The sequence below is a fragment of the Pistacia vera genome, unplaced genomic scaffold (genome assembly GCF_008641045.1).
Source record: "Pistacia vera cultivar Batoury unplaced genomic scaffold, PisVer_v2 Contig1089, whole genome shotgun sequence".
Classification (NCBI taxonomy): domain Eukaryota; kingdom Viridiplantae; phylum Streptophyta; class Magnoliopsida; order Sapindales; family Anacardiaceae; genus Pistacia; species Pistacia vera.
Genome location: NW_022195125.1, coordinates 20,783 through 164,961, shown reverse-complemented (window position 1 = coordinate 164,961; position 144,179 = coordinate 20,783). Strand labels below are relative to the sequence as shown.

The following is a 144,179-nucleotide window of genomic DNA, read 5'->3' as shown; positions in this document are numbered from 1 at the left end:
TGCTAATGCTACAGTAACAGAAGGACAGCCATTAGTGTAGTAAACACGTCCATCACAATTTACGAGTCTCAGCACAGCTGTGATTTTTTAACTTTCAAGTGACGTCATATGTATGTCAACCTTGTTTTTGAGAATATAGAATGGAAGGGCATCTGCAATTAAATTACCAATCTGCCATCAAGTAATTATTATTTACTTACTGTTGTGAATTTAGTTAAATATGATTAATGTAATGTAAGTGAATGATATATGTTGCGGAGTGAGGGAATTAATCGTTAATAAGATGCCTCCTAAACCTAAGTAATTAAAGTGATGTGTCGGCAGGCAATATTATTAAAATGGGATTTGGAGAACTTTTTTTTATTTTATCATCAAATCACATACTTCTTGTTATTTTGAGAACAATTACTTTTAAATTTTAATGACATTTAACACATGTGTCCGAAATGAAGGACATTTAATTTTGTATAAATATTAATCTCCACTCAGACCCCACAGAATTGTTGTTGGAAAGAGACGGATAGATGAGTAGAGTAAATTAAGCGTTAAATGTTGGTAACAAAATAGCCGCCCTAACAGAAAACGTAAAAAGCTGTTGTGCCTTAAAACCTCACTCTTTTGGTTCTATACATTTAAACAACCCCTTTCTCAATCAACCATATTTGGTTATACCACTTTTTATGGTTGTTTGTTTCTTCAAGCTATCTTAAGAGTAAATTATGAAGCGCCAGCTGAAAGCTTTGGCTACAATCTTTAATAACACAATGGAAAGTGGGTTCCGTTAAAAATATATTCAGCTCCTTTGCCAACCATGTATTACCATCATAAAATACACACAAATTTGAGCCACAGTAGAGGACCGATAGGCCCATTTCAATTTTATGGTAAAGATTTAAAACAAGGATCTGGTCCATATGTAAATGTTTGCATGCCTATTAGTTTTTATTTATTATTATTATTATTTTTTTTTAATAATGGAAGTGTCTAAGCCAATTTGCATGTACTTTAACTAATCACTGGATCAATTCAACACCCTATAAGCTAAAGGACCAGATAAACTACAATATTATTGTGATAGTTAGCTCCAAGATTTGAGCCAAATAACTCAAAAAAAAAGAGTAAACCTCATTGACTACTAGACCAATGCCTTGAGGTTTGCATGCGGCATGCCTATTGTTCATCTTCACTATTGCTACTTAAATTGGTGAACTAACAATTCAGAATTTCAGATGAGCATAGCCCAAGTTGCTCTCAATAAAATTCAAGATATTTTTATTTTTATTTTTTATAATCGGGTGTCCAAACCAGCTTGTGTACACCTCTACTAATCTTCATAGCCCATTAAACACCCTACAAGCCCAATGTTTCATATAAACAAAAAATGTGATAGGTGGCTCCAAGGTGGTTTGAAGTTTGAACCCAAAAAGTTAATAAAGAGAGCAAACCTTCTTAATCACCAGACCAACCTCTTAGAGTTAAAATTCAAGATATAATTTACACTACTCTGTAAATCTTTTATCAATTTGATGGTCTTTTTGTTATTAATTGATGTTAGAGTTAACGACTTTTTCTCATCCAAATAATGGTTTAATGATACTTTCTTATCCATAAACTTTTAAAATATCACTTTACTATCCAAATTTATATTTCAATGACGAACAGAAAGCAAACTCAATATAAGTTGTTGGGGCTTTTGAACAGAGGAGACTGGTGTGTCTTTTAGTGGTAGAATGTTAGATTTTTGTGGTTATAATTGATAGGAATTTGACTTAGGAGGGGTGGTTGCATAAACCCTAATTGCTCGATTGCCAACGATTGACGGGGTCGGTGGAAATAAAGTTTGAGGGGTTTTATTAAATGATGATCAGGGAAAAGAATGGTGATAGTGTGAGATCACAATGATGTCAGGATCGAAAACTGAATATAAATTTAGATAATAAAATAATATTTTAAAAATTTATAGGTAAAAAAGTGTCATTAAACCATTATTTAGATGGGAAAAAATCGTTTACTCTTGATGTTATTAAATACTTTTAATCCAGAAACAATAAAGTCTCCTAAAGTAAACCAAAATATTGGGCATCAATGGAAAATGGTCCTCTCCCCAGTCAAACGTAACAGTAGTGATAAATTAATTGCCCATTAAAAGTAGTTCAGGGCTTCGATTCGAACGTGAAAGCTATGAAATAAAAAAAACCAATCAAAGGACACTGGGCGTTTAATCCCAATGTTCTCAAACAAAATGCAAGTGCAAATCCCGCGATGCAATACGTGATGTTTATCATTATTATTGAAGCTGAGAAATCAAGATATTTATTTCTCGTAAATCTCTAGATGGTGGACATGTAGCATGTGACCATTAATATTTGCTAGATTAGTGTTATTAGTTGGCCCATGAATTCCCAAATTGAGCCGACTATAGCATGCCTACATATTACTCTTCAAGAGCCAATTCGGTTTATATTTAGCAATCGAGTAAACGACTTTTTCTCACCCAAGGTTTACCTTCATGACACTTTTCTACCCAAAAAATTTTAAAATACCACTTTCTCACCCAAAGTTTATATTCTGACTAATTATCAGTCAATATCATTGTGAACCCACATCACCACCATTCTCTTTCTCGATTACTACTCATCAAAACCCCTCGAACCTTGCTCCTGCTAACCCCGTCAATCGCCAGCAATTGACCGTTTTGTATAACATGCAGCCGCCCCTCCTAAGTCAGATTTCAACCAATCCCGACCACCAAAACCCAACCTGCTACCACCAAAAAACTCACCGACATCTCCTATTCAAAAACTCTAACAGTTTGAACTGAGTTTTCTTTTCGTTGGCAATCAAATCGAAAAATGTATTTTAGATAGTAAACAAATATAAACTTTGGGTAAAAAAGTGGTATAGGGTTTAGGGTTTACGGTGCCAAAGTACTGAATTGATTGAGCATACTCGTTTACTCTTAGCAATCTTAGCTGGATAGTACTTTGGCACCATTGATTAAGCATACTCAGTCATAAACAGAAACACACATTAACAGGTTTATTTTGCAAAATCTGAGTGTATTTAATATAACAATGCATCTTGAATTTCTTTGTTTGCCATTTACGGAGTTTATCCTTACTTTAAATTCATTGCAGACTTGCAGTAGTTCTCCAATTGGCAATCCATACTCGTAAGCAGGTTAACTTTTTTAATTTCAAGTGTTCTATGTGATTCAGTGAAAGTCATGATTAGATGCTTCTGTTGTGTCAATGTTACCGAGAAAGGGCGAACATTCTAAAGAAGAATCAATGTGGTATTGACTTGTATTGCAAAATATTATTAACGAATATTTTAGTACTTACCAAATTTTTGTGTGTTCCTGTTCCTGTTTCTGTTGGTGTTGGTGTTGATTTTCTTGTGTACAGTAGGAGGACAAATCTGTCCCGGAAAGGAACTTCCATATTATCAATGCCAGGGAAATTTAGCTTTGATACCATGTCTTTTAGTTCCAGAACTATTCCATTCATCAGTGCTTACTTTGTTTATGGGCTCTCCACCATGCCAAAAGAAAATATATATATATATTTCTTCATGAATCTTATTCTTCCATGGGAATGGGGACCCCGCAAACCACTCACAATTCACAAAGTCGCAATATCACGACACTAAACGTGCTATTGTGCTACACAGATGCCAACATGTAAGATTGGTTTTCTGTTCTTATTTTTTCAAAGAATGCCTTTGGACAATGTTTGGAATGTCACTGTTTGATATCTATGCTGTTTACAGCAGCATAGATTGAGATTTTACGGAAGAATCTTGATTTTCATTGGTAAGTGGGTAATATAGATAAAATTATGAACTGTTTGAATCTGTATAGCATATAGATATTTTTGAAATAGAGAAAGAGAGATTCATTTTACAGAAATGAAGAAACCTTGTATACCCAGAATACTCTTTAACTTAAAAGAAAAAAAAAAGACAACCAACTTGTAAGTGGAGGTTCATTGCTCACTATCAACGGTGAAACAAGCTTGGACTCTTTCTATCTTCATAATTTCATTCACAGATCAATCAAACTGTCATAAAAAAAAGAGAAACAGGAAAAAGAGAAAAGGCTTCTGCTTTCTCCTCTGCCCCTTAACTATGTGAGACAAAGATGCAACAATCAATTAGGCCATTTTCTTTTTCCAGTGGATAGTTTGGGTGAAGTGGGCCTTACACCAATGAAATTAGGAATCATGACTTAATTATTAAAATCAGAATCAGAAACCCACTTAATGCAAAAAAAGAAGCCTCTTGCAAATCATACACCCCTTTCTCAGTATATGTCTTTTTTTTCTTTAGAGTCCTTTTCTTTGGATCAATCTGATCTTGAAATAAAGAGCAAAGAAAAGAGGAAAAAAACAAAGCTTTAAAAGCTAGAAAACGATTCACTTATGTGTCTGGCCAATAGATCTATGCGTTGCCATAACAGTTATATAGTGATTACTTTCTCAAATGCTTACAAGAGAGAAAAACAAAACAAAAAGAAAGAAAAGGGTTAGAGATAGAATCTACAAGCTAATTAATCGTAAACTACTAAAAAGATAATAGAGTAACTAATTGCTCTTTAGATAAGTCTCTCATAGTTCTATAGACTATACTATTCTTCTGTATTACTTTCACCTAAAACCCAATCATACTCCTCAAGTTATTAAAATTCTGAGGGGTTCTTTATTTTACAGACATTGAATGATTCTTTGGTCTGATCTGAAACTTGCAGTGTCGAATTTGACAGGGTCAGCCTCCCCCAGCAACTGAACAACCTCATTCATTGTTGGGCGAACTGCAGGTGCCTTGTTTGTACAACGGATGGCGATCTGAGAACCGAATCATTTCGTCCCCGAATGACCCTAATAATCGCTTGTCATACCTCCATTACTCTGTCCTTGCTTCGATTTTTGTTGAAACCCAGTATATGATATTTTTATTCTCTCCAAAATCTGCCTCTACTGGTTTCCTTCCTGTTATTAGCTCCATTAAACTACTCCGAAACTGTACACATCACACTTGGTTGTTGCTTTGGATGAATATGCGTATTCTGTTACAAGCATCATGACTTTAATCAAATGACTAATAAAATAATAAAATATATGCAATAATTCAGTAATTAAATGATGATAGAATTGGATAGAAATCTACCAGGTGCCAAGTAACCGTAGTCCCTGCAATACTGTGGTGGTGGAATCTTCGCCTCCTCTAGCTTGCAGAATTTTGGCTATTCCGAAGTCTGCAAGTTTAGGCTGATTATTGACATCTAGATATGTTGGTTGACTTGATGTCTCTGTGAATAATTGGTGGCCTCAAACCATGATAAGATACGCCAAACCCGAGCAACACCAAATGCAATTTTATGACGAGTTGGCCAATCCGTTGTGTATCCCTTGTGGAGACGTCCCAAAGGCTTCCATTGCATGTACTCATAAACCAACAAATTGTAATCCAAACTTGAGAAGTAGTATAACTTCACTATGTTTTTGTGTCTGATATTTCCAAGAGTTTCCACCTCTGTTTTCATCACCTTGTCGACAAGTAACTGATCTTGTGAAACAGAATCTTTTGTTCTTTGACTCCACATTCTTCACTGCAATTGTCTCCCACTCTTCAATTCGATTTTATACACCGTCCCATACCTCCTTGCCCCCTTTATTCTTTTCGGTCAGGGCTTCAATGATTTCACGTTGATCGAACTTTAGGTGGAAACTCTTTACATCATATGAAAAAATGCTGAAGAGAAAGTCTCATCATGTTCCATCAGAGCACTTTGTTTCTGAGTCGCGTTTCACAAACAGGATCAGTCCAATGAAAATAAGAAAAGCCGAAATTACTACGCCCAACGGTATTTCGCCTCCTTCGATTGTAAGTTTTAGGACATAAAGGAAAATCTTGATCAGATGATTTAACATGACTGAAACACAGAGACCTGGGTTGCCCGAGCTTTCAACCAAACCCCCTTTAATCAAGAGGGGGGAATTGGACCTGAAGCCGATTGTTTGAAAAGTTATAGAGTTTGGCAACAAGTCGCAGAGACTCTGAGGGATTCCCGGTAGGAGGTTGTTGGAGAGATCAAGCACATTGAGAGATTTTAGGAAGAAAGTGACTTGGGAATGGAAGTTCAGCTTGTTGTTTTGCAAAATCAGCAAATTTAGCTTCTTTAAGTTCCAATTCCTGAAGGTTTTGGACCAGAAAGAAAATTATTACTGAGATCAATTTTCACCAAATTGATACCTCCAGAAATTTCAGAGGTAAGACACCCGAAATCTTGTTGTTGGCATAAACAATTCGGACAAGTTCCTAGCATTTCAATTGTGTTTGCAATTGGACCGCTGAAACCGTGGTAACCAAGTCAATGATTGAAGCGTGGGGAAGACCAAATATACCTTGAGGTATTGTGCCCTCCAAACGGTTTGTGCTGACTCGAAATCTTAAAAGAGTCGTGCACTTTTCTAAACTAGTAGGCAACTCTCCGAGAAAAAGTTTGACAGGACAAGAAGTATTTCAGTTTACCTCCATTGCAGACCTCAGTTGGAAGTGGACCTGATAGCTTGTTTTCTGACACGTCAAGAACAACCATGCTTGAAAATCGCCCCAGATTCTGAGGAACTTCTCCAGTCAGAAAATTGTCGTAAAGTGATAAGATAGTTAAGGTTGTTGAATTTTCAATTGCACTTGGGATTCTCCCGTGAGGCTGTTGTTGTAAAGCTGCAACTCGCAGCTTGGGCAGCCTACAAATGATCTGGAATCTTACCGTCAGCGATTGACAGACATGTCCAAATCTGTGAGCTCCGTCAAGTCCCAGTTCCTCAGGTATAGTGCCAGAAAGGTGCTGATTTAATATAACTCAAGCTGCTGCAGTTCTTCAGCATCCAATCTCTGGAGAATCTGACTCGTGAGAAATTCCCAGATAATTCAAGATCAGTAAGAGAAGTCATGTTTCCATTGATGGCGGGATTCGACCATGCAAGACGCATGTGCCAAGATCTGCTTCTGAGCTTTGTCACCGAGAAATGTTCTCCGGAAGTTGCCATGAATTGAAACCTGGATTTTCTTAAAGTTGAGCACCTCGATTGGAAAGATTGTCACTGAAATGGGGAAGTCGCCTGATGAAAGGTTGTATGAAAGGTCTAGTATCCGTAAAGATTTCAGTGGTGAGAAATCAGGAAGTGTTCCTTATGTATACAAAACTCATTTTGAGCTCTTCCAGGAAAGAGCAATTAACGAAGCTGTCAAAAAAGTTTCCATAGAGATGGTTGTGGTCGAGACGAAGAATACGTAACTGTGGCATGTAAGAGCACACCAGATGGAAACTGACCAGAAAGTGACCAAGCGGAGATGTCAATCTTGTCCACATAACCTTGGTTGTTGCAGCTAATTCCTGAGAAATTGCAGTAAGGTTTCCGTCCATCAATATCCCATCCAATAAACGCATCTCCTGATAGAAGGCCTTCATAAGAACGAAGAACTGAGACTGTTAGCAGTGATGGATTGAGAAGGATGAGGCAGAACGTAAGTAACACAAAAAGGGAAAATAGAGTAGAAGCCATTTAGAGGAAAAGAAAAAGAGAGAAGAGAGGTTTTAGGTAGTTGTTGCAAGGAAGGTAGAGGAAGAGGAGAAGTTTATAAATGGGATGATTGAGGGGATCATTTGGTGCAGCGTAATAAGACCTCGATGACGAAAAAGCAGGTTCCTGCAGTAGTAGAAGAGTGAGATGAAGGGGTGTGCACATCTCATCATAAAGAGGCTTTATGTTTATACCCCACTAACTCATATTCATTTATGTAGAGAATATATCACTAGTGCAAATACTTTTTATTAATATGACTATATATTTGAATAAATATGCATCTGATCCTCATCACTCTATGTTCTCTATATCAGGACCCCTTGATGCGATCTATCAACTTTCTCTTGGATGGCCACAGTTCAAAGTTTTAGCTTTCCATCAGGATCAGCAGCCATGCATGATATGGTATAGTTGCTCCTACTGTCCTACCAGTACTTAATTTTATATATATCAAGCAATACCCATTTTGTTTTAGCATGCCCACTTGTACGGGGTTTCTGTTCATAAATTCAACGCATTATATACTTGCATATTTTATTCATATGCGGATAATGGTGATTTAGTTAATATACCTGTATATATAGCAGATTAGAACAGTGATTACAACTATCAGTCCTATGTTCTTTTGGGACCTGGTGTGGCTAGTAAAGCAACCAACACCAAATCGGCCAAGCATCTTAGGTTTTTTCCTTCTTGAAACCACAGGTCAAATTCTGAAGCATGTGACTGTTTGGCAGGAAATTAAGAGTTGGATCCTACAACTGTAAATGGACATGTTTTTTTGGAATCCTGTTCGGTTATCTCAAATTCTATGCCATGGTTTTTACTTTTTTAGTGGAAATTTGATATTGATCCCGATCAATCTATCCTTGTTTCCTCAACTTAAAGGAATGATGCTTGGCAACAACATAGAACATGTTGTGTCAAATAAAATTGCCCAGTTGACCTTGTTGGGCCAATAAAATGTTGGTTTTCCTTTCCACTATCCCATAGAACCACGTGTAGGAGTTTTTATTGTTTAAGTTTTTTTTGTTCCTGTTCCTCTTGTTTTTCTTTTCAGTGAATGGTGAGAGGATTAGAAAATTCCATGTGAGTGGAGGTTTTTAATATTTAAGTATATAATCGTGTTGGAATTTGCACTATAGGGCAGGGGCAGGGCCTTATTCGGAATCATTTGTTTATATAATAATATATAATATTGATCAAATGTAAAGGTACAGAAGGTCAGTAATGCCTTTTTTTTGATGCATTTGTTGTTATCCCAATAATAATCACATTGCCAAGATCTGCATCTGTCTGGGAGTGGCCTTGCTAAAACTACATAATTTCCTTCCTAAGCCTCCGCCTAAACTTGCTGGATACAAGATAAAAAGGTAAGTTCAGAAAGAACTGAAAATTACTACACAAAGTTTATTCTCTCCTCCTCTGTCTCTTATGGGGAACTAAATTCTTTACAAAAGAAGAAGAAGAAAGAATTTGAATCAATTAAAGGTTTTACAGAAGATATCTACCCTAGCTAGTAAGAATCACCACATATATAATTAGAATAATACCTTGTCTTCCAGTAGAATATTTTCAGAATTTGTTTTTAAATTTATCTCCTATCTGTTTGTGTTGAGATTTTATAGTAAGTTTTAAGCTACAACAATAAAAGTATTGGTAAACAGTTTTTAAAACTGATAAATGAAATTGATTATTATTAATTAAAGGATTCCAATTTCTATATGGGTAGGAGTAGCTTTTTCAAAATCAAATTATTTCTAAACTGATTTTATATTGTAAAATGATAAATATACCCATATATAATATTTCAAATTACAAAACTAACTTAAATAAACATTTGATTTATTACATAAATAATTTCGTAATAATCGACCTCACACCGGTGAACATGGCGCATTGGCACCACATCCAATCCTTAAGGATCAGAAATTTCCGATTCAATTGGATTCTCACGTCGCTTTTGTTCATAGAAGCAGCCAATTTTTTTAGCCTTTTGCAACCAAATATAGGTTGGAATTCAATGATTTAACGGGATTTTATAGATCAAAATATTCTTAGAAACATCAAAATTACTCAAATAGATATTAAGTATCATTTGGCAGTTACAATTTTGAGCTGAATACTCATGAACTAGTTGAAATCAATAAGCTTTTATTTCATGAGGAGGCTCTTTCTTTCCATGTTTAAAATCACTACCATCTATAATGCATCTCAATCTTTCTAAGTTAAAAAGGTGTAGGAGAGATTATATTAAATGAGTTTACTAAAAGTCTTTGCTAAACTATGAATTATAATGTGATTGTAAAACCATGATCAATTACAATCTCTTGTTATAGCTGCCTCAAAAGAGTATTGCCTTTAATCAGAGAGGATCGATTCCTCTTACACCAAACACTAGGACCCACCAGCTGTCTAATGGGCCTAAAAAAGTAGCCCAATGTTAGTTGAGCCCATGATCATTAATGGGAATCTCTCTAGGATAGAAGAGAAGTAGTGCTCAATGATGAAGTGCAAAGCAAAGATGCCCACTTCTCTTGTTAAAAAAAGAAAAAAAAAAACTGGATGAGATGAATTTCCCTCAAATCTTATAGCTCTTTCACCGACAGTTTTAGTTGGAGGAGCTAACAGGCGCCTGAATCCAGAGTGCACAATAGCAAGTCAGGAAAGAAAGCTGAAATTTTTTGGTCTTGGTATGAATTGACAGCCATTTTCTTCATGGGGGGTAATTCATTCTGCTATTTTTTCATTGGAAAAGCAAACAAATCAAAGATGGCCACACAATTTTGATTAGGCTGATTTCATGTTACGGCAGGCCGCGTCCCAGCGCATTATATATTGTATGTATTGTTCCCTCACTTTTGTATAATTATCTCTCTTTTTGAAAAAAAGTTAAAAGGGGATAAGAGTGCTTTGGACAGTCAATTTGATTTCATAGGATGGAGATGGACTATTATTATCATATCATTCAATTGTGCTTTGTTTCTTCAGTCAATTCATATCATAGTTTTACCACATTATTATATTATTAATAAATAATAAACTCCGTTTGGTTCATTATTGGATAGGTTTTAGAATAATTTAAAAAAAAAAGTTAAATTGAATAGGTATTACGATGTAAATTTTAAAAATTACATAATATCTTATATATTTATTTATTTACTAAACACTCTTATAATAAAATATTCAAAGTTAACAAAAACACCCCAATCCACTCATAAATACGGACAGTTTGGTCACCACCGCCGAGAGGGGCCGGAGTTGTCGTACGGCGTATGATCGGCTTGATATTGCTAGTCGTGCGCCGATATGGCCTTTTCCGACCAATCTGCTGCTAGATCTGGCCGCATTTGGTCATTAACGACGGCCAGATCGATCGTCGTTGATGGTCAACGACAAACCTATCCCTGCCGTCGTTGACGACTGTCAACCCCAAAGATCTGGCCGTTGACGTCTAGATCTTTGGTCATAGATATGCCTTTTCCGGCCAGATCCACCATGCCATATCCACCGGTAGTGCTCATTACACCAGATTCCCGCTAACTTCCGGCAATGTGGGCCGGAATCTGGTAATTTGGGTTGATGGGGTGTTGGGGTGTTGTTGTCAATTTAAAAAAAAAATTTGGGGTTTGTTTAGTTAGATTAACAAATTTAGGGGGTTTAAGGAAATTAAAAAATTTAGAATTATATTTTGGAAAAGAGGTGAACAAAACTTAACTTTTTTAGGAATAAGTCTTCCTCTATGTTAAGGATTAGGACTCATTGTTAGTAAAATTTTAGAGAGAATGCATAACTTGCTTCAATCCAGTTATATAATTCCTAATCATAAAACAATGACATACCTAGCCAGGACATTGGACTCTAAATCCAATAACCTAAAAAACTACTTGGTTTGTGGTTGAATGACAAGACCTTAGGTTACCCAAATGTCTTATTCGAGTCTTATCAAGTGGTTACTGGTTACCTATCACAATTATGACTTACATGGTCTATTGGGCATGCAAGCTGGTTCGAACACCTCGATCGTAAATTAAAAAAAAAAAAAAAAATTCATAAAAATAGAAATTTAGACAAATAAGCCACCCGCAAAGTGAAAGTGGTTTTTTTAGGTATCCATTCCTATAACCACCTACAAGTATTGAAGATGCAGGTGATTTGCTTAATTTTTTATTTTTATTATTATTATTTTTTTTTTATAAATTCCAGAAATAGAAACTTGAACTTCATTTCTATTCTCTTTTATAGAGTATGTTGCTGACTTTCCTATCAAGGCTAAAGGTAGAGACTTGTTCATTTGCAATTAACATTAATTCCATCCTCATTTTGTTAATTTTTCTATTATTAATAACAAAGATGAAGCTTTTTTAACAAATAAGTGGGAATTAAAGTAACTACGCTCTTCCAAAATGGTTTACAATTTTGAGCAAACGACATATTCCCACTCGAGGTTTAGCGAAATATCAAGTTATATCTTTGGTTGCATTTATTCCAAATTCTCACTCTTAAAGTAATATCATTTTTTTTATTTTAATAGATTCCCAATTTTTTACAATAACGTAGTGCAATCTAAAGTTACGCGGTGCTTTCTTTGGTAAAAGATGAGCTCATGTTAGAAAAAAATGGCTCACGTTAATAGTATCCAAGCAGACGATTTTTGGTTTTTTCTGCGATTCCAAAATTCAAATCACTTTCGAGACTATGTTGGACTTCTCTACAAAACCTATACATTCATTTGCCGACCTTACTCATTGTTTTTTATTACCTTCAACAGTCAGTAACAGTGTTACTTTAAGAATGAGAATCTGAAATAAATACAATTAGAGATATCAACTTAAAATTTTGCTAAACCTTTGATGAGAATATGTCGTGCACTCTACAATTTTTGACAAACTATTCTATGTATCAACCGTCTAAAGGCTTTGAAGGGTCCACGATGAGTTGGGTGTTCAAGCACGGAGTAACACTGGTACAGCCCTTTTACAAGCACCACAACTCTGATCTGGTATTAATGAGCCAGATCTAAGCTCAATTTTGCACATCCATTTGTGGTTGTTAGTCTTATTGGGCAGGTAGGGAGTAAGCTGTAATGATCCGACAATCTAATGGACTATTGATATCATCTGGCTTACCTAGATTTGTGCCTTTGTGGGCCTTGGGGCTATCACCGCATTTAATTCTTTCTGGAGTCAATACTGATCTGTGGACTATTAACTAAGTTTGGTCAACCACGTGGTTTATGGGGGTCAACACTCAAGATGTTTACTGGAGCCCATGGCTGGGACAAGAACTAATCCAGACCCACATCCCTGACTTTAAGTTGGTCATTAAAAATCTCCGGGGAAAGTAAACCGAAAGAACAGCTATCTGGGAGTAACAACGGCGGTATTCTCTTTTGAGTATTCTTATTCAATCCTAACTTCGACTGCTGACAGCTGCCAGTAAAAACTTAGAAAATAACTTGAAGGGCGTTTTGTTGGTATAACTGCATTGATTAGCGAGCACATGACACCCATAAAAAACAGAAACCCTTTTCAAAGCATGGCAGTTCACCTAAACTGTAGTTCCAGATTTGGAGTATACGCAACTCTTTGTGTGCGCAATTGTATAATTATATGTGTCTTGATATCCTGACCATTACTCTGTCGTGAACGAAATAGAGACAACAATAGGAATAAAATATAATAGTAAAATAAATCAAACAGTAAACAAAGAAAATAACACGCGTGATTTACCCTGGTTCACCTAATGTGAGCTACGTCCAGCTGAGTCAATATTATTGTAATATGTCTCACCTCTCTCGTTTACAATGAATGAATTGCCCTATGATTTGCTATCACCCCCATAACAAAAAAAAAAGTATGTTTATATACTAGATTTAAGAGACTAAACATAGTTTTACAAGGATTCCTATTCTTAAGTCCAACCCAATAAAGAATTAGTAACTTAAAAGAAATCCTACAGCGGTTATACATGGAAAAGCCCAGAACTGCCTACGGGCTCGGGGGCGCTGCCCCCGCGACCCCCGCCCGCTGACCAGGCAGCGGGACCCCCAAGTGCATTTGCGTTACCCATTAATGCTGAAGTAGTCGACAACTCCAACATTCTCCCACTTGGCGAATACTTCACACAATGAAGGCCTACCTCATCAACACACCATGTAAACTTTGCTAAGCTCACAGCCTTGGTAAGAAAATCTGCAGCATTAACAAGTGTATCAACCTTCTCTAACAACACCAATTTTTCCTCTACCTTTTGCCTGATGAAATGGTATTGTATGTCAATGTGTTTTGATCGGAATGAAAGGCAGGATTCTTGGCTAAGTAAATAGCCCCTTGATTGTCACAACTAATCTTCACAGCATCAAGCTTGAAACCAAGCTCTAAACTCAATCTTCGAAGCCACATAGCTTCCTTGCCAGCATGTGTCAATGCCATGTATTCTGCCTCAGTCGATGACAAAGCCACATTACTTTGTCTTTTACTCATCCAACAAACAGCAGCACCAAATAAAGAGAATATACACCCACTTGTGGAACGCCCATTATCGAGATCACCTCCCCAATCAGCATCCACAAAACCTATCACATCTAGCTCATCCCCAGTCGCCATGCCTCCATAACATAATGATAAAGTGGTCGAGACGAAGATACGTAACTGTGGCATGTAAGAGCATACACCAGATGGAAACTGACCAGAAAGTGACCAACGGGAGATGTCAATCTTGTCCACATAACCTTGGTTGTTGCAGCTAATTCCTGAGAAATTGCAGTAAGGTTTCCCTCCATCAATATCCCATCCAGATAAAGCATCTCCTGATAGAGAGGCCTTCATAAGAACGAAGAACTGAGACTGTTAGCAGTGATGGATTGAGAAGGATGAGGCAGAACGGTAAGTAACACAAAAAGGAAGAAAATAGAGTAGAAGCCATTTTAGAGGAAAAGAAAAGAGAGAAAGAGAGGTAGTTAAGGTAGTTGTTGCAAGGAAGGTAGTGAGGAAGAGGAGAAGTTTATAAATGGGAAGATTGAGGGGATCATTTGGTGCAGCAGTAATAAGACCTCGATGACGAAAAAGCAGGTTCCTGCAGTAGTAGAGAGAGTGAGATAGAAAGGGGTGTGCACATCTCATCATAAAGAGGCTTTATGTTTATACCCCACTAACTCATATCATTTATGTAGAGAATATCATCACTAGTGCAAATACTTTTTATTATATAGTGACTATATATTTGAATAAATATGCATCTGATCCTCATCCTCTATGTTCTCTATATCAGGACCCTTGATGCGATCTATCAACTTTCTCTTGGATGGACCAGTTCAAAGTTTTAGCTTTCCATCATGATCAGCAGCCATGCATGATATGGTATATGTTGCTCCTACTGTCCTCACAGTACTTACAATGTTATATATATCAAGCAATACCCATTTTGTTTTAGCATGCCCATTGTACGGGGTTTCTGTTCATAAATTCAACGATTATATACTTGCATATTTTATTCATATGCTGATAATGGTGATTTAGTAATTACCTGTATATATAGCAAGTAGATTAGAACAGTGATTACAACTATCAGTCCTAGTTCTTTTGGGACCTGGTGTGGCTAGTAAAGCAACCAACACCAAATCGGCCAAGCATCTTAGGTTTTTTCCTTCTTGAAACCACAGGTCAAAGTCTGAAGCATGTGAACCTGTTTGGCAGGAAATTAAAGTTGGATCCTACAACTGTAAATGGACATGTTTTTTTGGAATCCTGTTCGGTTATCTCAAATTTCTATGCCATGGTTTTTTACTTTTTAGTGGAAAATTTGATATTGATCCCGATCAATCTACCTGTTTCCTCAACTCTAAAGGAAATGATGCTTGGCAACAACATAGAAACATGTTGTGTCAAATAAAATTGCCCAGTTGACCTTGTTGGGCCAATAAAATGTTGGTTTTCCTTTCCACCATCAGCATAGAACCACGTGTAGGAGTTTTATATGTTTAAGTTTTTTTTTCTGTTCCTCTTTGTTTTTCTTTCAGGTGAATGGATGAGAGGATTAGAAAATTCCAGTGAGTGGAGGTTTTTAATATTTAAGTATATAATCGTGTGGGGAATTTGCACTATAGGCAGGGCAGGGACTTATTCGGAATCATTTGTTATATATATAATATATATATTGATCAAAGTAAAAGGTACAGAAGAGTACAGTAATGCCTTTTTTATGCATTTGTTGTTATCCACATATATTAATCAACATTGCCAAGATCTGACATCTGTCTGGGAGTGGCCTTGCTAAAACTACAATAATTTCTTTCTCTAAGCCTCCGCCTAAACTTGCTGGAAGATACAAGATAAAAAGGTATAGTTCAGAAAGAACTGAAAATTACTACACAGAAAGTTTATTTCTCTCCTCCTCTGTCTCTTATGGGGAACTAAATTCTTTACAAAAAGAAGAAGAAGAGAAAGTTTGAATCAATTAAAGGTTTTACAGAAGAAATCTACCCTAGCTAGTAAGAATCACACATATATAATAGAATAATACCTTGTCTTCCAGTAGAATATTTTCAGAATTTGTTTTTAAATTTATATCTCCTATTATACTGTGTGTGTTTGATTTTTATAGTAAGTTTTAAGCTACAACAATAAAAGTATTGGTAAACAGTTTTTAAAACTGATAAGATTGAAATTGATTATTATTAATTAAAGGATTCCAATTTCTATAATGGGTAGGAGTAGCTTTTCAAAATCAAATTATTTCTAAAGCTGATTTTATATTGTAAAATGATAAATATACCCATATAAATATTTCAAATTACAAAAACTAAATTAAATAAACATTTGATTTATTACATAAATAATTTCGTAATAATCGACCTCAACACGGTGAAGTGGCGCATGCACCACAACCAATCCTTAAGGATCAGAAATTTCCGATTCAATTGGATTCTCACGTCGCTTTTGGTCATAGAAGGCAGCCAAATTTTTTAGCCTTTTGCAACCAAAATATAGGTTGGAATTCAATGATTTAACTGGATTAATAGATCAAAATATTCTTAGAAACATCAAAATTACTCAAATAGATGATAAGTATCATTTGGAGTTACAATTTTTGCTGTAACTCATGAAAACTAGTTGAAATCAATAAGCTTTTATTTCATGAGGAGGGCTCTTTCTTTCATGTTTAAAATCACTACCATCTATAATGCATCTCAATCATTTCTAAGTTAAAAAGGTGTAGGAGTAGATATAATATTAAAATGAGTTTACTAAAAGTCTTTGCTAAACTATGAATTATAATGTGATTGTAAAACCATAGATCTAATAACAAACTCTTTGTATAGCATGCCTCAAAAGAGTATTGCCTTTAATGCAGGGATCGATTCCTCTTACACCAAACACAAGGACCCACCAGCTGTCTAATGGGCTAAAAAAGTAAGCCCAATGGGTTAGTTGAGCCATGATCAATTAATGGGAATCTCTCTAGGATAGAAGAGAAGTAGTGCTCAATGATGAAGTGCAAAGCAAAGATGCCCACTTCTCTGTTAAAAAGAAGAAAAAAAAAAAGCAATGGGATTGCAGATGGAATTTCCTCCAAATCTATAGCTGCTTTCACCGACAGTTTTAGTTGGAGGAGCTAAAACGCGCTGAATCCAGAGTGCACAATAGCAAGTCAGGAAAGAAAGCTGAAAATTTTTGGTTGCTTTGTGATGAATTGACAGCCATTTTCTTCATGGGGGGTAATTCATTCTGCTATTTTTTCATTGGAAAAGCAAACAAATCAAAGTGGCCACACAATTTTGATTAGGCTGATTTCATGTTACGGCAGGCGCGTCCCAGCGCATTATATATTGTATGTATTTGTTCCCTCAACTTTTGTATAATTATCTCTCTTTTTGAAAAGTTAAAAAGGGGATAAGGATATGCTTTGGACAGTCAATTTGATTTCATAGGATGGAGATGGACTATATTATCAGTATCAATTCAATTGTGCTTTGTTCTTCAGTCATAATATTCATAGTTTTACCACATTATTATTATTATATTAAATAATAAAGACTCCGTTTGGTTCATTATTGGATAGGTTTAGAATAATTTAAAAAAAAAAGTAAATTGAATAGGTATTACGATGTAAAATTTTAAAAATTAACATAAATTCTTATATATTTATTTATTTTACTAAACACTCTTATAATAAATATTCAAAGTTAACAAAAACACCCAAATCCACTCATAAATACGGACAGTTGGTCACCACCGCGAGAGGGGCCGGAGTTGTCGTTACGGCGTATGATCGGCTTGATATTGCTGTCGTGCGCCGATATGGCCTTTCCGACCAGATCTGCTGCTAGATTGGCCGCATTTGGTCATTAACGACGGCCAAAGATACGATCGTCGTTGATGGTCAACGGCAAACCTATCCCTGCCGTCGTTGACGACTGTCAACAGCCAAAGATCTGGCCGTTGACGTCTAGATCTTTGGTCATAGATATGCCTTTTCGGCCAGATCCACCATGCCATATTCAGCCGGTAGTGCGTCATTACACCAGATTCCCGCTAACTTCCGGCAATGGTGGCCGGAATCTGGTAAATTGGGTGATGTGGGGTGTTGGGGTGTTGTTGTCAATTTAAAAAAAAAATTTGGGGATTGTTTAGTTAGATTAACAAATTTAGGGGGTTTAAAGGAAATTAAAAAATTTAGAATTATATTTTGGAAAAGAGGTGAAACAAACTTAACTTTTTTAGGAATAAGTCTCCTCTATGTTAAGGATTAGGATCATTGTTAGATAAGATTTTAGAGAGAATGCATAACTTGCTTCAATCCAGTTATATAATTCCTAATCATAAAAAATGACATACCTAGCCAGGACATTGGAATCTAAATCCAATAACCCGAAAAATCACTTGGTTTGTGGTGAATGACAAGACTTAGGTTACCCAAATGTCTTATTCGAGTCTTATCAAGTGGTTACTGGTTACCTATCACAATTATGAATTACATGGTCTATTGGGCATGCAAGCTGGTTCGAACACCTCGATCGTAAATTAAAAAAAAAAAAAAAAAATTCATAAAAATAGAAATTTAGACAAATAAGCCACCCGCAAAGTGAAAGTGGTTTTTTTAGGTATCCATTCCTAAACCACCTACAAGTATTGAAGATGCAGGTGATTTGCTTACGTCCCCGAATGACCCTAATAATCGCTTGTCAAATACCTCCATTACTCTGTCCTTGCTGTCAATTTTTGTTGAAACCCAGTATATGATATTTTTATTCTCTCCAAAATCTGCCTCTACTGGTTTCCTTCCTGTTATTAGCTCCATTAAAACTACTCCGAAACTGTACACATCACACTTGGTTGTTGCTTTAGATGAATATGCGTATTCTGTTACAAGCATCATTGACTTTAATCAAATGACTAATTATTAAACCAATAATAAAATATATGCAATAATTCAGTAATTAAATGATGATAGAATTGGATGAGAAATCTACCAGGTGCCAAGTAACCGTAGGTCCCTGCAATAACTGTGGTGGTGGAATCTTCGCCTCCTCTAGCTTGCAGAATTTTGGCTATTCCGAAGTCTGCAAGTTTAGGCTGATTATTGACATCTAGTAAGATGTTGGTTGACTTGATGTCTCTGTGAATAATTGGTGGCCTCAAACCATGATGAAGATACGCCAAACCCTGAGCAACACCAAATGCAATATTATGACGAGTTGGCCAATCCAGTTGGATGTATCCCTTGTGGAGAGCGTCCCAAAGGCTTCCATTTCGCATGTACTCATAAACCAACAAATTGTAATCCAAACTTGAGAAGTAGCAGTATAACTTCACTATGTTTTTGTGTCTGATATTTCCAAGAGTTTCCACCTCTGTTTTCATCACCTTGTCGACAAGTAACTGATCTTGTGAAACAGAATCTTTTGTTCTTTGACTCCACAATTTCTTCACTGCAATTGTCTCTCCACTCTTCAATTCGATTTTATACACCGTCCCATATCCTCCTTGCCCCACTTTATTCTTTTCGGTCATGGCTTCAAAGATTTCACGTTGATCGAAGCTTATTAGGTGGAAACTCTTTACATCATATGAAAAGAATGCTGAAGAGAAAGTCTCATCATGTTCCATCAGAGCACTTTGTTTACTGAGTCGGCGTTTCACAAACAGGATCAGTCCAATGAAAATAAGAAAAGCCGAAATTACTACTGCCCACACGGTATTTCGCCTCCTTCGATTGTAAGTTTTAGGACATAAAGGAAAATCTTGATCAGATGATTTAACATCGACTGAAACACAGAGACCTGGGTTGCCCGAGAAGCTTTCAACCAAACCCCCTTTAATCAAAGAGGGGGGAATTGGACCTGAAAGCCGATTGTTTGAAAAGTTGATAGAGTTTGGCAACAAGTCGCAGAGACTCTGAGGGATTTTCCCGGTGAGGAGGTTGTTGGAGAGATCAAGCACATTGAGAGATTTTAGAGAAGAAAGTGACTTGGGAATGGAAGAATTCAGCTTGTTGTTTTGCAAAATCAGCAAATTTAGCTTCTTTAAGTTGCCAATTCCTGAAGGTATTGGACCAGAAAGAAAATTATTACTGAGATCAATTTTCACCAAATTGATACCTCCAGAAATTTCAGGAGGTAAGACACCCGAAATCTTGTTGTTTGGCATAAACAATTCGGACAAGTTTCTAGCATTTCTAATTGTGTTTGCAATTGGACCGCTGAAACCGTTGTAACCCAAGTCAATGATTGAAGCGTGGGGAAGACCAAATATACCTTGAGGTATTGTGCCCTCCAAACGGTTGTTGCTGACTCGAAATCTTAAAAGAGTCGTGCACTTTTCTAAACTAGTAGGCAACTCTCCAGAGAAAAAGTTTGACAGGACAAGAAAGTATTTCAGTTTACCTCCATTGCAGACCTCAGTTGGAAGTGGACCTGATAGCTTGTTTTCTGACACGTCAAGAACAACCATGCTTGAAAATCGCCCCAGATTCTGAGGAACTTCTCCAGTCAGAAAATTGTCGTAAAGTGATAAGATAGTTAAGGTTGTTGAATTTTCAATTGCACTTGGGATTTCTCCCGTGAGGCTGTTGTTGTAAAGCTGCAAGACTCGCAGCTTGGGCAGCCTACAAATAGATTCTGGAATCTTACCCGTCAAGCGATTGACAGACATGTCCAAATCTGTGAGCTCCGTCAAGTTTCCCAGTTCCTCAGGTATAGTGCCAGAAAGGTGCTGATTGTAATATAACTCAAGCTGCTGCAAGTTCTTCAGCAATCCAATCTCTGGAGGAATCTGACTCGTGAGAAAATTCCCAGATAATTCAAGATCAGTAAGAGAAGTCATGTTTCCTATTGATGGCGGGATTCGACCATGCAAGACGCATGTGGCCAAGATCATGCTTCTGAGCTTTGTCAACCGAGAAATATTCTCCGGAAGTTGCCATGAATTGAAACCTGGATTTTCATTAAAGTTGAGCACCTCAAGATTGGAAAGATTAGTCACTGAAATGGGGAAGTCGCCTGTGAAGAGGTTGTATGAAAGGTCTAGTATCCGTAAAGATTTCAGTGGTGAGAAATCAGGAAGTGTTCCTTTGAGGTATACAAAACTCATTTTGAGCTCTTCCAGGAAAGAGCAATTGACGAAGCTGTCAAAAAAGTTTCCATAGAGATGGTTGTGGTCGAGACGAAGAATACGTAACTGTGGCATGTAAGAGCATACACCAGATGGAAACTGACCAGAAAGTGACCAACGGGAGATGTCAATCTTGTCCACATAACCTTGGTTGTTGCAGCTAATTCCTGAGAAATTGCAGTAAGGTTTCCGTCCATCAATATCCCATCCAGATAACGCATCTCCTGATAGAGAGGCCTTCATAAGAACGAAGAACTGAGACTGATTAGCAGTGATGGATTGAGAAGGATGAGGCAGAACGGTAAGTAACACAAAAAGGAAGAAAATAGAGTAGACAGCCATTTTAGAGGAAAAGAAAAGAGAGAAAGAGAGGTAGTTAAGGTAGTTGTTGCAAGGAAGGTAGTGAGGAAGAGGAGAAGTTTATAAATGGGAAGATTGAGGGGATCATTTGGTGCAGCAGTAATAAGACCTCGATGACGAAAAAGCAGGTTCCTGCAGTAGTAGAGAGAGTGAGATAGAAAGGGGTGTGCACATCTCATCATAAAGAGGCTTTATGTTTATACCCCACTAACTCATATTCATTTATGTAGAGAATATTATCACTAGTGCAAATACTTTTTATTATATAGTGACTATATATTTGAATAAATATGCATCTGATCCTCATCACTCTATGTTCTCTATATCAGGACCCCTTGATGCGATCTATCAACTTTCTCTTGGATGGCCACAGTTCAAAGTTTTAGCTTTCCATCATGATCAGCAGCCATGCATGATATGGTATATGTTGCTCCTACTGTCCTACACAGTACTTATAATTATATATATCAAGCAATACCCATTTTGTTTTAGCATGCCCACTTGTACGGGGTTTCTGTTCATAAATTCAACGCATTATATACTTGCATATTTTATTCATATGCTGATAATGGTGATTTAGTTAATATACCTGTATATATAGCAAGTAGATTAGAACAGTGATTACAACTATCAGTCCTATGTTCTTTTGGGACCTGGTGTGGCTAGTAAAGCAACCAACACCAAATCGGCCAAGCATCTTAGGTTTTTTCCTTCTTGAAACCACAGGTCAAAGTCTGAAGCATGTGAACATGTTTGGCAGGAAATTAAGAGTTGGATCCTACAACTGTAAATGGACATGTTTTTTTGGAATCCTGTTCGGTTATCTCAAATTTCTATGCCATGGTTTTTTACCTTTTTAGTGGAAACTTTGATATTGATCCCGATCAATCTATCCTTGTTTCCTCAACGTCCAAAGGAAATGATGCTTGGCAACAACATAGAAACATGTTGTGTCAAATAAAATTGCCCAGTTGACCTTGTTGGGCCAATAAAATGTTGGTTTTCCTTTCCACTATCAGCATACGAACCACGTGTAGGAGTTTTTATATGTTTAAGTTTTTTTTCTGTTCCTCTTTGTTTTTCTTGTTCAGGTGAATGGATGAGAGGATTAGAAAATTCCATGTGAGTGGAGGTTTTTAATATTTAAGTATATAATCGTGTTGGGGAATTTGCACTATGAGGGCAGGGACCTTATTCGGAATCATTTGTTTATATAATAATATATATATATATTGATCAAAGTAAAAGGTACAGAAGAGTACAGTAATGCCTTTTTTTTATGCATTTGTTGTTATCCACATATATATAATCAACATTGCCAAGATCTGACATCTGTCTGGGAGTGGCCTTGCTAAAACTACAATAATTTCTCTTCTCTAAGCCTCCGCCTAAACTTGCTGGAATGATACAAGATAAAAAGGTATTAGTTCAGAAAGAACTGAAAATTACTACACATAAAGTTTATTCTTTCCTCCTCTGTCTCTTATGGGGAACTAAATTCTTTACAAAAAGAAGAAGAAGAAAGAATTTGAATCAATTAAAGGTTTTACAGAAGAAAATCTACCCTAGCTAGTAAGAATCACCACATATATAATTAGAATAATACCTTGTCTTCCAGTAGAATATTTTCAGAATTTGTTTTTAAATTTATATCTCCTATATATACTTGTGTGTGTTTGAGATTTTTATAGTAAGTTTTAAGCTACAACAATAAAAATACTTGGTAAACAGTTTTTAAAACTGATAAAGATTGAAATTGATTATTATTAATTAAAGGATTCCAATTTCTTATAATGGGTAGGAGTAGCTTTTCAAAATCAAATTATTTCTAAAGCTGATTTTATATTGTAAAATGATAAATATACCCATATATAATATTTCAAATTACAAAACTAACTTAAATAAACATTTGATTTATTACATAAATAATTTCGTAATAATCGACACTCAACACCGGTGAACAGTGGCGCATTGGCACCACATCCAATCCTATAAGGATCAGAAATTTCCGATTCAATTGGATTCTCACGTCGCTTTTGGTCATAGAAGGCAGCCAAATTTTTTTAGCCTTTTGCAACCAAAATATAGGTTGGAATTCAATGATTTAACTGGATTTTAATAGATCAAAATATTCTTAGAAACATCAAAATTACTCAAATAGATGATTAAGTATCATTTGGCAGTTACAATTTTTGCTGATACTCATGAACTAGTTGAAATCAATAAGCTTTTATTTCATGAGGAGGGCTCTTTCTTTCCATGTCTTAAAATCACTACCATCTATAATGCATCTCAATCATTTCTAAGTTAAAAAGGTGTAGGAGTAGATATAATATTAAAATGAGTTTACTAAAAGTCTTTGCTAAACTATGAATTATAATGTGATTGTAAAAACCATAGATTCTAATTAACAAATCTCTTTGTTATAGCATGCCTCAAAAGAGTATTGCCTTTAATCAGAGGATCGATTCCTCTTACACCAAACACTAAGGACCCACCAGCTGTCTAATGGGCCTAAAAAAGTAAGCCCAATGGGTTAGTTGAGCCCATGACTCAATTAATGGGAATCTCTCTAGGATAGAAGAGAAGTAGTGCTCAATGATGAAGTGCAAAGCAAAGATGCCCACTTCTCTTGTTAAAAAGAAAAAAACAAAAGATGGGAATTTCCTCCAAATCTTATTAGCTGCTTTCACCGACAGTTTTAGTTGGAGGAGCTAACAAGCGCCTGAATCCACGAGTGCACAATAGCAAGTCAGGAAAGAAAGCTGAAATTTTTTTGGTCTATGAATTGACAGCCATTTTCTTCATGGGGGGTAATTCATTCTGCTATTTTTTCATTGGAAAAGCAAACAAATCAAAGATGGCCACACAATTTTGATTAGGCTGATTTCATGTTACGGCAGGCCGCGTCCCAGCGCATTATATATTGTATGTATTTGTTCCCTACAACTTTTGTATAATTATCTCTCTTTTTTTTTTAAAGTTAAAAAGGGGATAAGGATATGCTTTGGACAGTCAATTTGATTTCATAGGATGGAGATGGACTATTATTATCAATATCAATTCAATTGTGCTTTGTTTCTTCAGTCAATTCATAATCATAGTTTTACCACATTATTACTATATTAAATAATAAGTCTTCCTCTATGTTAAGTATTAGGACTCATTATTTGATAAGATTTTAGAGAGAATGCATAATTTGCTTCAATCCAGTTATATGATTCATAATCATAAAAAATGACTTACCTAGCCAGGACATTGGACTCTAAATCCAATAACCTAAAAAACTACTTGGTTTGTGGTTGAATGACAAAATCTTAGATTACTTAGAGGTCTTATTCGAGTCACATCAAATGATCACTGACCATATTTATGATTTACGTGATCCATTAAACATGCACTGTCCGAACACTCCGATCATAAAAAAAAAATTAAAAAAAAAATTAAAAAAAAAATTAAAAAAAAAATTAAAAAAAAAAAAAAAATCATAAAAGATCATAAAAAATGAAATTTAGATAAATAAGCCACCGTAAAGTGAAAGTGGTTTTTTTTAGTTTTCCATTCCCATAGCCACCTACAAGTATTGAAGATGCAGGTGATTTGCTTATCTTTTTTTTTTTTTTTTTCTTTTTTAATTGCAGAAATAGAAACTTAAACTTCATTTCTATTCTCTTTTATAGAGTATGATGCTGACTTTCCTATCAAGGCTAAAAGTAGAGACTTGTTCATTTGCAATTAACATTAATTCCATCCTCATTTTGTTAATTTTTCTATTATTAATAACAAAGATGAAGCTTTTTTAACAAATAAGTGGGAATTAAAGTAACTACACTCTTCCAAAATGGTTTACAATTTTGAGCAAACGACATATTCCCACCCAAGGTTTAGCGAAATATCAAGTTGATACACTTGGTTGCATTTATTCCAGATTCTCATCCTTAAAGTAACATCGTTTCCTTTATTTTAATAAATTCGCATTTTTTATTGTAACACGGTGCACGCTAAAGTGTGCTGGTGCTTTCTTTGGCAAAAGATGAGTTCATGTTAGAAAAAAATGGCTCACATTAACAGCATCCAAGCCAAAGGTTTTTGGTTTTTTTCAACGATTCTAAAATACAAAATCACTTTCGAGACTACGTTGAACTCCTTACAACCTTCTCTACAAAACTCATACATTCATTTACCGACCTCACTCACCGTTTTTTACTACCTCCAATAGTCACTAATAATGTTATTTTAAAGATGAGAATCTAAAATAAATACAATTAAGGATATTAGTTTAGAATTTTGCTAAACCTCGGGTGAGAATATATCCTTTACAATTTTTGACAAACTATTCTATGTATCAACTGTCTAAAGGCTTGGAAGGGTCCACGATGAGTTGGGCGTTCAAGGACGGAGTAACACTGGTACAGCCCTTTTACAAGCACAACAACTCTGATCTGGTATTAATGAGCCAGATCTAAGCTCAATTTTCCACATCCATTCCTGGTTGTTAGTCTTATTGGGCAGGTAGGGAGTAAGCTGTAATGAGCCGACAATCTAATGGGCTATTTATATCATCTGGCTTACCTAGATTTGTGCCTTTGTGGGCCTTGGGGCTATGACCACATTTAATTATTGTCTGGAGTCAATACTGATCTGTGGACTATTAATTAAGTCTGGTCAACCACGTGGTTCATGGGGGTCAACACATACTGGAGCCAGTAGCTGGGACAAGAACTAACCCAGACCCACATCCCTTACTTTCAGTTGGTCATTAAAAATCTCCGGGGAAAGTAAACCGAAAGAAGAGCTATTTAGGAGTAATAACGGAGGTATTCTCTCTTGAGTATTCTAATTCAATCCTAATTTCGACTGCTGACAGAGCTACCAGTAAAAACTTAGAAAATAACTTGAAGGGCGTTTTGTTGGTATAACTGCATTGATTAGCGAGCACATGACACCCATAAAAAACAGAAACCCTTTTCAAACCATGGCCGTTCACCTAAACTGTAGTTCCAGATTTGGAGTATACGCAATTCTTTGTGTGCGCAATTGTATAATCATATGTGTCTTGATGTCCTGATCATTACTCTGTCAGTCACCAGAATCTAAGAATTGAATTAGCTGTAATTTTAACTAAACCATATATTAACGTCAATTAGGCGAAAAAGCATAAATCTTATCTTCGGGAATCTAAGATGTTAGTGATGCATATGATCCAAAATTGATGTTCTTTCCGTGCTTAAGCAGTCAAAACAGAATTTTAAATTACTGTTAAAATCAACGGAAATGATACTCTCTTTGACTCCCTTTGCAATACTAGAAGACAGAATCTAATCTTCAAAATCAATGATGTCTCAAAGTCCTAAGAGTTCATCACTGGATTGGTACTTAATAATTGCATAAGCTCTTGTATTAAACATAGAAATCCTACTAATAGAAAACAGATTTAAGATGGGAAATTATTATTTGGTTCTGCATCTTTATGCTTCTTCTGCAAAAGTGACAAACATAAAACACCACAGACTACAGACTCCACCAACTACGTACAAACACAACTCAAGCTAATATTTTACAGGTGATCAAGATCTAATATGTTACAAAATACAACAAGCGAATGATCCAAGAAATTCTAACCCAACTGCCTAATCTGAAAAGACTCAAGCACTCGAATTGATTTTCTCATTTTCCTTAACTTCAATTTTCTTAGCAGTACCATCTTTGCTGATGACAATTCTCACTAATTTACAAGGGTCAGCTTCCTCGAGCATCTGAACCACAATTCTCATCGTGGGTCTTTTAACTGGTTGCCTTGCCGTGCAGAGAACTGCAATTCGCAATATCTCCACAGCATCTTCCTTGAAAACTTCTGGGATTCTTGAATCCACAAGGCTTAACACACGTTTTTTACTGTTGAAGTTGCTGCATACCCAACTCACTATGTCCGTATTCTCTCCATACTCAAGCTCTATCGGCCTCTTTCCAGTAACCAGCTCCATTAATACCACACCAAAACTATACACATCACTCTTCTCATTAACTTTGCTTGTGTAACCGTATTCTGCAAAATTAACATTGTGTTAATTATGTATAAAAACCTTCCCCATAAAATCCAATTTTAAAGAAAATTCAAAAACAAAAGTAACATTGCTATATTTTAATGAGCAATCAAACAAAATAATAGAAAATTTCTTACCAGGAGCGATATAACCGTGGGTTCCAGCAATTATATGACTGGAGTCTTTACTGCTATTGGCTTGAACAATCTTAGCAAGCCCAAAATCTGCAATCCTAGGCTTCAAGAATTCATCCAACAAAATGTTACTAGACTTGACATCCCGGTGAATAACTGGCCTCACGAACCCATGATGCAGATACTCCAACCCCTTTGCCGCCCCAACTGCAATTTCGTACCTTGTCTCCCAATCAAGTTCCATTTTTCTGGACGTGTGCAGCCGATCCCACAGGCTCCCATTAGGCAAATACTCATAAACTAACAAGCTTGAGTCTTCACTAGTAATACTACAATACAGCTTCACCACATTCACATGCCTTATTGAGCTCAAGGTCTGTACCTCTGCTTCGAACTCCTGAGACTTTCCGCCACGTTTACCAAGTATTGGAGTAGTACTCCGGGCTCTTTTCAGGCCATTAGTATCACTATTCCAAATGTGTTTCACGGCAAGTTCTTTACCGCTGGATAACATAACTTTGTATACATTTCCAGATCCTCCTTTTCCTATCAGATTCTCTTGCTTAATGGAATCAATAATCTCATCTTCAGACGCAACTAATTCACGGAAAGGCTTCATGTTCCAAGATTCTTCCTTCAATGAAGGGTCGTGATCTTTCTCTCTCTTCTTTAAGTAGAAGAAACATGCAAACGAGACAAGCAAGATCACTGTACCTAAAGCAAAGCAAATTATGAGCGTGAGGACATCCTTGGATATCTTTGACTTCTGGGAGCATCGCTTGAAGGAGCTAATAGTCTGACTGCAGAGGCCAGGATTTCCGGCGAAGCTACCATTGTATGCTTCAATGGAGAGCGATCCTGGAATGTGACCAGTTAATCTATTGTTGGACAGATCAAGAATAACTAGTCTCAAAGATGACAAACTCGCTGGAATTTGACCAGAAAGTTGATTTTCTGATAAATTCAGAGAGTTAAGAGTCGGTAAAGACCCCAAAACTGATGGGATTTGCTCAGAAAATAAATTGTGAGCCATGTTTAGGTCGCTTAGAGAATTGCATGAACCTAATGACTTTGGAATTGAACCAGAGAACATGTTGTTCTGCAACTTAAGAGTGCTCAAGTGTTTCAGGTCCCCAATCGACGCTGGAAATTTGCCTGAAAACTGATTGTTACTCAGATCAATAGTAACAAAAGATGAAGCTTCCGAAATTTCCTCCGGTAATTCACCAGATAACCGATTGTTTGCGGCATATAGCTGCGCAAGGGCTTTTGCGTTTCCAATATCTTTAGTGATTGGCCCTTCAATTTGATTCAACTCAATGTCTATTATATTCAAATTTGGCAATCCCCATATTCCAGCTGGCACAGTTCCAGTTAGTGAGTTTTTACTAACTCTGAATCGCTCTAAAGTCAAGCAATTCGCATAACTCGCAGGAATTTCACCTGTGAATTTGTTTTGTAACATGAGAAGCCCCTTCATGGTACCTTTCTTGCACATATCTGGTGGAACCGGACCTGTCAAAAAATTCTCTGAAACATCAATGAAATCAAAGTCAGCCCAAGAGCCAAGTTCTTTAGGCAAAGGTCCAGTCAACTGGTTGGTGTACAAAGAAAGATTCACCAGTTTTTTAAACTGGCCCAATTCAGCCGGTACTTCACCGGAAAGCTGGTTCTCAAACAGCTGAAGAGACACCAGATTTGTCAGGAACCTCACTTCAGACAAATTGCCTTCAAGAAAGTTGGTTGACACATCAAAAAGTTGAAGATTAGTTAAGTTTCTCAATCCAACAGGAAGTTGTCCTGTCAATCTGTTTTGGTAAAGCTCGAGCTGCCACAATTTGTTGAGCTTCCCAATATCTGTTGGTATCTCGCCAGTTAAATTGTTTGCAGAGAGCTCCAAGTTTATGAGCTCCCCTAAATTTCCAATTTCGGCTGGAATTGGACCCTGAAGGCTACAGTTTGATAAATAGAGCCAATTCAGCTTGGTCAGCTTTAAGACTTCAACTGGAAACGGGGTTGGAGAGAAATTATGATCGCCGAGACTCAGTGAAATCAGGTTTGTCATTTTTTCAAGTGATGCCCATGGAAAAACGCCAGAACACCCGCTGTTATTCAGATATAGATAGCGCAATTCACTGAAAGACGATATGCTTGGAAATGATCCCGAGAAACCATTGTTGCCAAGATCCAAGTATTGTAATTTTGTACAGTTGTTCAATTCTTTTGAGATTGTGCCATACAAAGAATTGAACCCAAATGAGAGCTTGTCCAAGGACTGAAGCTGGCATATTGAATCAAAAAGAAGAGTTCCCGTCAATTGTTGATTAGAAAGCTCAATTTCTTTGACGAAATTATCTGAGTTGCAAGTGATGCCTGTGAAATTGCAAACGTGATTATTTGAGACCCAGGAAGCTAATACATCAGTGTTTGATCCTTGAAGGGCGGTTTTGAGCGTCAGTAATATCTGAAGCTCGTCGGATTTGATACAGGAAAAGATGGAAAGGAAAAGAAAAAGACAGAGAGAGGAACTAGCGAGTGACATAGGTGACGGTGAGAAAGAAAAGATAAGACCAAAGGGTCTATTATTCATAGAAGAGCCATTTTTAACTAAAATGGATGGCCTCTTAATCTCATTCTCAATAAGCCTAATACTTACAGATACGTACAACTTGTAAATGGAGTAATGTTTACTCACAATCTTACTAATTATCTTACTATTCTTTGTAAATATAATTTATAGTATGGATATTATATACATAGTATGAATATTATATATAATTTTAATAAAGGTAATAAGATGGTTAATAAACTCGTGAGTAAGCATAATATTATTATCCGTAAATGCTTTGGTGGGATTTGGAGGTTCTGTAGCACTAAGCCAATTTTTAACATTAGTAATACGAGATTTTTGGTTTTTATAAAATTGTTTTTGGAAATATTTTATTTAATATTAATCTCATGTTTACAACAACTCATATATATATATATATATATAGAATCCCTTAACAGATATTATTCTACCTTCCATTATACTGTAAACACCATTTCAGCAAATAATTATTGTGGTTTTGTAGAATTAGTGCGATCTAATTTTTGTACTACTCTCACAAGCTATAGAGAGTATGGGCCACCAACCACGTGGATGACAGTGGTGGTGGGTAAGTGGTAAGAGGCAGCCATTAATTTGAAATGCAGGAGACAAATCTAGAATAAAAGGGAAAATTTGCCCATCTACCAAATGGAGCATTAGATCAACAAGGCAATAACAAACAAACATTTTCGTGTCATTTTAGATTCCATAGCCATCCATACACAATAACACTTGAAAGCCCATTGGCCATTGTCTTTTTGAGGCATGTGATAGGGTTACTCAATTTGAAAAATATAATATTCAGACATTCTAGTATTTATACATATAAATAATCATAGGGTCTGATTAAAAATTGACATAAGAGCAATTTAGTGCTCAAGAGTTTTCTAATAATCAAGATCCCGTAACTTAACTATGATTGAGTAAGATTAAAACTATGAATTCAATTGATCCCTTTTTAACCTGATATAGTCATTAATCATCTTTTAATACTAGGTAATCAAACAGTCAACTAGGATTTTTGGATGTATTTCTTAAGAGGCTTGAGTTCAATCTACTTTAGCCGATTAAAAGGTTATTTGATCTTTGATTTTAGGATTCTAAAGAATTAATTGAAATGTGAATTTTATTATTTGTTATATAGACTTATAGTGGGTAGGAGCGATTTATTCCTCTTCCAGGTTTGGTTGACTAATTGAGTAAATAAAAGGAGGTATAGTGTTGATTGCTGTCCTCCGTTACTTATCTTTCTTCTCAGAACGGTAGACCAAGTCTTCCATAAAATGACAAAATAACAGGAAAGGAAATGCAAACGAGAAGAAGATGAGCAATTAATTGTTATTGTACCCTTTAATCTGTAGTTTAATTATTATTATTTTTTTCTTTTAAATGATTTAACAAGTAGTTAATAATCAAAACATTCATTGTATTTTTATGATGATATATGCACAAATTGTTTTGCTGGCTTTTGGGATCCATCTGTTTGGTACGCGCTCAAGTGACAATGAAATGTGATATACGGAAGTATGAACATGAAGCCGCCGACATTGACTAAATTGGAGGATTGGGTTCAATCAAAAGCACGTGGATAATGTTATCAATAAATATCGAGTGATGAAAGAAACCTCCATCGCTGTTGATTCACTTTGAGACAAAACTCAGCTGCTTCCAAGGGGAATCCATGGATGGTTGATTCATTGCACCTTCTGTAGTTGCAATCTATAGTAAAATGACAGCAAATGGGGATGTCCTATCATTATCTTTTATGTGCATAGTCAAAAACAACTCACCAACAGGTGGGTCTAAATCACCCCATCTTATTCTTACTAATGTTACTGCAAAGAAATTGTGGTTACTTTTCACTACCATGCAACTGTATATTTCATGACAATTAAATGACGAGAGTCTTGTGATTTGTGAATCAAATAAAAAAAATAAAAAAAAAATTGTTGGCTTTTTCACAGCTAAAGAGGTAAATATCTCACTCTATATATCAAAATTGAAAACAAAAGATTTAAGATCCGGAATTCCCACGACTAAAATAGTAAATCAATTAGGCGAAAAAGCAAAATCTTATCTCCGGAATCAGAGTTACTGATGCATATGATCCAAAATTGATGTTCTTTCCGTGCTTAAGCAGTCAAAACAGAATTTAAATTACTGTTAAAATCAACGGAAATGATACTCTCTTTGACTCCCTTTGCAATACTAGAAGACAGAATCTAATCTTCAAAATCAATGATGTCTCAAGTCCTAAGAGTTCATCACTGGATTGGTACTTAATAATTGCATAAGCTCTTGTATTAACATAGAAACCTACTAATAGAAAACGATTTAAGATGGGAAATTATTATTTGGTTCTGCATCTTTATGTTCTTCTGCAAAAGTACAAACATAAAACACCACAGACTACAGACTCCACCAACTACGTACAAACACAACTCAAGCTAATATTTTACAGGTGATCAAGATCTAATATGTTACAAAATACAAAGCGAATGATCCAAGAAATTCTAACCCAACTGCCTAATCTGAAAAGACTCAAGCACTCGAATTGATTTTCTCATTTTCCTTAACTTCATTTTCTTAGCAGTACCATCTTTGCTGATGACAATTCTCACTAATTTAAGGGTCAGCTTCCTCGAGCATCTGAACACAATTCTCATCGTGGGTCTTTTAACTGGTTGCCTTGCCGTGCAGAGAACTGCAATTCGCAATATCTCCACAGCATCTTCCTTGAAAACTTCTGGGATTCTTGAATCCACAAGGCTTAACAACGTTTTTTACTGTTGAAGTTGCTGCATACCCAACTCACTATGTCCGTATTCTCTCCATACTCGGCTCTATCGGCCTCTTTCCAGTAACCAGCTCCATTAATAACACCAAAACTATACACATCACTCTTCTCATTAACTTGCTTGTGTAACCGTATTCTGCAAAATTAACATTGTGTTAATTATGTATAAAACCTCCCCATAAATCCATTTTAAAGAAAATTCAAAAACAAAGAACATTGCTAATTTAATGAGCATCAACAAATATAGAAAATTTCTTACCAGGAGCGATTAACCGTGGGTTCCAGCAATTATATGACTGGAGTCTTTACTGCTATTGGCTTGAACAATCTTAGCAAGCCCAAAATCTGCAATCCTAGGCTTCAAGAATTCATCCAACAAAATGTTACTAGAACTTGAATCCGGTGAATAACTGGCCTCACGAACCCATGATGCAGATACTCCAACCCCTTTGCCGCCCCAACTGCAATTTCGTACCTTGTCTCCCAATCAAGTTCCATTTTTCGGACGTGTGCAGCCGATCCCACAGGCTCCCATTAGGCAAATACTCATAAACTACAAGCTTGAGTCTTCACTAGTAAACTACAATACAGCTTCACCACATTCACATGCCTTATTGAGCTCAAGGTCTGTACCTCTGCTTCGAACTCCTGAGACTTTCCGCCACGTTTACCAAGTATTGGAGTAGTACTCGGGCTCTTTTCAGGCCATTAGTATCACTATTCCAAATGTGTTTCACGGCAAGTTCTTACCGCTGGATAACATAACTTTGTATACATTTCCAGATCCTCCTTTTCCTATCAGATTCTCTTGCTTATGGAATCAATAATCTCATCTTCAGACGCAACTAATTCACGGAAAGGCTTCATGTTCCAAGATTCTTCCTTCAATGAAGGGTCGTGATCTTTCTCTCTCTTCTTAAGTAGAAGAACATGCAAACGAGACAGCAAGATCACTGTACCTAAAGCAAAGCAAATTAGAGCGTGAGGACATCCTTCGTATCTTTGACTTCTGGGAGCATCGCTGAGAAGATAATAGTCTGACTGCAGAGGCCAGGATTTCCGGCGAAGCTACCATTGTATGCTTCAATGGAGAGCGATCTGGAATGTGACCAGTTAATCTATTGTTGGACAGATCAAGAATAACTAGTCTCAAAGATGACAAACTCGCTGGAATTTGACCAGAAAGTTGATTTTCTGATAAATTCAGAGAGTTAAGAGTCGGTAAAGACCCCAAAACTGTGGGATTTGCGCAGAAAATAAATTGTGAGCCATGTTTAGGTCGCTTAGAGAATGCATGAACCTAATGACTTCGGAATTGAACCAGAGAACATGTGTTCTGCAACTTAAGAGTGCTCAGTGTTTTCAGGTCCCCAATCGACGCCGGAAATTTGCCTGAAAACTGATTGTTACTCAGATAATAGTAACAAAAGATGACAGTTCCGAAATTTCCTCCGGTAATTCACCAGATACCGATTGTTTGCGGCATATAGCTGCGCAAGGCTTTTGCGTTTCCAATATCTTTAGTGATTGGCCCTTCAATTTGATTCAACTCAATGTCTTATATTCAAATTTGGCAATCCCCATATTCCAGCTGGCACAGTTCCAGTTAGTGAGTTTTTACTAACTCTGAATCGCGCTAAAGTCAAGCAATTCGCATAACTCGCAGGAATTTCACCTGTGAATTTGTTTTAACATGAGAAGCCCCTTCATGGTACCTTTCTTGCACATATCTGGTGGAACGGACCTGTCAAAAATTCTCTGAAACATCAATGAAATCAAAGTCAGCCAAGAGCCAAGTTCTTTAGGCAAAGGTCCAGTCAACTGGTTGTGTACAAAGAAAGATTCACCAGTTTTTTAAACTGGCCCAATTCAGCCGGTACTTCACCGGAAAGCTGGTTCTCAAACAGCTGAAGAGACACCAGATTTGTCAGGAACCTCACTTCAGACAAATTGCCTTCAAGAAAGTTGGTTGACACATCAAAAAGTTGAAGATTAGTTAAGTTTCTCAATCCAACAGGAAGTTGTCCTGTCAATCTGTTTTGGTAAAGCTCGAGCTGCCACAATTTGTTGAGCTTCCCAATATCTGTTGGTATCTCGCCAGTTAAATTGTTTGCAGAGAGCTCCAAGTTTATGAGCTCCCCTAAATTTCCAATTTCGGCTGGAATTGGACCCTGAAGGCTACAGTTTGATAAATAGAGCCAATTCAGCTGGTCAGCTTTAAGACTTCAACTGGAAACGGGGTTGGAGAGAAATTATGATCGCCGAGACTCAGTGAAATCAGGTTTGTCATTTTTTCAAGTGATGCCCATGGAAAAACGCCAGAACACCCGCTGTTATTCAGATATAGATAGCGCAATTCATGAAAGTGCGCATAAAATAAACCCAACAGTATCTAGAAAAATCATCAATGAAAGATACATAATACCTGGATTTACCAACAGATTCCACTGGAGTGGGCCCAAAAACGTCACTGTGAATTAACTCCAGTATTTTTGTTGCTCTCGTGCCTGTCGATTGAAAACTAACCCGATTCTGCTTGCCTTGTAAACATTCCTCACAAAACCCAAAACTCATGGAACAGTTAGGAATACCTTCAACCATATTCTGAGTCACCAAAGTAGACAAAGTCGTCTCTCCAATGTGCCCCATTCGCTGATGCCACAATGTAGCATAATCAATTTCTTTTTTAGCCTCCTTTTCCAAAACATAACCACCCAAAGAGGAATTTCTTACAACTGATGCCTGCAGCCTGTATAGTGTACCATGTCGAACTCCTCGTGCAATAACCATAGATCTCCGAGTCATCTTACAGGATGTTCTGTCACAATTAAATACTATAACTACGTCAGCCATTATTCCAACAAAGAGCAGATTTCTACTCATACTAGGGATGTGCATCACTTCAAGGAGCGTCCTCACTTAACCATCATGCAACCTCAGCCTGATTTTCCAGCGGCCAATAATCTTCAAAACAGTATCATCTCCTAACAGAACGTTTCCTCCATTGCATGTCTCATACTCACAAAACCATTCCTTGTGAGGTGTCATATGGAATGACGCACCAGTATCAACATACCAGACTGATTGGTCTGATCCAGCCACACATGCAGCAGCCACATACATATCACCATTTGATTCCTGTTTGTATGAAGTTTCAGCTTCCTTCCCCTTCACTGGTTTGTTTCTGCAGTCTTTCTTAAAATGCCCAAATTCCTGACATCTCCAACATTTAATCTTACTTTTATCCTTGCTCTTAGATCTACCTTGCGACTTTCCCCTATCGCCAGACTTATTAGAATTCCTATCAAGGTTTCGTCCCCTAGCAGTTAAAGCATCCCTAGACGAGCCCTCTGAACCTCTTCGCCGCATATCCTCTGCCAACAATGTAGAACATACATATTCCCACGACATCTGTGTCAATCTTCCACCACCAATCGCAACAATCAGGTTGTCCCCCGTATCAGGTAGCGAGCATAACAATGTTACCATTTTCTCATATTCGGTGAGTTGTACATCCACAGCCAGCAGTTGATTCACCATAGTATTAAACTCATCCAGATGTGCAGCAAGAGAATCCCCATCATGCATACAGAGATTATAGAGTTTCTTGCGACAGAACAACACGTTCACCAAAGACTTACTCAGATGCATACTTTCCAGCTTCTGCCATGAACCCTTAGCCGTATCCTGATCCATCACATTCGTTAGAACAGAGTCCTCAAGACAGATGCGAATCAAACCTCTGGCTTTCCGATCCATCTTGTCCCATTCAGCAAGTGCGGCACGATCAGTCGCTGATAATTCTCCTTCAGGTGGCATTGCAGGTTTAGACCCAAGCGTACTTGACAATGCAATTCCAGACGTTTCACTCGTCGTAACAACGATAGTCCCAACTGTCAACCTATCATTCACAATTGCACCCCACAAGTCCCTATCAATGAGTAGAGACAACAACCTTTGATCCCACCATCTCTAAATCACAATCTAACAAAACCTTGCTCTGATACCAATTGAACGAAATAGAGACAACAACAGGAACAAAATATAATAGTAAAACAAATCAAACAGTAAACAAAGAAAATAACACGCGCGATTTACCTTGGTTCACCCAATGTGGGCTACGTCCAGCTGAGTCAATATTATTGCAATATGCCTCACCTCTCTCGTTTACAATGAATGAATTGCCCTATGATTTGCTATCACCTCCATAACAAGAGAAAAATGTGTTTATATACTAGGTTTAAGAGACTAAACCTAGTTTTACACGGATTCCTATTCCTAAGCCCAACCCAATAAGGAATTAGTAACTTAAAAGAAATCCTACAGCGGTTATACATGGAAAAGCCCAAAACCGCCTACGGGCTCACGGGCATTGCCCCCGCGAACCTCGCATGATGACCGGGCAGCAGGACCCCCAAGTGCGTCTGCATTACCCATTAATGCTGAAGTAGTCGACAACTCCAACATGTCAGTCACCAGAATCTAAGAATTGAATTAGCTGTAATTTTAACTAAACCATATATTAACGTCAATTAGGCGAAAAAGCATAATCTTATCTTGGGAATCTAAGATGTTAGTGATGCATATGATCCAAATTGATGTTCTTTCCGTGCTAAGCAGTCAAAAACGAATTTTAAATTACTGTTAAAATCAACGGAAATGATACTCTCTTTGACTCTTTGCAATACTAGAAGACAGAATCTAATCTTCAAAATCAATGATGCTCAAAGTCCTAAGGTTCATACTGGATTGTACTTAATAATTGCATAAGCTCTTGTATTAAACATAGAAATCCTACTAATAGAAAAAGATTTAAGATGGGAAATTATTATTTGGTTCTGCATCTTTATGCTTCTTTGCAAAAGTGACAAACATAAAACACCACAGACTACAGACTCCACCAACTACGTACAAACACAACTAAGCTAAATTTTACAGGTGATCAAGTCTAATATGTTACAAAATACAAGAACGAATGATCCAAGAAATTCTAACCCAACTGCCTAATCTGAAAAGACTCAAGCACTCGAATTGATTTTCTCATTTCCTTAACTTCATTTCTTAGCAGTACCATCTTTGTGATGACAATTCTCACTAATTTACAAGGGTCAGCTTCCTCGAGCATCTGAACCACAGTTCTATCGTGGGTCTTTTACTGGTTGCCTTGCCGTGCAGAGAACTGCAATTCCGCATATCTCCACAGCATCTTCCTTGAAAATCTGGGATTCTTGAATCCACAAGGCTTAACACACGTTTTTTACGTTGAAGTTGCTGCATACCCAACTCACTATGTCCGTATTCTCTCCAACTCAAGCTCTATCGGCCTCTTTCCAGTAACCAGCTCCATTAATACCACACCAAAACTATACACATCACTCTTCTCATTAACCTTGCTTGTGTAACCGTATTCTGCAAAATTAACATTTGTTAATAATGTATAAAAACCTTCCCCATAAACTCTAGTTTTAAAGAAAATTCAAAAACAAAAGTAAAATAGTAATAGACAATTCTTACAGTGAGGAATAACCGTGGGTTCCAGCAATTATATGACTGGAGTCTTTACTGCTATTGGCTTGAACAATCTTAGCAAGCCAAAATCTGCAATCCTAGGCTTCAAGAATTCATCCAACAAAATGTTACTAGACTTGATCGGTGAATAACTGGCCTCACGACAACCATGATGCAGATACTCCAACCCCTTTGCCGCCCCAACTGCAATTTCGTACCTTGTCTCCCAATCAAGTTCCATTTTTTGGACGTGTGCAGCCGATCCCACAGGCTCCCATTAGGCAAATACTCATAAACTAACAAGCTTGAGTCTTCACTAGATACTACAATACAGCTTCACCACATTCACATGCCTTATTGAGCTCAAGGTCTGTACCTCTGTTCGAACCCTGAGACTTTCCGCCACGTTACCAAGTATTGGAGTAGTACTCCGGGCTCTTTTCAGGCCATTAGTATCACTATTCCAAATGTGTTTCACGGCAAGTTCTTACCGCTGGAAACATAACTTTGTATACATTTCCAGATCCTCCTTTTCCTATCAGATTCTCTTGCTTTATGGAATCAATAATCTCATCTCAGACGCAACTAATTCACGGAAAGGCTTCATGTTCCAAGATTCTTCCTTCAATGAAGGGTCGTGATCTTTCTCTCTCTTCTTTAAGTAGAAGAAACATGCAAACGAGACAAGCAAGATCACTGTACCTAAGACAAAGCAAATTATGAGCGTGAGGACATCCTTGGAGATCTTTGACTTCTGGGAGCATCGCTTGAAGGAGCTAATAGTCTGACTGCAGAGGCCAGGATTTCCGGCGAAGCTACCATTGTATGCTTCAATGGAGAGCGATACTGGAATCTGACCAGTTAATCTATGTTGTTGGACAGATCAAGAATAACTAGTCTCAAAGATGACAAACTCGCGGAATTTGACCGAAGTTGATTTTCTGATAAATTCAGAGAGTTAAGAGTCGGTAAAGACCCCAAAACTGATGGATTTGCTCAGAAAAAAATTGTGAGCCATGTTTAGGCGCTTAGAGAATTGCATGAACCTAATGACTTTGGAATTGAACCAGAAACATGTTGTTCTGCAACTTAAGAGTGCTCAAGTGTTTCAGGTCCCCAATCGACGCTGGAAATTTGCCTGAAAACTGATGTTACTCAGATCAATAGTAACAAAGATGAAGCTTCCGAAATTCCTCCGGTAATTCACCAGATAACCGATTGTTTGCGGCATATAGCTGCGCAAGGGCTTTTGCGTTTCCAATATCTTTAGTGATGGCCCTTCATTTGATTCAACTCAATGTCTATTATATTCAAATTTGGCAATCCCCATATTCCAGCTGGCACAGTTCCAGTAGTGAGTTTTTACTAACTCTGAATCGCTGTAAGTCAAGCAATTCGCATAACTCGCAGGAATTCACCTGTGAATTTGTTTTGTAACATGAGAAGCCCTTCATGGTACCTTTCTTGCACATATCTGGTGGAACCGGACCTGTCAAAAATTCTCTGAAACATCAATGAAATCAAAGTCAGCCCAAGAGCCCAGTTCTTTAGGCAAAGGTCCAGTCAACTGGTTGGTGTACAAAGAAAGATTCACCAGTTTTTTAAAATGGCCCAATTCAGCCGGTACTTCACGCGAAAGCTGGTTCTCAAACAGCTGAAGAGACACCAGATTTGTCAGGAACCTCACTTCAGACAAATTGCCTTCAAGAAAGTTGGTTGCACATCAAAAAGTTGAAGATTAGTTAAGTTTCTCAATCCAACAGGAATTGTCCTGTCAACTGTTTGGTAAAGCTCGAGCTGCCACAATTTGTTGAGCTTCCCAATATCTGTTGGTATCTCGCCAGTTAAATTGTTTGCGAGAGCTCCAAGTTTATGAGCTCCCCTAAATTTCCAATTTCGGCTGGAATGGACCCTGAAGGCACAGTTTGATAAATAGAGCCAATTCAGCTTGGTCAGCTTTAAGACTTCAAGGAAACGGGGTTGGAGAGAAATTATGATCGCCGAGACTCAGTGAAATCAGGTTTGTCATTTTTTAAGTGATGCCCATGGAAAACGCCAGAACACCCGCTGTTATTCAGATATAGATAGCGCAATTCACTGGAGACGATATGCTTGGAAATGATCCGAGAAAACCATTGTTGCCAAGATCCAAGTATTGTAATTTTGTACAGTTGTTCAATCTTTTGAGATTGTGCCATACAAAGAATTGAACCCAAATGAGAGCTTGTCCAAGGACTGAAGCTGGCATATTGAATCAAAAGAAGAGTTCCCGTCAATTGTTGATTAGAAAGCTCATTTCTTTGACGAAATTATCTGAGTTGCAAGTGATGCCTGTGGAAATTGCATACGTGATTATTTGAGACCCAGGAAGCTAATACATCAGTGTTTGATCCTTGAAGGGCGGTTTTGAGCGTCAGAATATCTGAAGCTCGTCGGATTGATACAGGAAAAGATGGAAAGGAAAAGAAAAAGACAGAGAGAGGACTAGCGGGTGACATAGTTGACGGTGAGAAAGAAAAGATAAGAGACCAAAAGGTCTATTATTCATAGAAGAGCCATTTTTAACTAAAATGGATGGCCTCTTAATCTCATTCTCAATAAGCTAATACTTACAGATGAAGAGAACAGAGTACGTACAACCTGTAAATGCTTTGGTGGGATTTTTAGGCTCTGTAGCACTAAGCCAATTTTAACATTAGTAATACGAGATTTTGGTTTTTATAAAATTGTTTTTGGAAATATTTATTTAATATTAATCTATGTTTACAACAAACTCATATATATATAGAATCTCTTAACAGTATTTTTCTACCTTCCATTATACTGTAAACACCATTTCAGCAAATAATTATGGGGTTTGTAGAATTAGTGCGATCTAATTTTGTACTACTCTCACAAGCTATAGAGAGTATGGCACCAACCACGTGGATGACAGTGGTGTGGGTAAGTGGTAAGAGGCAGCCATTAATTTGAAATGCAGGAGACAAATTAGAATAAAAGGGAAAATTTGCCCATCTACCAAATGGAGCATTAGATCAACAAGGCAATGACAAACAAACATTTTCGTGTCATTTTAGATTCCATAGCCATCCAATAACAATAACACTTGAAAGCCCATTGGCCATTGTCTTTTTGGGCATGTGATAGGGTTACTCAATTTGAAAAATATAATATTGAGATTTCTAGTATTTATACATATAATAATCATAGGGTCTGATTAAAAATTGACATAAGAGCAATTTAGTGCTCAAGAGTTTTCTAATAATCAAGATCCCGTAACTTAACTATGATTGAGTAAGATTAAAACTATGAATTCAATTGATCACTTTTTAACTTGATACAGTCATTAATCACCTTTTAATACTAGGTAATCAAACGGTCAACTGAAATTTTTGGATTTATTACTTAAAAAGTTTGAGTTTAATCTATTGCGGCCCTTAATAAGGGTGACCACTAGAGGACTACCTAATCGTTAATTTTATGATAGCCTCGGTCATTAAAAAAAAAAAAAAAAAAAAATTCCTATTGTTTGTTATATAGACTTATAGTCGGTAGGAGGGATCTATTCCTCTTCCAGGTTAAGTAAACAAAAGGAAGAAAAGTGTTGATTGCTGTCCTCTGTTACTTAATCTTTCTTCTCAGAAGAGTAAGACCAAGTCTTCCATAAAATGACAAAAAAACAGGAAAGGAAATGCAAACGAGAAGAAGATGAGCAATTAACTGTTATTGTACCCTTTAATCTGTAGTTTAATTATTATTATTTTTTTCTATTAAATGATTTAACAAGTAGTTAATAATCAAAACATTCATTCTATTTTTATGATGATATATGCACAAATTGTTTTGCTGGCTTTTGGGATGCACGCGCCCAAGTGACAATGAAATGTGATACACGGAAGTATGAACATGAAGCCGCCAACATTGACTAAATTGGAGGATTGGGTTCAATCAAAAGCACGTGGATAATGTTATCAATAAATATCGAGTGATGAAAGAAACCTCCATCGCTGTTGAGACAAAACTCAGCTGCTTCCAAGGGGAATCCATGGATGGTTGATTCATTGCACCTTCTGTAGTTGCAATCTATGCAAATGGAGATGTCCTATCATTATCTTTTATGTGCATGGTCAAAAACAACTCACCAACAGGTGGGCCTAAATCACCCCATCTTATTCTTCATATTCTTACTACTGTGACTGCAAAGAAATTGTGGTTGCTTTTCAGTTTTCACTACCATGCAACTGTATATTTCATGACAATTAAATGACGAGAGTCTTGTGATTTGTGAATCACATCAAATAAAGTTAAAAAAAAAAAATGGTTGGGTTTTTCACAGCTAAAGAGGTAAATATCTCACTCTATATATCAAAATTGAAAACAAAAGATTTAAGATCCGGAGTTCCCACGACTAAATCGTTAAACAATTTACGTACAGTAGCTTTAATTGATTTTTCATCCGCATCAATCACGGAAGCATCAAATTAAAACGTGAACTTGCAGTTAAATTAGTCTGTATTTTCGTTGCTCCATCTCACTCTAATAATTTCATCACACTTTATTCTCTCTTATTTCCTCACCGATTTCTCAATACCACTTTTCAAAAGACAAGATTTTGTTCAGATAAATCTGAATTATGAGCTGTTTTTTTTTTTTTTTTGTTTCCTTAGTGACAAGGAGTTTGGACTAACTTGCCTCTTTACAAATCTAGGCACATATGTGATAAGTGATTCAGAAATTTGAACTCAAAAAATCTTCTTAATCGTTACCCCCTTGGGATTGAGCTGCATCTTCTTTTACTTGTCATTTGGTTTATTATGTTATCATGCAATGATAATAAAAAAAACCTTGAAAAGAAAAAAAGACAAATTATTGTTAAATTTAGTANCAAGAAAAACGTGTCATGTTCTCATCATCTTCCCTTAATTTTTTCAATTAATGGACAGCTAATCTCTCTGCTTTATGAAAAAGATATTCTTTCATTTTTTTTCCCACGCATAAAAATAAGAAGTGATCTCAAGTTCAATTCTTATTTATTTAGGAGGCCATATATTGAGGGTGTTTATCTAAATTTATAAGCGGATCAAGCTAGCTTATAAGTTCTAAAATTAAGCTGATTTGTTTGTTTATAATTTTTTTGATGAGCTGTTTTTTTTTTTTCCCTTAGTGACAAGGCGTTTGAAACTTTGGACTAACTTGCCTCTTTATAAATCTAGGCACATATGTGGTAGGTGACTCATAAATTTGAACTCAAAAAATCTTCTTAATCGTTATCCCCTTGGGATTGAGCTGCATCTTCTTTTACTTGTCATTTGGTTTATTATGCTATCATGCAATGATAATAATAAAAACCTTGAAAAAAAAAAAGGACAAATTATCGTTAAATTTAGCATCAAAATTAAAAAGACTTAAATGCCCCTAATAATTTCAATATACATTTTAAAAAGCTGGAGATAAAAACAAATAAAACTGTTAAGAAGATGCGTATAACATAATAAACCAAACGACATAGAAAAATAGCAAGAAACCCGTAATCATTTTTATGAAGAATTTTGAATGGAATCACTTGAAAATCAAGAAAGTTTGTCTCTTGTTCAAATGCTTTCCCTTGGCTTCGGTGCCAGCTTGATGCTTCTTGGCTCCTCCAACTTTCCTAACTGTGTTGAAATTATGATGAAGAGGGTCGGGTTAATGGCGTTGTTTTGGGGAATGGAGACCCTTCGATTGGTGACTGTTTTAGTGAGGGAGTTTTTAAGATGGGTTGTGGCCATGGTGGTGTGAGATTATTGAATTAACAGCTGAGAATTTAATTGTGAAGTGTGGAGTCGCTCGGCCTGCCACCGATCTGACCAGGCCAGGCCAGAATGACGACCAGCGATATAGCCAGCGTTGATAGCTGGGTTTTATTTTTGAATTTTTACTTTAAATATTATTTAACACCATTTACCTGTTAATTGTCCATTTGTCAACTTGTGTGGTTTTAATATTTTCATGAAAGAAAAATACTATGTTTAAAATTGAATCTCACAACCCTAACATGACAACATATTAGTATTGTCATGTTAGTTCCCACGACACTCAATGCACTACTAGTAAGGAACGATCATTCATGATGAAATAATTGTTCTTTATGAAGGAACAATCATTCCTTTATATGGAACGATTGTTCATTATGAAGAAACAATCATTCCTTCAATAAGGTATGACTATATCTTATTAAAGATAAGGTATGACAATTCCTTAAGAATGTATGAGTATTCCTTATGAAGGAATAAGAATGACCATACCTTCAGAAATCATAAGAAACGATTGTTCTGTAAGGAGGGAATTGTCGTTCCTCTTTGAGGAATGTTCATAAATCATAAGGAACAATCATTCTGTAAGAAATGAATGGTCGTTCCTCAAAGAGGAACGTCATTCCTTTCGTGAGGAAAGACCGTTCCCTATGAAGGAACGGTCGTTTCTTAGGTCTAATCAAAACCATTTTGTGTTTTGAGTATAGTGGAATTGACGTGATATTTTTAACTCAACTATCACGTCAATGCTGTAAAAGAAGTTTGTGAAAACTATCACGTCAATGCTGTAAAAGAAGTTTGTGAAAATAAGTTGTGGACGTAGTTTCCCTAAATTGATAATCTCCCACAAGTAATCTATATATATATATTTGGTGATGGAATTTTATGTTTAAGCTGGTTTATTAATAATATAAGGTTAAAGATTAATAATTTTATAAAGATAGATTTATGTTTTAATTTGTTCTTTCAATTAATAACTATTTTATATATAAATACTACGTGAGATCTCAAGGACTCAGATTTTTTTTTTTTTTATGATAGTATATAGAACTAAATTCATACATTAATTAATTATGAAGAAATTAAAAAAAAAAATTGCTTAATAATAAGCCATTCCATTCAGTTAATTTCCGGTTCTTCACATTTGGACTACAGCTTTGCAACTTTCTTCTATCTTCTTCTTGTGCTTTAATAAATTACAGTTATTAGTTAGGCATCTCTACAAAAGCTATGTAGTAGCCAGTAGGTATCATAAATCACAGCTTAGAAAGTACGTTCCTTCCTCGACTATAAAGAGTTTCTTTTTGGCATTATAATTGGTTAATGGTAGGATAACTGGTTAAAGGAAAGAAGATAATGACAGAAAAACTTTGAATAATACTACACATATATCGTACTCATATCACATTTCTCATGCAACATTATATAACAAGATATGATTGGATAAAAATTTAATTTTAACTTTAAATTAACCAATCATATTTTACTGCATAATATTATATGAGAAATATTGTATGAGAATAATGTATGTGTAGTATTACTCAAAAACTTATCCAAAAGAATTAAGGAAGACCCATATAAAGTGAGAGTCGATTATAAGAGTTTAATCTAAGGGCTACTTTCCTTTCTTGTATATTAGAAGTGTTTCGACCAGCTATATATTGTTTTTTATACAGTGATTTTTACTAAATAATATTCACCTTGTTAATTATTAGAAAAATGCTATCCTTACAAAGACCCATACAAAGAGAAACAAAGAAAAAACGGAAAAAAAAAAAAGACAGAGAGAGAAATCATGAAAATCAAGGGTGGGGATTGTCTTTGTATGCCCACTTAGTATGTGTCTTTATAAAACTAGCATTGCTCTAAGATAGCATTTGGTTCAGGGAATGTTATATTATTGAGGAATGTTGTATTGTTGGAAAGATAGATTACTAGAGAATCTTTAGAGAAATGTGTTTGGTCGGTTGAATAAATTAATGAGTATGTTATAATAATATGTTTGGTTGGGAGGATAAATTAGTGGGTATGTTATGTAGACTACTAAATTGCCCTCATTTTAAAATAATAATATAATATTGTTTTTATTATTATTTTATTCTATTATTTTTTAAATTGTTTCTTTTAACCCCCTATATTTGAAATTTTACCAAAACACCCCAACCATATACAATTTTAATTTGTAGCAAAGTCACCCCCACTCACCCCAAACCACCGCCGGCAGCCACCACCACCACCGGAAGCCATTGTAATGGCGCACGACCAGCCAGATCTGGCTGGTCGTACGCCGATCAGGCCTAATCCGGCCAGATCTGGCCTTGAATATGGTCGTTTCACGGCTAGATCTGGCCGTTAATATAACCATTTCACGGCCAAAGATGTGGCCGTAAAACGGCCATAGATCTGGCTGTGAAAAGGCCAGATCTTTGGCCGTGAAATGGCCAAATCTGGTCATTTCCGACCATGGATCACAAATCTATGGTTGGAAATGTCCTTATCGGCACACGACCGACAAGATCCTGCCGTCTTGTACAGATATGACGACTTTCGCCGATGGACAGCGGTGGTGGCTAGCGGCCGGCGATGATCTTGGATGATTAGGGGTATTTTGTTAACTTTTAAACTTTTTTGTGACGGGGGTGTTTTAGCTAAGTTCTCAAATGTAGGGGGTCTGGGCAAATTGTTATTTGGTAGGCATGTGAGGGCAAATGTGTTCGGAATGATAAAATATTAAGGGCAAAATAGGATAAAAATTATGATTACCCCGGTAATCTAACATTAACACCCCCTGGGAAGGTAATCTGATTACCCCCAATATTACCAATAGTAACCACTATTTACAATAAAATATTACTGTAATATTATATTATTTGACAAACAAACGAAGGAATCTTAAAAATTAAACAAAGATTACAGAATTTATCCTATTTCACCTCGAACCAAACGCACCCTAATTATTATCATTATGCACTTTGAATGTTCTGGTTAACATGATTGGTAGGTAGGAGAGATGAAGTGTTTGCTATTTTGTATCTGCTTGCTTCAATTACACCATTAACTACTATTGATTAGCCTTATAGTAAAAAAGTAAAATTAAGTTTTATGAGCTTTTGAGTTTGAGTTTTCACATGCGCTTATAATGGTGGCCACTGAAGAGTTTACTTAACCATTAACTTTAAAGTCTTAAGGATTAAATAAAGTAAAATTAAGTTTTATAAGCTTTTGAGTTTGAATTTTTATATGCTCTTATAATGGTGGCCATTGTAGAGTTTACTTAACCATCAACTTTAAATTCTTAAAGATTAAATAAATTGTACGTAACTAATTAGGACATTTCCATCCTCGATGATCAAAAGAAACAAAAAATTACGCCATAAACATTTAACATAAAAACCATGTGTAAGTGTAAAGTCATCAGCTGCGGTCCCATGTATCCCATTTATGTGATAGAACCAGACCATAAATAAGCAGCACATTTTTTTTTTATCGATTTGTTTAGAACCCATCCAGAAAAGTGGTTGAAGGAACTTAAATCATAACGAACGAGCACGGAAATACTGATTACTGCACAGAGATTTTTGTGAAAAAAGGAGCCAATATTCCTTGAGAAAAGTGCATCTATATTGATTATTCATTGTAATTAGAGAATATTGGTGAGCAGAGCAGATACTACTTGTAATCCCAGCAAAGGCTATCAAACTAACAACAATTGTATAGGATTCCTAAACTTTAATTAATAGACTAAGGCCAGGGTAAAAGAGCCACAAACACAAGTGAGAATATCACTCGGAAGATCCACCCAATAATAATTTAAACCATGTCGTTTTAAAGACAAACATGAACACATATAAATCCACTTACACTTAGAGGGTGGTTGTGGCACTTTTCCACCACATTCTTCACACTCAACGAAACCGACCAACTTAAAAAAAAAAAAAAAAAAAGCGAAAAAGAATTATCAGAAATTTAAATGTTTTTCGTCAATTAAAAATGCCAATTATTTCAGTGCGTGATGTGTCATAGCCCATCTCTAAACAGTCTTGGTCTTTGTTAATCAAATATCCCACTAAGTCAGACAACTTTGACCATCCATTCGGAGCTTTTACTCTGCCTTTTCCCATTCAAATAACATCGATGGAGCCCTGCATCCTTTAAACAATGGGTAAGATTTTATACACAAGTGTTGACAGGCAAATTAGAAAGACAAACCTCACCCACTTTCTTTTTGTCATTTCCACTAATCTATGAAATCAGCAGCTTCTTCAGTCTTCAACTTATGCATAGCTTTAATGCTAGAAGAATAGATAATCTAATACTACTTTTGCTATGTCATTTCGGTTAGAAAGGCATTAAAAATTAATCAATTTGCTAAACTTTGTTTCAGATGTAAGGTGGTTCTTGGCCTAATAATACAGCAACCCAATATGACTTTCAAATCAACTAATGATTGATGATCTTAGAACCAGAAGCCAAGGATGAACAAGTTATATTTGTACACTGCAATGGGTTACTTTTTCAACGACAAAACACAATAAATTCCAATGGTGCAATAATATATAATCGAGTAATCAGTCAAGATTCCTTCAAAGTTTCAACAAATCTCTACCCCAATTTCCAAGTACTATCAATCCACAAGATTGACCAGTAGTAGTACTGCAATAATTTTTCTCGAATCAGTTTGATCAACATATTATTAACAATAGATTAGTGGAAGTGCAGTAATTATTTATTTTCTATGTGGTTTTCAAATTGAATCAGTTTATTAAAAAAATATACTCTTTAATTGCAGTAGCTACTCCCATTTTTAAAGACCAAAATATATAGAAAATTTTGTACATATGTATTTATTAATTATATAAATTTATGAGTTTGTTTTTCCGAATTTATATATTAATTTGTCAAGATAAGAGGAATGACTTTTCTAGAGAGATGCTTCATATCAACATCAATTTTGTTTTTATTTATTAACCATTAATTAAGAATTTTAAGTCACTATCAGTTTATCATAAATTTATTTCTAATCGGTTAAACATTATTAACTTCTATAATCGATTAGAAAATGCCATGGTTCCGGAGTAGGTAAGCAATGGCGTGACATCTGACAGGATTCGCCACCGTCAGCCCAAAGCATAGAGAAGGATGGAAATTTCGGCCCATCATCAGCAGCCCAAAACGAGGGCAACGGAGCCACGCCGTTCTTGGAGTGGCTTTAATTTGGGCTTATTTACAGTCATGAGATAATCCCGCAACTGGATGCAAAATTTGTAGACCCGCTTTTAAAGTATCTCAAATGATTCTTTATATGACCCAAACTCTTATATAAAAGGTTTATCAATAAAATAAGAGTATAACAGATTCTTTACTTTTAAAATATAAATTAGAGAGTGAGTTTGCTTCACATTTAGAGAGTCAAATTTCACTCTCTATTCTAATTTTAATTAATAAACTATAAGTTTTCATGCATTTTATTATGAGTGATGCTATGGGTACTAATGGATGAGTACTAATATGTGTACTAACTAAAGCATAGTACCCGTAATATACGCATAGTACGGGTACTATGCTTAGTTAGTACACATATTAGTACTCATCCTTAGTACCCAAAGTTATTCTTTATTTATAATTTTTCTCCCAAAGTCTCTTTCTTAAAAATAAAGAGTTCTTCGTTCAATTTAAAAAGTCTATTGAATTTGAATAAAAATTATGTTCTTTATATTTAAAAATTAATAAAAATACTCTTTATTTATATAAAAGATGCTCTTCAAAATAAATAGCTCATTAGAGATGCTCTTATCCATCAATTTTTGTATCCATCAATTCCAAAATGATTTTGAAGAGCAAGTCAAACAAATTCTTTTAGAGCATTGGAAAAAAAAAAATACAAAGATCAGAAACAAACAGAATTAGACTCACTTAACTGAGATAATGTATGATCTCGGTGCAGTATCATGATATTAAAGTTAACACTATTAAATAAGCTATAGAGGAGTTAAAACTACTCATCCTTATCAAATAGTGCAAACTTATAGCTGACTGTCCCACACCATTAAGAATCATGAAATTTCCCACCAACAGTTAGATGCTGGACCTCGTAACTTGACTCCTTTGACCAAACAACATAAAATCCAACTCCAGGTTATGTCTTGGTTAGAACCAAGAATTATATTCATCATCATTTATATTTTATTTGATATTTTTGCATGTCTGAGAGGGAGCATGTGAACTAGGATTATTGCACTGTTTGTTGATCTCGCTCCACACCTAGCCTTCTAACCCTCAAATGAAACTGACCAGCCGCTGTCAAAAGCTTGACTCTCTGAATTGGAGACAAATTCTGCATAATCTTCCTCATTGCCGTCCCACGAAGACCATCAGCCGCCTCTAAAACCAACAGCATCCCCGCCTGCAGTTCTCTCAATGCGGCATCTGCGTCCGACACCTCACCGTCCACTAAATATACAAAATTCCTGGCTAAATTGAACAGTGATGGTGCTGCTATTCTCTCTTGAAGCCTCGCCATTGTCTCTGATAGCTCTCTCTCCTCCCTTCTTGTCTCCCCTTTTAGTTGCTCCATTTCATGTTCTTGCTCTTCCGTTAAATCCTTGACTGAGCTGTTAAGTAGCTTGAAAAGCAAGGATGGTCTAAAACCGCCAAGCCAAAGAAAAGTTATTTCGTAAGAACTGAACCATGGAGGAGAAATGAAGAGAAATACATCTTCTCTTGCTGCTAATGACTTCTCTTCATAATATTGTTGGTAATGAGATAGAACTTGATCAATCAAGTTCTGGTGTTGCTCATTGTTGTGAATATTTTCTGGTGCAATTGCTGAGATGAGCTGATCAATAAACTTCTGCTGACAGCTTAACCAGCCACTGAAGAATGTTTGGAAATTGAGTCCAAAGTTTGGATTTGGCTGGGTTAGGTGAGCCATGCTGATGGTGAGAGGAAGAGGCAGAGACCTGTCCTTTATATACTTATGGATTAGTAAGGGGAGTGGCAGGCTGTCGGTTAACAATTTGTTTATTAATAAAATAAATTACTTAGTAGTAAAGGTAGAACTTTTATTTATTTTGTGATTTTGCTTCGTGGTGAAGGTGTTCCTAAGTCTTTTTGGATGGATATATGGATGTTAGCCCTTTTGAGTTGGGTAAGGACTTGTATGGATTGAAATTGATTGGCGGTGAGAGCCACCGGGAATTGGGGAATGCCACAGACAATATGAAAATGAAACTTCTTCGCCATTTCTTTAGATTCTGGAATGTTGCTTTGCTTTGGACTCAGCACTACTCACGCGTCCTACACGCGTGTTATCTATAATTTTATAGGCCCATTTATTTTTTTAGCCTCAGCCCGCCCACCATTCTTTGTCTCAATATTTAATGGGCACTCTAGACATATGATCCACTTAATACAAATCAAGTGATTCAATTTTTATTATATGAACAAGTTTCTGTTTTTTTTTTTTTTTTTTTGGATAAGTCTTTGATTTTGGTGGAGTTTTCATGAATAAATCTGTTCGACAAAGAAGTGTTTATTGAAGCGATTGAACAATAATTTTACCCAATTCATATAATATAAATTAGTTGTTTGGTTGAAGGGGGGTTCAAGCCAACTTACATGTACTTCAACTAATCCTTTGAGGCCCTGTAGTTAATGACCAGGTAAATCCTCTAGTGGCCACCTTTATTAGCAACTGAGGAGAATTGAACTCAAAGTTTCTTAAGTAATACACTCAAGAGTCTATATCGTCTCACCCGACCATCTAAGAGTGGTTTTTACGAGTAGTGATTAGTGTGAAATTTCTTTGAATTAAAGTGGTTTGATAAATAAGTTCAAATGGGCCCAATCCCCGAAGCGGGAGATATGAACAGGCTCATAGTTAGAACCCATCGTAATCTAACCCAGATGAAAGTATACTTCCTGTTAGACTTGGCCCTTAGCTCACACTAACAGGAATGTCTAGCGATTAAGCTGTAGTTTGAAGAGCATAAGGTATCGTCATTTTGTCATTCTCATCCATATACTGCAGAACTACGTTACAAAATGTTTAACGGTTTCCTACTTCCGAGTATCTATGTAAACTAATTGAAGCTCAGGAAAGATTGGTCTCTGGCTCTCCTGCACACAATAGTTACCCTCAAGATTGCCCATATACCCGTCATCAACCCATGAATTTGTGCAGTGTAGTCCGTTTGAGTTGATTTACTTCAAATAAAAAGTTAACGATACTACTTAAATATGTAATGTTGAATCAATTAAGAGAGGTGGGGGACGAAAGCATAAATTTTCTTAACTATTAAATTAAAAATAAAAAAGATACTTGCAAATTTTATTAATCATTTGGTTTTGGTGGGTATAAACATTAAAAGCAGGCTTACGGAAAGGAAATCTCAGAAGTTTGTGGGCTTTGTCCATCAGTATGATCAGTTGGGCTACCGTTATTCGCGATTTACCCTTTGTCTGTCCCACTCCAAACCTGATCTTCTAAGTCTTAATTGAAATTCAGCGGCTCCCGCCGAAAGCTGAACTGTCTGTATCGGTGACAGAATCTGCAGAACCTTCCTCACTATCGTCGCACGAAGCCCATCCGCCGTATCTAAGGCCACCAGCATTCCACTGCGCAGGGTTCTCATGGCCGCCTCTAGTTCTGATGATGCCTCACCATCTACCATATTTTGAGCACGCCTCGCCGATATCAGTAATGGTCCTGCCGCTATGTTTTCTTGTATCATCGCCATTGTCTCTGTTAGCTCTCGTTCTTCACTTTTCGTCTCTGCTTTTACCATCTCCATCCTATTTTGTTGCTCGTCTGTCATGTCCTTGACAGAGCCGTTTAGTATTTTGAAAACCAAGGATGGTTTAAACCCACCAATCCAGAGGAAAGTTCTTTCGAAAGAAGTGAACCACGGTGGAGAAAAGAAGAGAAACACATCTTCTCTAGCTGTTATTGATTTCTCTTCATAGTATTGCTTATAATGACACAAAACTTCATCAATCAGGGTTTGATGTTGATCATCACTTTTGTGAATATTTTCTGGTTTGATTGCAAGAATAAGCCGATCAAACAAGTCTTGTTGACGAATAAGCCAGCCATCCAAGAATTCCTGAAATTTCACCTGAACGTTTGGGTGACCTGTAGGCTGATCTGCCATAGTGTTGAGAGTCTGGAAAGCCAAAGATCATATTTATATAGGTAAAGAAATATGCCCCGTCAACCCCAAGGGGTTGGTTTGGGAATTGGGATCAAGAAGGTTTGCTTTTTTTATTAACTTTCTCTTATTGTCAGTTAATACATTTATAGCTTAATTTGGGACATTGAATTTGTAAGGTGTTCAATGAACTCCAAATATTAATTAAGGTACGTACAAACTAGTCTGAACACCTAATCATTAAAAAAGAAAAATATTCATTGTCATCCTGTGAATGACTTTGGTTATGTGTTATGAGGTGTTCATGTTGTAGTTAATTTTATGAAGGTGGTGACGCATGAATTAATTGCTTCATCGGTTAGATCTACATACATTTAGAAGAGTTTTGGTTAATGTCCTTTCGGTGTGGGTGTGGTTTGACTGAGAGTGAGAGCCAGTGAACACTAGCAACTGGGAAAGATTAGGCCACCGCCAGAGCGATGCTAAGAAACATCTACGTGCATACGCCCTTTGGAATGATGATGCTTGGACAAGCATACAAATTTCATCTTCTTTCTTACTGCTACACTGCCAATTTACGACACGTCCTAAACGCGTGGAATCCGGCAATCCGCTTGTTTTTTTTTTTTTTTTCCGTCATCTTCTTTAGTCTGGTGACTGCTGATGACATCCGCAATTGGAAAGAAAAGAAGGCCCATATATTTGACTCCCACTGATTCTTATGATCCTCTCTACTAAAAGAATTAAATTGAGATATTAGATGGTTAATAGTATTGAATTAAAATGTTATAAAATGTGAGATTGCAATATAAATATTAATTTATCGATAATATGATAACTATTAAATTATACGGTATGGGTATATAGACCAAAACAAAAGAGGAAATATTCATTATAAATTGCTTCTTTTAGCTCCCAGTTTCCCAAAACCAAAGGCCAACTTGGAATTGAAAATGAGCATTCCACAAATTACGACAAAAAAATGAACAGAGCAGAGCTGATTCCATGGATGTAGCTGTACATAGACTGGGTATACGTACATTTGAAGACTACCTCCAATGAACGTACATAGTGATGGCATATGATTATTACAGAGTGCTGTCATCCATGCTTAATTGAAGGCTGAAACTATTATGGCTTGATTGAAGGAATTACAGTTACTGATTTCATGTAATTACATTGATTATATTTGATTGCATTTCCATATTTTACACTTGTAAACTTGTATAAATTAGACACATTACAATACTGAAATATACAGAAAAGAAATATTCTTTCATCTTCTTCCTTTATCTTCTAGGCACTCTTATCATCTTTGTTCCTCTACCTCTCTTGCCTATCTTTCTTTGCCATATTCTGACATGGTATCAGAGCCACTATACTTCCTTTAGCTTCCGCAACTTTATTTTTTTTGTCCCTACAAAAGCAAACAGAAACTTTATTAGTTTCTCTCATTCAACCTGTCAATCACCAAAACCAATTTCTAGAAAATTATCAGATCCAACACCCCAATGGCAACCAACACACGCACTGCTGAATCAACCCACAATGAAACAAACCCCACAAATGGCCCAAATCCCATAACTGGCCCAACAATAACAATAGGCCCAACTCTCACAACAAGCCCACCTCTCACTACAGGCCTAAACCCATTCCCTTTTGGTATACCGGGTTACAACCCAGATTCAACTCAACCCACGGGTCAAAACCCATATCCTTTCACCTTCCAAATGGTTCAACCACCGGTCACTGCCCTGAACCAGGCGATGTCCTCTTCTCACCGGTCTCCGATGGATCGTAAATTACCCTCATTAAGCAGTAGTTAACCGGATCTAATAACTACTCAACATGGGCAAGAGATTTCTGGCGAGCCCTCGTCACTAAAGACAAAGAAGGCTTTGTCAATGACACCATCCCACCACCACCTCTGGATTCACCCTTTCACCGTTACTGGAAGAGGTGCAATATGCTCATGAGATCTTGGCTCAGCAACTGTTTATCTCTCGAAGTGGTGGCTTGATTACCACCAATTGAAATTGCTGCAGAGATGTGAAAATATTAGAGATATGTATGGAACGCTGGATTTAGCAAAAATATACACTCTCCAGCAACAACTCGCTGAGATCAGTCAAGGTAATGCAACCGTGACTTTTTATTTTAACAAATTGTCTGCTATATGGCGTGAGTTAGACGCTACAAAAGAAAAACTTGAGGGACCGCCGACAACCCTCGCACAATACCAGAGGATTCACAATCAAGCATGACTCAGCCGTTTTCTCTTGGGTCTCAACGAGGCCTTTCTGTCATTTCGGACGCAAATCTTAGCCGTAGCATCGCCACTAGATCTTCGTCGAGTTTTTCAGCTTGCCGTGTAAGAAGAGAGTCAACGACAGGTTGTTGTGGCTGGCTCCAGATCCGGCGATGCCACTGCCTTTGCCGGAGCTCGCCAAAGTGTTTTGGATGTTCAAGATTTAGAGAAAAATCTGAATAAGCTACGGCAAAGGTTTCAAAACCCTTATCAACATCCTTTTTTATATGAACAAACCAAGGGCCTAGATCTATTTCCTCCATCCAACGACCACCATTTGATCTCTAAATCCAACAGCCTAAATGATGCCACATCATCGTTGGAGTCCATTGGGTCCAATAGTCTTCATAATTCAAATGGGCTGAATGGATTGGCCTGGTCAAATGAGCCTAAAGCACACAAAATGGGGAAAAACAAATTTTATTGTGACTATTGCAAAAAACGAAGTCACACCTGGGATAGATGCTGGAAATTACATGGGTGTCCTACTGACAAATCTGGAAATCCATCTGTTCACCAAGTCAACACTGTTCCTGCTGGAAATTCAATCTCTGCACCCATGATCAGCACGAAACAATACACTCAATTGCTTCAAATGATGAATCAACGTCCTCAAACGTCCTTGGCTTCTTGTAGGTACATCTTATTGTTTAAATTCAATTAAATATGATATTTGGATTATTGATTCAGGGGCTAGTGATCATATCATTTGTAACCAAAATTTTTTTACCCATAAATCCAACACATCATCCATTTCTATTCGCATGCCGAACGGGAATATAGCACCTGCCACACATATAGGAACAATTCAACTTAGTAAACACCTCACCCTTAAGAATATCCTATTTGTTCCGGATTTCCAATTCAACCTTATATTCGTATCCAAAATTTGTACTGATAATCACTGTATTCTAAAATTTCACTCTAATACATGTGAAGTTCAGAACCCTTCGACTGGGACACTGATGAACTTGGGTAGAGTAACTAGTGGCCTATATTACTGAATTCCTGATAGTTCTTCTAGTGAATTTCTCCATTGTATTACAAACAATAAATCTGTCCAATGTAATACAAATATCAATAAAAATTCATTTATTCTCCATCAAAGACTAGGTCATAGTGCTTCCATACCACACCCACAATGTCCAATATGTCTTCTAGCAAAACAATCTCGCATAACCTTTCCCCATAGCACTTCCACTACAACACAACCATTTGCCCTCATTCATAAGTTAGGAAACGATCTAACCCATGGTAGCGGAAAACAAAAATAAAACAGCGATCGATTCCATTTTAAGCCAAGATCATGATACAAATGTTAAAGATAATATGTTAAATTAAATATTCTGCAGTAATGTGAACGATCAGAGTAAAGATTAGAGTTCATACGCACGTTTGGAAGCTCCTTCAACTTGTCTCTAACTGGGTTCACTACCGATTCAAAGTAGAATCAAACCAATAGTACTCCACACGAAGATAACCCGAAGAGCTAAAGAGGGATTTGCTAGATCCTCTTTAGCCTTAAGAATCAAGAACAAGAATCAAATGAATTTGATTCATACAAAGTAAAGTGGCGTGGGGTAGAGAGTGGGTTGGAGCTTTCTCAATGAATATGATATAAAATGACTTAAAATGAAAAGTGTTATTTAATTCATAGAACACATGCACTAATATAGTGCATGTGAAACCCTATTCCACTTAGGAATAGGCTTAGACACCAACCCAAACAACCTCTATATCCAAATAGCCCCATTTAGATATTTTTATTTTAATTATTTTTATTTCAATTAAATTCAATTAATATATATAAAATATATTAACATTTAACGATAACAATAATTCATTTAAATATATGCATACACATATTTAAATATAATCTCATTTATTTAATTTTAATATCAAATTAAATAAAGGCAACAACCTTAGCAAATTTAATTGCACTGTGAGGTTACCAAAATACCCTTTCGTCTAAAAAGACGAAAACGCCCTTTACACAAACTGATTCTTAAATTATTTTCTATGTGTGTGACCCATAGACTCCTCATCATACCGGTAGTGCGTAGTGTCGCGATCAACACCAATTAATTGTCTCACTACACACAAACCAATATTGGCCCCTAGCAAGGCATCATGGCCACCCGATAGATTCGGATTCAGCGAAGTAGCTACCTATCAATGATATGGTTACCATACAATTCAATCATTTCATCATCTATTATCTCATCGACACCGAGACACAAAAATAGTGTCAACTTCAGTTACTCTCGATATATAAGTATTCAGTTACTGGACCAATGATCGGAATAATAAATTGGATTGAGCAACAACTCAATCCCACTGTCATCATAGTTTTAGTGTCATTGCCATTTACTGAATTGCGCTTTGAGATAACTTCTCCTGTGTCCAACAGTGATGAATCCTCTGTCGATCCACCATAGTCTTGATACACTCCTTGATGCAGCCAATCATTACCGTATTGACAACTCTGAATAGAACTGCATTGGATTAGTGTCAAACTACACCAATCGGTGCACAAAGCGCTCTAGTGATCTCAAGTCTAAGGATCACATGCACTACCATTCGTTAGAGGATTTATTCCATAGACACTAGGGTTACCATCCATATAGAATCCTCTGGTGGGTCAGTCTAGTGAACTTGCCTACAACAAGCACTCATGTGTTGCACCAGGTTGTCACCAAACAACCTTGACAAGTGAGATTAGTCACTGCCTTTCGACAGAGTCGTTCAACACTATGATAGCCTTACTGTATTATCTATGCCCTTACTTCAGAATAATACTAGAGCTACGGACGTTTCTAGAATGGCCACAATATATGCTCATAGGGTTCTCACTAACAAGATTTAAAACACTTGATACCCTCGTCACGGTTCTACCATTTTAAAGACATATATTAATAGATACTATATGATTTACGCGATATAGAATAAAATGCTTTTTTATTGATCAATGAACATTATTACAAAGAGTCACTTCTACAATAATTGATTGGCTATAGGGCACCTACCTACTCTAACAATCTCCCACTTGCATTATAGCCAATCATTTATTTATTTAATACCAAATGATCTCAAATGTTGTTCATGCTTCTGCTGTGACAGAGGCTTTGTTAGTGGATCTGCAAGATTGTTGTTAGTATGCACTTTACTGATATGCACATCTTTCCTCTCAACTATTTCTCTGATGAGATGGAATCGTCTAAGTATGTGTCTAGACTTCTGTTGGGACCGTGGTTCCCTAGCTTGAGCGATCGCTCTATTGTTGTCATAATAGATGTCGGATCAACAATCGTGGAAACTACACCAAGTTCGGTGATGAACTTCTTAATTTACACTGCCTCCTTGGCCGCATTTGATAATACAATATACTCGGCCTCTATTGTAGAGTCCGCTACAGTGCTTTGCTTAGAGCTCTTCCAGCTCACTGCACCCCCATTGAGACAAAATACAAACCCTGATTGCGATCGATAATCATCTTTGTCCGTTTGAAAACTAGCATCACTGTATCCTCTTACAGTGAGCTCATCTTCCCCTCCATAAACCAAGAACTTATCCTTAGTCCTCTTCAGGTACTAAAGAATGTTCTTGACATCCATCCAGTGATGCTTACCCAGATTCGATTGATATCTACTACAAGTGCTCAAAGCATATTAGACATCAATCCAAGTGCATAATATGACATACATGATAGATCCAATTGCTGATGCATATGGGATCCTCTTCATCCTATCTCTCTCATCTTGTGTTCTAGGACACATATCTTTGGAGAGATAAACACCATGTGACATCGGAAGAAATCCCTTCTTGGATTCTACCATACTGAATTTTTTTAGTATTTGTCAATATATGCACTCTGACTTAGGCCAAGCAACCTACATGATCTATCACGATAGATCTTTGTTCCAAGGATGTAGGCTGCTTCCCCTAAGTCCTTCATGGAGAAGCACTTGGATAACCAAGTCTTTACCGACTGCAAGTTTGGTATATCATTCCCAATCAAAAGTATGTCATCGACATACAACACTAGGAATGCTACTGCGCTCCCACTCACTTTATTGTAAACACAAGGCTCATCTTCGTTCTTGATAAAACCGAATTCTTTTACGGCTTCATCGAAACCAATGTTCCGGCTTCTTGAAGCTTGCTTGAGTCCATAAATGGATCTCTGCAACTTGCATACCCTATCAACTTGCCCATCAAGAACGAAACCATCGGGTTGTGTCATATACACATCCTCTTCAAGGTTTTCATTCAAAAAAGCTGTTTTGACATCCATTTGCCAAATCACATAGTCATGATATGCAGCAATCACAAGCATAATCCAGATGGATTTAATCATAGCAATCGGCGAAAAGGTTTCTTCATAGTCAATACCAATTTGTTTGAAACCTTTGACAACCAGCTGTGCCTTATAAGTATGCACCTTGCCATCTGTGTCAGTCTTCTTCTTGAAGACCCATTTACACCCTATGGATTTTATCCCTTTAGGTGGTTCCACCAGAGACCATACTTGGTTCTAGTACATAGAGTCTATCTCAGATTTCATGGCTTCAAGCCATTTAACGGAATATAGATCCGATATAGTGTCTTCGTAGGTTCTGGGTTCATCGTCTTGGTAGACTAGTACGTCATCATGTTGTGTCACAAGATAACCGTATCTCTCGGACTCATGGCGTACTCTCCCAAATCTACGTAGCTCCTATGCTACCTGAGGTGGTTCACTTTGATCCATAAGTTGTGGAGAAACCTCTTCTTGATGTTCAACCACTTCCTGTGGCACATCATCCCGTCATTTGTCTAGTATATTTTGTGGTTCTAGAACTTCATCGAGTTCTACTTTTCTCTCACTAGTACTTGGAAAAAATTTCTTTCCTAGGAAGACACCAGTACGAACAACAAAAATGTTATGCTCTTCTGGGTGGTAGAAATAGTATCATTTGGTCTCCTTTGGATACCCCACAAATATACATTTACAGGATTTTGGGCCCAACTTGTTCGAAGTCAATTTCTTGACATAAGCTTCGCAACCCCAAATCCTTAGATAAGACAAGTTGGGCTTTCACCCATTCCATAGTTCATATGGAGTCTTATCTACAGACTTTGACGACACACGGTTCAAAACGTGAGTTGCAGTCTCTAGGGCATAACCCTAGAATGATGTAGGTAGATCACTTAAACTCATCATGGACCTAACCATATCAAGTAAGGTCCTATTCCTCATTTCAGATACTCCACTGTGTTGGGGTGTTACGGATGGGTGAGTTGTGATACTATCCCACATTCCTTTAGGTATTCAGAAAGCCCTGAGCTTAAGTATTCACCTCCTCGATCCGACCGAAGAGCTTTAATACTTTTGCCCAACATATTATGTACTTCATTCCTGAATTCTTTGAATTTATCAAAGGCTTCAGATTTATGTCTTACAAAGTAGACATAACTATATCTACTGAAATCATCAATAAATGTGATGAAATATGAATATCCACCTCTGGCCTCATCTGTTAATGGACCACATACATCACTATAGATGATGCCTAATAGTTCACTAGCCATTTCACTTTGTCTTGTGAAATGCGACTTGGTCATCTTGCCTAACAGGCATGACTCGCATACCTCAAATAACTGAAAGTCAAAAGGGTCCAAAACTCCATTCCTTTGAAGTTTTGCAATGCGGGTCTTATTAACATGACCCAATCTACAGTGCCAGAGGTATGTCTGGTTTTGATCGCTATGTTTAGCTTTCTTGGTTTCAACATTGAGAATATCTTTATTGATTAAATCAAGAACATATAGCCCGTTATATAACCTTGCAATTCCAAATAAAATACCATTCAGACTAAAGGACAACAATCCATTAGATATCTCAAAATGATACCCTATATTATCCAAAGTGGACACTGAAATAATATTTCTAAAAATAGAAGGTACGTAATAACAGTTATGTAGTTCCAACAACAAGCCCGTAGGAAGAGATAAACAGTAAGTCCCTATAGCCAATGCAGCCACATGTGCTCCATTTCCAACTCGTAGGTCCATTTCTCTCCCTTGACGAGCACTTTACTCTGTCTTAGTCCCTGCACATCGGTACAAATGTGAGTACCACGTCCTGTGTCAATGACGTAAGATGTTGAGGGAGAGAAGTTAATCTCAATCATAAACATACCTGAAGTCGAAGCATTTGACTTCTTCTTTGCTTGTGAGGAGAGCCTTGTGGTGTTTCCTCCAATGGCCATGCTTGCCGCAATAGAAGCATAATACCTTTTTGCCTTTTCCAACACCACCCTCATGCTTGAGAGCATCATGTCCTTTGAGCTTGAGCTTGGGATTGGCCTTGGCCTTTCCCTTGCACTTACCCTTTCCTTTATTGGCAGCTACCAGTAAAACAGGCTTGGACTTCTTCAAGTCCTGCTCTACAGTCCTCAACATGTTCAAAAGCTCCGACAGGGTTTTTACCATTGTGTTCATTATGAACGGTGCATAAGAGTCGGGCAAGGATTGTAGAATTAAATCCACTTGTAATTCTGCATCCAACTCAAACCCTAAAGTCTCAAGCCTCTCCATGTGCTCGATCATTTTGAGCACGTGAGGGCCAACTTGGGCTTCCTTAGTCAGGTGACTTCCAAAAAGTGCTTTTGACACCTTGTACCTCTCATGTCGAGCATTCTCTTCATAAAGCTCCTTAAGGTGTAGAATAATGGCAGTAGCGTCCATATTCTCATGCTACTTTTGCAGCACTAGTGTCATCGATGCTAACATCAAGCATTGAACGCCATCAGCGTCATCAAAGAACTTTTGATAAGTATCATTTACTTCTTGAGTGGCATCAGGATCAGGCTCAGCCATGTATGGTTTATCAAGGATATACAATTTCTTTTCAGACTTGAGTATAATCCGAAGATTACGATACCAGTTTGAGAAATTGGATCCATCAAACCTGTTTTCTTTCTCGATTATCGGTCGTAGGTTCATAATGCTCATTTTGGTGAATCTACAATTGTAGAAAAGAAAAAGTCATTATAGAGTTCATTATTATTTAATATGGTCTTTTATTAAACGACACTCCCACTATTTTCCTCTAAAAGATGGAATACATGGAGAATGATACATGTGATACTATAACATGAATATTCATATTTTGCAAAAAAAAAAAAAAAATCAATCAATCAAATTAAAAACAAGGTATAACTTATTACCTCAAGTCCTTAGCAACCTTGGAGACTTTTAATTTCAAGAGAAATTAAACAAAAGAGTATCCACACTAAGGTGAAAGAAAAATTAGGCCAAGAGAGACATTTAGGGCTCTTAGAAATTTTGATCTCTACCCTAAAATTGATATATCATTTNAGGATGGAAATTTCGGCCCATCATCAGCAGCCCAAAACGAGGGCAACGGAGCCACGCCGTTCTTGGAGTGGCTTTAATTTGGGCTTATTTACAGTCATGAGATAATCCCGCAACTGGATGCAAAATTTGTAGACCCCGCTTTTTAAAGTATCTCAAAATGATTCTTTATATGACCCAAACTCTTTATTATAAAAGGTTTATCCATAAAAATAAGAGTATAACAGATTCTTTATCTTTAAAATATAAATTAGAGAGTGAGTTTGGTTCTTCACATTTAGAGAGTCAAATTTCACTCTCTATTCTAATTTTAATTAATAAACTATAAGTTTTCATGCATTTTATTTATGAGTGATGCTATGGGTACTAATGGATGAGTACTAATATGTGTACTAACTAAAGCATAGTACCCGTACTATACGCATAGTACGGGTACTATGCTTTAGTTAGTACACATATTAGTACTCATCCATTAGTACCCAAAGTATTATTCTTTATTTATTAATTTTTTCTCCCATTAAGTCTCTTTCTTAAAAATAAAGAGTATCTTCGTTCAATTTAAAAAGTCTATTGAATTTGAATAAAAATTATGTTCTTTATATTTAAAAATTAATAAAAATACTCTTTATTTATATAAAAGATGCTCTTCAAAATAAATAGCATCATTAGAGATGCTCTTATCCATCAATTTTTGTATCCATCAATTCCAAAAATGATTTGAAGAGCAAGTCAAACAAATTCTTTTAGAGCATTGGAAAAAAAAAAATACAAAGATCAGAAACAAACAGAATTAGACTCACTTAACTGAGATAATGTATGATCTCGGTGCAGTATCATGATATTAAAGTTAACACTATTAAATAAGCTATAGAGGAGTTAAAACTACTCATCCTTATCAAATAGTGCAAACTTATAGCTGACTGTCCCACACCATTAAGAATCATGAAATTTCCCACCAACAGTTAGATGCTGGACCTCGTAACTTGACTCCTTTGACCAAACAACATAAAATCCAACTCCAGGTTATGTCTTGGTTAGAATCCAAGACTTATACTATCATCATCATTTATATTTTATTTGATANCTAAACAATTCAATAATTGTTTTGGCCATAATTGTTTTGGAGTTGTAAATAATTCCATAATTATTATGAAGTTGTTAAACTTCTTTAAATAATAACATTGGATTAACATTTAATCACAATTAACACTTTAACTCTTAAATTATTTACATAACAATTTAACCCTTAAATTATTCATATGTTTACAATTACAACCCATTATTAAATCCAATTTAATATAAAGAAAATGATTAATTATGAATTGGAATTCCATTTAATTCCAATTAGCAATTTTACTCTTAAATTATTCATAATAACTAATATAACACTCCATTGAATCTAATTAAATGATAATAATATAAATAACTTTATTACCCTTGGTAGGTGTTAGCCAATCTTGGATAATCAACTCTCCGTTGGTTATTTCTCTATTCACTTTAGTTTTTATGTGAGATCTCTTAGGTTCACTGTGGCCTAGCCGTGGGCCCAATATCATAGTCTATTTCGATATGTTTTGTCATAAATCTTTTTGAACAAAACTCGCACCGATTATGGTAGGCATCTAGCAATGCTCCATAACCCCTAAGTCACAATGAAGATATACTCCAACGAACTCTTTTACAATCATATGCATTGTATAGTCAAATCCTTCCGTTGTCTAATCCCAATTAAGAATGGATTCATGGTATGTCAAAATCTTTATCTTAATTTTATATCAAATTGACAATCAATACTTATGGAACGTGTCACCGTGAAATAACCTTTCAAGTAACATTTTATATACCCCAGTCGGAGATTTCCCTTTTCTAATGTATCTTGACATTTGTCTAGGAACTTGATATCAATCTATACCAAGTCAACAGATCTCATCTTGACTATCACTTGTCCTCACACATAAACAACACATGGCTAAATCGGCTTATTAACACATGACATGATTAGCCTCGTGTTTATACATCATACGAACCCTATGCCTTTAGGCAAAATCCAACCGTAATATCTCAGGTCTAAGGATTAATAATACACTAGTACGATCTTATGAAAATCATTGATTACATTTTAAATGTCCATGTGATTCATCATAATGGTCATATTTGATAAACAGTTCACTAACCGCTTATCCATGCTAATGCCCTAGTGATATAACTTTTATAATCACTCACACTAATACTATCACATGATATTCTACGGAGGCATTCAGCATGCCTACTATGTATTATTATTGCCCAATTAATATTACCTATGTAGGGAATACTTTGATGATTTTGATCTTCTAAAGTTTTATATCATCCGGACATTTCACATGTAATACATATATATAAATGAAGCAATAAACCACATGTGAAATAAGAACACTTTCTTTTATCAATAAGATAAAATGTATATACAAAATATATACATTAACATATATATACAAAACATAATGCCTTAGAACCGACGACACGATTGGTTCCTAGGGCATACGCTAACAAAACTACCACTTGCACTAGAGCCAATCGTTGTGGTATCTAATACCCATCTTCTCAAGATGATGATCTAATTGCTTTTGTGTCATTGCTTCAGTAAGTGGGTCAGCTACGTTATCCGCGGAAGGTGTTTTCTGCACCAAAATTTCTCCAGCTTCAAGAAGCTTTCTCAAAATATGATATTTACGCTGAATATGTTTTGATTTCTAGTGTGCTATTGGTTCTTTTGCTTGTGCAATAGCACCATTATTGTTGTAGAACAAGATATTGGATAACTCATGTTCGGAACCATGTCAAGTTCAGTTACAAATTTGTGTATCCACACACCTTCTTTTGCTACTTCTGAAGTGGCAATATATTCAGCTTCTAAAGTGGAGTCGACAGTGGTCGACTGTTTGGAACTTTTCCAACTAACTACTCCTCTATTACATGTAAAGATGAATCCGGATGTAGACTTTCTATCATCCACATCTGACTGAAAATCAGAATCTGAGTATCCCTGGATTTTCAATTCTGAACCTCCATAACGCAGTACTAAATCTTAGTCCTTCTCAAGTACTTAAAGATTGTTTTAACTGCTGACCAATGTTTCTCTCCTGGATTTGATTGATATCTGCTTGCAATACTTATAGCATAGGCTATATCAGGCCTTGTACATAGCATTGCGTACATAAGGCTATCTACAGCTGAAACGTAGGGTATATTACGCATCCACTGTCGCTGCTGATCAGTGTTAGGACTCATATCCTTAGAAAGATGTAGTCCATGACCGTAAGGTAAAAAACCTCTTTTGGAGTCTTACATGTTGAACTTTTTCAACATTTTCTCTATATACATGCTTTGAGATAACCCTGTCAATCCTTTTGCTCGATTTCTATAGATGCGAATTCCTAGGATGTAATTTGCTTCTCCTAAATCTTTCATTGAGAAAGCTTTTGGCAACCACATCTTAACTTCAATCATCATGCTAATATCATTTCCCATTAATAATTTGTCATCTACATATGATATGAGGAAAATCGTGACATCATCTTTTACCCACTTATATACACATGGTTGATCCGCATTCTTTATGAAACCAAAAGTTTTGATCATTTCATCAAATCAGATATTCCAGCTTCTAGAAGCTTGCTTTAATCCATAAATAGATCTATGTAAGAACATTTTCTTTTATTGATAAGATAAAATGTATATACAAAATATATACATTAACACACACACACACACACACATATATATATAATATAATGCCTTAGAACAGATGACACGATTGGTTCCTAGGGCACACACTAACATCCTCAAGTCAATAGCCCTCACTATTAACTCGGGAAAGCCCATTGGCTTTCCTAGTGGATTGAGATCCCATCTGGCCCATTTAAACCTTCGCTTTGTCGAACAAGCCAAAATTGGTTGATTAGGTAAGCCAACAAACTTAATCCACATCAGTTGATAACTCCCACTATCAACCTCAAACGTGAAGAAGCCAACAAGCCAATCACACAATCCAATGGCCTAGCCATTGTCCTTAAGTGTGATTCTTAGTATAGTAGAGTGGACACTACATGTCGCCACGTACACATAACAAGTGTACTTCTTTACTTTGCCTATGAGTCGTTTATCAACCTTCGCTTTGGCAAACAAGCAAAACAATCATTTTAAGTCGACCCATCACCATTAAGGAAAACTCCAATGAATTTTAACCTCCCACTAGTAGAGTGTACCCTTCGCTTTGGCAAACAAGGTTTCGACGAATAGTGGTTTGATTAAAACCATGGTGATGGAAGTAGGGGTGTTCGGTTCCGGGTACCCTGCATTTTTTTAAGGAACTAGAACCGGAACCGAAACAGACGGTTCCTTGAAAATTTGGAATCGAAACCCTAGTTACCCTAAACTGGAACTTGTAACAACGGTTCCGGTTTCGGTTCTGGGTACCCTATAAAATTACCGTGACCCCCCAAAAGTTTTTTAAATGACAAAAAAACCCTTAAAAACTTACAAATACCCCCCACTTGGAACTTGTTAACAAAAATAAAATTACAAACTCCATTACTTTGTAAAGATAGATTCTCAAAAGTCAAACCAACTTACTTTAAATGTTATGAAATATAAATATAAATGTATTCACATTACTTTTTCTACAAAAGTTTTTATTGACCCCCTACTCTTTAATTTTATTTTATATTAGTCTCGGTTCTCGGTTCCGGTTCCTAACTATAGGAACCGAAACCAGAACCACACAGTGACGGTTCCAAAAATTTGGAACCGAAACCTACCCATTGACAGCCGGTTCTGGGTAGGAGCCAGAACCAAACCCCGAGTACCCACGAGTTCCGGTTCCAATCGTTCTTTTGAACACCCCTGGATGGAAGGCATACATGACTTAATATACTTTAATTGAGGGTTTTATTTAATGTCTCACCAGATTATTATCTTTGTTAGAATGACATTGTTGGGCATGTTATTGAACATTCAACATTAACATGTATTCTAAACAAAATATTAAACGTGCCGGTACATGGCCCAACTAAAACTGATTTCCTCGAGCCTAGAGGAATCGGTAGGTCACCTAGGAACCCTGCAATAAAATCTTGAGTCTTCAAGTGATCGTCTCTTCCTTGATATGTGTTCAAATACATTACAAAAACATCATTCTAAATTTACAGTGAAAATAATTATACAAAAATCTTTACATCAATAAATTTAGAAACCTCGATTTACATTCGAGGGGAATGAGATAAGAAAAGAATGTACATTGAGAAGGGGAGAAAGGCAGGACACGCATGCCCTATTTAAAAAATTACAACCATACATACCCAAAAATTTTAAAACATTCACTATATGTCTAAGGCTCATGTACCGGGCACCATGCAATATTCAAGTAAGTACATTGCATACATTAAAAAACAATCAATTTTTGAATTGGGTGGGTGAATTAATAATTACCCTCTGACAATTTGCAGATCTATGTTTGGTCCAAAAGTTTTGAAACTTTTCACTTTGGCCTAGTGCACTTGAAAGTACGCTCTCCGTGGTGATGGGTTATATCGTTGCAACGTGCGCTAGTCATCGTCACGCACGTGTCAATATGAGATCACCGCGACGATATGTTATATCGCTGTAGCGAGCACGCACTTCGTCAGTCCTCACGTTGGACTATGATTGCCGCGACGATGGGTTATATCGTCGTGGCAAGCGTTGAGTTATCAATCAACGCGTATGATAAGTTATATCACCGTGGCAAGCGTGCACTAATATGTAACGAATCAGTTCAACCAGCCACATAAAAATACGCCAAACGGATTTTGCAATCAATCTCATGATCTGATCTCAACAAAAATCCAATTCCCAATTTACCAATCTTGCAGATCATCAACAAATTAATTAATCAAGTATATTGAATCAATTGATTTCCCAAAACATGCTCTCAAAGCAGAATTCGTACAGATTTAACAAATCAACATGTTATCAAATAAACATTTAATACTGTTGTCAAATCGCGTATCATATCGTGTATCAAAAACCTAATTTTTTGAATCGTGTATCGCGAATCGTATCATATCGTAGGATACGCATTTTAAAAAAAAATAAAAAAAAAATAAATTTTTCTAAAAATTAATATCATCCCCAAGATTAATTAACGAATTTTGTGATACTATTGGCTTTAAATTATGGTATTACATAATCAAAATTAATCACAAACTTAAGAATCTATATCATTTCCTCTCAACCATTCATATCATTTTTAAGATCAATGTCAATATCTATATCTCCACTAATGTTATTATTATCATGCAAAATGGGCAACACACCTTCCTCTTCTCTTTCTCCATCTTCATCACAAAAAATGGGCCATACATCTTCCTCTCCAATAACTTTTTCTTTAGCTTTTTTGTTGCTAGCATTCAAGTTCCTTAGTCCTATAAAGAAATCATCAAACAGTCAATATACATAGTACATTCAATTTTTTATTAAAAGAATTGCTAGATTAATATCAAATTAAGATATACCTCTGGCTCTTTTATTGCTAGGAGCACCTTCATCTATGTTGAAGCATTCTTGAACATCCATCCATGAATTATCATCCAGCAAGCAAGGATCTTCTTTTTCCATAGTCCACTCATCATCGGATTCTATGTCCAATAAACATATTGGATCATATGCCACTCCTTTCTCCTCCCTAAGCTTTTGCCTCATTTCTAATTGAAGGTTATATTTAACAAAGACAAGAGCATTCAATCTTTGTTGCTCCAAACGATTCCTTCTTTTAGAATGCACATGTTCGAAGGTGCTCCAATTTCTTTCACAACTCGTGGCACCACTACATGTAAGGATTAAGACTTTTATGGCAAGTGTTTGCAACTTTTGCACTCCTCTCCATAGCTGTCCCACCATAAAGCAATTTTTTAAAAAAAGTAACAAACACATTACTAAGTTATAACAAAAAAAAAAATGTAACAAACATATAAGCAAACATACCCGGTTGTTTTTTGTCTCTTGTTATTATGGCCATATCCATTCCAAATAATCCTATTCCTTTTTTAAACTTGTCAAGTTGAGCATCAACTTCAACTCTTGTTTCTACATCCGGATACATCTTCTCAATTACCTTGCACAATCCAATTTTAACTTCTTTGTCCGAATTGAAGTTCGGATCATAACGGTACGTAATATATAAAATCAACATAAATTAGATTTCTAAATTCAAATTTTCAAGCAATTTTTATATGGATTAAAAAAAATGATCAACACTTACTTAGGATTAAGGTAGTATGCCGCTGCATGAAGTGGCCTCTGAAGTTGAAAATCCCAACGAGTGTCAATTATCTTCCATATTTCTCTATATTGATGCTCCGCATTATTGAAATTCTTTGCAATTTGATTATTTGCTCTTCTCATGGCTTCATAGATGTATCCTATTGCTGGTTTCACATCACCATCTACAAGCCTGAAAACCTCCACTAGTGGATCCACACATTTCAAGGAAAATTGATGGATTTCCAAAATCTTGTATCACTCAAGATAAGATCCACCACTTTTTTCCCCTTAAATGTAGTAGCATGTGTACTATTTGCCCATTCTTTTGATGCAAACATGGACCTAAGAGCTAGTTTACTATCCATAATGCAACTCAATGTGAGAAAAGACGTTGCAAATCTTGTTATTGCCGGTCTTGCTAGCTCTTTATCCTTTGAAAATTTTCTATATAAATTAAGCACCCATGTATGCCTATAAACAAAACTTATGACTTGCTTGGCTTTTGCAATGGTGTCATAAAATACTGTAATCTTTCCAATATCCTCAAGAATCAAGTCAAGACAATAAGCCGCACAAGGAGACCAAAATAGCCTTCTCCTTTTCTCTTCTAACATTCTATCGGCAGCTACATAATTGGATGCTCCATCAGTTACCACTTGTACAACGTGCTCTTCTCCTATCTCCTCCACAACACTATCAAGTAACTCAAACATTTTTTGAGCATTTTTTATAAATTCGGAGGTATCAATAGATTTCAAAAAAACTGTCCCCCTTGGACTATTGACAAGAAAATTAGTCAGTGATCTACCCTTTCCATCCATCCACCCACCCATCTGACATTAATGTGCAACCATTCTTTTTCCACTCATTTTTATACTTTCCAAGTTTTTCTCCCACAAGATCAACCTCTCTCTTTAAATAAGAAACTCTTGCTTCATGATAAGTAGGAGGTTTCAATCCCCTTCCATAATCTCCCACTAACTTTAACATGTCAACAAAAAGAGGACTTTTAACTAAATTAAATGGTAATGCATTACCATAAAGACACCTACATATCCCTTGAATTACCTTTTCCCTATCCTTCACAACTTCATTTAAAGTTCTTTGCTTAGAGTTAGAACCACTTCCTTTTTTCCCCTTACTAAGAAAACTATCAATTTTACCTGTATTTGGATTAACATCTTGCTGTTTAAAAATGTCAACCATATCATTATCATCATCATCCTTATTAACTTTCTTTGCTACCAACAACTCTTGAAATTTCATCTTAACATCTTCAAGAACTTGACTACATGGCTTAACTTGGATATAGGTTCCAACAAGATGATTTTTCATTCGTATTACACCACCCCAATATGGTATACCACAATAGTTACATGTAAGATGCAATTTATTTTCCTCATTCACTTTTTTACAATGCTCCCATGTAATATCATCTAATTTTCCCTTCTTATTTCTCATGATTCAAATCTCAGTCTTAATCTAATGGACCAAAAGAGGCCGCAAAAAACCAAATGAAGAAGCATAACGTAAGGAAAACAAATCAAAACTCATATACAAGAGGTCTGTAAATTTGTTATCCATAAAACAATACAACTAGGAATTTCTTGGTATTCTCATAGTATATTATTTAATTGCCTCCAGTTGTATTCAACAATCTACAAAGATAAATCACTTTTTTATATTCTTAATGAACAAGACGAACAAATCAAGGTTTTTGTGATAATCAAATATGTAATGAAAAGAGAAAAAGAGTAGTTTACCTGAATCAATTCGTGTAGAACTTGGGTGACTTTTAACTTAATTGGTTTAATTGCTGACTGCTGAGGAGTGGGAACTGAGAGGCTGAGGTGCAACTGCTCTTTCACCATGAGTGAATCTAGCTAGGGTAAAATTAGGGATGGGTAATTTTGGGTGGGTTTTAGTGAACCGGGATCCGACCTGAATTTTTTTTTTTGGGCCTTAGGCCCAAATTAAAAAAGTCGTATCAATTTGTATTGATATTTTTAAGGATACGTATCGTATTGTAGGATACATATCAACGTATCGACAGGTTTGCGATACACCCTCTGATACGTGTCGTTGGTGACCCGTATGGAATCGTATCGTAGGATTCATATTGCATAACGTAGGATACTAACAACCATTATTACTGTAAATCGGGTACCCTAGGCTCTGATACCACTGTTAGGAAATGATCTAACCCATGGTAGCGGAAAACAAAAATAAAACAGTGATCGATTCCATTTTACGCCAAGATAAGGATACAAATATTAAAGATAATATGTTAAATCAAATATTCTGCAGTAATATGAACGATCAGAGTAAATATTAGAGTTCATACGTACGTTTGGAGGCTCCTTCAAACTCGTCTCTGACTGGGTTCACTACTAATTCAAAGTAGAATCGAACCAGCGGTACTCCACATGAAGATAACCCGAAGAGCTAAAGAGGGATTTGCTAGATCTTCTTTAGCCTTAAGAATCAAGAACAAGAATCAAATGAATTTGATTCATACAAAGTAAGGTGGCGTGGGGTAGAGAGTGGGCTAGAGCTTTTTCAATGAATATGATATAAAATGACTTAAAATGAAAAGTGTTATTTAATTCATAGAACACATGCAGTTATATATTGCATGTGAAACCCTATTCCACTTAGGAATAGGCTTAGACACCAACCCAAAAAACCCTTATGTCCAAACAACCCCATTTAGATATTTTTTTTAATTATTATTATTTTAATTCAATTCAATTAATATATATAACAATAACAATAACAATAACAATAACAATAACAATAATTCATTTAAATATATGCGTACACATATTTAAATAAAATCTCACATATTTAATTTTAATATCAAATTAAATAAAGGCAACAACCTCAACAAATTTATTACACTGTGAGATTACCAAAATACCCTTTCGCCTAAAAAGATGAAAACGCCATTTACACAAACTGATTATTAAATTATCTTTTATGTGTGTGACCTGTAGGCTCCTCATCATACCCGACAGTGTGTAGTGTTGTGATCAACACCAATTAATCGTCTCACTACACACATACCAAGATTGGCCTCTAGCAAGGTATCATGGCCACTCGATAGATTCGAATTCAGCGAAGTAGCTACCTATCAATAATATGGTTACCGTACAATTCAATCCTTTTATCATCTGTTATCTCATCGAGACCGAGACACATAAATAGTGTCAGCCTTAGTTACTCTCGATATGTATGTATTCAGTTACTAGACCAATAACTAGAATAATAAACTGGATTGAGCAATAACTCAATCCCACTGTGGCCACAATTTTAGTGTCATTGCCATTTACTGAATTATGCCGTGAGATAACTTCTCCCATACTCGGCAGTGATGAATCCTCTGTCGATCCACCATAGTCTTGATACACTCTTTGATGCAACCAATTACTACCGTATTGACAGCTTTGAATGGTTGGGCTAGTGTCAAACTACACCAATCAGTGCACAAGACGCTCCGATGATCTCAAGTCTAAGGATCACATGAACCACCATTCGTTAGAGGATTTGTTCTATAGACAATGGGGTTATCATCCATATGGAATCCTCTGGTGGGTTAGTCCAGTGAATTTGCCTACAGCAAGCACCTATGTATTGCACCAGGTTGTCACCAAACAACCTTGACAAGTGAGATCAGTCACTGCCTTTCGATAGGGTCGTTCAACACTATGATAGTCTCACCGTATTATCTATGTCCTTACTTTAGAATAATATTGGGGCTACGGACGTTTCTAGAATGGCCACCATATGTGCTCATAGGGTTCTCACCATCAAGATTTGAAACACTTGATACCTTCGTCACAGTTCTACCATTCTAAGGACATATATCAATAAATACGATATGATTTACGCGATATAGAATAAAATGTATTTTTATTGATCAATAAACATTATTACAAAGAGTCAATTCTACAATAATTGATTGACTCTAGGGCACATACTCTAACATCATATCGATATATGGGGTCCATATTACACTCCAAATCATGATGGGTCTAGGTTTTTCCTCACTATTGTAGATGATTTCTCTAGGGGCACTTGCATATTCCTTAGGCAAATAAAAACACAGACTCTCACTCACATTAGTAATTTCTTATCCATGATAACCACCCAATTCAAGTCATCAGTTCAAAGGGTTCGAACTGATAATGGTCGGGAATTTTTTAGTCATTAGTGCTCCTTGTTGTTGTTGTCACTTGGCATTTTACACGAAAGCTCTTACACCTATACTCCCCAACAAAATGGGGTGGTAGAAAGAAAACACAAACACCTATTAGAAGTAGCCAGAGCCCTAAAACACCAAGCCAACATTCCCATTAAATTTTGGGTAGAATGTGTGATCACTGTCACATACCTGATCAATCGCATGTCAACTTGTGTCCTTGGTGGCAAAAGTCCATATGAAGCATTGTTTGGTAAGGCACCCAAAAACAGTCATCTCAAAGTATTTGGTTGTCTCTGCTATTTTGCCATTATTGGGTCTCATGATAAATTCGGCCCATGGGCCACTCAGTGCATTTTTATAGGATATCCAATGTTACAGAAGGGATATCATCTATATGATCCCGTAGCAGATAAGTTTCTTATTTCCAGAGATGTCTTTTTTCATGAAGATAACTTTCCCTTTATTACAAATGCTGCCCTTCCAACTCCATCAACAAAGTCACCCATGTTTTTTGGAAATGAATCTCCAACAGGTCATCAATTTGCAATACTACCTACTACCAATTTGCCATCACTAAAAACTACACCACAACACCAACACTAATCTACTCTCACATCTCCACAAACAGACTCCCATCCATCTACTAACATACCCTCGACCACACAAATAGACTCTCCCGTCCCACCTTCCGTTTATCCTCAAAGACAGTCAACTCGTTCCACCAAACCACCTATCTGGACATCATATTATGTTTTCCCCACCCTACCAAATTCATCAGGTACACCTTATCCATCTTCCAATTATGTTACTTATGACTGCCTTTCTCCTACACACAGAGCTTGTATCAATCAGATTTCTGCCAACCGTGAACCATCTAGCTATTCAGAAGTTGTCCAACATATTCAGTGGCAGAAGGCAATGGCCGACGAACTGAATGCCCTGGCTCACAATAACACTTGGGATCTAGTACCTCGCCCTACTCATAGGAAACCCATTGGCTGCAAATGGGTGTTCAAAATCAAATATCAAGCGGATGGTTCAATCAAACGATATAAAGCTCGACTAGTGGCAAAAGGTTTCACACAACGGGAAGGTTTTGATTACCAAGAAACATTTTCACCCGTTGTAAAACATGTTATTGTAAGGTCATTTCTATCTATTGCCTCTGTTCGTAACTAGTCTCTACATTAAATGGATGTTCATAAGGCTTTTCTTCATGGTGATCTACATGAAGAAATATATATGGACCTTCCACTTGGACTTCGCAGACAGGGGGAGAACACAATATGTTGTTTGCGCAAGTCTCTCTATGATCTAAAACAAGCATCTCAACAGTGGAACGAAAAGTTCACAAAGGCTCTTACAAACATTGGTTTTGTACAATTCAAGCATGACTATGCCCTTTTCTCCCAACACAGAGGAGAATTTTTTATTGCACTCATCATTTATGTCGATGACATTTTATTCACAAGAAACGATGAAGAGGGAATCAAAGGTTTGAAGGTGCATCTCAATAGGCATTTTCGAATAAAAGATCTTGGTGAGCCAAAATACTTTCTAGGGATTGAAATTGCCAGATCTCAAACAGGCATTTCTTTAAGTCAACAAAAGTATGTTCTTGAACTTATATTAGACTCTGGGTTAGCAGCATGTAAACCAAAACGTTATTCCAGTCGAGCACAATATCAAGCTTACTACTCAAGAGTATGATAAAGGGACACCATCCTCAGAAATAGATCCACCATTATAAGATCCTTCACATTATCAAAGACTTGTTGGGCGATTAACTTATCTTACCATGACGTGTCCTAATATCAGTTACGCAATCCATATTCTCAGTCAATTTATGCATGGGCCAAAACAATCACACATGAATGCAGTAATGAAGGTATTCAAATACTTAAAAGGATGTCCTGGCTTGGGACTTCTTTTACCCAGAGATGGAAACTTAAACGTCACAACATATTGTGACTCTGCTTGGGCCATATGCCCCATGACAATGGAAATCTCTCACCAGGTTCTGTATAAAACTCAGAGGTGCACTAATCTCCTGGAAGACAAAGAAACAATCAACATTATCTCTCTCATCAGTAGAGGCTGAATATAGAGCAATGGCTAAAACGACATGTGAGATCTTCTGGATCCTTAGGTTACTAGGAGATTTGGAGGTACATATTAAGAAACATGTTCATTTATACTGCGATAACAATGTTGCAAATGATATTGCAACAAATCCAGTGTTCCATGAAAGAACAAATCACATAGAGATTGATTGTCATTTCGTTAGAGGAAAAATTCAAGAAGGAATAATCAAGACTCTACATATCCGCGCTTCAGAATAACTAGCGGATGTCTTCATAAAACCATTGTGTAGCAGACATCACTCTTATCTTCTTCACAAGCTTGAAGTTTATGACATCTACAAACCACAAGCTTGAGGGGGGTGATGGAAAATGATTATTACAGAGTGTTGTGCTCCAGGCTTAATTGAAGGCTGAAACTATTATGGCTTGACTGAAGGAATTACAGTTATTGATTTCATGTAATTACATTGATTATATTTGATTGTATTTCCATATTTTACACTTGTAAACTTGTATAAATTAGACACATTACAATACTGAAATATACAGAAAAGAAATATTCTTTCATCTTCTAGGTACTCTTTCATCTTTGTTCCTCTGCCTCTCTTGCCTATTTTTCTTTGCCATATTATGACACATAGAATACAAAAGCTAACAATGAAATCTAGCTAGCCAATTGGCCAAATTTATCTCATCAAACCACCGATATCTTTCATTCCTCTACCTGTACTCCATAAGCTACATGCACCTTCCAAGTGACGAACACCAACTGAACTGAGGACATGATCTACATCTAGTGCTAGAAAATTGCTAGCTGTCGCAGTGTTGGATGCACACCTTGCTTTCACTTTTGGCCTTGGTTCAATTAACCAAATATGATGAGAGACAAGGGAGTATACTTTTTTAAAATCAACTGTTTTCTTTTGAAATCCAAATATATATACACGACAGAAAGTTTAATTGTGACTTTAGGTTGTTGTGGGTGCAACTGTTTCCTGATTAACACTGTTATTGTTCAATTTCCTAAGATAAAAAATCATAAATCTGGACTTGCCGAATTGTTGAAGGTGAAGAGGTGGTGTTAACATATGACAGAGGCACAGGTGAAGAAGCAAACATATTTTTTTTTTTTTTTAATTAATCCAAGGGTTGATACAACGGTTAAGAAGGTTTGCTATTTTCGTTAACATTTTGAGTTCGAACCACCTTAGATAATCTATTACATTTGTGATTTATCTTATAATATTATATTTTATAAGGTGTTTTAATGACCCTCTTTACATATATATATATATATATATATATATATATAAAACAGCTATCCAGTATCCACTATTCCCAATTCATAATAAAAAGGTTTAAATATGCCTTTACAATAGGAAACTGATAACACACGTAAGGTGGTGACCGTCCAGACATTATAATTATTATTATAAAAAAACGACAACCGAAGCAGCACTTTAACCTTTAACAACCTGGAATTTTTTATTAAAAATTCAAAGCATATGCTAAATATTGAAAATTGGGTGTCCCCAGTTAAACAGATACACTTACCTACTGGTCATCACGCTTTCCAACCCATAACCCAAACATCATACGACACCAAAATCGTTAACCACACCAAAGTATTTCTGAATCACCCAAAATAACCCATCTTTTTCATGAGATTATGAGGTCCTTTCCGTCATTCGATTACCCTCCAAATTGCAGTTACACTTACACCCTCCCAAACAAAATATCTTACAAATAATTGCCCTCTCTTTTATATAATTTTTCCGTAGGAGTCGATCTCCTATATGCTCGCCTTCAGCGTGCTCGGGGTTTATCCGTAATTAACTTATCTGATAAGCCTATTTTTAACTCATTTGGTTCTTCACTGTCCGCCACTCTCCTTCTCACCGATAACGTCACCTTTTTTCGGCACGCCATTTCCAAACTCAGACACAACCCAATCATACAAAACTAAAGCCGGATGCCAATCGCTGAAGCTGAGCGGCACCGTGGCAGGGAACGACCGTCAACGTCGCGGCCCGCGGCCAGACCTCCGGCCCGAGCCAAGGTCCCTCTACGACAGCTTCTTAAAGTAGCTTCCGTGGCGTGTGGCATACAATTCGGTTGGGCTCTCCAGCTGTCTCTCCTAACTCCGTATGTGCAAGAGCTTGGAATTCCTCACGCATGGGCGAGTATCATCTGGCTCTGCGGGCCGCTTTCCGGCCTTCTGGTCCAGCCTTTGGTTGGTCACTTGAGCGACCGTTGCACTAGCCGATTTGGTCGTCGGAGACCGTTTATTGTCGCCGGTTCCGCTTCGATTGCTGTAGCTGTATTGCTAATCGGACATTCCGCCGACATCGGGTGGTTGCTTGGCGATAGGGGCGATTATAAACCCAGAGCGATCGCCGTGTTTGTGTTTGGATTCTGGATTCTTGATGTCGCTAATAATATGACTCAAGGTCCTTGCAGAGCTCTCCTTGCTGATCTCACTGGTATGAATTTCATTTTATTATTTAATGATTTTTAAGTTAAACTTATGAAATTAATCCCTAATTGAATTAGAGTTCATTTTATTTTTGTTTTTTGTTTTTAAAATTTTAAAAAATATTTTCTTTCCCTTTCGTTGGAATATTGCTTAATAATAAAAGCAAGGAGTTATCATGAAATTATATTTTAGTGCATATGATTGATGCTGGTTTTCTTATTTTTAAAGATTTTATTATTGCCAGATACTGTTTTTCACAACTTTATTTATGTTAAAATGACTATTTTGTCCTTAGAGTGTAGAGTTGTTAACTCTGTTTGTATTGTATAGTGTTGCTGTGTGCGCCTGACGAGGGGTTTGCTTTTATTTTTGGCATTATAATTATGTGTATACGGAGTCACATTGACAATGTCTTTCTTGAAAGAGCAATACTACTTTTACAAAGAAACATACAAAGAGAGCATACGAAGACAATCCTTGATTTTCATGATTTCTTTCTCTCTCTTTCTCTTTTTTCGTTTTTTCTTTATTTTTTTCGTTTGTAACCCTTTTTGTACGGGTATTTGTAAAGATAGCATTTTTCTTCTTGAAATTGAGAAACAATTCAGAATTAAGTTTTGTCTGAAGCAGAAGCATCGAATTAGTATTGACTGCAATGACTGGCTATTTTGAAGGATTAAAAAAAGCTTCGTGTTACAATGAAAAGACCTCTACAGAAAATGAACGCTGAGGGTATTGTTTTAAGTGATGAATGTCATTCTAAACATCTTAAAGGTCTATGCATTTTAAACCTCTGTTTATTTGTTTCCGTTTTTCTGTCAGATTATCTTTGTCATCTGACTACATTATCACCATAATGTGAGGAAGGATGCCTAGACAAACAGGGAAAAAATAATTAGTCAAGACAGGTCCTATCTTTATTTCTCAATCGGAAACTGAGCGAGGAATACACTTAGAATAGAACACAATTTTCCTATAAATGCTCATCACTCATGGTTTTCCTTTCTGTGAACAAATTCAGCCGCTGTGCATTTACATACTATATACAAATCAAACTAATTACGGATCCAGTTGAAAAGAAAAAAAACAAAAACAAAATTTACAAATCAAACAGCAAATTGACATTTGGTTTACGGCAATTTTGTCATGTTAGGGAATGATCATCGGAGGACACGAGTGGCAAATGCTTACTTCTCGCTTTTCATGGCTGTTGGTAATATTTTTGGGTATGCCACTGGATCATTCAGTGGTTGGTACAAGATTTTTCCTTTTACTCTTACCTCTGCATGCAATGCAGACTGCGCCAATCTCAAGTCTGCTTTCATTCTTGACATTATTTTTATTGCAATTACTACATTTATAAGTATCTTGGCAGCTAAGGAAGTGCCTCTAGGTTCACGTGACAGATCTGCTCCCTTTGCTGAAGAAGGGCATGAACACTCAGGCCAAGCAGAAGAAGCTTTTCTTTGGCAATTGTTTGGAACTTTCAGATATTTCTCAGGAACCATATGGATAATATTGTTTGTCACAGCTCTGACATGGATTGGATGGTTTCCATTTCTTCTCTTTGATACTGATTGGGTGGGTCGAGAGGTTTATGGTGGCAAGCCAAATGAAGGGCAGAATTATAATTCTGGAGTTAGAATGGGGGCGCTTGGTCTGATGTTAAATTCAGTTGTTCTTGGAATAACTTCAGTGTTCATGGAGAAGATCTGCAGGAAATGGGGGGCTGGTTTTGTATGGGGACTTTCAGACATCCTCATGGCCCTTTGTTTTCTTGCGATGATCCTAATCTCCTTTGTGGCGAAAAATATGGACTATATAGGCCATGATCTTCCACCAGATGGCATTGTTATAGCCGCACTGATAATCTTTACAATTCTGGGTGTTCCATTGGCAGTAAGTTACTCAGTTCCTCCTACTAACCGTGTATAAGTTATCTATAATATTAAATGGACAAAGAAACAATTGAAATTAAAACTTCTAGGTTGGACCCTGCTTTATCAATATATTAATGGCCTAGGCATTCAAAAGATCAACTGTTAATTAACCTGAACTTGGTGATCGTCTTAACTAATTAACCTAAAATATGATCCCTCAAATATATGCTTTTTAAGGAGTGTAGAAAAAATTGCAAGTCTTCTGGAGAAAGGCCTGTAGACTGAATGGGTTGAAATGAAATTTATTGATTTTGGCCTAGGAGATCATCCGCTAGATCAGACCCAAAACAGGTGGGACCTGACCTCTTCTGTAAAAGTGGCAGAGTGGTTAATTGTGCTAATTTTCTGATCCAAGGATTTTGTGGGACAGGGAAGGCAGATTAGTTACTGACATTCAGATCCAAGTAATTCTTTTGTGACTTAATGCAAAATCTCATTTCGTGATTGTTATGTGTGATTAAAACCTTTCATTGCAGATCACTTACAGTGTTCCATATGCCTTGATTTCTACACGTATCGAAGCTTTGGGACTTGGCCAAGGTGGCATTTCTTCTGTCATATTTATAGATTTTAATTTAGAGATGTGGCCAAGGGACTGCTTTTGATGATGGTTGATACTTGCAGGTTTGTCATTGGGCGTTCTGAATCTGGCAATTGTGATCCCACAGGTATAACATTGCTGTAACTTTCCGTTTCTACTGGCATTTATTAATTACTCATTCTTTTTATTTGTGCAATTCTAAGCTAAATTGACATAAGGTAATTATCCTGATAGCGGTAATTTCACACTGTTTCAGTTATTTACGAGAATAATATATGTACATACCTTTTCTAGAGGTCATGAATTTTGAATTTTAGTGATAGAACTCTTAAGTATATTGCTGCTTAATAGTAACTCAATACAGCTTAAAATTGGTTAACTGTAGAAGGTAATTGATCTAGGGTGTGTTTGAGAGTATTTTTGTAAGAAACCCTTTTTGAGTGAATGTCCTTTTAGTTAAAGTACTCAAAGGAACTTTTTACAGAAGCATTTTAGATTTTTTTTTTTTTTTTTTTTTTTTAGTAGTTTTTTTTTTTTTTCATAGAAAAAATCTATTAAGTGCTTTTGTAAAAAGTACTTAATATTTATTCCATCCAAATGGTACAAAAATGACGTAAAAGCTGTTTTGACAGCTTGAAAGTCTTTGGAAGTGTAAAAAACACTCATACACACCATTAATACCCAAACTAATATTATGAGGGAATCATGTATCAATACTGAGGGGTGAGGTTTCAAAGAAGTCATACTGTCCTCTTGCATCCTGGAGGCAGGTCTGTAATAAACTTGCATGCAATGACATTTTTTAACAAAGTCATAACTGGTCTGTTATTATGTCTTGATACCATGATTCGACCTGCTGGATTCAGATTCAAATTTGTCAGATCTTGGTGGGTTTATTATTTGCATTCCATTGTTGTACCTGTTTAGAAAAATGGGATGCAATTTCATTAAGCTCAACCTCTCCTTTCAAAGCAATCCCCTTGTTCCAAATATGGTTTTTGATTTCTGCATTTGACAAACTATTAATTTCTGATGATTTTAATTGAGATTTCATGTTTCAGTAAATCAATTCATGGTTCCACCCCTTGATTATCTCTTATACATTGAACATAAGGAGTTATTCAAATTTCTTATCTATATATTTCTGTTGTAGGAAATATGTTAGAACTGGTGAATTCCTCTTTTGCTATAGTTTGCAGTCCTTAGGTCAATGTAAGATAGCAATCTTATCTTTTGAACTGTCATTTTGTTTCCAAGAAAGTTTTTGAGATGACATAATAAACCACCGTCAATTTTCTTGAAGGATAGCTTTAACTTAAAGTTTGGAATTTTGATAATTGAAATCCAACTTCAAATTATTTGAATGAGGTTTGAAAAGTAGATAACTTGCATAAACATATATTTCTTACCTCTCCATTCTTCTGCTTTCTCTTGAAGTATAAATGTTTAAATGCTGACAGACTTTCATTCAAAACTTTACTTCTATGAAGTTCAAAACTTCACGTAATTGACATTTTCTGTTGAACAAGCATTGTATAGAATTCAGATATTATTTTTCCTATAAAAATGAAAAAAAGAAAAAGAAAAGAAAATTCAGATTTTTATGATTGGAAATGTTTGTAAATTGTATCTATTTTAGATGATATGGTGGGATGTCTATGTTAGTTTTCTCCAACTTTTCCTTCAAACCACCCACAGTACTGTAAGTACTATGTTATGTTACTGTCAAGAATGGTGAAAGTGTAGTTATTTCATAAGCTAAGTCACTTATTAACTCTGATTTTCTGATGATGCAAGTAATCGTGGCTTTTCCTAGATGAATGGGTATTAGTTTTTATTTTCTTGTTCATTGGGCAGCTTGATTCTCTAAGCACAAAATTGAAAATATGGACGCTTAGTTCATTAACCACTCAGAAAATTTTGGGAGGTTTTGGGGACTTAATTATGGTTTCTATGAAAATTCTGCAGAAGACTAAGCCTGATGAAAATATTTTTACATATCTGTCACATAATTGTTTTGATATATCTGTCACATAATTGTCGGAAACTGTGCTGGTCCACATTCCTCATTAATATTCATTTTCATTTTCGTGAAAGAGTCCTGCCTTTGGTGCAAGGCAATATTATACTTCTGAAATGAAACCTTATTCACTTTATTGCTCTTGAAACTCTTTAGATCAATTACTATATCAATTATAACGCTCTGGAGATGGCAATTCTTTTCTGTTGAATCTTTAAAAATTGGCAATATTTTTTTCCTTCAAGTGGTCTAATCTGTTAAGCTAAATCAATTATATTTTGCCTTAGAAGAATTGGATCAATTTGGAATTTTGTTCTGATGGATGGTGAATTAAGAAACAACTCATAACAAGGCAATGTAACGTGGATTTGTAGGCTCACCATGGTTTGATGCATTTCTGATCTCATCACCATGTGTTTGAACATTTTATAGCATGTTATTCAAACAAATGTATGTTTTCAGTATTTAGGTCATGACATTATGGTGTTTGACAACAGGTGGTGGTGTCCGTGGGAAGTGGACCTTGGGATCAGCTACTTGGTGGAGGAAACTCACCGGCCTTTGCTGTTGGGGCAATTGCAGCATTTGCTGGTGGACTTATAGGAGTCTTAGCTATTCCTCGATCTAGTACTCAAAAGCCCAGGGCCATGATTTGAGGTATCGTGTTGTATCCATATTTTTTGTACTATGTTTTATCAACACAGATACTTTATGTTAGTATTAGCAAGAATTTGTAAATAGCGATTGTTACTTCTATTGATTAATAAAGTTATTTGCTTATTACTGTTATTTTTCATAGAAACCATTTACTTGAGAGGTTTTCCTTTGAGTTTTTTCTTTCCTTTTTTCTTTTTTGGCATTCAAATTACAGGAGGATCTGGCCGCTGCTTTGTTCCACTTCTTGTTTGTGAACATACAAATTCGAATTAAATCAAAGTGGAATGTTCTTTAATTTTGCAAATTTAGAGTTTCTACAGATCATAAATTTTGCGTTGAAGATTTGATGAACACTATAACCAAACAATAAAGTTTAATATCAATCAGTGAGAAAGTCCGGGAAATCAAAGTCATAGGGTCTCCATTGTTATGGCAATTGTGTGACGCATGTGTTGGAGTAAAGAAAAACAGTTTTTGTAGTCTTTCTTTCTAACCCCAGATAAAGCAATATCGATGCATACACATTATAACAACTGAAAGGTAGATGTCATTTTAGTCACCAATTTATCAGTGAGACGAGCTCTCCAAAATGAATTGAGCATTGCTTCACCAGCACATCCTGGAAACGTTGCTGTACGGCTAATTGTCAAGGAAAAGTAAGTGAAGCATCAGTTGTAGATCCCAGTATTACTGCTAAGAGTACTTTCCAATCAAGATAAGCTGACTGAGATTTATTCTTGGTGAAGAACTTAAATATTATTTAAAGGCAGAGTTGATTGCCCACTGGTGGTCCTGACATGATGTATTGGAATCTCTTCTGTGTGCCTGAATATGTTGTATATATGAATGTGGTGAATTGTGCTTGGTGGCCAACAGTTAGTATGTGAGTTGTTTTGATTGAAACATTGATGGAGACAAGTCTTTTTATGCCCTGATTTTTTTATTTTTTATTTTTTTTCCTGAAAAGGTTCCATTTATTTTTATGGAAGACGTTCTTTATAATTGTTCTATCTTCCTTTTCTCCTCTTTCTCACTTGCATCTGAACCTTGGAATAAATTCTTGTGTTTATTGCACTTATCAGTATCTATGAAAGCCTGGTTTGCTTTAAATGCTCCCATGCAACGCATTCTATTTCTACCAAGGTCTGGGAAGCATTTAAACGTCCTGTCTTTTTTAGTACAAAATGCATCAGCAACTTGGTCTTCAATGTATTTAAAGACGTGAAAAATAGGGAACATAATTTCCATGAATATGATTGATCTGGAAAATATGAGTTATACTTTCTTGAGACATTATAGACATGTATAGTACATAGCTGGGTGGGAAACATAAAAGAGTATGGTGCGGGACATTATATATGGCCAATCCTTGCAAAAATCAAATGATGCAGAGGCAAGCATATTGCCACATTGCATTTACTGAAGTGAATTACAGATAGGAAGAGAGAGAAATTTGGTGGGTATCTCTGGGGATAATTTCTTCTCCTGAAAACCAAGCATCAACCGCCCTTTTCAGGAAAAAGAGAAATAAAGGTTGCGAAAGAAGGAATCTGTGAATTTGTTCGAGTTTCTAGAGAAGTATAATCTTTTATTAATGTCATATCTTGAAAGGTCTTGTCACTGTTGTATATCCCTTTCCTCCTCCATTGAAACTTGCATTTTTATTGTGTTTAGTTTATTATGATGCCCCCCCAAAAAAATTAAAAAAAAAAAAATAATCTGTCTGAACTCCACTACAACAACTTGGTGTAAAATGGTTTCCTAATTAACTGTACAAGCGAATGGCATCACCATGTGACACTGGAACATGTCAATATCTATTACTGCAATCTGGTGTGATCTATCTTTTGTGAGCCCCACTTCCGAATTAGGATTCTAAATTCGAAATGTCTTTAAAAATTATCATCTGAATAATTAATTTAAATCTTTACACTAATTTTTGTCCATTGGTTTTATTGCATGACACATACCTCTCATCAACGGCACCTCATTGAGCTGGAGCTGGAGACACATGGAATCTGACATGGTGGTATGGATTTCAGAGAAGTAATATCTTATATAAATAATAATAACTGATTCTTTAAGCACCTTAAACTCAAACTGAAACTGTGTGTGATTGACAGTAAAAAAAAGGGTTTTTAGCAAGGGTGATGGATGTAAGGGTGCTACTGTTTTGTTCACAGTCACAGACAGAGCCAAGGCTCTCTCCTACAGAGAGACAGTCTGATATCTGTTGTGAGAAAAGGGATACAAATTAAACGGTTGCAATTTGAGCACGTAATTGTCTTTCGGTGTTTCCTTTCTTCCATCTGCCTGTTCTCCATACAGCCATCTACTGTCATCTCCATTAACACAGATAGTGGTCCCATTCATAGCACAACACCTACCTCCACATACCCAATATCATTTCATAATCCCCTTTTCTTTTTCCTATAAACAATTTCGTTAATTTTCTTATATATGAAATCCAAAAACATCCATTACACTTCTCTTTCCCTTTACCCCACTTGTATTTTCATATTATGGGGCAGATTTCTGAGCTCTAGCTACTTCAAATTTTTTTGTCATACTGATCAGTAACGGGAGGTGCATGAAAAAGTTGAAGGTTGTGCATTATAATTACTGTGACCCTAAAGAAGAACCCCACATTGAAAGCGCAAACAAAAATAATTCTTTATTGTTTACAATGATTTTGTTTAGATTTAGGATCTAAACATATCTCTGACTCCAGAACAAATCTTAGCCATCTCTGTTCCACTTCTTAGATAAAGAAACTCTCCACCACAGATTATATGATTGAATATAATAATAATAATAATAATAACCATACCCATAGTTGAAGCAAGTGATCAGACAAAAGAAATGGGGCCTAAACTTGTCACCCCTCAAGTCGGGAAAGTAGTCGAGCGATGTTTTCATGTTGAAGTTTGTAGAAAGCAAAAGGTCGTGTCGGAATGGGTTTAATCACATGGGTTGTAGAAGAATGGGAACATGCATGGCTGCTTGCCTGCGTCTGAACATGCAAACATTTTTATCATCTGCCTAAGTCTAACAATCCTTAGATATATGCCTTACTCTTTTCGATCACAACTAGAAATCTCATTGCTTCTTTATCTACTCCACTTGGCAATTTTACATAAAACTTATTTCTTTTTTAATTTATCTCTTTTAGTATACAAACTAAAGAATATTATCCACTAAATTAAAAAATAAGTACTTTTTAACTTCAAGTAAACTAAAACCCACCACCATCAACTAAATGCCATAAAGGTCCCCCCATTATCGTTAAAACTTAAAACCAAACAAGTTTATGGACAAAACAGGTTCAGGCGGTAAAAAACAATTAAACCAGCCAATGGTTGTATGATCTGATCATATATAAAAATATAAGATCAGAAAGCTATCTGTGCTCAAAGGCTGAGGCTTTGTTCTCTCTCTTGAAATTAATATTATTATTAATACGAAGAGAGAGAGGGGGGGCTGCCCCTCACCCGCAACTTCCAAAGCAGTATACGCCCTTTTCTTATGTTATGTTCACCTCTTTTATACATTGACACGTTCCTCAGAACTCAAAACAGTCGGGCCCAACATCTCATGTATATATACACATATCGTCTTGCATACTTTAGCATTCAAAAACCAAAACCCATCAAACATAAAACATAAACACCCCCTCAGGCTTTCGTTATTCCAACCTTATTTACACTTCCGTCTCTTTATATCCTTAAGCTACCTACTTATGTGTAATTCAAAGCCTTCTTCGCCATCCTCATTTTCTTCTCACAATAAAACCCATTTTGTAAATCCCAACGAAAACATGGATCCTCACACAACTACTCATCATCAAGAAGAAGATCAACTAAATAGATGGCCAACTCCTTCTGAGGTAAAAACCATATATATGTTTGGTGTCACTGCTACTTGTTTATCGACTATATATATGACTCATTTTCTCTTCTTCTTCATTTTTTTTTTTTTTTTTTTTTTTTGGCATTCTTCAGGCCTTTGAAGAAATCAAAGCCATAGGGAAGATCTCTGGCCCAACAACTATCACCGGTCTACTTATGTATTCCAGAGCCATGATCTCCATGCTCTTTCTGGGGTATCTTGGTGAGCTTGAGCTTGCTGGTGGCTCTCTTTCCATCGGTTTTGCTAACATCACTGGCTACTCTGTAATCTCTGGCTTGGCTATGGGAATGGAACCCATTTGTGGACAAGCTTTTGGCGCCAAACAGTGGAAGCTTCTTGGCTTAACTCTACAAAGAACTGTTCTTCTCCTTCTCTCCACTTCTATTCCAATCTCCTTCATGTGGCTTAACATGAAAAGAATCCTTTTGTGGTGTGGCCAAGACCAAGAAATATCTTCCGTGGCTCATACTTTTATTCTTTTTTCAATTCCTGACCTCTTTTTCCTTTCATTGCTTCACCCACTTCGTATCTATCTTAGAACTCAAAGCATTACATTACCATTAACTTACTGTTCTGCTATCTCTGTACTCCTCCATGTCCCACTCAATTTCCTTCTTGTTGTTCACTTCAAGATGGGCATTGCAGGGGTGGCCATAGCTATGGTTTGGACTAATTTCAATCTCTTCCTCCTGTTATCTTCATTTGTATATTTCTCTGGTATTCATAAAGATTCATGGGTTTCTCTGAGCATGGATTGCCTTAGGGGATGGTCTTCTTTGCTTTCCCTGGCCGTGCCAACTTGTATATCAGTTTGTCTTGAGTGGTGGTGGTACGAGTTTATGATAATGCTTTGTGGACTTCTTGCTAACCCAAAAGCTACCATTGCTTCTATGGGAATCCTTATCCAAACTACCTCTCTTGTTTATGTCTTCCCTTCATCTCTAAGTCTTGGAGTTTCTACCAGAGTTGGAAATGAACTAGGTGCTAACCGGCCCGCAAAAGCCCGCATTTCAATGATTGTTTCTCTCTTTTGCGCGGTAGCATTAGGCCTCATGGCCATGCTGTTCACAACATTAATGAGGCACCAATGGGGAAGGTTTTTCACCAACGATGCTGAAATTCTGGAACTCACTGCAATAGCATTGCCAATTGCGGGGCTTTGTGAGCTTGGAAATTGCCCACAGACAACTGGTTGCGGTGTGTTGAGAGGAAGTGCGAGACCAGCAATAGGAGCAAACATCAATTTGGGTTCATTTTACTTAGTGGGTATGCCAATAGCTATGTTCATGGGGTTTGTGGCCAAAATGGGGTTTTCCGGGCTCTGGCTTGGCTTGCTTGCAGCTCAAGCTTCATGTGCGTTGCTCATGCTATATGTTCTATGCAGAACAGATTGGAAGGATCAAGTTGATAGAGCAAGAAAACTTACACAATCTAAGACAACAACAACAACAATTAGTAGCTCAATATTGCTAGTTTCATCACCAAAACCAGAAGACTCTCTCGTCAACAAGAAGGATAATCTTGAAGAGATATTGTGCATTAAAGATGAGCTAGTGAAGTCAGCGTCACTTGAAACAGACCCACTTATATCTGCTAAACAAACTACCAATGTGCATTGATTAGAGTTTAACTTCCCCCATTTTTGCTCCTTCTTCTTGAGGAGCTGATGTGAAAAATTATTCATTAGTAGAGAGAGAGCTTTCTTCTCTCATTCTCACTTGTATTATTGAAAAGTATTTTTATTTTTACATTATTTTCTATGTTGTATTAATGAGCAGTTTGTAGAATAGAACAAATTAATATAGTTTTAAATAAAATCAATTACAGTCGCATGAAAGGAGGAGAGAGAGAGAGAGAAATAAAGGGTTAAGCTGTCGGCTGGTTAGAGGCTCGGGGTCGGGGAAAAAAAGATCTGCTTTACCCATCTTGTTGGTCTATTCCATTAAAGGCAAACGAGGTTTCACTACCTAAAATGGAAAATTAGCATGTTAACTTTCCCCATTACTAATTACCTATCTATCTTAATGCATCTCCTTCGGTCCTTCCAGCTTAATATGAGCACAGTGAAGAATGATAATTATTGGTAGTAGAACAAGTATCAAAATAGAGAGAAGGGTTGTATATTGAAGACGATGGGGGGCCCTGTTTCGAACTGAAGAAACAAAATCCAGCTACTACTGCTTATGTCTACTTCTCACATGACAAAAATTAGTAACAGTACCTCTGGCCTTACCAGATCCCCACCCCCGTCCCCCACCTTCAGCCTCCATTTCTTCCACAAACCTCAGATATAAATATAACCTTAAATAAATAATCTCACATATATATTATAATATAATATAATATATATAATATATTTATATATATATATATATATATATATATATATATATACACAAAACTATATCCTATGTAGTATGTACATATCATACACCACAGCATGAAAGAGGATGAAACATGGGATGACCCATTTCACTTGCTCTTTCTGAGTGGTACACGTAAGGCCTCAAAATCTATGTCACTTTTCAATTTTCTCATTCATTTTGTAAGAAAGTGCTTAAACCCACAGCCACCCCCTTTGATTTATCAATTTTCCTTATCTTCTTCTCTTTAGTTTATACAAAAAAAATATTCCATCTCCATCTAGCCTAACTCGCAATCCTAGTATAACTCCATAGCCATGTAATTGTGGTAAGGATCATCTACCTTTTTAACTTGTGGTTTAGCTACTTACCTAGCAATCCATGTTTACTCATTTTTTATTTTAATTTAAATTAAAAAAATCATTATATACCACTAATTAGGTCTTGAGCACGACCTCCAAACTCTTCTTTACTGCAACGCTGTGAACAACTGTTTATCTAATCTTATGTATTTTATAATAGTCTTACGTACTCACTCGCTGGCCTTATACAATTTTACTCTACGTGAATGTACGTATGAATCACTTTTAGTAATCACAACAACTTGTATGTATAGATGTATACAAACGCAATCTACTAAGAATTAGGACCACATATATCTTCCTTTTTTTTTTAAAAAAAAAAAAAAAAAAGATGAATCAAACCCTAGCTTCTTTTATAAAATCAAAACTTAAAACAGTATCGTCTTTGGCAAAGAAAGATGTTAACGATGGTGATTGATAAATAGGTAGCGTTGCTGCTTCCAGTTCCTTTGAATCATAAAAAAGTTAGAAGATGCTTTGCCAAGTTGATAAAATTAATTTTAAGTATACAGGGAGATGGATGTGGTACTGTAGATGGTCAGTGTTGGGGCAAATCGGATACTCATCCATTCCAACACAGACTGGATAATTACCCCCCATCTCTTCTCTTTTATATTTTACGTGACATTGACACATTTTGCGTACCAATAGGGATTATAAAACAATTAATGCGCTCAGTACCGTACTAAAAATGGAGAGGCATATATACGAGTTGACTGTGTACGCCCAAATTTGATAATCAACTTACATATATTAATTAACTGATTATTTTAATAAAAATAAATAAATTAACAAGTTGGATATCGTTAACAAAATTGGTAATTTGGTCTAATTAGTACGTTACAAATATATAAAGTTGGATTCTCATCAATGGATCAATTAATTAAAATTAAGATAAATTAAATAAATAAATATATTATTCTTTTTTTGGGTGAGGAATCTTGAGTTTAGAATGCCTCCCATTATGGATTTATCTATCAATCAAAACATCATTTTCCAGTACATCATTGTTAACTTTGAATCGAATAATTAAAAGCCACGTGTCTATGCATTATATATATTCGAAAAGTGGACATTCTGAAGCGACACGTGTCTCGCACAACAAAAGCCCACTTTCCCTTCCGTAGTCGGCCACCAATAGTATCGTTTCATGCGCCACATGAGAAACATTTTCGTAAAATTTACTAAAAAACAATACTGGAAAACGGTGACCGCCCCTAAGGCTAAATATAGTGGTAGGGTTACTCCCCAAACAGAAAAGAATTATTTAAATAAAGATTGATTAATTAAATATCAAAAAAGGTTTTGTCCAAATACAAACATAAAACTGGCAATAGGATCCGTGCTTTTTCCCTAAAAATGTCATATCAACAAACGCACAATCACCTTGCTTTTACTTTACATATAGAGACAAGAGACAGAGAGCAGTAAGTGAAAGTGGCATTCCTTATCTTCTTCCATAGTGATGAATGAAAGGACTTGAGAGAAGTCTGTGCCCGTGGCCACTACTTGTTGTTTTACCCTTAACAGGTGTTGAAGATTCAAGAAGAACATACTCCCCTCATCTTCTTGCCTCAAATCCCAATATTAATCCATTCATGGCCGAAAGTCATCACTTACATGCATTTTTAATAAAGACTAATGTTATATTCATGATCTCTTTTCATAAATTTTCTTTTACAATCTTGATTGTGAATTATTATATCAGAGTTATGAGAAGACATCATGAGCGTAATATTTTTCATTAATAAAATCTGAACATTTACATTACCAATTCAAATTCTTCTTCTTCTCTTCTTAACTTGTAAGTTAGACCCCACCCCGGTTGATTCCCTTATTATTATTATTTAAATTACAGCATTAAAATATATATTCCAAGTCATATGAATTGTCTTCCATTTCATGGTTTAATTAAAATAGACATTATTAATGAAAGTGGGCTGTGATTGTTGATGGTTGATTGTAGATATTTGAGAACAGAGATGGTCAATGGCGTTATCTGAGATTATCAGTGAATGAAAGGTAAAAACAAGTAGTTATAGTGACACTGTGTAGGTTTATATTGTATGTCTTCAAGTGAAATAGATAGTAGTTGAAGAAGAAGGAAGCACAAATTTGAGGAAATGGATGATGTTTTGTGTAGAATTCAAAGATGCCAATCGTGTGGCAAGAGAATAATCACACAAGGACGACAGTCAATGCCGTAATGCATGCCCTTTCAAGGAAGGGTCCCCATTCCGAAGATGCTGTGTTGCTGTTGCATGAAATGACCAAACGGCTATTTACACATTTTAGGGACTGAGTTTCACTGTATGGGTTAATGGGTACCACTTATTAGGGAACAAATATTGTCATTTGTTCCGTAGGAAAGGTGATGAGTTTTCAAACTATATTTTGTCTCTTTTACAAATCCCTTTTGTATTTGATATTTCCTCTCTAATGAATTTGAACCGACCTCCATTTTATATTATATACTCACTCACCCAATTCATATTTTTTTAATAGTTCCAGACAAAGTCAATTTTTATTTTTTTCTTTTTCTTTTGGGGTTAAAATAAAGTCAATTTATAAAGCTAGCTATGACAAGCACCCTCCATGATAGAAGATGAGCCACGCCTTTAGCCCACTACCATTATAAGGGTGAAAAGGTGATCCGAGATAAGCATGTTTTTGTTTATAGGGAAAGAAAGAGAAATTAATTAATAAAGACAATTGTTGGATTGAAAAACACGTGGATGATAATGCTCAAAAGGGTTAGCAGAAACTAAAATTAATTGTGTTCTTGATGGCAAGTACTCTGCTCTGAAGTGAAAGCGAAGCAACCAAAAGATGCCACTCCAAAACTTAGTGGTTTGACATTTTGTTTGTTTTTATATATTTAGTGTTTGACTCAGTCTCATTCCCATTGCCTTTCTGGATTTGACCATCTTATAATTCAGCTCATCTTCACATTCTTAATTTGATCAAGCAACTACTGAGATCGTCAAACAGAAGCAATGTGGAAAGAGAGTCCAATAAGCTTTGTTCTCTTCGTTGTTAGACTTCCATTGCCTCATAAATGATACATTCATTATATGGGAATAAACATGATAACGATGTTGAAACATTTGGGGTTATTATTTGAGTCAGTCAACAAGACCAGGCCACTCAGATGTTGTAAAAATGACAAAGATTTTTGGCTTAGCAGGCGTCTTTAATACGGAAGCATGCCCAGTTTGATTAACCCAATTCATAACTCCCAACTTAAATTTAATACACTACATTATCATCTATGAATACCCTTTTCTTTCTTTTAAGCAACACAATTAGTCTTAGGAATGAGAAATTAATACGGAAGTATTGGGATTAAGACCACTCATTGGTTTGTATCGTGGAAGTAAAGAAAATTCATCCCCAACCTTTTTAATTTGAACACTCTAATGAACCCACACATATTCATGTATATGACTATAGATTTCTTTTTCGTTTCTGGTAAGTTTTTATTACGAGGCTATAAGCAAACAAATGGTAATCAGTATCACCAATTGGTCATGGACGCTAACTGATAATAGCTAGCATACGTATGGATGAAATAACACCATACAACGTACGCAAAGCAAGACCCTTTTCTCTCTGGAATTACCCAAAACCTTCAATGAGTGGAGTGGACCCTTCATTTCTAATCAGCAACTCAAATATGGGCTATCTCAACTTGCTTTATTAAACATACAAGTGACTGGGTTACAATTCATTTAAATCCAGCTAGTTTTTTTTCTTGTTATTCTCAATTTAATTTTTGTTTCTTTCTTCTTCTTTTAAGGCATGGCGCCGTATAAGTCTGCAATATGTCATATTTGACAATCTAAATTCAATTTGCCTTCTTTTTCCTGCCCTCAATGTGTGTGCTGTGCAATCAACATCCCTAAATCTTTTAATATCAATATTGAACTTCACATAATACTTAAAATTAATTAACCAAATATCATCCTCACATATAACATATTTAATTTGTTTCTGGTTAGTTATCTATCAATATGGCCATCTAAATACCAATATTGAACTCTAACCTTTTTACAATTTTGATTATTAAAGCCCATGATATGCCACCACACCAACTCACTCACAACATTCATCAACTATTCCTTCTGATATTAATATAATTATCAACTCTTAAAAAAAAACCACTGCGTGGGACGATATTATATGCATAAAACAATAAAAACAAAAAAACCAGTAGGATAATAAATTGTTCTTGCTGCCCCGCCCCATATACAAAGTAAAGCTGATAGCTGGGCCTCCTAATGGACATAGAAGTCAAGTATAGAGCCAATCAACAATGAAATAATGCATATCAAAATCAGAAATATAAGATCACCCACAAAAGTATAACTGCATATGAAAAAACAAAATCACCTCGCATCATGCATGCACCTAGTGAATACAAAATCTCCTTTGCAACATGCATGCACCTGATCTCTCTATTCAATATTCATACACCCTCAAATCATTCAATGCCTCTCCTAATGAAAGCAAGTATATAACATAGGGGTAGTAGACTGACCTAGCTTCAGGTCCTATAAATGGCAGTCTCAAAATTTGGCCTCGGGACCAGATATAAGATAAACAACATACCCATCCAAAAAGTTAAATGCATGATTGACATATTGAGCCGGCCAAGAAGTACAGACTCGGGCCCCCACGAAGCTTGACCTTCATCCTGCAGAGATGGCCTACACATGAGTATGACATGGTCCATCATCTACAATTTTGGGCACCGCCCCCCCTCTACAATGAGTGTTTCCATCCAGTAAATATGACGATTGAAGAATGCCTTTCACAAAAGACACGCTTAAGGTTCCTATTACATAGCTGATGGCCCAGTAATGACTTCGCTAGGTTGCAAATTCGGTCTGGTCGTCATTTATATGTCACAAATTTGTGGTAAAGGGAAATGCTCGAGTTTTGGAGAAAAAAATTGTTCCAGCAAAGTAGTGGTGCAAACCATAATAAACTATATCAACCTGATAGCACATTCAACTCTTTATCTCTTGTTAAAAGAATAGTTCCCTATGGCTTTGAAAGTCGAAAATGAAGGAATACCAGTCATCATCAAGAGTTAAAAGTTCACGTGCTGCCATTGACAAGCAAACATATAACATCATACATGGGGTGAAGTTATGGTAGGGGCAATTACAAATGAGCAAAAAGAGTGCAGCTCTGGTCGAACATGAACAGGGTGGGTCTCGCAATGAAGGATTCTGCAACCACCAACAAACATCTTATCCACAAAACAGACTTGAAACAAACCAAAATAATACAACTAAAGAAAGAAAACCAAGAACACTGCTTCACTAGACTGCCATGGACATAGACCCAAGAAAGGGAGAAGTTATTTTAATCAACAAAGCAAGACTGCAAGCTAGCTTTAATGATTCTCAAGAAGATGTCAGAAGCTTCAGGAGTGTACAATAATTTGAGAATTCAGGGATCCAGAATCAAGAAAAAAGGGACCAAGGGCAGTTGTCTCTCGTCTTATTGAGGTACCATGACAACATTAAAATATTTAATAGTATAAATGAGTTAGTAAATTAAAAACTTGCATGTTGCAAAGCAAAATCTTAAGATTTATCTAAATAAACATCACACAAGCAAGCCCACCCTCGATAATTTCGGCCATAAAATAACAGACAACAAAAAGTCAGCACCAATGTGCCATGAAGTCGAGATAGCTAGTAATTACTTGTTTACGTACACCTCAACTAAGTCCACCCTCAATAATTTCATCCAAATAAAATGTATCATCATCGCGGCTCACTAATGAGAAATACTGAAAACTCTCTTTTTCAGTGTGTTACTCATTGTTACACTCTCCCATTATACAAAAAACAGGACACTAATATATTACCAACTTGTTAATCCTTTTGTCTTTTCATATATACATGTCAACTGGAGAGTGAAAAAAAAGAATGTCCCTAGTACTCTTGTATCCTTTATACATATACATCAATTAGCTGTCTTAAATATCTATCACTTTCCACCAACTAGCCAAAAACACTGATTGAAGTATTGTCTTTTTGTTTTTGGCAGAGCAAACAAAAGTTATCAGGATTGGAATAACATTTACAGGTGCATCGGTAATTTCTCACTAGACCTCTGGTTTCATTAAATCATTAATGGAGATCGTGGGCAAATGGCACCCAAGTATTTCAGAATGTCAACTACATCAATATTATTAACAAAGCCCATTTGTCTTCCTTCTACCTTACGCTAATTATCTATATATCCTGAAACTGTTCATATCGTATCACACAGTAGAAACCACGACTCACAATTATCAACCGCAAAACTCTTATTGAATTGTCCAAAGCACCAGGATTTTGGAATAGAAAATAAATGGATGATATCAAAACTCAGACACACTCGTAGAATAATAGAATAACAGTCATTGAATTGAATTTGATTGTTAATAAATCCAAAACAAACAACCAAATACATGTGATATTTCATTTTTTAAATGAAGTAATTTTGTGGTTTAAAGTTCCACAGAGTTTTTACAGTGTTTGATTCTAATTCCTAGATGAATTCGTCAATCGGAAGGCATAGCTGAATTGCAGAAAACTCCTTCTTCTCCTTCAGGTTCATTTTTTATTTCGTGTCGAAAAGCTTATCATCTTTTTTATTAGAGTAATATTGCACCCAAATCTTTTTATACAAATTTATCCTTACAAACTTATATGATAAAAGATGATTGGATAATTTAAAATTTAAAATTTAAAATAAATTTTGACGCAATCATCTTTCACGGTTTAATCTGGCAAGAGAGTTAGAATAAAAATGATGTAGGTATAATATTATTGTTCTTATGGCGTTAAGTTTGATGGGCTTGGACATCAATGATGGACCAAGCCCGATTCCAAGTCAATGGCCGTTTATGATGTTGGGCTTTATTTATTTCTAACAATTTCGCAATGATTAGATTGTGTTACAATATGAGCCAAAAATGTAACAAAACACAATATTCAACTTATTATTTTATAATTTTCATTAAAATGAAAGTAGATACCGATGACCATGAGGTAAGAGATATTTAAAATATTAATACTTAACTCTATATTTTTATATATGGTAGTTACCATATTACCTAATCCTTCGTTCATAATAACGTTATTAATTTAGTAGCAGCGCATTCATAAAGTATTTCATATATTACCTAATCCTTCGTTCATAATAACGTTATTAATTTAGTAGCAGAGCATTCATAAAGTATTTCATATATGCAGTAGTGGTAACTAAAATTTCTCATACTCAATCATTGGTTGAACCAATTACGAAGTCTCACAAGGATGACCACAAAGAAAACCAAGACACCCTACACTTTCCTCCACAATTAGCCACGTACATTTCACCTAACGCGTAACTTAGAATAAACAAATGGTGTGTCCAGCTGGCGCGTAATGTGCACCCACCCAACTCATCACTCCTCCTCGGCGGCCCAAAGGCCCCAAACTCAGACTCCCTAAAACTGCTCTAGATCTTAGACGCCTTTCTTTCTGTCTTAATCTAACAATTTCATCATCTACAAATTCAATGATAGACCTAACGATGGAAAATAAATCTTCTCTCCAGTTTTTTCATTAATCACAATCCAGACTCACTATACTCGCTTCCATACTTTGACTTCCTAATTCCATTCTCTCTACTCATCGTTTTGCTTTCTCTAGGGTTTTAATGTCCGGCCACGTGATTTAGCAGCCGCCAAATCTGATGGCCTCGATCCGCCGAACTCTTTCTCCAGCCTATCATGACCGTTCGTACCAAAACGGTTCCAGCACTACATTTCCAGCCGCCAATTCACCTTCTCACAGGCTCTTACATAACGGTAAATATTCGTCATCACCCTTACCTTCAATTAACTCAGTCACAGTCAATCTCCGTCGATTCCTTTCATCCCGTAAATCATGGCGAAAATCTCTCTACCGGTGTCTTCTATTCTTCCTGGTGGGTATTGTGTTAGGCATGAGTCGTTTGACGCCGTTTGGTCACGTGACGGAGATCGAAAACCACGACGTGTTTTTTGAGATCAAGCCGCCACATGTGAACGTGCAATTTGATAGTGACAACATGGAGCTTATTAGCAGGCGTGACACGGAGCTTATTAACAGGCGTGACACGGAGCTTATTAACAGGCGTGACACGGAGCTTATTAACAGGGGCGACGAAGTGGTGTTGAATACAGTGAGTTTCGGAGTAGAGAAGAAAAATGAATCCGAAACGATTGACAATTACAGATACAGATACGATTTCGTGCCAAGAAAGCAATTAATTGTGATCACGCCAACGTACAATCGCGCAATGCAAGCTTATTATTTAAACAGATTGGCGCAAGTTTTGAGGCTTGTACAGCCACCGGTTCTGTGGATAGTGGTCGAGGAAAATGCGGCGTCGTTTGAGACAGCGGAAATGCTGAGAAAAACTGGGGTTATGTATAGACACTTGGTGTGTCAAAAGAATTTGAGCAATGTGAAAGATAGAGGAGTTCACCAGAGAAATGTGGGTTTAGAGCATATCGAAAGGCATAGACTTGATGGGATTGTGTATTTTGCAGATGATGATAATGTCTACACCATTGACTTGTTTGAGAGCCTGAGAGAAATCAGGTATCTTTTGATTCTCTAAACTGAGTTTCTTTCATGTTATAATCAGAAACTTTTATTTATTGTAACTTAAACTTATTAAAGATATAGATATATCAACAAACTGTAATTGTTAAGTTTATTTTGCTAAAAAGGTAATTGTCTACATAAAATGTGTGGTTTGCTGCTAGTAGTACATGTTAGCCGCTTGTAACATTTTAACTATTATAGCATTGAGTTTTTGTACTGCGTAATTTGATGGGTGGATGTAAATGATATACGTGCCTATGGACATGAGAAATACATCTAGTTTGGCAAAGTAAACAATTTCTTGAATTGTTGAGTGCTTTAACTTAAATGTTTATGAAATTATATGTCATTGGATATGGACATTGGATATTTGAAACTGCCTCAACAATTAACTACCTCTGCTTCGTATCTTTTGTTTGTGGATTGATTTTGCATATCTTCTTTGGTGACAGCCATTCCATTTGTTTGTTAATATGTTTATTATCAATTACAGTTTATTCATGATTCTTTTTCAATAATTTATAAATTGTGATTATCTGAGTTTCATGTTGCTCACAAGGCTAACACTAGTGTAAAGTAAACCTTCTCTGTCTAAGTCTCTTACTATTGTTAATGAAATGATATAGTGTGTCATTTTGGTGTTGCTTTTCGATCTTGCTATTACCAAAATACTGGCCTCACCTTTGGGTTTTCTTTTTCTATTAATTTCACTCTTTACTGATCTGCATGTAGTCATGTGAACTTTAAATGTTCATATGGCTTGTAACACGATTTGCTTGATTTGGGGTTTTCAAACAATGAACTATGGCGTCTGTTATTCATTATAAACTAGTGAGTAGAGTATTTTGGGCACTAGCAAGTCTTCTGATAGGGCATTTGCATGTTTAGTATTATTTGAACTTTGTATACCTGCAGTCCTCCTTTTCTTTTTTGAATAAAACCCCTTGAGGCTTGAATGGATTTGTTACCTGGTTTCTACCAATTAGATTTTTATATATCTTAGGTCACCCATTATGACCAGAAAATCTGTAAATGCTGCAAATTACTTCGTATTTCTGCAAATTCCTTCGTATTTCTGCAAATTCCTTATGATGTTTGCCTTTTGGTGCAGCCGATTTGGCACTTGGCCTGTTGCCATGCTTGCACAAAGCAAAAACAAGGCAATTTTAGAAGGTCCTGTATGCAATGGAAGCCAAATTATCGGGTGGCACACAAATGAGAAGAGCAAAAGACTTCGTAGGTTTCATGTTGATATGTCAGGATTTGCTTTTAACAGCACTATCTTGTGGGATCCTAAGAGATGGAAGCACCCCTTTCGGAATCCAATTCGGCAGTTAGACACAGTGAAGGAGGGTTTCCAAGTATAAATCTTTTCATTCTAATTTATGGATATCTTTTTAATACTATAAATTCTAAGTGTGCTTAAATTATTAGAAGCAACAATTGAAATCTGTGCACCAATATTGTGTTTTCTACAGGAGACCACATTTATAGAACAAGTGGTGGAAGATGAACGCCAAATGGAAGGTACACCACCTGGTTGTTCAAAAATACTGAACTGGCACCTTCATTTGGACACTCACAATCTTGCTTATCCTAGAGGTTGGCTGCTCCAGAAAAACCTTGATATTATTCTCCCCATTAAGTGACGTGATTGCAACCCTGCAAATTCCATGCAGCCTCAAATGGGTATGATTTTCTGAGTTGTCTCATTGCAGCATTTAGAATTTTAACGTTTGCAAGTTTCAACATTGTCAGTCGGAAAATTAGCTTCCGAAAAAGTGTTTCCAAAAGGATAATTTTTTTTGCCTTTGCACCTCTTCATTCTCTTAATAGGGGGAGACAAGGGAGACAAAAGAACTGGGTTGAAAAAAGAAAATTATAAAGGTTATTTTATGATGAGCAAGGGAAGGTTCATATATCATATGGGCAAAGAAGACTTTTCTGAAGGATTCTGTAGTCAATTGTTTCTAACCCATGCTTTTTTGAAGTTTTTCTGTGGCAGTCACTATTTTGTTTATGTGGCCAGTCTCCCTGAGCAATTGTTGCTTCGTGTGCTACCAACGGGACACAGCGACTCAGCTAGCTAGCAATGACAAAGAAACAGAAATTTATGGTTTTACATGTACAATTTTCCTAGCGTGATATCCTTTCACAAGTGAGATTTTGTATTTGTTGTAGAGTACGGGTGTTTGGTATTGGGGGCGTTTTAATTGCTCTATCTCATAACACCCTTCTCTCGAAAAAGGAAGTTGTTCTCTCTGGGCCATGTTGTGATCCAACCTGTATGCCACCTTGTATCAAAATCAGGAAATACCAACATGTCCTGGAATTGAAATTTTAAGATAGTCCAGCATTCTTTTATGCATTTGATATTCTTCCCGGTCCTTCTTGTACTGTATATGATTTGGGATGCTTTAGCAGCTTGTTTGTTATAAATATAATGCCATTAATCATAGAGGTTGTATCAGGAAATAACAACATGACATGGGATGCTTTAGCCACCTTGTATCAAAAGCAGGAAATACCAACATGGCCACCGCTTATCAACCACCAGCCCAAAATCAGGATCCATTTTTCATTATTGTTATTTCAACTGGATTTGACCTGGTCGTAGCTCCTGTCACATACTAACGACCTCCAACATGACAAATTGAAACGTGGATGTCAAAGGTGCAGGTGGAAAATGATGTTAAAACTTAAAACCACTCTGAAATGCACTAATTTGACTTGCAGATGTACGAGTTAAAGATGCAAACGTAACAGATTGGTTCTAATACGCCATCGAACTCTCTTTTATATATTATTCGATCACTGTTATAAAAAATAAATACTTGTAGAGAGCGTTTGGATCATATAATATTTTTTTTATCTTAATAATAAGATTATCAAAAAGAAAGATTACCTTGTAGATTATCGGGATTAAATTATTATTATGTTTGTTTCAATTGGGATGTATTAATAATTAATGTGTTTGGTTGATAGTAATAACAAATGTCCTGGAATATCTTTTACTAAAATACCCTTTAGATGATTATTAGATATAAATAATTAAGAGCTTGTTTGTTTTATTATTTGAAACCTTATTCTTTATCCTATTTTCAGAATACTTATTTGTTTAATTATTACTTTTTTGTTTAATTATTTTGGGAAATACTATTCTATTTTTTTTAATTACTTTTAGACCCCTTAAGTTTATTAACTTAATTTAACACCCCTAAAAAAGAAAAGTTTAAAAATTAACAAAAATAACCCCACCCATCCATAGTTGCCAGATTCCAGCAACCACCGTCAGTGGTGGCCGGAATCTGTCACAATGGCCTAAAAATGACCAAAAATGGTAGTTTACTCACCGATTTGGCCTTCGTTGATGGTTAACGACGGCCAACTCGTGGCCATTATTGATGGTCAACGACAGCCAACTCTTTGGTCGTATCTAACGGCCAGATCTGGCCTTAGATCTGATCGAAAAAGGCCAGATCAGTGAATAAACTGCCAGATTTGACCACTCTGAGTCGTAACGGCAGATTCCGACAATGGTGATCGAAATCTAGATTCTAGCACTGTGGTGATGGGGGTGTTTTTGTCATTTTACAAATTGAGTGTTTAGTAATTATTAACCAAGCCAAGGATATTTTCGTCTGCATAATATACTATTTAGGGGCAAAATTGGATATAAATTATGATTACCCGATAACGTTTTAATAACAACCCCCCATGAGGTACAAATATTCTTGACAATTTACCCCCCTTTAACCACTGGTTGTCATCTTTTTTTCCCGTAAAATTTTTTTACAAAAATGTCATAACACGGTAATCTGTTAAATTAAACAAATATTACCCTTATTAAAAAATTTAAACCCGATCCAAACGGGCCCGTAGAGACATATATTATTACACGTTATGCTCCATTTCGTTTTTGGGATTTCAATTCATTTCCAGGATTCTACATCCATTAGATGATTATTTCAGGCATACAAATCTATTGTGTTAGGCATGAGTCGTTTGACGCCGTTTGGTCACGTGACGGAGATCGAAAACCACGACGTGTTTTTTGAGATCAAGCCGCCACATGTGAACGTGCAATTTGATAGTGACAACATGGAGCTTATTAGCAGGCGTGACACGGAGCTTATTAACAGGCGTGACACGGAGCTTATTAACAGGCGTGACACGGAGCTTATTAACAGGGGCGACGAAGTGGTGTTGAATACAGTGAGTTTCGGAGTAGAGAAGAAAAATGAATCCGAAACGATTGACAATTACAGATACAGATACGATTTCGTGCCAAGAAAGCAATTAATTGTGATCACGCCAACGTACAATCGCGCAATGCAAGCTTATTATTTAAACAGATTGGCGCAAGTTTTGAGGCTTGTACAGCCACCGGTTCTGTGGATAGTGGTCGAGGAAAATGCGGCGTCGTTTGAGACAGCGGAAATGCTGAGAAAAACTGGGGTTATGTATAGACACTTGGTGTGTCAAAAGAATTTGAGCAATGTGAAAGATAGAGGAGTTCACCAGAGAAATGTGGGTTTAGAGCATATCGAAAGGCATAGACTTGATGGGATTGTGTATTTTGCAGATGATGATAATGTCTACACCATTGACTTGTTTGAGAGCCTGAGAGAAATCAGGTATCTTTTGATTCTCTAAACTGAGTTTCTTTCATGTTATAATCAGAAACTTTTATTTATTGTAACTTAAACTTATTAAAGATATAGATATATCAACAAACTGTAATTGTTAAGTTTATTTTGCTAAAAAGGTAATTGTCTACATAAAATGTGTGGTTTGCTGCTAGTAGTACATGTTAGCCGCTTGTAACATTTTAACTATTATAGCATTGAGTTTTTGTACTGCGTAATTTGATGGGTGGATGTAAATGATATACGTGCCTATGGACATGAGAAATACATCTAGTTTGGCAAAGTAAACAATTTCTTGAATTGTTGAGTGCTTTAACTTAAATGTTTATGAAATTATATGTCATTGGATATGGACATTGGATATTTGAAACTGCCTCAACAATTAACTACCTCTGCTTCGTATCTTTTGTTTGTGGATTGATTTTGCATATCTTCTTTGGTGACAGCCATTCCATTTGTTTGTTAATATGTTTATTATCAATTACAGTTTATTCATGATTCTTTTTCAATAATTTATAAATTGTGATTATCTGAGTTTCATGTTGCTCACAAGGCTAACACTAGTGTAAAGTAAACCTTCTCTGTCTAAGTCTCTTACTATTGTTAATGAAATGATATAGTGTGTCATTTTGGTGTTGCTTTTCGATCTTGCTATTACCAAAATACTGGCCTCACCTTTGGGTTTTCTTTTTCTATTAATTTCACTCTTTACTGATCTGCATGTAGTCATGTGAACTTTAAATGTTCATATGGCTTGTAACACGATTTGCTTGATTTGGGGTTTTCAAACAATGAACTATGGCGTCTGTTATTCATTATAAACTAGTGAGTAGAGTATTTTGGGCACTAGCAAGTCTTCTGATAGGGCATTTGCATGTTTAGTATTATTTGAACTTTGTATACCTGCAGTCCTCCTTTTCTTTTTTGAATAAAACCCCTTGAGGCTTGAATGGATTTGTTACCTGGTTTCTACCAATTAGATTTTTATATATCTTAGGTCACCCATTATGACCAGAAAATCTGTAAATGCTGCAAATTACTTCGTATTTCTGCAAATTCCTTCGTATTTCTGCAAATTCCTTATGATGTTTGCCTTTTGGTGCAGCCGATTTGGCACTTGGCCTGTTGCCATGCTTGCACAAAGCAAAAACAAGGCAATTTTAGAAGGTCCTGTATGCAATGGAAGCCAAATTATCGGGTGGCACACAAATGAGAAGAGCAAAAGACTTCGTAGGTTTCATGTTGATATGTCAGGATTTGCTTTTAACAGCACTATCTTGTGGGATCCTAAGAGATGGAAGCACCCCTTTCGGAATCCAATTCGGCAGTTAGACACAGTGAAGGAGGGTTTCCAAGTATAAATCTTTTCATTCTAATTTATGGATATCTTTTTAATACTATAAATTCTAAGTGTGCTTAAATTATTAGAAGCAACAATTGAAATCTGTGCACCAATATTGTGTTTTCTACAGGAGACCACATTTATAGAACAAGTGGTGGAAGATGAACGCCAAATGGAAGGTACACCACCTGGTTGTTCAAAAATACTGAACTGGCACCTTCATTTGGACACTCACAATCTTGCTTATCCTAGAGGTTGGCTGCTACAGAAAAACCTTGATATTATTCTCCCCATTAAGTGACGTGATTGCAACCCTGCAAATTCCATGCAGCCTCAAATGGGTATGATTTTCTGAGTTGTCCCTTTGCAGCATTTAGAATTTTAACGTTTGCAAGTTTCAACATTGTCAGTTGGAAAATTAGCTTCCGAAAAAGTGTGTCCAAAAGGATAATTCTTTTTGCTTTTGCACCTCTTCATTCTCTTAATAGGGGGAGACAAGGGAGACAAAAGAACTGGGTTAAAAAAAGAAAATTATAATGTTTATTTTATGATGAGCAAGGGAAGGTTCATATATCATATGGGCAAAGAAGACTTTTCTAAAGGATTCTCTAGTCAATTGTTTCTAACCCATGCTTTTTTGAAGTTTTTCTGTGGCAGTCACTATTTTGTTTCTGTGGCCAGTCTCCCTGAGCAATTGTTGCTTCGTGTGCTACCAAAGGGACACAGCGACTCAGCTAGCTAGCAATGACAAAGAAACAGAAATTTATGGTTTTACATGTACAATTTTCCTAGCGTGATATCCTTTCACAAGTGAGATTTTGTATTTGTTGTAGAGTACGGGTGTTTGGTATTGGGGGCGTTTTAATTGCTCTATCTCACAACACCCTTCTCTCGAAAAAGGAAATTGTTCTCTCTGGGCCATGTTGTGATCCAACCTGTATGCCACCTTGTATCAAAATCAGGAAATACCAACATGTCCTGGAATTGAAATTTTTAGATAGTCCGGCATTCTTTTATGCATTTGATATTCTTCACGGTCCTTCTTGTACTGTATATGATTTGGGATGCTTTAGCAGCTTGTTGGTATGATGCTATTAATCATAGAGATTGTATCAGGATTCAGGAAATACCAACATGACATGAGATCCTTTAGCCACCTTGTATCAAAATCAGGAAATACCAACATGGCCACCGGTTATCAACCATCAGCCCAAAATCAGGATCCACTTTTCATTATTGTTAATTCAACTGGATTTGACCTGGTCGTAGCTCCTGTCACATCCTAACAACCTCCAACATGACAAATTGAAACTTGGACGTCAAAGGTGCAAGTGGAAAATGATGTTAACACCACTCTGAAATGCACTAATTTGACTTACAGATGTACGAGTCAAAGATGAAAACGTAACAGATTGGTTCCAACTTCTAATAAGCCATCGAACTCTCTTTAATATATTATTCGATCACTGTTATAAAAAATAAATACCTGTAGAGACATAAATTATTACACGTTATGCTCCATTTCTTTTTTGGGATTTCAATTCATTACCAGGAATCTACATCCATTAGATGATTATTTCAGGCATACAAATCAGATTAGAACATTACTGGTTGCAATAAATTTCATAAGACTTTACGTCTTTACCATCATTCCTGGGGGGGTTTGGGATGACACAGATAAATCACTTCAACTACGTTTACCTATTCCCAATTATTGGAATATAGCAGAAGCAATCATGGACATGCAATAACCCCATAATACACGAACGTGTTAACAAAGAGGCATGATTGTAAAACTCAAAACTCATACCAAGGAACTCTTTTCACGAGTACCTGAAAGATCATTCTTCCAACCATACTATCACCCCTGGAGGGGTCATTGCAAAATCATACTTCCTTTATCTCAACTCATTGAACCTAACCAACGACAACAAATCTATTCTCTCATGACCGCTAGGTCCCTCAACCAAAATATGGGGACCCGTTGGTTTCTTCTCCCATAAATTTCAAGCATGCCACCAACCCAACACATTTAATTGAATATGCCCCAGGATTGGCAGAAAGTAAATCTCAAAATTCAAAGAATAAAAATTTAACAAATAAAAACAAATAAATTTACAGCTATGTTACATTCCGAGGAGCTGGAGGGAGGAAACTATTTTCCTCAGAAGATGTCGTTCCAATTCCATATGCCACCGGACTGATTTTGAGTCACGTGGGTTTCACAGATGCAGTCAAACAAACATTGAAGTAATCAGCTTCAGTGGCTATATGAGCTCCTAACTTGCATCTCCATTTCTGACAACTGGAACCACCATCAGATGGAACGACATTGTGATTTGTCTGTAACTACCATGAGGTACAGAGGACACTTCAAGGACTCTTAAGGTTGAATTTGTTACGTTAGAGTTGCTCCATGTACAGAAGAACCTGTATCTGAGGGGTGCAAAGATGGAATATGTGCCTGCTGCAAATGTGATTCATTTACAAGACCAAGAACCCCAAGCGTTGATCTGCCACGTAAATGCAATAAGTTAACCAGAACATCAAATCAGTTGCAGCTCTGTGACTGAGAATATACAACACGCCAAAATGTTGGTACAGGTTGTTACAGATAAAGACAGTTGAAGTTATTCTTGTTACAACTATACAAAGAAAAAATCTTAACACCCTCTTCATCAGACAGGCATATCAAAAGAAACTCAATAGCAGAGCAATCAGTGAATCAACACATAATGCAACTTAAATAGAAGGAAGCTTTTTATCTCCACCATGTCTGGATATATTGATCAAAAAATATTCTGGAAAATATTAATAAGCAAAAAGCAGGGTTGGAAGACTTTTCAAATTTATCAAACCCAGAAAACCTGTACCTTGGTATTGACGTTTTCACACTTGGTTGGCCAGCATATGCGGCTAGGGGACCTCTGAGGTTAGCGTATTTATTCAGAGCACTCTCAAGTTGTGGAGGTGGTAACTACAATAAACAAAAAAAAGAGAAAGCTATAAACTCAACATATCAAGAAAATAATGGCAATTTTCCATACTTAAAGACAATATACTACCTGCAGCAATACAGGAAAAGAATGTGGTCGTGTTTGAGACACGCATTTCAAGAACCCAACCCACAACTTTGGCATTCTCCACACCTACATATAAAAAGGAAAACAAACTATCAGCTCCTAACCTAATAAGACCCAGCATGTTTCAGTAGAGTTCTCGTTTAAAATTACAGAAGAGTCAGACTTTCAATTGAGCCAGCATACCTGTTTACTCACAAGTTTGGACAGAATTTCCATAACAAAATCAACCTGAATACAGCAAGCATCAAAATAGATTTCTTTATCATCCTCCATATCATTTTATGATATAATTCATACTAACAACTAATACCACTTATAAAATACCATAAATTTGCATGGAAGATTCTAACTAGAAATGAACGATAAGCCCAATACAAAAATAACCCCTCATCATGGGCTAAGCTTTTTGGGCTAATGAATTATGTGAAGGCCCAAACAACACCCAGCAAAAACAAAAAGGAAAAAGAAGAATCAAATTAACCAGAATGTCCCTCTAAAGTAAAGATACAAATAACTCAATTTCTTTATTCTTTTAATAAGAAACAAAATACTTGAGTCAGACTTTAGGCGCCCTAAAGGGTATTCTGTCAACTGATAGGTAGGGTGTATTGTCTCATGAAACAAGAATAAACATATAAACTGATATTTGATTTTTAATGCCCGTCTATTATATTTTTAAGAGGCCCATAATGACTGCAGAAGCTACTTCACAAATTGAAAATTCCACATTGAAGTTTAGTTGGGATATAACTTTTGTAGTGTATTTTATTTTATGCATAATTCCGTCACCATCTGGTAATACTATAATAACAAGATAATTCTTTCACTGGACAAGTTATCAAGGTATTGATTATCTTTTTCTGGCATTTTACACAGAAAAAATTACCATTACCACGTGGCAGATCAGAAAAGAGTAATGTAAACAGTCGATAATATGTTGAGCTGGCAATATATAAGGTCCCAACATCCTTATACAACAATCCATATTAAATCCATAATTTTTAAAAAGATACAAGAAGCAGCAGAAGGAAAAAAATAGAGTTTACCAGAGTGGGAAAAGCATCAATTGCCTGAATTACTGTTCTCATGAAGAGTAGTGGCAGAGGAGTTTGATCAACCTGAAATGGGGAAAAAAAATCACTACATACATAAAGTTATATGCAAGTGTTCACAGATTATAGATGATAATTCTCACCATTTGGTTCAAGGCCTTTGCCAAAACCTGCTGTGTGAAAACTGTGCGTTGCTCAAAACAGGCTGAGCAAGCATCTGTTATCTGAAAACATAAAATGGAGTCTTAGTAAGAATCAAATCCACAATGGGCGCATAAAAATTATGAGTACAACTAAGAAATCCAAACTATCATCTAGGCACGGCATGGCCACCATCTAATGTGAAAAAAACTTGCGTCGTGCAACTCAATATCCAATGTATCATCAACAATTTTGAAGGCTTATTAAATTCCAGAGTCCAAAGAACTTATAGCTAGGCTCAAGTAATAATAAAATTCCAGTCCAAAGTCCTGGAGATCAACAGCAGAACAATAGAACATCATTGCAAATTTGGAAGGCTCAAATAGGTTATACCCAAACCCAGTCAACTAAAGAATTTATAGCTAGTATGCTAGAATAAATTTGATGCTTAGACAAGCAGGCCCCTTCTGATCATTTGGGTCTTGTAAAGATAAATAAGGTAGAAGATATATCTCTAGACACAAATGAATGACAAAGTAATCATGTATCAAATCCAAATAACTAAAGAAAGTAAATTATTACGTGTACCATTGCAAGATCCAAAAGCACACACTTCAGTGTTTCACTTAAACATAGCAAACATAATGACATTATTATTTGATCAAACTTAATCAATCTAAAGTAACACCAATCCAGCCTTAGCTTGGACTGAGCAACCATAGCTGAAACAGGTTGGTTTCAAATCGGGCAACCCCAGAATTCTACAAATTACTCTACCAAGCCCAACCTAGGGAACTGCATTCCAGTTTGAATATTTTCTTTATGTACAAATTTGGACAAGCTTTCTCAGGCCATAACACATCATATTACAAAAATCAATCCATTAGGTGAAAAGGGATAAAACAGTTACAGACCAAGAGGGTGATGGAAAGAATAAGAATGATCTGAATGTGCAGTTTATAGATCACCATCACAGTCAACCAACGTGTAAAATTCCAAGACTATTAAGCTCAGAATGACAAAAGACATGCCTTTTTCAGTGCAAGGCCATCTCTCTCAGGAACAATTTCATGTATTGCAACCAACACTTCTACCGGAGTTAAAGCTGGACCAGTATGAGCTGAACCCTGTCATAAACAATTATGAAGTCTTTGCAATTGTCGATTTCCAAGACAATAGAAAAGGTGAAACAGCATGTCATAATATATAGCAATTTAAAATCCGCCATTAAAAATTATGACCTCTTAGCAATTTTCATGATTCCAAGTTAAAGGGGAAGGCAAAATGACATGTCAAAACATTATAGCATTTAATTATTCTGCACAAAGAAAAAACTACAACATCACCAAAAATGAACTAAAGCAAGTTCACTGTTGGAATTTAGAAAGCAAGAAAAGAGAAATAGAGAGAAATGCAAAGTGCATAAAATTGGCTTGGAACTCTAGCTTTAGCGATAAAGCTACTAAACTCTCACTGCGACTATCACATGACAGATCAGAACAAGCAATTTGTTCACAATGTCTAAACATAAGTAAATCAAGCATCCATGCTTCTGATGGAAGTCAAGACACTCCTTGCATATTATCTAAAACTTTAAGCTGAATTTGAATCTGTGACTTAAATAAATCAAAATTTACCTCCTATCAGAAAATCAACCAGAGTGGCTTTATTTTTTCTTTGAGAAGGATTACATAACAAAGCAATGTGACAACACTTATAATAAGTAGGCAAAAACAAGTGGGTCCCTGAATGTCTTAACAATTCCAATAGAACCCGAACAGCAAATTATGAAGTCACATCACAAGAATTCATGCACACCTGTAGTATGTGAGCAAGTGCCATCTGGAACTTTTCTAATGGAAGGTCAACAAGGCGAGGGAAAATAGGTAGCACCTGTGATCATAAAATTATTAGATCTGTGATAGTACTATTGAATTTGACACCCATTAGTTAGAAACAAAACAATATTCAGTAATGCTACTTTATGCAATTAACAGGAAAATTATGAGTTTAAGGGGTCCTTTTCACAGAAGATAACTGAACACTTTGACAAACATGCCATCTTGTCATGTATCAATATATCAACCTCTGTTTTTCAAATGCCAGGCCTGAGATTGAAATCATTAAATAAACAGTGGAACTTTTGATTACAAATAAACAGTGGAACTTTTGAAATCATCAACTTTTGTTAGTTGATGAGGCTTGAGTTCTCCAAATGCAATTTCATTTTCTTGGTTTTTCATCAGCTCAATTATTCTCAAATAAAAGTCTATTTGGACAATATATATCAGATAAACAGAATTATATAAAGGAAGGGAAGACCTTTTCATTTTTTTTTTTTTTTTTTTTTTTTATGCTTTTAGTAACATTACTACATAAACTCGTCAAGATCTTGGTTTCTAAGGTCAAGATCAAGAATTCTAGATTCCATAATCTCTTCAGAAACCTTTATTACTCTTGATCCTTCTTGGTCTGAGTATCTCCAATCATTTTACATATTTCACAAAATTTACATCTGCTTTCACCTATCAGAATTTTCAAATGACTAAGTTAAATAAGGTACTTCATTCCGCTATCTTGCTAATCCAGGACCTTGACCGTAAAACGTTCAATTTATGGTTTAGGTTACTTGGTAGCCCATGCAGACCAATCTATACACTTTGTTATCATTTACGTCTTTAAATTTATTGTATCAGTTAGCAGAATACTTGGTAGCCATGAAAATTGTATCAGCCAGTATATAATATCACAACTTGTGCCATAATTTGCATAGAAAAATTGGGCCCTTGATCTGAACCCATATGAGCAGAATTTTTTCATTGGGCATGAAAGACACATAGTATCATGCAAGTTGATAGAAAAAAGAAATTTTGGAAGCAAACCTCATTCTTGGAAAGTGAAGAAAGCATCGGAATAAGAATTGTGGCATCCTGCAAAAAGATAAGACCTATTATGACAAAAGTTCAATTATAGGTCAAAGGAAAGATACATTATGCTTCGGTTGTGTGAAAAACCTTTAGCTTAGTTTCATATAAATGTTTAACAGTGGCAATTAGACTGGAAGAAGGAGTAGTCTCTTGGGTCAATATTTGCAGCACCTTGCCAAATAGGAAAACAGCTATCAGCAACAAAACAAGAGTTTCAAGGATGAAAAAGAACCATCAGTAAAATAGGAATAAGTGACTAACCAGAGTCAAGAGATTTTCACTTCCTTGTGGTGGATCAGATATTATATGCAATAATTCTGAACAAGTTGAACCCAAGGCCCTTACAAGAATTGGGATATGGCGATGAAAAGCCTGCATAATCCCAAAGGTGTAAGAATTAACAAAGAGATATGTCAATCCAGTTAAAGCAGATATTATAAAATGGCAAAAGTGACATGTGGGTGGAAATCAGAATAGTTTGGCTGTCTTCTGTTAAAACAAACTCACGCGGAACTCCAATATAATATCACAAAAGCACTGTAAGGTTGCAGCATATTAAACAGCTTTCAATTAAAAAACATAGACCCTTCATTTCACTTAGGAAAATTCGTATTAGACACCATAATGTAAGTACTGTTATGGCTACAAGGCAATACAACTTGGGGAAAACTTTTCCCTTTCTGTGAGTACCCATATTGAAATCCATGTGATAACCAGACAGTGCATTAGTCCACCATCTGAGGTAACACTTAATGCATCTGTTGAAAATCTGGCACCTGATCTGTCAATAATTATAATGATTAAGATATACAAAACAAGAATAAAACATACCTGCTTTACTGCTTTTGGAGCTCGCACATAATTATTAAAAACAAGTTGAAGAAGACTAGGTTTCTGAAAGGAAAGGATATCTGCATCAGTTTTTCCAGAAACAAAACCATAAAGGAAATTTCAAAATCATTAGTTTTATTGGACTTGAGAAATCATAGACTAACCTTCGTACATAAAGAAAAAAATAAAGAAATGAGACGTTGAGCTTCAGGAACTGACACAGTTGAAACACTATGAGCAACAGATTGTGCACCCCTCACTGAGTCCATTTCAGAGGTTCTAGACTCTGGAACTTGAGAGTCACTAATGGATGTCTCCTGGCTTCCAACCTGAAATTATTATTCAGCAAGCAAAATGAAGAACAATAAAAAAAATTGAAACATTTCCTGAAAATGGGAGAAGATGCAAGATGGCAAAGTTGTTCTCTTCTTCCTCCTCATGCTCTTTCAATAGACCTCAAAGGTTTACTTTTTGCCAGAACTATTGGATAAACTGTATGTGCATTTGTATATCTTATGCTGGTGTAATAAAGGTGCTATTTGCGACATAACCACAAGTGTTTCTAATAGCATAAATGCCTCAAGTCTACAGGAGCAAAGTGCATACCTCGATAACAGGCACTATGGCTAATTAACATGTGGACTTAACTGCATAGCCCACACCTACAGTCTCAGCCAGATGCATATGAACTAAATGCCAAGGCAGACAAGGTTGTTGAAACAGACATGAACTTGGCCAACAAGAACTTGAATAGTTGGCATGCTATAAAGAACGACTTAGATTCTGGAAAGTATGAAATAGCACATGACAAAAATAGAAACATGTTGCATACCTCCCCCTCGGCTCTTTGATCACTGGACCCAGGTTTAAAACACTCTACATCAGAAGGATGCTGATCTAGAACAGACAGCATCATATCTGTTGCATATTGCTCAATATTTTGTGTTATGTAGCTTAGCTGAAAGAGTTTGTTGGACACCTGTCAACATGAACATTAGAAAATTAAAAGATCATTAGTATCCTTGCGGCCTGGAGAACTAATCTAAAGTCCATGGTGATTAGAATTATTTTTCATGTTCCATGATCTTAATGAGCAGCAAGTTTGCATACCAGCCGGATAGCTTTTGCTCGAATTTCGTCTTGTGAATGAACAGCACACTGTCATAAGTGAACAATTCATAAGCAAAGAGTACATCTATGCAATTAATGATCATATGTGTTAAGTAACCACTTAACCAAAAGTTTAAACGGATAAGTAAAGGCCAAACAATAGTATTTAAGCTCTAAACAAATAAATGGTTCAATGCACACGCACACCTACTGCCTCATTAATATCTGTGTGACATTATAGCCCTGCACAGCAGAGCATGACAACCACAAGCATTACAAATTCAGAAAGAAGCATACAAAAAATTCCGATCTATGAGATTCTCATGGCCAAATTACCTTCAAAGCTATATCTAAACAGACCAGCCGGTTAGTTGGGCGCCCCAAAATCAAACTCCAAACAGCCCCAAGGCCCTGAGTGACACGCTCACCATCACGGACCTCTTTTCCGTGAAGATCAAAAACATCGGAAGAACAGAGATTGTCCAAAAGTTCTAAGCCAGAGTCAGGTAAAAATGGAACTTCACCAAGAAGCCTACTAAAAGACTTGTCAGAAGCCGGAAAAGCGTCAAGCAAAGATTTGGCCTACATCAGTACATTGAAAGAGTTAATAATTATAATTCTCAAGCAAACAAAATAAGGTTGAGTTGGCTGAATCTGTGCCTACCACTGCCAGGAGGAATTTCTCATACACAACAGCAGCATATGAAGAGCTTTCATTTGAACCCAAGATCATAAGAGAATGCAGATGATAAAGAACATGCAGTACAAGCTCATGCCCCTGACACAGAATATAGGTAAAAAAAGAACCATTTAAGTACTAAAATATACAAATTTCATAAACAAGCCAATAAATAAAAAAATCAACAAAGTCCAGCCCAGTGTATATGTTCAGGATATCCACTCACACCTTAATCAACTCCATCAGCTCATATTAAATTTGAGAGATAGCCAGCAAACACTATATTCAAAATCAGAGAGATAGTAATAACAGAGAAAAATGAGTTTAGAAGAGATGTGGTCTACTTAATGACCGTGCAAGACAGCACCATGGAGTCAAATAAAGAGAAAGGAAAAAGCCATGAAATTTTGATAGTTTATTTGGAGCACCATCAGAGAATTGTAGCAGCTACTAAAAGGACTCAAATATAGGAAGCAAGGTAAACACTCTGCTGATTTTGAACAGAATTTAAGAATCTATTGGTTTTCAAACTTGTTGGATTTCAGAGAAGCAAGTTTAAACCATTAGATTGTATGCTGATTATATATAGGGTTAAAGATCGTCACAACTCAGAAAGAAATTACCTTTTGCTGTTGGTAATTAACAACTACATGTTTTTGCAGCATCACAATAATCTCATCATCTGCATCAATCTGAAAAAGAAAAAAATTATATTTAATATTATTTTGTAAATTGCTTATTTCATAGACAGTTACAGGAAGAAAGCAATGAATGATGGTATATGGAGCTCAAACATTATATAAATAATGTAACATGATGTTTATGACAAAGATAAAAGAATGGTTGTGATAAGAACAATCTCATGATCTAATTTTGTAAGCAACCAAGGAAAATACTTGTTAGCTCCAAGAAAATTATAACTCAACATCCACATAGAGGCGACCAATCATATATCTCACCTGAGTGATCAATCGAGCAAGCAACCCCATGCATGTCTCACTACACCCTGTCTCCAGAAGACATTTGGAAGATTCAATAATCTGTTCAATAGCCAATTTTCTTGCACTTCTTTGCTGTTCTTCAGTCAGCTCAAAATATAATGGTGGCGGAGGTAAATCTCGACAGGTCTCCTCAGATGCAGATGCAATAGAAACAGCTGGAGAATTCTGATCATATTCTAGCAAAGCTGATGTACCAGTGCCATGCATTTCAACATCAGACAACTCCACTGCAGTAGAATCTTCATCAACTGCGTGAAGAGGAGAAATGGTGTGATCTGATGAAGCGAAAGTCTCTGAACTGGGGACAATTTCTTCAGATCCAACAAATCCATCCTCCTTGGGATTAGGTTCATCAATTCTAGAAACTGATGGACTTTCTAGAGTCTTATCATCACTTTTGGAGCTAATCATTAGAGGTGCCAGTGAATTTTCGACAGTTGTCAAAATAGCTAGTGAAGGAGGCCTACTTACAGAAGTAGAACCATCAAATTCAGATTGCACAGGACCAGCATCATCCACAACAGGTATGGAAGGAACTCCAACAGATGTTGCGACACGCCGTGGATCCAAGCGCCGGGGATCCTAAATAAACCACCAGTAAATTATTTTAAATAAGGAAGTTAAACATCCTAAACATATAATAAAGTGTGGACTGTAAAAGTAACAATAAGTAATACAGAAAAGTAGTAACCCTTCTCGGATCGCGTTTAGAATCTGCAGCAGGAATATTGACAGTGGATGTATCCGACAAAGATGAACTGACTGCAGTAGCTGAAGAAAGAGGTACTTGTAACTGTGTACTGAGAACTGGAGACTGCATGGTACTTATGTGTGTGGAAAGTGCTGCAACCTGGGCAGAACTACATAAAGAGCTTATCTGTTGAGCTACTGGCGAGCTCCCAAGCCTTGTTAAAGGTGGCGGAGTCTTAGGCAGGTGCCTCATATTAGTTATAACAATATCAGCCAACAGATCAGGATGAACATTTGAAATAAGTATCTCAAGTGATTCAGCACCCCTTTCTCCTTCAGCAAGCAAAGCACCAATCATCGCAATCATTTGTTCCACAGGAGCCAAATCACTATCCAAAAGAGGAACAGAAGAAGACAATCCATTAACAGGAACCAAATCCTTTCCAGAATCATTTATTTGAACAGACAAAGCTGAATGGGTGTTAGGACCATAACGGCTACGCTTGGAAGCTGCCTCAGGACCATTATTAATCTCTTCACTATCTTGAAGCATAGACCTTTTTCTTGACAGATCCCCTAACACAGGCAGCTGGGTTGATGATTGATCATCCTGATAATCAAACAAATAAAAATGAGGGAATGAAAATTTGTTAAAAAATAGGTGACAAGATTCTAAAATTAAAGAAACTTATCATCGACATAGACATAAACATAACAAGTTAATTACCCTGCCCAACCAAGTTTCACGTGAAGCACGCTCAGAATTTTTAATCATTTTATCAACTTGTCGAACAGCTTGATCCGCAGCATCCCCAGCATTCATTGCTCGTAGAGCTCTAAGCAATCTGTCTCTGGACTGCAAACAAAAAATAAAAGGCTCTCAGGCACAAGACTGAGTGAACAGCCAAAGGGATTTTTAAGCTTGTGTTCAAATATTAATGGACTAATGGGTTGAGTTTCCTTTCTATGTCTGGTTAGTCAGAAATTCTCCATAAAGAGCCCTAGTCATATAACCTTTCATTACCATTTGGCCTTTGGGGGATTCTTTCAACCAAGACAAATTGCAAGCACAAAATCTAAAGCAGAGTACGGGTGAGATGCAACATTAGTTTGATGACATATTATCCTGTTAGCATGTGGACTGGAAATTCAGAATTTCAGCAAACTGATAATGGAAATCCACTGCCCGCAGAGAAAAACCCCAAACTTTTCGTTCAAAACCAATATAACCTAAGAGGTGAAAAATTCTACATCTCCTTGAACAGAACTGTAATTTTTTTCGTAATTATAGTCAAATTACAGCTAAAAGGAATCATAATTTCTCAGAAAAGTTTTTTGAGCAAATATAACTTCCAACGAGAAAAAGAATGGAGCATAAACAACAGAAACATGTGTTAAACAAAAGGTTTAAGAAAATAATAACACAATGTCAAACAACTTTACCTCCATGATGACTGGATGAGTACACCTAAGAAACCCCAAAAAGGCAGTCCTTAAGGAGTACTGAATACTGACACCATGACATCCCTTCAGCGTCTCAAGGTTTGGATTAAAATCAAACAGTGCAGAAAGAATAGTGTTATACTGGAGCGGCCTCTTCCTTGCTATAGCTGCAAGACTATCAAACAGATAAAAACATTGTTAGATGATATTAAAAAAAAAAAAAAAAAAAAAAATAGTAGTTATGATAGGAAGAACAAAGAAATTAAAACTTCACATAAAACAACCAAAGTCATGAGTAAAATGAAGCAAGAGGTTAAGACATAAAAAGGGGAGAAAACATTGACTTGATATTCAAGCTTGAAATTTAAGCTCTAGAGTTTAAGTAAGTCCACATGTATGCACCAAATATTAAGTCAGCAAGCATCTTGCAAATGATGGAATTTTATGAGGTAAGAACTAAAAGTTTCAGAATTACATATGTTAAAGCAACCACTTAACATAAAAGTTTAAACTAATAGGTAAGGGCCCCAACCATAGTATTTCTCACATGCACCTGCACTTGCACATGAACTAAACACAATCACCCAACAATAGTATCTAAGTTATAGGCATCTAACACATCTTCTATTTCCAACCGGAAAAAAGAGCTGCGTTACCAGAACAGAAAACTATGTGGAAACCTTAATGAAATCTGTTTATGATTGTGCTCAAAAGCAAGGACAGGAAAGGTACAAACTCTCACCGTCCCACACAAGGAAGAATAACAACTTCAACAAATATTATAAAAAAAGCACAATACAAGACATGGGAACAAACAACTTGGAGCTAATTACCCATTCTAGACAGAAGAAGTTTGCAATCAACATGAAAGCTGATGACAGAAATAAGAACACAGTTAAGACACCCAAGATGCCTCCCTAGTGAGCTACAACAATATAGAAAACTTTCAAAACCACACATATATCACAAAATACATAAAATACAACAGATTATAATGCAACACCAATTTCCAGCATGTTGCGACATTCAATAACTCCACACCCATTCATTACCACTACAAACACCTCATCCAACCAACTAGAATCTATTTGTCATCTTCATCATGGTTGTTTTACACCCCACCACCTCCAAGGTCAATCCCTTCAAACACCAACTTGTACAACTTATCATTATAATAAACGCATGCCAACCATGACTACATGATCATTTTTATTCATTCCACAACAATCTCAAAATTTCAAATTCCAATTTGAGTGACATTGTATGAGCTAGGCAGATATGCAAATTCCTTTTATATATATTTTCTGTTCTTCAACAAGCATAACCACATATAATTCAAATTCCAATGAGTCAAGAAACTGCTCAATACATAAGAGTTTTAAATGAACTTCTCAGATAAACAATTGAGACATAATACAGAGGTGCAGACAGAGAATAATTCATGCCACCATGTCTAACAGGTGCTTCTTCTTTACACCCACTACTCTGTCTATCAAGGAGAGGAATGAAGAAAAATCACCCATGAATCCTATAGGGAAATAAAATATCTTGAAATAATTCTCTGTATTTTATGAAAACACTAATCTAAGTAATGAGTAGACTAGCCACCTACAGCAAATGTTCACAACATTATAATCACTAAACTCTTTACCAGCACTAACCACCGGCATGTTTTATTTAACCTTAATCCTAACAAAATAAGTAATGAATTTCTAGAAACAATGCATCTAAATTTAAGTACCACAGTTTTCTTACAACTCTACACTTTCGTTAACGGTAAAGGGAAATACAAAAAAGACCAGTTTGACTATTATAAATGGCAACCTGGACATGACATTGCTTCTTGTACCTGACCCACATTTAAAACTTATCTACTCAGAAAATGTTTTCCTGACAACTTGACCCTACTCTTGATGATAGTTTCTTACAAACATTATTAAAAACTAAAGCATGGATTTCACAAATCATAGTCAATCTACATTAAAATAAAGTTAACTCTTTAGAAAGTTACAATTAAATTTATTCTTCCTCTCCTCAACCATTTCTAGCAACATTTCTACATGGCATCAACATTCCCAACCATATATGTAATCTCCTCAAGCTGATTCATAAGCACAACAGAAACAACGTAGAATCTAGATTATCACAACAACAAGGTAATTTGGTAAAATAAACGCAGACACATTCCATTATTTTTCATCAGCATATGCTAACCGCCTTAATATGCACAAAAAATAATCTGAAAAAGAAGATGCTAAAAAACTACTGCAACAACAAGAATATTTACGTCGCCATCTGTAGAAACAATAGGTCGACAGCTTCAAATCAAATAAGATAATAACACATGCATCTGAACAAAAACTTTTGGTACATAAGTCAATTTTAAATGTTATTCAAATGCAAATTTTGTGCATCAGACTTTTTGCAGCATTTTAAGTTCCCAAATCTCTTGGTGATTAAATATATGATACAAAACATGCATCAGTAGCTTCAGCTACATTACAACAGAACAACCCACAGCTTTCACCTGAAAGAAACTTGTCTTAGCTGCACATTGCTAGAAAAGAGAATGACTGAAACAGGTTCTGAGTAAATGACTAAAGAAAATAATAACAATAATAATAATATTGCTAGACCAAGGATTGGATAAAGTTAGTTAAGTTTGATGCAAAGTTAGCCATAGTGAAATATATATAATAAAACTTCACAGAAAAACTAATTCGTTCAGTGTAACTTAACAAGTGACTATACTCTTAGTGCACAGGGAGTAAATGGACTGTTACAACTCAAGACTGATAAAGATATTGAACAACCGACAACTTCTACAATCCAGTTTAAATTACTGTTACCTGAAATGCCCGAAATGCAAATATACTCATTGTGACGACTTTCAATAGTAAGATTAGTAATTTCAAATGTTACTTTAATTCCTTACATTCTGCACATATCATGTGCCTGATTATACATGGCTAATAGCATCCTGGTCAACTTACTGCTGTCTCGAGATGGTGTTGAGTTTCTTATTCAAGGCTGAGTAGACACCTATGTTGTACAATATTATTTCATAAAGGTCCAACTGAGAAGTAACAGAACAAAAACATTCTCTATTATTTTCTAGCTAATACTCTAACAGGTTATAAGTTTCTTGATAATATAAGCTCATATTACTGTTTATTGTAAAGTCAAAGTACAAACAGATTAGAGTCTGATAAAAGAAATGCAGTGTCACAAAAACAAGTTATGGAAAATTGGGAACCACAATAAATGAAGAGCAAAAATATCAGGGACATCCCTAGTCAAAAAGAACTTTTAATTATTAAAGGTATTTAGCGTGCATCAACTGTTATAAAATGATTAATACATTTTAAATAGTCACACATCATTAGCTGTACACACACAGCAGAAACTCAGACAAAAGTAAAGTAAATGGTCTAACAGTTTACAAAAAAATAAACTGTGTTGCTTGACCGCCAAGTTTCTCTCAGTAGATGAGTTGAGCAATTTATCCATCGCTTAACCATAACTACACTGGACAATGCCGCTCCTTAGTACCCAAAAAATGTGAACATTGTCTAGCCATGTAAGTCCCAAAATCTGAACCACCAATGCAGCAGTTTCCAATGCCATTAACTCCTCAAAGAGAGCTGATCAGCATGCTGCTATGATATCACAAAAAAAGCAGTTGAACTTGTACTACAACCTGTTTCCAAGCTTCAGTGTCCCTCCAAAATTTTCAAAGATATTAAAACTGAGAGGAAAATGCAGTTTACTCCCTTTATGTATAATAGGACTTCAAGTCCACCAGTGATTGGAATAAAATTATAGGATGATTAACGAGTAAAGGAAACACAACTGTATGACACTAACTTCAATCAAATATCCATGCTTGAATGTAGAACAACAGAATTGTTATTGATCAATTACCTTCATGCGAGGATGAATTTCAAATTCAACAAAGAATCATCCAATAAGACTCAAAAAATATACAAAAAATGAAAGAAAATCTGGCTGAAACTGCTGAAAGTGATATCTTAACCATAGTATTAGGAGGGTAAACTGACTATGTATACAATTGTCTCAGATGACTTCTTAAGATTTATGATCATGATTAGTGATATAGCAGACATGCTAATGCATATGGAGTATAGGTGCCATCTAGAGTGACCTCATTAAACCACTATATGCACTGGTCCATACAAATAACTAACTGAAATGACCCATAAAATAACAAGTCAATATTTTATACATGTGATAGACCCACATGTAGGCACACATATCTGGATACATCCACAACTATACATATAGGAGTCAATATACAGCTTTCAAGAAAGCAATTAATGCAATCAAAAATCTAAAAAAACTTTAAAAAAAAGGAAAAACACCGATTAGAGCAAATAAGATTTTACAACATTAAGGCATTCAACAAGAACGTTTGCAAAACAAAATGAATGCCTCCTGTAATACTAAAAAGGCATTATTCATTTTATAATATCATGCATATGCAAAGAGAACATCAACATTAATGGCAATGTCATCAAAAAGGAAAGAAATCAACAGTAAACTATTGAGGATGACTGTCGGTATCTTCCTGTATCAAGGGAAAGATATCAACTTCTTGCATCAAAAACAAACTCAAGGATAAAAAATCAGCACGTTAAACTATCACCAACTTCGTCAATGCCCTATTCAATATCAACTTGTTAAAAGAATTACTACTCAAACATCAAAAAAACATTCTACAAATAACTTTTCTTTTCTAGTAAAATTTATTAAATAAAGCAAAAACTGCCACAAACCTAGTGCACAAATGGTATTCAAGATATGCCCCTAGGATATCCCTACAACTGAGAAATTCATGAATGAAAAAGAAAACATAAGTAAGAACAAAAGATTACTGAGAAAGAATGACAGCAAAGTCAGAGTCAATTTATGAATTTCAGCCAAGTGAAAAGAAAGAAATNAAAGGAAAGAAATCAACAGTAAACTATTGAGGATGACTGGAGGTATCTTCCTGTATCAAGGGAAAGATATCAACTTCTTGCATCAAAAACAAACTCAAGGATAAAAAACCAGCACGTTAAACTCTCACCAACTTCGTCAATGCCCTATTCAATATCAACTTGTTAAAAGAATTACTACTCAAACATCAAAAAAAACATTCTACAAATAACTTTTCTTTTATAGTAAAATTTATTAAATAAAGCAAAAACTGCCACAAACCTAGTGCACAAATGGTATTCAAGATATGCCCCTAGGATATCCCTACAACTGAGAAATTCATGAATGAAAAAGAAAACATAAGTAAGAACAAAAGATTACTGAGAAAGAATGACAGCAAAGTCAGAATCAATTTATGAATTTCAGCCAAGTGAAAAGAAAGAAATAACCCCCCATACAAGGTCAGGAACCCTACTCATGCAGCCCTATTCTACCCTGCAAGAGCCATGGTTTCAGACTCAACCGATGGCATGATAAGTGCAGGAAGAAAAGTGGCTTCCAACCAAACAGAGGTCAAAACCTCACTAAGTTAATCCTATCATGCAGCAAAGTAGGAATTCGAACTACAAGTAGAACCTAAAAACAGGACAGAGCAAAACCAGAGAGAGAGAAAGAGCAGCTAAAGCAAAATATTTTTTCAACTAAAAAGTTTAGCCAGTTACAAGATAAATACTTTGCCACAGCACTCTGGGTAAAAGTGAAAGAGAAGAGGAAAAGCCCCAAGCTACAATTCATTTGTATTAATGACTAAGATAATTGACTAAAGTTTCAGTGCGGATTGTAATATAAAGAATTAGGGGAAGGAACAAATTGTAGTCGTAGGTGAGGATTTTTCCATGAGAATTAGGGGAAGGTACAAAAAAGCTACACATGCACAAGAAATAGATGAACATAATTTGGTGACTAGAAAGTGTGAACTCACCAATTGACAACAGTTATTGTCACTGGACCAGGGAGATTACTAGCTGATTGCAACAAATCCAATAGAGTGCCAAGCGTCCTATTTGCTTCTGACATAAGTGTAACAGGATCTAAAAACGGGTGTCCACCCACCAGCCACGATATATTGAAAGCCCTTCTACCACCTGTTGCAGCTAAAAGCGACAAATATATCCAGAGAATGAAGTTTCCAAGAGAAATTAGTTTAAGAAAATATCAAAAAAGGCCAAAGGAGTTGTCCAACATCTTAAGTAATATATAGAAATCTTTTAAGCCCTAAAAAGTCAGAAAGCAGTACCTTCAGTGGTAAACTTTTCAGAATCATTTGTATCAGAGGTAAAAAGTAAAACATATATTTCCAAAAATTTCAGTGCTAGCAACTTTGTCCCAACGAAACCAGGCTGAATTATATAGTTAAAAAGAAAATAAAGTCAGCCCAATGTGTAAAACGAACAGTAGGGAAGAAATATCAAACCACATCCATTATAAATATGGTTACATGTATATCAGAATTAACAAGCAGTAATTTAGAAAACAATTTCAAACAAAAAGCAACAAAAGCAATGGTAATGCAATTGAAAACTATAATCACAATTGAGCAGTGACTTCTACCAAACTAACACCTCAAACAGAGTCTTTGCTTGATAACAAACAGAAAAGATGAAATATATCTAGAAAACTTCCTAAAGACAATTACCTCAAATGGAAGCTAAAGCATATCTAGTAGGAAAAACATTGTTATTAAACAATGTGAATACTTTAAATTTGAACACAAAAAACTTGTACTGACTTGTGATCCAGAATTGGGTCAGCTAGCAAGATTATATAACCAAAATTAGATGATAGACAGACAATCAACAAGGTATTCCCCTCCCAAACAAACACAAGCATTTGATTACAAAACTTGAGAACAAAATCTACAATTAAGCATCAGTTTGAGAGCATGCATTGTCACAGTTTTAACAAGGGAATGAGTTGGTCTTTCACCGTAAACCAATAAAGAATGTTTGTACCTCTAATGCAATTGAAAAGACAGCATCCTTAAACCTAACCATCCACGTCCAAAGTTCTTCAAGCCACCGCTCTACTTTACGATTCCAATGAAACTATATTTCCAAAATAAGCATTAAAATTTTATGAGAACCAAGCAGTTTAAAAACTAAAACCACGGTAAAAGAGGGCTGAAAGATCAATTTAAAATATATGAAGCAAGTTTACTTGAAATAAAGCAATAACCAAACAAGACTTTGAGGTAGAGTTATCCCCATAATTTGAGAGAATTTTTCAAACAAAGCAACACATACTCGCAACCTCCATTACTAATCCTTTGTGTATTCTGCTTTCCGTTACTATCCACTGATACTTGATCAATCCTCCACTTAGTAACACAAATATTGTAATATATACAAAAAAGCAGTGGAAACTCCATAAGATTGTTCTTTTCCACACACACACATAGAGATTCATAGACAAAATGACCATATATGGGACCATGCACTTATTATTAAATAACATTTTATTCATCAAACTAGTGAACGAAACCAAAACTAGTCCATGAACATTAACTTCATACTTCCTAAACCAGCTTATCCGAGTAAAACCTCTACAAGTCGTTTGGAAATAAAAACCCAAATTCCACAAAATTCAACCATCACAAATCTAAAAGAATCAAAAACTTTAATAACTATAAAATGCATTATTCAAAAATATTATAAAATATTTTTTGTATAGCACGAAAGAAGTTGAAGATAATAAAGAGGGTTGAGACAGAGAGAGAAACCTGTAATGCTATATCCTCTAGAAAACGGCAAAAGAAATTCGTGCCAGTAACAATAGATTGCTTTGCAACAGTAGAGTCACTATCCCTCAAAAATGCCAATAAAACAGGCATAATAATATAAGAATGCTCCATTGCTTTCAACCCAACATCTTCAATTGTCCTGAAACCATAAATAAAGGAAAGCAAAGGACAATTGAGTTGTTAGACAAGGGCATAAACACCTGACACATATAAAAGGCAAATAAGACAGTGCCAAGAAGCCATAAATATTGCCATGTCAATGCTGGTACACATATCAATTACAGAGTATAATCAACCAAAATTCCATAACCAATTCCATTACATGGGTGAGAAGCAGTCTACACAACTGAAAGTAATGCAAAATTGCAAACAATGAAGTTTTGAATGTCATCAACAAATAACTCTCGTAAATTTTCCACCGAGTGGAAAACACGGCTGAAGAGACAAACCCCTTCTATGCTCTTTCTTAACCTTTGATTTCATGGGTAATCTAAAGATAATTATAATACAACTACATCAACAGCAAACGGAAGAACAAATCTCGCAAAGATATTCTCAAAAGCCTCTCTAAATAAATAATTACAACTTGGAAGGAACAATAACCGAACTTTCACACAAATATAAGGTCAGAAACGGTATAAGAATACAAAATAAGGTTTTGTGAACTCACTCGATAAGAGATTTTCGAACGAGAGTTTCAGGAGAAAATTGAAGCTCGACCAAGTAAGGGAAGAGCTCAGCCGCTAAAGACGGGTCAGCAGACGACAAAATACCCCTGACCTGCTTTAAAGAAGAGAGCTTCACGGCTAAATCGCCGTGGTTGTTGGCGGCGGCGAGGAGCGAGAGTGCTTGGTCTCTAGAAGGTACGGCCATGTTCAATTATGAGAGATAAAAGGCGATTTGGTGTGATTTAGGTGGTTAGGGTTTTGAGAAGGAATGTGAAGGTTTTATCGGATGAAGCATGGATTGGTAGGTTAAAGAAAAACCAGTGATGAAAGATTTTAAATATAATGGTTTGTTTTGTTTTTCTCGGAGCGGAGCGGAGCGTCCAGTTATTACTTAGACGAAATTTGGGTCGATGCGGTTCTGAGTTCGGAGTTGGACAAGGTGAAACTGAAAGGCGCTCACATTTCCGCCTTTTCTTTATTTATTATAAAAATTTTAATATAATAAATCATTCAAATAAATATATTTCTATACCATATCCATATGTATATGGATTCTTCTTATATTAGGATGCAGATTTTATTTGGAAAATAAACGTAGAAATTTTTTCTTATGTATAATTTAATTTTTATATTATAATTACTAGCCAAATTGTTATTTTAGTTTACTTATTGATTTGGAAAAATTTATACAAAATATGATTGCTTTTTTTTTTTTTATACAAACTTACCCAATCAATTTATCGATAAAGAAACAAATGAGCATGATGTGAGAAAACTTTGATTATTTTTCTTTCCTGTAGAGGTAGTCCTAATGTTAACTCGCTAAATCATATGGAAGACCAGCAAATATGGTAGGGTAATAATAATATAAATAAAGACTGGGCTGGGCATATACAATCTAGAACCCAACCCAGTAAACTTAAAAGCATTTACCAAGTAGATTTCAGTAAACTTCGAGCTAAGCCAGGAATAGGATCACTAAACACAAACTTTTTCCCGGTCAAGTAAGAAATTAGAAAAAGACCTCTCTGTACTAATTTATTATAATTCAGAAAGTGTTCATCTTCAATCAGTGGGGTTATAAAAGGTATCTTCGAGTTAGCAGTGAGCGAAAGCAGCAACACTTTTCTTTTTTTTTTTTTTTTTCCTTTTTTTTTTTTGAGAATACACAATACTGATCTCACTTTGGCATAATACAATTTCAATCATAAGCAGTTTTCTAGCTAAAGTTTGCTAAGCCCAGCAAAAACTACTCAGTTGCTCAATTTGAAATGCAAATGAATTCATGAAGTCAAAGCATGTCTTTCAAAATGCTTGACAACAATTATTGAAAGGGAACAGTATCAGATTCAAATTGTTACCATGCCAAGTTAAACTAAATGAAGCAATGAAACCAAACACAATTTGATTACCTCCAAACTATTGAGGAAATTTCAAGCTTCAGTGAGATGAGCTACTTGCAATGTCGGGTGATCCTATATACACATGTGAAATGCGATTTATTTTCAGCCAATCTTCACCTATGTCCTTCTTGCAGCGCTCCTCTAGATCAGGACATTCTCGGATAGATAGATGCTGAAGGGAACTTACACATTGCAGACCACCAGGCAGAGAAGTTAGATTATGACAATCTGTTAATGTTAATGATCTGAGAGAGTTAAGGTTTGCCACCCACTCTGGAAAAACTTTCAGACCTGAGCAGCCGCGGATTTCCAAATTTTGCAGTGTAGTGACATATTTTAACCCCTCTGGAAGAGATGCAACCTCTGGACAATTCAAAATGGATAATCTTTTTAGAGCGAACAGATGCTGCAAATCCTCTGGCAAAGAAGTCAATTTTGGACAATACATAATAGTTAAATGCTCAAGGGATGTGAGAAATTGCAAATTATGTGGCAGCGATGTAAGGCTATTGCAGTTCTCAATTGACAAATTTCGAAGAGAACTCAGACTCTGTATCTCCTCTGGCAATGAAGTAAGGCTGTCGCATTCAATTATTTCCAAAGACTCCAGAGAGGTGAGGTTTTGCAATTTGTCAGGCAATGAAGTTAGTTCCTTACTCCAGCGAATTGTCAAGGATTTTAGGTTGATGAGCTTTCCCAAACTGGAAGGTATAGAATGAAGCTTTGGGCAAGAGCTAATTGTTATAGACATGAGAAGAGCATTATTTTGAAGCATGTTTCCCAAAAATGCTAACTGTTCTGTGAATCCATTAATGACAAGGATGGTTACAGAAGTCAGCTTTGATGCAGACCTCAAAATCACATCACTGCAATGGTGTAACTCCAGATGCTGCAGATAAGGAAGTTGAGGAATATTTCTCAACCTAAAACACTTGGTGATGTTCAGCTTGACTAGAGAAGGGAATTCTTCTCTCCTGTTAGAACTCCACCAATATTCGAACTGAGGGAAATCTATAAAGGTTAGCTCTTTCAATAATGGGAATGCTCTTTCTGTGCCTTCACCATAGAACTCGGGGCCAATATTCTTTACTGCATCCATTCCTTGCAGGTAAAGGACCTTGAGGAAGGGAAGTTTGCCCAAGGTAGGGAGATACTCACATCTTCTGCAGTTAATCACTACAAGTTCAGTTATATTTGGGAGTTTAACAGCATCCATCCATCGTGGAAAACAGGTTCCTGGGTATCCTCTTATAGACAACTTCTTCAGATATTTATGTGGTTGGAGGTAATTGAGCACTTCCTCATGTGTGTCACCATTGTCAACGTTCCTGTTCGAACCATTAAGATAATCTCCCCATGAGAGGCTCAGTGACAGAAGGTTCCGTTTTCCTAGTAAGTCAGCTTCCATTGCATCTCTTGCATCCCTTACTTTCTCCAGATGTGTGATATTAAGCTGGCCACCAAGGTTTAGACTTTGCAGCTGGTTAAGCCTTTCATCTACTTCACTTCCCACAATAAACATTGACAGTGTTCGAAGAAATACAAGTTTCCCAATCGAAGGAGGCATTTTGGTTAGTCTATTGCAGCCATCTATGATCAAATGCCGCAGTTTAGATATAATGGATATCCGACTTGGTAACTTGATAAGATCAAAGCAATTAGAAAGGTCTATCACTTGTAAGTTGCAAAGGCTGCAAACAGTTTCTGGCAATTCCTTAACTTCAGTGTTAGAGACGTCAAGGTATCTCAAAAATATAAAGGAAGAAATAGACTCATGCAACCTTTTGATGCCACTACCACTTAAACCAAGGACCCGCAAGTATTTAAAACTTGAAAACGCAGCAGGAGGAACTTCTCCAAGATCACCTTTTGGAAACACTAAGATGAGGGTTCGTAACTTCTTTGCTTCATATAAATTATCTGGAATTGTGTGTAAGCTGAAATTACAAATGACTGAGGAGTGACGAATATGGGAGAGATTTTGTGCTATATTACCATGTTCCAGCATCATGTACTCATCTCCTACAACAGATTGTGCAAGATCATGAACGATATCATGCATTTTGCACTCAGTTATATTGCCATTATCACTTCTGTGTATGTCTTGAAAGAAAAACATCCATACCAAATCATCAAAATACTCATTTCCAATAAATTCAAGTGATTTTATGCCTTTCGGTGATTGAATTAAGCCTTCTGCAATCCACAGCTGGATTAATTTCTCCTTCTTGATTATGTAGTTTTTTGGAAATATTGAGCAGAATGCAAAACATCCTTTCAAATGTGATGGCATATGACTGTAACTCAACCTAAGAGCAGGTAAGATTCCATTTGCACTTTCAGATACATTCCAAAGATCACTCTCCTGGACAAGCAACCACTCTCTCTCTTCTCTTTTGAAGCGAATTAGACTTCCCAAAGTCTTTGCAGCTAAAGGTAACCCCTCGCACTTCTTTGCTATTTGTTGACCAATTGGATAAAGGTTTGTATGGTCTTCTTCATGACGGGAGAAAGCTCGTTGCTTGAGCAAATTCCAGCAATTTTCATCTGATAGACCTTTCAAATGATGGATGTAAGTTGAGCCCATTACCGATGCAACTTTTTCGCTTCTAGTGGTAACAATTATTGCACTTCCCTCCCCACCATTTCTCAGTAAAGTTCTTAACTTATCCCACTCCTGATCATCTTCATTCCACACATCATCTAAAACTAACAAATATCTTTTCCCAGACAATAATTCCCAAAGTCGAAACTGCAGTACATCCATCCCAAACAGGTCGCATTTATTCTTACTTGCAGATTCAAGAACTGATGTCATAATTCTTTCAACATCAAAATCATCATTAACACTTGCCCATATCTTCATATCAAAATGTCTTGCTACCTTCTCATCATTGAAAGCTAATTGAGCAAGTGTTGTTTTACCAAGACCACCCAAGCCAACAATGGAGATAACTGAGACTTCTCCTCGTAATTTATCATCTGTTGATAATAAAACCTCCATCACCCTCTCTTTATCTTCTTCTCTTCCAAAAATTTCTGATTCAATTATGAAGGAGCCCGTTCTTCTACTTCTACTTCTACTACTATTTACAACCCCCTCACTTAAATTGAAATTTGATCTCTCTTCTGCTAACATTTCTAATGTCCCCTTGATTTGCTCCAGTTTAGTTAACAAATCACCATATTGTACAAGAGAAGGAACAAAAGTTAATACCTGTTGAGTAAACCCTCCACGATTTCTAGGGAGCAAAGCCTCCGGAGAGAACTCATCAAGCAAATCCTCCATCTCGTAAGCAACTTCCTTGAGCTCTTCCAACCAAAGCTTCAAAGCTCTGTCTGTTAACTGTCGCTCTTCTGCTCCTTGAAGAACAGCTTGGATTACACATAAGGTACGTTGGAGCTTCTTCACCTCCTTCCTCAGCCCACATCTATTAGCAATTTCTTCCAGAAAAGGATTTGCCAGTTTTTCAAAAACCACCTGTAGAAGAGGTGATAATAGTATTTCTGCCATGTCCACTAGCTACACTTCTTCTTCTTCCGCCAGATTATTGACTGTTACTCCCTTTTAGAGGAAATTAATAAATGATGTTACTTCATATCTGTAACTTTGCTAACACATGGCTTAGAAAAAGTGGACTGTGGAAGACTATGAAATTTCTGCTGGTCTTCCTAGTTACTTCCCACTACGACCAGTTATATATATATATATATATATAAGACTTTCTATCTTTTCTTTTAAATTTATAAGATTTATTAATGAATAACAATCGGTGTTAAAAAAATTATTACTGTACTCTAACTCTGTATACACACAATTATATTATATTAAGATATTAGCACAAAATATCTATGCCTTATAATTGAAGAAGAAATTATGATAAATGAAATATCATAAAAGAGACTAAAAATGAAATGGATAAGAAGGGACTTCGGTATTATTGATTCTTAATATTCTTAAAACTCTCAAAGCTCATATGTCACATTCATCTCATAAATACAATGCCACTAGAACCAATTACGTTAAGCTGAAGAAAAGCTAAGTAAACAAAATTTCCTTCACCAAACCAGCCTCTTCCTTTCATGTAAGAGTTTAATAAAGATGTGTGGAACCTCCACTCTCTTCACAACAGTATAAAATTATATGTAAAAGCAATAAATAAAGGAACGCGGTACACAAATCTTAATTAATCCCTTAAAAGTTAAGGTCCTAAAATCTATAAATCTTTCGTAACTAATTACCCAAAAGTTTCACCTGACCACTCAAAAATGGTTAACTATCTCTACTTTTTGGGCGCTTTTGTTTCGAGGAATTTTTTATCACTTAAAATATTGGATTACCACTAAAATAGATTAAGATATGATTAGCATTAAAATATATTATCTTGAAGATTAATTGGAGAATGTTATAGAAATATGTTTGATTAGATTGGTGAGTATAAATAACTAATATGTTTAGTTGGGAGGAATAAAATATTATAAAGGGGTTTTTACTAAATTGCCCTTCCTCGTTAATATGATTATTATTATTTTGAATATATTTTTTAACCCTCTACATTTGAAAATTTAGCTAAAACACCTCAACAAAAGTTTGAAATTTAACAAAATACACATAGCCACCCAAGATGACCACCGGCTACCAGCCACCATCGTCGGTGATCGTCGCTAGAACGACGCACAACCCACCGAGTCTGGCCAGCCTTGCGTCGATCTAGCCATTTTCGACCAGATTGAAGGCCGAAAATGGTAAGATGGCCATAGATCTGACCAGAAAGCCATATCCATTATGGCGATTAATGGCCAAATCTGTGGCCGTTAACAATCGTGGACCTAGTCAAAAACGGCAAGATATATTCTGGTTGTTAACGGCCATAATGGATCTAGTCGTTTTCGGCCAAATCCATGGCTATCTTGCCATTTTTCACCTTCGATTTGACCGAAAATTACTAGATCTAGCCGGTCGTGCGCCGTTCCGACGACCGCTAACAACGGCCGACGATTGTGGCTAATGGCCGACATTTGTCTTAGGTGACTAAAGATATTTTGGGAATTATCCATGTAAATTAGGGGTGGAAAAATCCGGTTAACCGAACCGGTTAACCGGATTCTTGAACCGAACCGGTTTTTGGTTTACAAAATAAACTAAACCGAAACCGGTCCGGTTTCGGTTATTAACCGGTTATAAACCGAACCGAAAATTCGGTTCGGTTAACCGGTTAACCGGTTTTTAAACCGGTTAATAAAATTAATTGGGTTCGGCCCATTTCACACACTCACTCCACTTTGCACTTTTTTTCCAGGTTTCTATTTTTTTTTTAANGGATGCCGAGATGGAGAATTGAACGTGAGACCGTGTACTTACCCACACTTTCCCAATTCATTCTAACCATCTAGACTACCCACATATATATCATATCAAAATATTGAAATTAGAAAAAAAAAAAAAAAAAAAAGAGTTAAATATAAAAAATCTGTGTTTTGATGCATTATTTTAAGGGGTCGAAACATAAAAGTGAAATTACAACAAGGAGCCGTTTGGATCGGGGGTATATAAGATAACGGGGGCAATCTTCATTTACTTTGCAAGATTTCAGTGTTTGGTTTGCAAATAATAAAATATTACGGTAATCTTTTATTGTAAATAGTGTTTACTATTGGTAATGTAAGGGATAATTTTATTACCTTGCTAGGGGGTGTTATTAAAACATTACTGGGGAAATCTGATTCTTCTACCCATTTTGCCCTTGATTAAAAACCATTTCAGACACAATTGTCCTTAAATATCTACCAAATAATAATTACCCAGCCCCCTTACATTTGAAAAATTAGCTTAAAACACCCCAACCACAAAAAAGTTTAAAAGTTAACAAAATACCCCAGCCACTGCTGGTCGTGACTCACCACCTCCCGTTGTCGGTGTCAGTCAATGTAATGGTGCACAACTAGCGGGATCTGACCAATCGTGCGCCAGTAAGCCCTTTTCCAGCCATGGATCATAGATTCATGGTTGGAAACGGTCATATTAGGCATTTTTATGGCTGGTTCACAGCAAAAGATTTGACATTTTCACGGCCAGATCTATGGACGTGAAATGGCCATAGATCTGGCTGTTTTTCTGCCGGCGCACGACTGGCCATATACAGCCAATCGTGCGCCATTCCGTTGACTATTGGCGGTGGTAGTTGGTTGGCTTCCGATAATGGCTTAGGGTGGGTGGGGGTGATTTTGCTACAAATTAAAGTTTTATATAGTTGTGGTGTTTTCGCAAAATTTCAAATGTGAGGGTTAAAAGAAATGATTCAAAAAATAATAATAAAAAATACTATTATATTAATATTTAAAAAGGAGGGCAATTTAGCAATCTATATAACATACCCACCCTTTATCCTCTCAACCAAACATATTATTCACCAATTTATTTGAACCAACCAAACACATTTTCTAAACATTCTTAGTAATCTTCAAAGTGATGTTTCTTTCCGTTAATATAAAATTCTCCTATAATAAAACATTATATGATCCAAAGTAGGGGTGGGAAATTCGGTTAACCGGATTCTTAAACTGAACCGAATTTCGGTTCAAAAAAATTATTGAACCGAAACCGATCCTGTTTTGGTTATAAACCGAACAGAAAATTCAGTTCGTTTAACCGGTTTTAAACCGGTTATATATTGGACTGCATTTTTTGGCCCAATTATGAATTATGGGCTGCATTTTTTGGCCCAATTCGGTCACACTCCTCTTTGGCCCATTTTTTTTTTCCAATTTTTTTTTTACTTGAATTAAAATTATATTTATTGTAATTGAATAATTTGAATTCATAAAATTTTAATGTACATTAAATATTAATAATTTAAAATTACAAATCAAAGATTGCAAAAACAAATACATGATACAGACTCTGATTTCAAATTATAAAATACACAAAGACATTTACAAATCAAACATATCCAAACTAAAAAATAGTCCCCTGTTGCCAACTTAGTTTCCACCCTAAAATTACAAATCAAACACATGAATAAAATAAGAAACATATTTCTAGAAAATCTAAATCAAACACATGATTAAAACTAGCAAACACATTTCCACAAAACAAACATAACAAACACGTTTCCACAAAACAAGCCTAAGTACACAACAAGCACATTTCCAAATCAAATAATGAAATGCAAACTTAGAAGATACACAAATAGAGTTCATAAAGACAAATATAAATATAACAAATCCATTGTCAACCGTCAAACTCCAAGCACATGCTAATCCATTGTCAAAAGTCAACTGTCAAAACCAAAAAAGTTCCACAACTTGTTAGGTATCTTCCATTTTAAATTTCTTTTTTTTATATGTTTGTCCAATCAAATGTAGAAATTAATAAATAGAAGAACAAATGAAACTAAATAAAGTCATAGTATATACCTTGTTATTGGAAATTTGGATTGCCCTTCAATCATTTAGTTGAGGACGAGTACTTTCTACTCTGAAAGATAGAAATTCTGCAAAAAAAATTGGATAAACACATAATTAAATAACTGAAAGTATAATTAACAAATCCAACACATACATAATTAATTAATTGAAAGTAAAACAAAAATTTTACCCGACTCAATTTTCGTTAACTCATCCAAGGTGTCCTCAATGGCTAATGGTGCACGCGTAGTCCGAATCCAATCTTGTGTGCAGATAAGAGCTTCCACCACTTTCGTAGTAAGGGAGCTACAAAATAGATCCAATACACGACCCCCCGTATTAAAAGCCGACTTAGATGCAACAGTTGAAACGGGCATAGCCAATACATCTCGTGCCATCAAAGAGAGAACTGGATATTTTGTTGAATTCATCTTCCACCATTTCAAGAGATCAAATGTCTTGTCATCGTCATTTTCAACGTCATCAGCCAAATATTTATCCAACTCTGATTTAGACTTTTTAGCTTGCCTTTCAATCTTTCTCCTTTTAAACTTAACCCTCATGCATTCTTGAGGATCAATATCACCATCACCATGATCAACTGCAGTTGCACGTGAAGATTGCTAACTTGACTGTGTAGTAAGAGGCCCAGCCACCTTACAAAAATTGTAATGGTTAAATAAAGACAACAAAATTTCCATCACTTTGTTCTTTAACTTATCAGCAGTAAAAACATCATAGGACTCATCAATCACCCAATTAACATATTCTAACTTGTCCCTAGGTTCTAAAACAGCCGCAATGAATAACATTATGTTGATATTATCAACATTTGACCAATATTTGTCAAATTTTCCCTTCATCCATATGGCCATAGAACTTAAGCTAAGATCAGGACTATGAGACCATTCTGAAATCTTCATCCCAATGTTATATATCTATCGCATGTACTCATTACCAGTTACATAAAAAGAGCCGGACACACGTATGGTAGCATCATGGAAAATTTTCAGAAATGGTAACAAGTACCGGGCATATTCCCAATCACTAAACGTAGGCAAACCCTTTGACCTGTCCCCACTAGAAAGCTCATCTTTGTACTTACTATCTTCTATTTCCAATAATTCAAATGCTTTCTGGAATTTAACTGTGGTATCCAACATCAAATAAGTAGAGTTCCACCTTGTTTCTACATCAAGCACCAAATGACTCTTACTTTCAATTTTTTCTTTCTCCACACACTCCATAAATCTCATTAACCTTGTTGGAGAAGACCTCACATATCTTACTGCAGCACGAATTCTAAATATGGAGTCATCCATATCTTTTAACCCCTCTCTTACAGTCAAACTTAGTATGTGTGCACAACACCTCATGTGAAGAAATTGACCACCCAAGACATTTCCCTACCAACTTGATAACCGAGTCCTAAGATAGCTTATACCCATATCATTAGAACTTGCATTGTCGACTGTTACTGTGAATACTTTAGAAATACCCCAATCAAGTAAGCATCTCTCCACTGTCTTCCCAATGATTAAACCTTTATGACTACTTATAAGACAAAAGTTTAAAATCCTTTTGTGTAGTTGCCAATTGTCATCGATGAAGTGAGCCGTAAGACACATATAGTTGAGGTTCTAACAACTTGTCCATGTATCAGTAGTGAGACAAGCTGTGTGATTGAACTTACTAAAAAACTTCTTTAGCTTTTCACTCTCTTGAAGATAAATCTAGAAACAATCAGTAGCCACAGTCTTACGAGAGGGCATTTGAAACCTAGGTTGTGTCGTAGTCATGACACGGCGAAACCCCTCACGCTCCACAAAATTAAACGGTAGCTCATCGATAATGATCATTTGGGCAATAGTTTCTCTAATAAAATCTTGATCAAATTTCCATGACAACAAGTTCGATTGTGTAGAGGTGGCAGCCTCACTTGAGAGGTCACATGATGCTTGTTGAAAGAATAATGCCTTCTGTCTCTTGTCCACCACATTCAAAGGATACTTTTTACACCTACCTAAGTGGTTACGTAGACAACTTGTACCACTTTTACTTGGACAAGCAAGAACATTCCCACAATAGTTACATGTTGCCGTTAAATCATCCTTATTCTCACACTCATTTTTAGTGAAATGATCCCAAATTTCAAACGTATTCTTCCTATTAGTAGTAGATTTTGCACGTTTAGGACCTGAAGGTATGGGTGGTCTTGGTGTAGGTGCTTCAGTGTCATGTGAAGTGTCAAAAGTGGGTGTGTTGTTATCACTAGTCGAAGATATCTACAATGGCATAAAAAAGGAATATGCATTAACTATTTGTGGTTATTCAATGCCCAATAGTCTAAGGCACCATGCATTTATATTATCCTAAGAATCGAAATCTTGTAACAATCAAAGATATAATCGAAAATTGGAATTGGAATTGGAAATAACTAACATTTCAACATGTACACAAAATTACCAATGTAATAAAGCTCACTAACCTTCTTTAAATCAGTAGTGCTTGGGACTTCCTCACTTAAATTCCTGAAACGATTAATTATACACAAAAATCAATACAAATAATGAAAAAAATAAAATACAATTACACTAAAAATGAAGTAATTAAATTACCCAGGAGAAGACAACTTCTCGTATGCCTCTTTCAGTCCTTCAATAGGATTGCACCGTTTCATTTTGAAAGCTAGAATTCACAAATTAAATGCACTAGAAATTAAGACTCGGGAAAAGTTAATAATCTACAAAGAAAAGTGCAAATTGCTTAGACAATTCATTGATTCTTCATTAACCAGAAAAATAAAGTAGATATTAGACAATTCATTGATTCTTCATTAACCAGAAAAATAAAGTAGATATTTGCATATGGCATAATAAGCGACCTCAAAGTTCAAAAAGAAATCATTAAACAATATATATAAATTGGCACCTATAAATACATACAGTGAAATCAAAGAAAAGGAAAATGAAGTTGAAAAGAATAGTTGAGTGTCAATTTCTAGCTAATACATACCAGTATTCCAGTTCTAACAATTCCTAAAACTTTAGGATCTTTGGTGAACAAATGGCCAAGGATCCAAAAGATACCCCCAAAATTGCAGGAAACACTTGTCACTACTCCTATCTGAAAAAGGAAATGCACATCAAGTTTTAAAATAAATATAAAATCCTGCACATCCAGCACATGAACCTAGAAATCTAGGCTAAAACCTGATAGTTTCAGCACCAGAAACCAAAATGAGAAATCTTACAGAAATCTTACCTTTAACACGAAATTGGTAACTTCTCTGACAGTCTTGAAGTCACCTTTAGATATGTAACTTGCAATCAAGACCTACATTTAGAATTTTTTTTTTTTTTTTGGTCAATAAAACAGCAACTCATGTTAAAGCATCGTGAACTAGTAAAACTTTCAACAATCAACTGTGTTCAAACAGTGTTCAAGTTGACTTCCAATAAAATTGTCTATGAGAATAAAATGTTACGACAAAGATAAACAAGTTGATATAAATAACACTACCAAACATGCAAAAGTAACTGGCATTAATAATTTTTTTGTACTTGACTAGATGTAGCAAGTGCATCAGTTAGAAGAGATACAGCCAACCAGACTTGCATGCATATCTGATGTGTGAGGATTAATTACATAAGGAAAAACAGAGAACCTGTATATCTTTAATCTGTCGGATGAGTTGAGATCATATATTAAAAGTAATCCATAAATTTCTTCAGTTTGGCTACAAATAAACATGAATAAACAAGTGACAACACAGATCTGAAAACCTAGATCTAAAACCCACTGGAAACACAGATCTGAGAGAGAATGCGAGACTTACTTTGTGGTCCAAGGTGAGTGAGCCGTGAGGTGAGTATGACAGAGAATGAGAGACAGAGAATTCAGCTGCGGCGTGGCAGCGTGCAGCGTGCGGCGTGAGGTGAGTCCAACAGAGAATGAGAGACACAGAATGCGACTGGGGCGTGGCAGCGTGGCAACATGAGAGTCCGATAGAGAATGCGGCATACGGCATGCGGCGTGCAGCGGTGAGAAACCTGAGAATCAGAGACTGAGATTTAGTGTAGATCTGTTGTAGACTTGTAGTGTTGTATACTTGTGTGTTAGATTTAGTGTTAGACACGAGAGAGTGACAAGAGTAGACTGTAGAGTAAAAAATGTCAAAACTAAAAAGTAAAAACAAATAAATATTTTTCGGTTCAACAAACCGGTTCTAGGCAACCAGATTTTATTTTACCAAAAACTGAAAACTGAACCAGATTTTCGGTTTGTTATGCCTGGGAAAACAAGGGCTGACGTGGGAAGTCATGTGATGAAGTGTGACCTGCTCCCGTCAGAACAGTAAGCACACGTCAGGTCTGCCAAACGCTATGGAGCTCCCACATGTCCATTTTCCTGCAATAAATCGCGTGAAATCAGCTTGGGAAGGGGGCAATGGGACATAAAGCCAGATTATGTCCTAACACTCACACCAACCCATGGATTTAATGATGATTACACGCCTTCATCTCGATATAAAAAGAAGAAGACCCCTTCATTAAGGGGATTCGGCCATTTTATGCAAAAACTCTCTCTCTTGCAAACTTTGTATTTACTTTTCCTAATCATTTGTAAGCCAGTCCGCTGTTGCGACCTAACCCACTATACTAATACAAATCAGTGGACGTAGGACTTGCTACCTTAGCATCTGAACCACTTTAAAAAGCTCCCATTGCATTTATTTCATATTTTTCTATCCATAATCACGTGTGTCTCTTGACCAATCAACGTTATGCACGTGTCGATTAGTTGGTGTTAGAATCACGCATCAACACGGTTTTTTAAATAATCAAACCGGAACCGAAAAAAAAAAAAACCTGGATTTTCGATCCGGTTTGGTTTTCAGGTTTTTTTTTCCACCCCTAATCCAAAGTACGCCCCCGAAAAGTTATAATATTTTATTATAAAGGCTAGATAAATCTTTGAATACTTTATTAATAGAAATTTTATTGTAGTTTAATTTGGAGGTATTGTTATTTGTATTTGCTTAATAACTTGTTCATTAGTAAATCTTTTGGGTCTTGTTTTACACTTGTTAAAATATTATAAATATATTTCATATCGTCAAATGCAATCATAAATATATTAATTATAAAGAGCATTATAAATAAATACTCATTTTTGTATAACTTTACCCAATATATTATTTATTATAAGTTTATTTACAATTGTATTATTAAGTTTAATTAACCTTTTGACCCCCCCTATAATGAGTGTCTGGCTACGTCCCTATATGTAAGTGAAAGGAAAATATATAGATCATTCATAATGTTTATCCTCACAATATTCAAAATTCAATACAGTAGAAATTTATCGGAAAGCCCCTAATATTAATATATATTTTAAAAAAATTTATAAATATAAATATTTATTTGATAATATTTTTGGAATATGAAAAAATATTTGAAATATGCCTGAACTACTTTTCTAAAAAAANTATCAGAGCTTAGGTTTAGGACAGTGAGTAGCTATTTGTATAGTTATATGCATGTCTAGGAAAATTCTATCAATAAGACGATAAAAGTCTAAGGAGACTGAATTTTGAGTGGGACCATTTGTAACCCCTCCATTGTTTTCTGGGAATTTTCCTGATGCATATTTAATCATTTCAACACATACTACTACCTAGGGCTATAGTTGATTTGTTGGTTAGCTATTGAATATAATAATTTGTGGAGCTTGGTTTTTGGGAACTTTGTTTACCAAGCTAATTGAGTAAGGCATAAATGACATCATCGTTCGAGGCATTATCGTCCGCGGCACCACCATCTGTGCCAGTAAAGATGATAACGGTTTCAAATGCAAAAATTGATGTTGAAAAATTTGATGGTCAAAATAATTTTGGCTTGTGGCAAAGTGAGGTAATGGATAGCTTGTATCAGCAGGATCTAGATATCGTTCTGGAGGAGGAAAAACCAGAAGATATCTATGAGAAAGACTAGGTGAGGTTGAATGTAAAAGCTTGTGGAATGATTCGCTCATGTCTTTGTAGAGTGCAGAAATATTCATTCATGAAAGAGACGTCTGCCAATAAGTTATGGAAGGCGTTGGAAAACAAGTACATGAAAATAAGTAATGACAATCGGCTCTATTTGATGAAAGGATTGTTTCGTCTTCAGTTGAGACCAGGTGCGAATATCAATAGCCATATTGATACATTTAACAGATTAATTGCTAATTTGTTAAATTTGGATGAAACATTCAAAGATGAACATAAAGCTATGTTGTTGATTGGATCTCTTCCGGATGAGTTGGATTATCTTAGTATTACACTTCTTCGTGGGAAAGAAAAATTGTCCTTTGAAGAAGTTTGTTCTGCTTTGTCCAATCATGAAATTCAGAAAAAGTATCAGAAGGAGAATAAAGATGAGTCAGCAGAAGCACTTGTAGCAAAAGGGTTTAGTCAAAGTCAAAGTCGTAAGAAGGAGAGGAGAGGAAGATCTCGTTCGAAGGGAAAACTCAATAGGGATCAATGTGCCTTTTGTCGTGAGAAAGGGCATTGGGAGAAAGATTGTCCAAAGCTGTAAAAGAAAACTCCATTATCTCCAAACAATATTACAAACTTTTGGGCAATACAATAAATACCCAAAACAAAGGGGAGATATAACAAAACTTTCAAACTAAAGGGTCCTTAAAGAAAGAACCCTATACAAGAGAAGTATAATAGAAATACAATTTGAGATACAAATAACAATGATTTGGGTCCTTATACATAGGTCCCAAAAGTTTCCCACTTTTCATTCCTAAGCAATATAGGACAAACTAATATTTTGGCCTATTACATATAAGTCCCTAAACCTTTTTCCATTATCACTTCTACCCCATGTGATTTTGCTAAATGAGCAATTTTTCAACAAATCTCCACCTTGACGAATTAGCAAACCTTCAAAGTTTTGTATTCTTATGTTAAAAGTTTCGTATTCAAATGCGGTTGGTAGCTTGATGTATTCAATGGTGTGTACTAGGCCCGACATTTCACATGCAGTTGGAATTGTGAGCAGGTATATGCATGATCCTGGTAAAGGACATTGATAANAAAAGGGGGGACACAATAGGAATAGATTGAAGTCCAAAACTGGGAAATGGAAGTGCTTCTTCTGTCACAAAGAAGGCCATCTTAGGAGAGATTGTCTTGAGAGGAAAAATAAGAAGAAGTATGGAAATGAGGAAGAGGAAGGCAGTGCTAGTGTTGTGTCTGAAGGTTATGAAAGTTTAGAGGTATTAGTCATCTCTAAAGGTAGAAATTGTGATGAATGGATCTTGGACATAGGATGTACCTACCACATGACACCAAATAGGGAGTGGTTTAACTCTTTTCAAAATGTAGATGGTGGAAAAGTTGTGATGGGAAATAATGCAGTAAGTGGCATTAAGGGCATAGGTGCTGTTAAGCTAAGCCTTCACAATAGCCTAACCAAAACCCTCACCAATGTAAGATACATTCCTAACCTCAAGAGGAATCTAATATCACTAGGCACCCTAGACTCAATAGAACTGAGTTACAAGGCTTCAAGTGGAAGTCTTAGTGTAATGAAAGGGTCATTATAGTGATGAAAGGTGAAAAGAAAAATGGTCTCTATGTGTTAAAGGGTAGGACAGATTATGGCATAGTTGCTGTAGGGTCTCTAGTAACACATGACAAAACATTATTGTGGCGTCAAAGGTTGGCACATGTTAGTGAAAGAGGGTTAGATGAGTTGAGTAAGCAGAATTTATTAGGAGGGGAAAAAACTGGAAATTTAACCTTTTGTGAACACTGTATTTTTGGCAAAATGTGAAGGGTGAAATTTGAATTTGGTAAACATTACTCAAGCTCACCACTTAAGTATGTTCACTCAGATGTATGGGGACCAGCTAGACACTACTCACTAGAGGGCTGTAGGTATTTAATTAGCTTTGTAGATGATTACTCTAGGCATGTCTGGATATACTTCCTGAAGACTAAGGATAAGGCATTTCTTATGTTTAAAGAATGGAAAACATTGGTTGAAACTCAATCCGGGAAGAAACTTAAAAGGCTTAGGACTGATGATGGTCTTGAGTTTGTGAATGATGAATTCAATAGTTTCTACAAAAACCAAGGAATTGTTAGCACAAAACTGCTAGAAATACCCCACAACAGAATGGCCTCTATGAAAGAATGAATAGGACAATCCTAGACAAAGTTAGGAGCATCCTGTCAAACTCTAAGCTACCTAAAAAATTCTGGGCAGAAGCTGCACATACTGTGGTGTACTTG

The 144,179-nt window shown here is 36.0% G+C and overlaps 10 protein-coding genes, 1 long non-coding RNA gene and 2 pseudogenes across 21 annotated transcripts; 3 read left to right on the top strand and 10 right to left on the bottom strand.

Annotated features, from left to right (window-relative positions):
* Window positions 1-4,577: 4,577 nt before the first annotated feature.
* Window positions 4,578-21,713, bottom strand: LOC116135221 (receptor protein-tyrosine kinase CEPR1-like). Of its 2 annotated transcripts, XM_031420920.1 has the most exons (3): window positions 19,063-21,709; window positions 18,760-18,952; window positions 4,578-4,876 (listed from the first exon to the last, which is right to left on the bottom strand). In XM_031420920.1, the coding sequence occupies exons 1-3, from the start codon at window positions 21,542-21,544 to the stop codon at window positions 4,792-4,794; spliced, it is 2,760 nt and encodes a 919-aa protein (XP_031276780.1). In that variant the 5' UTR covers window positions 21,545-21,709; the 3' UTR covers window positions 4,578-4,791. The 2 variants fall into 2 exon arrangements, with proteins under 2 accessions (XP_031276780.1, XP_031276786.1); XM_031420926.1 differs by lacking the exons at window positions 4,578-4,876; window positions 18,760-18,952 and adding an exon at window positions 4,970-5,065 and having other exon boundaries at window positions 19,063-21,713.
* A 5,268-nt stretch (window positions 21,714-26,981) lies between these two features.
* LOC116135108 (receptor-like protein kinase 7) lies at window positions 26,982-30,350 on the bottom strand. Its single transcript, XM_031420816.1, has 2 exons — window positions 27,744-30,350; window positions 26,982-27,608 (listed from the first exon to the last, which is right to left on the bottom strand). The coding sequence occupies exons 1-2, from the start codon at window positions 30,328-30,330 to the stop codon at window positions 27,208-27,210; spliced, it is 2,988 nt and encodes a 995-aa protein (XP_031276676.1). The 5' UTR covers window positions 30,331-30,350; the 3' UTR covers window positions 26,982-27,207.
* A 2,493-nt stretch (window positions 30,351-32,843) lies between these two features.
* Window positions 32,844-35,932, bottom strand: LOC116135209 (annotated as a pseudogene).
* Window positions 35,933-38,181: 2,249 nt separating this feature from the next.
* LOC116135199 lies at window positions 38,182-41,133 on the bottom strand (annotated as a pseudogene).
* Window positions 41,134-50,599: 9,466 nt separating this feature from the next.
* Window positions 50,600-51,427, bottom strand: LOC116135302 (protein DOG1-like 4). The gene has a single exon (XM_031421012.1). The coding sequence runs from the start codon at window positions 51,356-51,358 to the stop codon at window positions 50,657-50,659; it is 702 nt and encodes a 233-aa protein (XP_031276872.1). The 5' UTR covers window positions 51,359-51,427; the 3' UTR covers window positions 50,600-50,656.
* A 1,438-nt stretch (window positions 51,428-52,865) lies between these two features.
* On the bottom strand, window positions 52,866-69,963 carry LOC116135190 (protein DOG1-like 4). The gene is made up of 4 exons (XM_031420896.1): window positions 69,777-69,963; window positions 69,579-69,686; window positions 56,615-56,670; window positions 52,866-53,591 (listed from the first exon to the last, which is right to left on the bottom strand). The coding sequence occupies exons 1-4, from the start codon at window positions 69,961-69,963 to the stop codon at window positions 52,866-52,868; spliced, it is 1,077 nt and encodes a 358-aa protein (XP_031276756.1).
* A 782-nt stretch (window positions 69,964-70,745) lies between these two features.
* On the bottom strand, window positions 70,746-71,859 carry LOC116135180. The gene is made up of 3 exons (XM_031420887.1): window positions 71,593-71,859; window positions 71,333-71,505; window positions 70,746-71,217 (listed from the first exon to the last, which is right to left on the bottom strand). The coding sequence occupies exons 1-3, from the start codon at window positions 71,857-71,859 to the stop codon at window positions 70,746-70,748; spliced, it is 912 nt and encodes a 303-aa protein (XP_031276747.1).
* Window positions 71,860-78,505: 6,646 nt separating this feature from the next.
* LOC116135091 (sucrose transport protein SUC4) lies at window positions 78,506-84,572 on the top strand. 3 transcript variants are annotated; one of them, XM_031420798.1, is made up of 6 exons: window positions 78,506-79,295; window positions 80,442-80,501; window positions 80,664-81,187; window positions 81,705-81,768; window positions 81,853-81,896; window positions 84,287-84,572. In XM_031420798.1, exons 1-6 carry the CDS (start codon window positions 78,785-78,787, stop codon window positions 84,443-84,445), a joined length of 1,362 nt encoding a protein of 453 aa, XP_031276658.1. In that variant the 5' UTR covers window positions 78,506-78,784; the 3' UTR covers window positions 84,446-84,572. The 3 variants fall into 3 exon arrangements, with proteins under 3 accessions (XP_031276658.1, XP_031276663.1, XP_031276653.1); XM_031420803.1 differs by lacking the exon at window positions 80,442-80,501; XM_031420793.1 differs by having other exon boundaries at window positions 78,507-79,295; window positions 80,442-81,187.
* Window positions 84,573-88,015: 3,443 nt separating this feature from the next.
* Window positions 88,016-90,142, top strand: LOC116135275 (protein DETOXIFICATION 48). Its single transcript, XM_031420983.1, has 2 exons — window positions 88,016-88,332; window positions 88,448-90,142. Exons 1-2 carry the CDS (start codon window positions 88,186-88,188, stop codon window positions 89,972-89,974), a joined length of 1,674 nt encoding a protein of 557 aa, XP_031276843.1. The 5' UTR covers window positions 88,016-88,185; the 3' UTR covers window positions 89,975-90,142.
* Window positions 90,143-98,515: 8,373 nt separating this feature from the next.
* Window positions 98,516-106,747, top strand: LOC116135115 (probable beta-1,4-xylosyltransferase IRX9H). 7 transcript variants are annotated; one of them, XM_031420846.1, is made up of 5 exons: window positions 98,516-99,073; window positions 103,717-104,359; window positions 105,477-105,726; window positions 105,844-106,054; window positions 106,395-106,747. In XM_031420846.1, exons 1-4 carry the CDS (start codon window positions 98,824-98,826, stop codon window positions 106,012-106,014), a joined length of 1,314 nt encoding a protein of 437 aa, XP_031276706.1. In that variant the 5' UTR covers window positions 98,516-98,823; the 3' UTR covers window positions 106,015-106,054; window positions 106,395-106,747. The 7 variants fall into 7 exon arrangements, with proteins under 7 accessions (XP_031276706.1, XP_031276715.1, XP_031276709.1 ...); XM_031420855.1 differs by lacking the exon at window positions 106,395-106,747 and adding an exon at window positions 106,357-106,377; XM_031420849.1 differs by lacking the exon at window positions 106,395-106,747 and adding an exon at window positions 106,202-106,232.
* Window positions 106,748-107,501: 754 nt separating this feature from the next.
* LOC116135075 lies at window positions 107,502-127,467 on the bottom strand. 2 transcript variants are annotated; one of them, XM_031420776.1, is made up of 27 exons: window positions 127,079-127,467; window positions 126,388-126,547; window positions 125,621-125,713; window positions 124,906-125,008; window positions 124,591-124,762; window positions 118,671-118,845; window positions 117,955-118,083; window positions 117,229-117,837; window positions 116,496-117,119; window positions 116,160-116,228; window positions 115,522-115,635; window positions 115,194-115,439; window positions 114,858-114,905; window positions 114,580-114,726; window positions 113,912-114,076; window positions 113,748-113,810; window positions 113,178-113,288; window positions 113,004-113,087; window positions 112,872-112,919; window positions 111,808-111,882; window positions 111,021-111,116; window positions 109,992-110,072; window positions 109,843-109,914; window positions 108,980-109,024; window positions 108,779-108,862; window positions 108,587-108,690; window positions 107,502-108,226 (listed from the first exon to the last, which is right to left on the bottom strand). In XM_031420776.1, the coding sequence occupies exons 1-27, from the start codon at window positions 127,279-127,281 to the stop codon at window positions 108,112-108,114; spliced, it is 4,035 nt and encodes a 1,344-aa protein (XP_031276636.1). In that variant the 5' UTR covers window positions 127,282-127,467; the 3' UTR covers window positions 107,502-108,111. The 2 variants fall into 2 exon arrangements, with proteins under 2 accessions (XP_031276636.1, XP_031276645.1); XM_031420785.1 differs by having other exon boundaries at window positions 124,591-124,753.
* A 1,049-nt stretch (window positions 127,468-128,516) lies between these two features.
* Window positions 128,517-131,993, bottom strand: LOC116135172 (putative disease resistance protein RGA1). The gene has a single exon (XM_031420882.1). The coding sequence runs from the start codon at window positions 131,991-131,993 to the stop codon at window positions 128,517-128,519; it is 3,477 nt and encodes a 1,158-aa protein (XP_031276742.1).
* Window positions 131,994-135,703: 3,710 nt separating this feature from the next.
* LOC116135155 lies at window positions 135,704-136,187 on the bottom strand. Its single transcript, XR_004128851.1, has 3 exons — window positions 136,077-136,187; window positions 135,896-135,956; window positions 135,704-135,757 (listed from the first exon to the last, which is right to left on the bottom strand). It is a non-coding gene; the product is annotated as an uncharacterized LOC116135155 (long non-coding RNA).
* Between the last annotated feature and the right edge of the window lie 7,992 nt (window positions 136,188-144,179).

Excerpts from the sequence above, each read along its gene's own strand:
- LOC116135221 (XM_031420920.1), bottom strand. The coding sequence starts at position 21,544 with ATGGCTGTCTACTCTATTTTCTTCCTTTTTGTGTTACTTACCGTTCTG. Across the intron at positions 18,953-19,062 it reads CTACGGTTACTTGGCACCTG|AATACGCATATTCATCTAAA; the intron begins GTAGATTTCTCA and ends TGCTTGTAACAG. Across the intron at positions 4,877-18,759 it reads TTTGACAAGCGATTATTAGG|GTCATTCGGGGACGAAATGA; the intron begins GTCATTCGGGGA and ends GCGATTATTAGG.
- LOC116135108 (XM_031420816.1), bottom strand. The coding sequence starts at position 30,330 with ATGAATAATAGACCCTTTGGTCTTATCTTTTCTTTCTCACCGTCACCT. Across the intron at positions 27,609-27,743 it reads CCACGGTTATATCGCTCCTG|AATACGGTTACACAAGCAAA; the intron begins GTAAGAAATTTT and ends TTAATTTTGCAG.
- LOC116135180 (XM_031420887.1), bottom strand. The coding sequence starts at position 71,859 with ATGAAAAATCATCTTGTTGGAACCTATATCCAAGTTAAGCCATGTAGT. Across the intron at positions 71,506-71,592 it reads TTGTGAAGGATAGGGAAAAG|TTAGTGGGAGATTATGGAAG; the intron begins GTAATTCAAGGG and ends GACATGTTAAAG. Across the intron at positions 71,218-71,332 it reads TGGGTGGATGGATGGAAAGG|TGTTGTGGAGGAGATAGGAG; the intron begins GTAGATCACTGA and ends GTTACTTGATAG.
- LOC116135172 (XM_031420882.1), bottom strand. The coding sequence starts at position 131,993 with ATGGCAGAAATACTATTATCACCTCTTCTACAGGTGGTTTTTGAAAAA.
- LOC116135302 (XM_031421012.1), bottom strand. The coding sequence starts at position 51,358 with ATGGCTCACCTAACCCAGCCAAATCCAAACTTTGGACTCAATTTCCAA.
- LOC116135075 (XM_031420776.1), bottom strand. The coding sequence starts at position 127,281 with ATGGCCGTACCTTCTAGAGACCAAGCACTCTCGCTCCTCGCCGCCGCC. Across the intron at positions 117,120-117,228 it reads CTAAACGCGATCCGAGAAGG|GATCCCCGGCGCTTGGATCC; the intron begins GTTACTACTTTT and ends TGGTTTATTTAG. Across the intron at positions 109,915-109,991 it reads CAAAGGCCTTGAACCAAATG|GTTGATCAAACTCCTCTGCC; the intron begins GTGAGAATTATC and ends TCCCCATTTCAG.
- LOC116135091 (XM_031420793.1), top strand. The coding sequence starts at position 78,785 with ATGCCAATCGCTGAAGCTGAGCGGCACCGTGGCAGGGAACGACCGTCA. Across the intron at positions 79,296-80,441 it reads TCTCCTTGCTGATCTCACTG|GGAATGATCATCGGAGGACA; the intron begins GTATGAATTTCA and ends TTGTCATGTTAG. Across the intron at positions 81,897-84,286 it reads TGGCAATTGTGATCCCACAG|GTGGTGGTGTCCGTGGGAAG; the intron begins GTATAACATTGC and ends GTTTGACAACAG.
- LOC116135190 (XM_031420896.1), bottom strand. The coding sequence starts at position 69,963 with ATGAGGCAAAAGCTTAGGGAGGAGAAAGGAGTGGCATATGATCCAATA. Across the intron at positions 69,687-69,776 it reads TAGCAATAAAAGAGCCAGAG|GACTAAGGAACTTGAATGCT; the intron begins GTATATCTTAAT and ends ATTTCTTTATAG. Across the intron at positions 53,592-56,614 it reads ATGATGTGTTGGATTTATGG|ACTCTCAACACTATGGCAGA; the intron begins GTAAAAAAATTT and ends TTGGCTTTCCAG.
- LOC116135275 (XM_031420983.1), top strand. The coding sequence starts at position 88,186 with ATGTGTAATTCAAAGCCTTCTTCGCCATCCTCATTTTCTTCTCACAAT. Across the intron at positions 88,333-88,447 it reads GATGGCCAACTCCTTCTGAG|GCCTTTGAAGAAATCAAAGC; the intron begins GTAAAAACCATA and ends GGCATTCTTCAG.
- LOC116135115 (XM_031420846.1), top strand. The coding sequence starts at position 98,824 with ATGGCCTCGATCCGCCGAACTCTTTCTCCAGCCTATCATGACCGTTCG. Across the intron at positions 104,360-105,476 it reads GAGAGCCTGAGAGAAATCAG|CCGATTTGGCACTTGGCCTG; the intron begins GTATCTTTTGAT and ends CTTTTGGTGCAG. Across the intron at positions 105,727-105,843 it reads CAGTGAAGGAGGGTTTCCAA|GAGACCACATTTATAGAACA; the intron begins GTATAAATCTTT and ends TGTTTTCTACAG.